Source organism: Chaetodon trifascialis, chromosome 9 (genome assembly GCF_039877785.1).
Source record: "Chaetodon trifascialis isolate fChaTrf1 chromosome 9, fChaTrf1.hap1, whole genome shotgun sequence".
NCBI lineage: Eukaryota > Metazoa > Chordata > Actinopteri > Chaetodontiformes > Chaetodontidae > Chaetodon > Chaetodon trifascialis.
In genome coordinates this window covers 7,519,253-7,663,431 of record NC_092064.1, presented here as the reverse complement: position 1 = coordinate 7,663,431, position 144,179 = coordinate 7,519,253, and the positions used below count along the sequence as shown (strand labels likewise).

General features: G+C 42.6%; 7 protein-coding genes across 8 annotated transcripts in view; 2 read left to right on the top strand and 5 right to left on the bottom strand.

Moving 5' to 3' along the window:
- itm2ca (integral membrane protein 2Ca) overlaps nucleotides 1-1,728 on the bottom strand; it is a 4,365-nt gene extending 2,637 nt beyond the window's left edge. The window contains exons 1-2 of the mRNA XM_070971080.1: nucleotides 1,484-1,728; nucleotides 1-8 (exon numbers count right to left, since the gene is read on the bottom strand). The exon at nucleotides 1-8 is cut by the window's left edge and continues 136 nt beyond it. Of these exons, the coding sequence (XP_070827181.1) occupies nucleotides 1-8; nucleotides 1,484-1,576 (101 nt within the window). The 5' untranslated portion in view covers nucleotides 1,577-1,728. The remainder of the gene's footprint in view (nucleotides 9-1,483) is intronic.
- A 2,196-nt stretch (nucleotides 1,729-3,924) lies between these two features.
- cab39 (calcium binding protein 39) lies at nucleotides 3,925-16,253 on the bottom strand. 2 transcript variants are annotated; one of them, XM_070970822.1, is made up of 10 exons: nucleotides 16,021-16,233; nucleotides 14,355-14,486; nucleotides 12,651-12,806; nucleotides 12,282-12,446; nucleotides 8,047-8,165; nucleotides 7,557-7,725; nucleotides 5,857-5,916; nucleotides 5,360-5,425; nucleotides 4,626-4,769; nucleotides 3,925-4,537 (listed from the first exon to the last, which is right to left on the bottom strand). In XM_070970822.1, exons 3-10 carry the CDS (start codon nucleotides 12,762-12,764, stop codon nucleotides 4,349-4,351), a joined length of 1,026 nt encoding a protein of 341 aa, XP_070826923.1. In that variant the 5' UTR covers nucleotides 12,765-12,806; nucleotides 14,355-14,486; nucleotides 16,021-16,233; the 3' UTR covers nucleotides 3,925-4,348. The 2 variants fall into 2 exon arrangements, with proteins under 2 accessions (XP_070826923.1, XP_070826922.1); XM_070970821.1 differs by lacking the exon at nucleotides 14,355-14,486 and having other exon boundaries at nucleotides 16,021-16,253.
- A 5,973-nt stretch (nucleotides 16,254-22,226) lies between these two features.
- On the top strand, nucleotides 22,227-23,960 carry her8.2 (hairy-related 8.2). The gene is made up of 4 exons (XM_070970960.1): nucleotides 22,227-22,347; nucleotides 22,484-22,579; nucleotides 22,670-22,748; nucleotides 23,205-23,960. Exons 1-4 carry the CDS (start codon nucleotides 22,285-22,287, stop codon nucleotides 23,573-23,575), a joined length of 609 nt encoding a protein of 202 aa, XP_070827061.1. The 5' UTR covers nucleotides 22,227-22,284; the 3' UTR covers nucleotides 23,576-23,960.
- Nucleotides 23,961-27,305: 3,345 nt separating this feature from the next.
- her13 (hairy-related 13) lies at nucleotides 27,306-30,229 on the top strand. The gene is made up of 4 exons (XM_070970743.1): nucleotides 27,306-27,719; nucleotides 27,873-27,959; nucleotides 28,048-28,129; nucleotides 28,833-30,229. The coding sequence occupies exons 1-4, from the start codon at nucleotides 27,633-27,635 to the stop codon at nucleotides 29,297-29,299; spliced, it is 723 nt and encodes a 240-aa protein (XP_070826844.1). The 5' UTR covers nucleotides 27,306-27,632; the 3' UTR covers nucleotides 29,300-30,229.
- A 3,125-nt stretch (nucleotides 30,230-33,354) lies between these two features.
- On the bottom strand, nucleotides 33,355-51,306 carry LOC139336013 (period circadian protein homolog 2-like). The gene is made up of 22 exons (XM_070969850.1): nucleotides 51,152-51,306; nucleotides 46,901-47,476; nucleotides 44,706-44,798; nucleotides 44,221-44,375; nucleotides 43,938-44,059; nucleotides 43,635-43,836; nucleotides 42,654-42,705; nucleotides 41,808-41,950; nucleotides 41,519-41,597; nucleotides 41,321-41,427; nucleotides 41,058-41,211; nucleotides 40,835-40,943; nucleotides 40,457-40,730; nucleotides 40,146-40,305; nucleotides 39,885-40,009; nucleotides 39,505-39,702; nucleotides 39,126-39,371; nucleotides 37,665-38,830; nucleotides 37,301-37,523; nucleotides 36,885-37,122; nucleotides 36,548-36,698; nucleotides 33,355-36,277 (listed from the first exon to the last, which is right to left on the bottom strand). The coding sequence occupies exons 2-22, from the start codon at nucleotides 47,353-47,355 to the stop codon at nucleotides 36,125-36,127; spliced, it is 4,605 nt and encodes a 1,534-aa protein (XP_070825951.1). The 5' UTR covers nucleotides 47,356-47,476; nucleotides 51,152-51,306; the 3' UTR covers nucleotides 33,355-36,124.
- A 4,380-nt stretch (nucleotides 51,307-55,686) lies between these two features.
- Nucleotides 55,687-110,734, bottom strand: pik3cb (phosphatidylinositol-4,5-bisphosphate 3-kinase, catalytic subunit beta). Its single transcript, XM_070970682.1, has 24 exons — nucleotides 110,434-110,734; nucleotides 97,055-97,127; nucleotides 78,974-79,169; nucleotides 76,423-76,651; nucleotides 74,262-74,491; nucleotides 71,812-71,991; nucleotides 70,606-70,773; nucleotides 68,325-68,414; nucleotides 67,497-67,751; nucleotides 67,279-67,375; nucleotides 67,027-67,157; nucleotides 66,619-66,669; nucleotides 65,434-65,622; nucleotides 64,894-65,015; nucleotides 64,474-64,617; nucleotides 64,258-64,357; nucleotides 63,574-63,770; nucleotides 63,361-63,470; nucleotides 63,135-63,213; nucleotides 61,529-61,696; nucleotides 61,257-61,380; nucleotides 61,017-61,162; nucleotides 57,772-57,904; nucleotides 55,687-57,458 (listed from the first exon to the last, which is right to left on the bottom strand). Exons 3-24 carry the CDS (start codon nucleotides 79,130-79,132, stop codon nucleotides 57,321-57,323), a joined length of 3,240 nt encoding a protein of 1,079 aa, XP_070826783.1. The 5' UTR covers nucleotides 79,133-79,169; nucleotides 97,055-97,127; nucleotides 110,434-110,734; the 3' UTR covers nucleotides 55,687-57,320.
- Nucleotides 110,735-119,988: 9,254 nt separating this feature from the next.
- On the bottom strand, nucleotides 119,989-121,929 carry foxl2a (forkhead box L2a). Its single transcript, XM_070971183.1, has one exon. The coding sequence runs from the start codon at nucleotides 121,741-121,743 to the stop codon at nucleotides 120,823-120,825; it is 921 nt and encodes a 306-aa protein (XP_070827284.1). The 5' UTR covers nucleotides 121,744-121,929; the 3' UTR covers nucleotides 119,989-120,822.
- Nucleotides 121,930-144,179: the final 22,250 nt, after the last annotated feature.

Here is a 144,179-nt window from a genome sequence, read left to right as displayed (position 1 = left end):
TCCTCATCCTGGAAAACACACACAAAACCTTCACATTAATTCTTCATAAACGCACTTCCAGCAGCTTCAATCCAGCTTTCAGCTCAGTCATCCTCACTGTGACAAGCAGCCGAAAATGACCCAAATTAACTAACTGCTAAAATAGGAGCTCACACAAACGGAAACGCTGCATTTCAAGCAGGAGTCAAGCAGTCGCCGAGCACGGCCAGAGGAAGGGATGGCGGATTGAGATGGTGAGTAATCTTCTCAGACGCCTCCAGTCTCTCGGCCCATCTGCCAGCGCCACGCGCCCAACCTGTGTTGGCAGGGTGGCACTACACACACATAGTAGCTGCTCACCGTGTGCTTCCATTTACAAAAAGGATGACTGTGGCCGTGGCGCCGGGCAGCCGTGGCAGGTAAAATCATCGTCTGAAAAAGTGCCTGTATAAAGAAACAATGGCTGCTATTCTTAGCTGGAGCTGTGAAGGAAAAGAAAGATTGTGTGCACGGGTGCAACGGCTGAACTTCAAAGAATGATGATGACAGTCCTGCGTGAGCACGGCCCATCGTTTTAAAAAGGAGAGGACACGCAGCTTTAAGCCTTTGATTGTGACGTGAGGACGTTCAGTTCAGTTTACTGTTCTTTGTTGGAGCATTTGGAAAGAGAGGGTGCATAAGGACAAGGCGACAACTGTGTATGTGTGAACACACACTTCTGTGTAACTTTGTGTTCTCCCACCCCGCTGAGAGAGATAGAGGCTCTTTCACACCAGCTGAGAGCGGCACACCATGAGGCCTGTCTGTCTCCTGCTCAGTACATTTGGGTGAGCAGATCTCAGAATCACACAGCCACTCCAGCTCTGTACTTTTGCAGTATTTACTTTATATGCATGCCTGATGTCCTATCTATATTCCATTATGGCTCTTCATCTTCAGGGTCATGTATCTTTGATAAGGGTTGAGGAGGTGCCGGGATGCTGCTACAGCAAAGTTGAGGACTCCGCTGCTCTGCCTGGCTGTGAAAAATAATCTTGCATGCACTGCAAGCTGCAGCAGCCTTACTGCCATTTTGTCAGCCAAAGCTCATGTGTTTCTTGCATTTTAGGCTGGGGAGCTGTTTATTTAAGCCTGCACTGGAGGAAAAACTGGTCAGAGGCCACGCCACTTACACAGCAAAACCCAACACACAGCCTTTGCACTGTTAAATAGCGCTTTGCTTTGTAATCCTCTACACAGACTTGAATAAAGAGCATGCATTTGCACATTAGAATAACTTGCATCAAGCCTGCAATAAGCGCATTGGTGCAGAGGACGTTTCGTTTCCAGCCAAATGGCGTTAGATGCTGTCACAAATCCTCTGCTGGTCGTGGCTGTGCAGGTGCAGGCTGCCCTGCAGACCGGCCAGGCAGCACAGCCTGGACACAGCATGGAAGTCCACGTTAGGACGACAATGACAAGCATTATTAATCAGAGGCATAACAATACGCGACGCGTTCCTCACCATCGGATGAGGGATGAGGATTTCGGTCTTGTCGCCATCATTGTCCTTCTCCACTTTCTGTCCCGCGACGGACTGGAAGCTGATCTTCACCATGTCTCGGTGTGTCTGCAGGTGTCTTCACTCCTCTGCGTTAACGATGGCGGAACACTTCTCTGAAACTAGTCCCTCACCTCGTCGACGGCCCGTCCGCTTCTCTCCGGTGGGCTGCTTCGCTGTCTGTTTTTGTCCTTATATACCGGAAGTGTGCTGCTTTTTTTTTTTTTTTTTTTAAATATCTGCCTTTAAAGCAGCAGTCCGCTGCTTTGTGTATCACAAAACACACTTTAGTGTCAGCTCTCTGCTGCTGTTACATGTATCGTTAAATCCCGCATATACCAGAATATCTAATTAAAAACCATTATTATTATTCTACCTTAATAAAGAACTTACTCCACGTAGTTTTCTTCATGTGTCTTGACAACATTTTGGGGACATTTTCTTTCCTTTGTAATGATAAACTCATGTAAACTGAAGTAGGACACAGCAGCGGTGAATATAATGAAGTACAGCTTTAAGTACTTGAGTACTTTTAATGACCTGTATAATATAGACTCTTTCATGTATGATAGACTAAATCTTCCACGACCGGGGAAAAAAGGTTCCACATGCCAGCGTTAACACACATTTGACAGGCGAGTTGTTAAAAACGACCACAGCTTTATTTTATTCCAAATGTTGTTGTTTTTTTTGTTTTTTTTCCTTTATTTCGATTGTAGGGCCCAGGCCTTTGACACTTCTGAAAGCACCCACACACTCTATGCTGAAACTGGAGTCAAAGTCAGCATACAGCCAAGAGTTCAATTTGACATTGCAATGTTGTTAAATACTTGGAAAAAAGAAACAATTCCAGTACAACATCTTTAGTATAGCATCATGCACAGCCAGTGGAGGAACATGCACGGTCGATGCGTATGGAGGAACTGCAGGCTATCTGAGTCGTGCTGTCGTCTGCACTGAGATGGCCTCTTATCTGCCTGGTCGGGTCTTTGCCTCGCTATATGGCCTGTGTGGTTCACTGTAAATGAGTGCCATGACGATCCAAAATGCCCATTGTACTCTGCTACCCACAATGCTTTACACTCATAATTGTACTGGAATTATAAACCCTCAGAAAGGAAAGGCTCAAACATGAGAAGGAGGGGCAAAGCAAGAATGATGCGCTGAGCTGCAAAAGTCCTGATGAGCTCCCCCCTGAAGCACGCTCACTGTGAGGCCACACAGCACTCCCTTGCCACTGGCAGAGTGGTCAGAATGTGGGGGGAAAAAAACAGGTTAATGAAATTGAGGAGGGGGGAAATCCCTGCTATCCTCGACTCCAGTTAGGTGATGTTGATCACTCAGCACCTCACAAAGTGCACAAACACACAGGCTTTAATGTTTCAGTTAATGCTCTTCAAATCCCCTCCCTCCCCTCCTGCGCTGCTCACAGCCCTGCAGGTTTTTAGCAGTCTGAGAGATGCTCAAAATGTAGATGAGAATAAAAAGAGGATTAACAGATCCAGAGCTAATACCATGACATTCCTCTGCTGTACAAATTGTTAATATCCTATAGGTTAGTTAAACGTGAGCTGGCCCTTTAAGTTATGTACAAAGAAACCCACCAGCAACCATTTCAGCAGTAAAATGAAATGCAAAAACAATGTCACTTAGCCTGTTTCTTTTACGGTTTAGAAAGTAATTTGATTACAATTAACCAAAAACGTGATGTTTAAGGTAATATATATATAATATATATTCATATGTCAAGGTTAAACAAAAATCTACAAAGCAAAAAAAAAAAAAAAAAGGCATATGTACATGTTCACCCTGTCCCAGAAAACAATAAAGAGACCCAACTCTTGGGCTTCACCAAATTCATACCTTACATCCCTCCCTCCTTTCCTCATGTGCTTCAAGTGCTGTGTCGAAACAAAGCACACGGGAGGTAAATGGTTCTGTGTGATGGCATCTGAGAGCTCGTCCCCACGGGTCGCTAGAATGAACCACTGTCGCTTTGTCGGATGAAGGCATAGATACGAACTGTAGCAGTTGCTGTGATGTGCGTGCATTTCTGAGTCTGTGGCACTGAACATGGGAGCCAGGCTGGGCGGGCCGTCACAGCGCCGACGCTGGATGCAGCCATGGAATCTGTCACATTTCGAGGCATGCAACAAACATACCAATGTTCAACTTGCTCGTACCATTTCCATCACAAGGTTTTAGCTGATATTCTTGCAGTGTGTGTGTGTGTGTGTGTGTGTGGTGTGTGTGTGTGCACATGTTTTTTATTTAATACATAACGTGTGTAAACGTGTCTACTTTTGTTCCTTTGTGTGTGTGTGTGTGTGTGTGTGTGTGTGTGTGTGGTGTGTGTGTGTGCACATGTTTTTTATTTAATACATAACGTGTGTAAACGTGTCTACTTTTGTTCCTTTGTGTGTGTGTGTGTGTGTGTGTGTGTGTGTGTGTGTGTGTGTGTCAGGAAGTCTGCCTTACTTTGAATGCACAGACATTTTCTGTCACTAGGTTTGATGGACTGTTGTGTCATAATATACCTTACATGTCTCAATGTGCAAGAAAGCAGCAGCATCTATTATTTTCTCTTATTTCTTTTGAAGGAAAAAGACTGGAAAAAAGAAAAAAAAAAGAATCAAATGTTCACTGAGGAGCAGAGGAGCTGGCAACTTCCTGATGAGCTGATATGGGTACGTTGGTTTTTCATTTGTTTCCTCAATTTTTGTTCAGAAACCAGAACAGCAGCTGCTGATGGGTCCGTTAAGCAGAAGTTGTCTGGGTGGTGTCCAGACATGGTCCTGGTGGCTCCTCCCCCGACCTCTGCGCCCTTCCTCAGGCCTCCTGGGGGGCAGGCCTCTTGAGGTCTCTGATCTGTTTGACCAGGTAAGTCTTTTCGTCGTTGAACTGTTCGTCTTCTGTTCTGTCGTTCTGGAACTTGCTGAGAAACTCGATGAGTTTGGTCTGGTTCTTCAGCAGGATGTCCAGGATGGGCTGCGTCTTGTTGGGGTTGGCCACAAACACCTGAAGATGCAGGGAAAATGACAAAGATGTTAATGTATACAGATATTCAATGCTACGTTTATTCCTGACCACATGCGTGAATTTTTACCTTAAAAACGTGGAAAGCCTCAAACTGGATGTTGCGGCTCTTGTCCCGTAGCAAGTTCATCATTAGTTTGAGATTCTCTGGCTTACTGATGTATTTTGTCATTATGGTGAAATTGTGCCGGTCAAGAAGCAACTCCCCCAGCAACTGGATCATTTCAGAGTGAGAAACAGAAAGAAAGACTCATTTGAATGTTTTCACATCTACAGAAGATTGCAGATTCATCAAATTGATGGGTCGACTGCTTCAGATATGATTACTTTGAAAAATCTGCATCATAATCTAAAATATAGGCCTGTCTTACTCCTTTAGGTACAATCATTACAAGTGTTGAACATTAAACAGCATCAGAAATCAATGATAACCTTGCTAAACAACTTGAGAGAGGCAGCAGGTTTCAATCTCATGTAGTAATTTGTCAGTGGGGGATTTGTTTGTGTTTGGATTAGACTGGCTTGAGAGCAACAAAATGCACAATAATAACATTTAGGTGAAAGTAGGTATTTAATATAGATAAAACCCATCAGGCAAGTCAATAAAACACTGTCAATGAAAGGCAGCTTCAGAAGATATTTCTAACACATACAGCGCTCCCACCAGTAGACGGCGCTCCTGACTAGGTGAAGGGGATGGAATGGTTTAGAGAAACTCAACACTCTGATGAGACCCCGTCTTTAAATAGCTCTCTGAATTGGGTTGCGCCACACCTGCTTACTGACACAACCCAGGGTGCTTACCTTGAGGGACTGCCTTTTAGTCACGTAGTTTTCTGAGTGGAGTAACTTCTCATATTCACTAAAGAACTAGAGAGAGGGGGAGAAGACAGGAAAATGAGAAGGGGTCGGGATTGAGCGAGTGTGTCAAGTAGTGGTTTTCACAACTGCATTTGTATCTTGTATGAAAACACAATGACAGGAAAATGAGAGATTTCTAATCACATACTGACAGCTACGTTGTGTTCACAGCCTGCAAATGATGCCCTAAATTGCTGGTTTGATGCTATTAGGAAAGACACTACCAGCGTGCCAAACACCCAGACCGCCAGTCTAAATTTACAAAAGAAAACACTGAAGTTCACCAAAACTTTTCAAATGTGTTGAATTTCACTAAATTAAATTCCCAGCTCATCACAACCAATGAACGGAACAAAGAATCATTCATTACTTTAAGCACATATCACTTTAAAGCCTTTCTATCGTTTTAAGCACCAGGTTTCACTTCAGTGTGGACTTACTCTGTCATAATGTTGCTCCAGAAACTCGGCACTCAGTAGCTTGTGTCTTGTGAGGAGGTCCTGGGAATAAACAATGCAGACTATGAGAGACAAATTCAGACTTACTGGTTATGAGTAGTCCCATTGGTCTCCTCTTTGGATAATGCAGGCAAAAAAAAAACAAAGCTCTTACAGAAACAATGCACAGATATGTACTGCAATTTGGTCAAAAAACTGAACAAACCCAACCTAAAATTCAACAGAAAAAACGTTTCAGGTTAAAGTGTGCTTAGTGATATTGCTGGACATAATCCCTTACAATTAAGTCAGTAAACAAATCCTTTTTTTGGACTAAATAAAAAAAATGCTATGCCATTAAAGAAATCTCACCAGGACTAAAATCTGACCTGTAGTATTCATTAAGCAGTGGTGTTCAAGTTTGTTGAAATGGCAAATGATTTACTCGTGTTTCAATATAAACATGAAGGACATTTTGGCACAGTTTCCCAACAGCCACAATGACTTTCTGCTTGGAAAATTATGGGCAGATTCATGATCACTCAAGTGGTGTGTTCAAGTCTCTAAATCACATTTAGCCCATCTTACCCAACGTAAATGCTACCGTTGGCTCTAAATCCTCAGTCTCTAAGGGTGAATCCCATTTCTCTTTTCTACCCCTACCCCTTAGCCCTACCCCTTGTCTCTTGCCCCTTGAAACGGAGTGCCAAGCGGTAGGGCCGAAAGTCAACCTCTCCGAATTGGGACACCCCTTCGACAATCGCGTACGTCATCAGTAGTCGCCGCTGCCTCTTACGTAGGCAGATGCGACAAGCTAATGCTACCGTCACATTCGATTTGTGTATGACATTCCTGCATGTTGTATCCCATAACGCTATCAATGTAACTGAATACCAGCAGCGAGGTTGCCAAAGTAATTATTGATAACATTATCACTGTAGATTATCATCAGGGCTGCCCACAGAGCACCGCTAGTGTCATTCAGCCTGGCAACGGTAACCACGCAACTGAAGCCTCGACTACTATCGATTTTTTTCAGGGTTTTTTTTACAAGGAAAATGACCACTACACATTGAAACAACGTTAAAATAGACAATAAAGTGGTTTTCGTACATTTTAAAACGGTATTTATGGAGAAAATACCGGTCTTGCAAGGCATTCTGAGAAATCTGTCGTACCCCTCCGTTTGGAGTGTGCCTCGGAAAAATCTCCATTTGGAGGGGTACATAGCCCTACCACTTCCCCCTACCCCTCCGTCATAATGGGAATTGGGACACCCCTACCCCTCCACGTGAACGCGCAAAACGGAGGGGTAGGGCCAAGGGGGAGGGCCAAGGGGTGAAAGGGGATTCAGCCTAAGTCTGTTCCCATCAATGTGTCTTTATAATCAGCAGCAGCATGTGCCAACACATCAACAAATTTCCTGTTAAAGCTGTCTAATTAGTTACAATGTTTCACATTATATAATGTAAACCAACCGCCATCAACACAGCAGCAGGAAGTAGGAAATGGGGATGCTGAAGTTGAGATGACATGTTGTCATGACACTGTAAAGAGCATCTCTGCTTATCACTTACACCAAGTCAGTGAGTTACTTTTGAAATGACGCTTTTGAATTCTGTTGCAAGGGAGTCAGAAATGTTTCAGAGCACTGCTAAGAAAACTTGCTCAACCCCAAAAGCTGACCAAGTGCACTGACTTACTTTGAAAGTGGCAAACGCGTCTGAGGCAATGTCGAATGTGGACATCTCCACATATCTGAAGAAGTCATAAAACTGCTCTGACCACAGAGTGATTTTGGCCAGTGGTTCATGTCTGATGCACTCCCTCAACATGATACCACAGTTTAGAGCAATCTCTGGAGACTCATACCTGAACAAAACAGCAACACAGGACAAGGACTTATTATCACACAGAAGCCTGCATGCATGCATGCACCAGTTGTGCTAATTAGGTCAATAATGAAGCCAAGTTATTTATTACTAATAAATACAGAATTTAGCACTAATAACACAATATTATCACTTTTTAAAACACACAGTTACAAAGCTGTGTCATTTAAATAATATGATAATAATAATATGTTTCAAGAATATTCAAAAACAAAGAAAAATCAACATCCACAACTGCAGCATGATTACTCCCGTGTGTGTGTGTGTGTGTGTGTGTGTGTGTGTGTGTGTGTCTCCTTACCCTTTAAGCAGCATGAAGAGGATATTTTGCTGGGTGCAGAGGTACTCCACCGTGGGTGTCCGAGTGCCAATCTGACGCCTAAGGATGTTGTTGAAGATCTGAGCGACATCTTTCTTACCCTGGTGGTACCAAATAAAGCAGAAACAGGCTTTAAAACACACTTCCAAACTGGCAAAAGAAATCAGGAGCAGATCAGGGTGGAAAGCAAGGATTTGCCACTAAAAGTGAAGAGTGCCTTTTTGTAAAACACAACACATTTGTGTTGTTCATAGGGCTGGGCGATAAAACGATAGCGATATGTCTCGCGATAGACGCGTCATCAATATCAATATAAAATGCGTTCGATAAAACATTTGATCTTTTTTTTCCCTTGTTGAAAGGAACATGAAGTTGCGAAGCGAGGTTGGTTGCATGTACAAAGGCACTCGCTCTCAGGTAACCGAGCAACGTAGGGAGTAATGGCTGATCAGTGAGAGACACACGCTAACATGCCAATCATGTAACAGTATCAAGTTCGGTTGCGCCATCTCGTTGTCTCGTGTTTGATGCTCCGCGAGGAGTGAGATGAGAAGTAGAAAGTGAGCGCTGCAGCGAGCGAAGACATTGTCGATAAAACAGGGAAAGTCAGCTTGCCAGTATGGAGTTTTTTGGATTTTATAAGTCGGACTGTAGTCAGACCAATGTGGTCTGTAATTTATGCAAGACTGTCGTCCCCACCAAGACCAGTAACACCACAAACTTATTTAACCACCTTAGCCGTGCTCACTCTTTGGAGCGTAGCCGTATTTGCCAACGTCCGCCAACCGCAGCACCACCGCACAAGCAGCTGACCACCATGCAGAGGTATCTGCTTCAGTGCCTGATGACAAATCATCTAAAAGGCACGAAGACATAACGGAGGCAGCAGCATATCATATAGCTAAAGAAATGCTTCACTGAGCACTGTGGAGAAGCCAGGTTATAAACATCTCTTACAAATGCTTTTTCTTTTAGCTGATATATATATATATATGCAGTCGTCCTCAAAATTATTCATACCCTTGCTAATTCTTGTGATTTTTTAATTTAGTGACGAACTATTACATTTTTTTTAAGTTTGTGTATCAGTTATATGTGAACAACAATTGAACGAATGACAACAATATAAAATTTATGAAAATATTCATTTCAGGGGTATTTTATTGATGGATTCCCAAAAAATGCCATGTTCAAAATTATTCATACCCCTGACAATATTTCAACAAAAATGTACCAAATGTGGTAATCTTTGTCCAGTAGTTACTTTAAGGTGTCACAATGGAATAAAACCCTTTAACATTGTTGACCAAATGTTAAACACTGATTTAAAAACAAAAAAAACCCATCCTTCCAGAAGAGTATAAATAGGGGAAAAGTGCTCAGGTCATTCCCAATTTCTGGTCATCATGGTCAAGAAGAAGGAGCTCAGCGAGGACCTATGTCACCGTCTTGTATGTGCCTACAGTGAAGGAAAGGGTTATAAGGCCATTTCCAAGCAGTATGATGTCCCTGTGTCAACCGTCCAGAGCATCATCAACAAGCACAAGAGGTTCAACACTGTTAAAAACCTCAGTGGGCGTGGCAGAAAGCTTAAGGTGTCCTCTAAACTTGCCAGGAAAATCTGCCGAGAGGTCAACAACAACCCACAGACCACAACCAAGGCCCTAATTGAAATGCTTGACCAGGCAGGGACACAGGTGTCACGGTCCACAATCGAGCGCGTTTTGCACAGAGGAGGTTTCCATGGACGTACACCTTGGAAGACGCCGTTGCTCAGGAAGAAACATCTGGAAGCTCGCCTGGCCTTTTCTAGACGTCATCTGAAGCAAGATCCCAGCTTTTGGTCAACCATCCTGTGGTCTGACGAGACAAAGTTGGAGTTATTTGGACATATGGATACTCAGTATGTCTGGAGAAAGAAAGGAGAAGCCTACAGACCGAAGAACACTGTGCCCACTGTCAAGTATGGTGATGGGAACATAATGCTATGGGGATGTTTCTCCTCCAGTGGCACAGGGAATCTCGTCAAGGTCCAAGGAACCATAAAAAAGGATTACATCAGGATCCTTGATGAAAATGTGAAGGAATCTGCTCAGAAACTCCAGCTTGGCCACAACTGGACGTTCCAGCAAGACAATGATCCTAAACACACTGCCAAGGTAGTGAAGGAATGACAATGATGTCAACGTCCTAGAATGGCCAAGTCAAAGTCCTGACCTGAACCCCATTGACAACTTGTGGCATCACTTGAAGACCAGAGTGATGGCTAGGAAACCGACCAATCTGACCCAGCTTGAGGCTTTCGCCAAGGAAGAGTGGGCCAACATCCCACAGGAGACATGCAGGAAGCTTGTGGACACGTACAAGAATCGTCTAGAAGCAGTCATAAAGAACAAAGGCTATGCGATTGACTATTAAAGAAAGACAAAGGATGAGGGTATGAATAAATTTGAACATGGCATTTTTTGGGAATCCATCAATAAAATACCTCTGAAATAAAGATTTGTTTGAATTTTGTATTGTTGTCATTCTTTCAATTGTTGGTCACTTATAACTGGTACACAAACTTGAAAAATTGCATTCATTTCATCACTACATTAAAAAAAATCACAAGAATTAGCAAGGGTATGAATAATTTTGAGGACGACTGTATATATGTGTGTGTGTGTGTGTGTGTGTGTGTGTGTGTGTGTGTGTGTGTGTGTGTGTGTGTATTCATGCATGTTCATATGTCTAGGCTGGTTTTATAGTTCAGTCAGTGTTACTGTGCTGTCTATCATGTTTGTTTGTATGTTACAGATGTCAAATCTACCTCAGTTTCTGCTATGTTTCCAAAACACTGCACATATCTGAAAACATTTTATTCACCAGAAGGTGAATCAGCTTGTGAACTTCCTGCACTAAACCTGCAGAAAACAAGTTCTCAGGTTTCTCTGTTTACATTTTGACACTTTTATTTACATTTATTATTTGAGTGTTTTCCATGGTTGTGTTGACATTTCCTTTCCTTTCTGCCTTGATAGCTGAGGGGATTATAATCAGAGGAAGGTTAAATTTAAAATGTTTAAATTGAATGTATTTTTCTCCTGGTCCTTATTTTAAATAGGTCATAAAAAATATCAATAATTATCGATATCGACCAATATAAAACACTTATATCGCAATAGAGTTTTCAGCCATATCGGCCAGCCCTAGTTGTACAATAACCCAATAATTATTTCTGAGAACATACTGCATTTTAATGCTGTCGCAATGAAACCTACTTTTCATTTTATTATTTTAAGTGCATGCAACTGTCTAAAATGTTGAATCTTTGTCATATTTATATGTTGGATGCTTGTGATCAACAACTCTTCACCAGCTTTTTCTTTTGAACAGGGAGGAAGGATGAAAGAGGGTATAAGAGGATGATATGATATGATATGATATGATATGATATGATATGATATGATATGATGGGGTGAGTCAGGGAAGCCTGCAGCAGCCACACAGCACCCGTCTGACCCACTGCAGGGGACAGGGTCTCAAATTAACTTTTTTGGTTGACACTGTGGCAGACAAGTTTGTTTATTTATTTTTTTGGTCTTCCATTCAGAAATCAGAACTTTCTCGCTGTGATGCAAACCCTACCACACACAAAAACATTGAGGTATTTTAGAGGAAGTTTTGAACTACGATAATGTGGCCAAGGATCACCACTCTGTCTAGAAGCTGTCTCACTCTTTTTTCCTCTCAGTTGGGCGGCAACAACAACTGTGTATAATACAAATGTGTACTGAGGAAGATGATCAGGTGATTGTTCATTGACTTATGTTTTAGTAGAGTCTGCATCATAAGGAATCTATTAATGGACTAATACATATGATAATAAAGAGAAAATACAAAGCAATCCCTTTTTCCCATTGCTTTCATATTGCAGTTGCAAGCAACATTCAAATGTGTAGCTCTATCCAATCATATGCTAACCTTACTAGATGTGTCCTGTTGTGTGTGTGGTGGATGGCCTGAATTTTACCTGCCAGGGAGCCAATTTCAAACCTTGGCAGGGGGACATGCATCCCATTCTCAAGTTTGTAAGACACAATATTCCTGTGTGTAAATACCTCAGATAAATGTCACTTACAGTGTTAAATGTTTGCCCTTTTATTTTCCCTTCTTTCACTTTCATTCATAACATTTTTTTCTGCCTCAGTCCTACTAAAGACTCAAAGTCTCACCTCAAAGTCAATAAGCTGCAGGTCTGCTATCAGGGTGCTGAGCAAACCACTGTTGTAGAGCTCCTGGGCTAGCTGTGCCACTGCTTCTGTTTGGGGCTCTTTCTCATTAGTTCCATACAGGATTTCCTTCATCGCCACCAGGCTTTTCGACACCTCCTCTGTAGCCTGAATCATATATACACATTACAACAGACAGACCAAAAAGGAGACATTACACCATTTCAAGCTTCAAAAAGCTCATTGTACCCCATCAAAATCCTACCTGGTTACTGTAACAAAATTACTGTCATGGCTCCAATTAACATTTCAGAGGTTATGAATCCCACAAGTGAAAGTGAGAAAAAGCAAATTTAAGTGAAATTCACCAACCTTCTCAGCCTTTTTGTCAGAAATATCATGTTTCTCAAGCACTGTCATGCTGTCCTTAAGGTTCTTTACGATGTCCGCCGGTGACTTGTGGGACTTGCCAAAAGGGAAAGGCATGGCGGAGAGTTACCACGAGCAACCAGGGAGCGGACTGTCCACCTGAGGAATTATATGTAAAACTGCATCAGAGCCTGTAAACATCGACAGACTGCTGAAAAGAAAACTAAGAGCATGTAAAAAGCACCAAAGTGGCGGACACAGACCTAAATTAATGTTGTTCCATAGTACAAAATAAAATGTGAACAGATGACCAACAAATAATAGGGTCCCACTCTTTCCAGACATGCCCAAACTAGCAAGCTGTTATAGAAAAGCACCAGTGTAGTCACTGAAGAAGCAGAAGAAATACAGTACACAGCCATGCTTTATATGTGGCACTCCTAAATTTTGTGCTGATATGCCTAAAATTTTCTGCAGGGGGCACCAGTGCTACATGTGTGAAAAGTTAGTCTGAAGCCCTGTATTATATGATGATGTTTAAACAAGTGACTGAGTATTCAATCTGCTATGTCTCTGTGTTAAAACCATCCCATCAGAACTGAAAAAACAACAACAGACCGAGCCGAGAGATAAAGGCAGGTAGTGCTGTTGGAGCTTATCCTCAAGTATGATACTGTTGATGGGCCAAGTCTAGTTTCCACAATCTAAGTGCATCATTCTGACCTAGTCTAATTGTTGCTCTGGTTTGTACACAGGTGCACTCATATATGCCAGTGAAATGCACCATTAGCTCCTGTTGTAAAACAAACTACAATGGCAGGTGGTCCTAATGGCAAAGTTTGAGTTAAGCCCTGATGAAAACCCACTGCTGGTAGTTAATGCTAATAAAGTTTCATACCAAATGTTGAATATACAAATGCGCCTGAGAAAAGATTCTTTTTTTTTTTTTTTGGAACGTGTGAACATCTGACCTTTAATGGTTCATTGAGCAGTCACACAATTTTGTGAATCTTCTTCATTAAATGATTAACTACGCTGTGTTTACTATGACAGAGGTCTCCTTTTACCATGACATAGCCTCAGACCTTTGTATGGTCCACTCCATAAACGATGACTGACAAATTAAGTAAGCACACTGTAACATTACTAAACATACAGTGCATTCTCAGGTAACTGTTTTGGGTTGATAAACACATCCTTTCTATATAAAATTATTTAACTCAAGATGAAACTAAAAAAATGGTACAAAAACCGTAGCAAAGACACGGGCGATGCAACTGACAGATGTGACAACCATATCTCACTACCACGCTTACTTAACTGGGTTACTTAACAAGGACCCTTATCTACACAATTCCCTGACGCACCCAACCACCTTACGTACACTGTGAGGCAAAAGCCAATGTTTTTTGAACGGAAGTGTATAAGAGTATAATTAGTAACAAAGCAGCCTAGATGTGCCTCTTTACTCAGAGTGGGTCATGCAGGAATACAACATTACCTATTCCAAGAGCCCTAGGCAGAAAAACATATCAATAAAGTATCATTCCAGTCTTGTGATCATTTTATCTAAATAAATGTTTCCATTAAACGTGCTCTACTTTGAGACTTCCATGTCCAATGCGACAACAAGAATTGCCACAAAACATCAACACTAGTCATTTAGCCACTCACTAAAAGGCACTGGTCTAATAGTCAGACACCAACCTGTTGTTCTGCCGGAACCCTCTAAACTCTGAACACAAACCCTCGAGCTGTCACACTCTTCCTCTTATGTCTTGGCAGGGAGTCCACATTTAGAAAGCAACGCTGCAGCAAGGAATATAAACCAAGCAGCACCTAAGAGGGGAGGTGCAGAGAGTCCACCATTCATATATGATGTGTCATGTGTGACTGAGCCGAAATCTAAAACTTGTCTCAGGGTTCACTGGTGACCCAAACACTTAAGTTGTGCTTGCTTACATGTCTATTAACCTAGACACACCTCAACTTTGCCAGATGTCCAAAGCCGTCTTTCGCACAGGCTAATGCTCGTTAAAGTAGCCAGCAGGCAGCAGAACCGCTTCAGTGTTAGTGACGCAAATAGGAAGGAAACACATATGGCAAAATCAGCCGGTCACCGCTACCCGACAATGACTGTTTCTGAGCAGGTAGTGTGTGCTGGAATAACGTTAATGTTTGGCCAACAAACGTCAGAGGTGATGTGGGGCTGACTTTTCCCTCAAACAGCCCGAACATGGCGTGAAAGGCGGAAAGCAAGTCCCAACCCCTGCTGACCCTTTTAAAAGAAATTACCGTCATGTTAGACACGGCAGACTTTAAATATCCACGATTACAACACCCAGTGGAGAATTAAGTATAGTTACCCTCCAAAAAACAAACAAAAGAGTGTCTGAAGACCGCTCAAACGTCAACGTCACCCCCACCCTTCAACCCAGACAGCAGCAGATGCTCTACTATCATCTGACAGTAAGCTAGTGTCCACTGCGAGCTGCTAGCTAATGCCAGCCCTGTCACCTGGCCACTGTGTCTGCATGTGTCACGCACTATCCCAAAGCTTTTTCTGCGACATTTACGATCTCATGGAAAGCCCGTCACAACTCAAACAAGTTGCAAACCCGCGGCCCAGTAAGCTGGCCAACATGAAGCTGACAGTGAGCACCGCCCCTCTGTTATCCATGCCTGGTTTGTGATGGTGTGAAGCCTGCCAACTTTGCGCAATGCTAACAAAATGGATACTTGCACACGGAGTAATTCTGTGTCTAGCAAATGCAAGACTTAAACGTAGAGCCGCAGTAAGCGACGTGGTACAGTTATCCTTACCCTTTACTGACAGCTAACTTCGCATCTGTTTGTAAGATAATGTGGCCTGTAATATTTCAATCACTGTCCACCAAACAACAGTGCAAACTGCTTGCTTGTCTAAGTGTGTGTTGTCGACACACAGAAGGCCTCGGCAGGCCTAATGCTTACAAACCTGACCTAGCTGCTTTAGCTTAATTTCAAATAGCTAGGAGTGTATGAAGTAACTGAATGTATGATCCAACCAGTTTTGTCAAGTAATGTTGGTAACGTCAATTAGCTCGCTAGCTAGCTTAGCATAACGCTAGCCAGGCCTGGCAGTGGCTACTCGGGTTAGTGCTATCATGCCCATGCTTGACTTTAGCAAATCGTCAACAGCAGGCTACGTTCAGCTAAGATGTTTCGACAAGCTGAGAGCTGTCCAGCAAGCTAACATTAGCAAATGTATAACATTTACTTCGTTTACTAGCTAACGTTAACTTTAATGCAACCATTGTTAGCTGAAGTAGCCTCACACCACAATGCCTGCAAATATTAATTCAGAACATTCAAGTAATATACAACTTACTACCTTATATACGGCGTTTTCACTAGCTTCCACCGATTTGTCCAGACAGCAAAAGGCAATTCAAGTGCTCCTTGGAACAAAAACTGCTTTGTTTTCCTTGTTCGTCGCCTCCCCTCGTTCGTAACTTGCTGTAGTTAACCTAATTGTGCGGCCCCTGTTTCCTAGTTCTTTCTCTGAGCCCGACTGGTTACGCTAGCAGCGGAGCGGTTGTCACTGCAGCAGCGTCTACCGCCCCCTCCGGCTGTCTCACGTCATGACAACAGGGGTGGTAACTCCGCGAGGGTGCCTGCGGACCGTAGGAGGGCGCGCGCACGGCGTGGACAGGTTGTTGCTGCTTGAGTTATGCTCCGATAACATAAAGTTGACATCAATCATGGGCAACCCATACATGAGACGATGGCCAAATTTTTAGAGAAGTATTTTTGGTCAATATTTATTTCTGTACTCTTTGTATATAATGACACAGCCTTCTCTATTTGATATTATTTTGTATATTTTATCTATTAATTATATTCTGTATCTTTTTTGTTGTCAATTTGTTGTACTTGTTCTTGTTCTTTAAAATAATTCTAGTTTCACATTTTCCATGTTGAACGGAACTGATTTTGCAAATCCAGCTGTCTAACAAGACATTAGTCAATCAATCAGTCAATCAAATTGATTTAGAGGGTAACATTTTATCTGTTGTTTTACCTTCTGGTTAGACACAAACCACCATCAACCGATCAAGAACATTAGTTTATAAATGTGACATAAATGTATGCCATATCAACTCTTGTATGCCTATATGTCCTCATATGACCATGTTGACCAAGTCATTAATGATGTCCAATATTAATTCTAATGTGCATCACTGTTAACTATTTATATTCAGTCAATAGATGTTGTAAATATGTATGTAACATATATATAACATGTTAACATTCCTCATTTTAATCCAAACTTTAGAGCAAAATTTTCACAGAACGAAATGGAACCTGAGAGATTATTGAGTGAATCATAAATTTGTGTTTTTATTTCAATTGTCTGTTGGAGATTGCACAGCCTCCAAGACCGACAGAAGCTGGTTGACAGAAGGGAAAATGGTGCCAAGGTGATTTACAGTGGCCCCAGGACGATGAAGAAACACCAGGTGGCGGACAGAAGAGGTGTGAGGTGTGTGCAAGGAGAGTGAGAGGAATCAGTGTGTAACCTGAATATTTTCACATGTACCTCAGTGAATTAAGACTTTATTTCAACCAAACCAGACTCGATAACTGTTCAGACAGTGGAAGGACAGACCAAAGTGGTTTTGGTGAGTTTTATTTTGCGTCTGACAAGATTCAGGTTCCAGCATTCTGCAGGTTTATGCGAAAATGCATGTAATAACATCCAGATGAAGTCCATTACTTGCCACTACTCGCCAAAAGTTTTTTTTTTTTTTTAATTAAAATTAAGAAGTAAGGATTCATATGTTCGTGCAGCCAATAAGACATCACATTTATTTTTTTTTCTGGCGCCCTCTGGTGGGTACATCCAGCAATGCCTCCACCACTGCAAGGTAAATTTATGAAAAGCCACTCGACTGAAGCAGTTTGAAAGTCTGTGGGCTGTTGTGGCAACTAGATTACAAAAACACAACAATTGTTATTTTCAGGCAATTATACACTAAAAATAATAATTATAAGAAGAAGTAACATTTATTTTGATAGCACTTACCAAAGCCTTTCTTGGTTTTTGTTTGGAGTCTTGCTGCTGCATTTTGTAGAATATGGAGTCTGTTAATTGATTTGTGATTTATATCTGTTTAAAGGCCATTACAATAGTCCAACAGTGAGGTAGGAAAAACATGACCGATAGTTTGAGTGTCATTAAAACTCAACATTGCTCTTATTCTGGCAACATTCCTGGTAGTAACATGACTTAATAACCTTGTTTTTCTCAACAGTGAGGTTGGGCTAATGAAAGCGTTAATTGTATATTCCATTTGCCAGTATATTCCCCTAAATCCTACACACTGGACCTTTTAAAAGAACTGAAAACAGTCATTAAACCCAAATTACTGAGACTACAAGTGTATTTACGACTGTAAAAACTCTTTGAGAAATGGTAAATACTGGGTCCTACTCACTGCCTGATTAACTTGTTTGGGGCTGCTACTAACCCCCATTCTTCCCACTCTCTGTGCATTGTGTCCATTATAAGTGGCCTCAGGTTTGCAAGGTAATTCAAATAGATATACATCATGTTAGCACAATAACATATCATCAGCTAAATGAATTGTCTGATCCTAAACAAAGTTACAGTTAATTAAATTACCACAAACCAACTGGTGCACAGTGAACCTGAGACATCTGGGGGCCCCAGTCTGGGCCCCAGGGCAGTTGCCCACTTCACCCAACTGATAATCAAGCCTCTTCATTCTCTTAGTAGCCATGCCATTATCTGTAAGTTCAGTGTCAAATACTGATGCTTTGTCACGGCACTTCGACGACTCATACAGATGCACAAGGCTACAATCGGCCTGTGTGGTGATTTTAACCACTGGAAGTAGTCTCTGGAAACAAAGGGATTTTATGAGGGAGGAGAGGCTGAGTTCAGGAACTGGTTTGACCATGAGCCCAATACCTACATGGGCCCTTTGTCCGTGTCAACATAGCACCCTCTGGAGTATGGTCGGATTATCAGGGCCACAGTGCGCTCTCATTTGTCTGCTACAATGAGAAGAGAACAACAAAATGAGTGCAAGTATTCATTCTGACTATCAACAGCTCATGACACCTCTGTGTCTACACAAAGCACTACTTATTGTGTGAGTGCAATTTTTATTGAGATGTCTAAATCATGACTTTTAAAGAATTTTCAAACACTAGATACATCCATGTGAAAACAAGTGAACTACAGAGACCTTGCCAGTGTGACGAGCACAGCTGAGAAAGATGAGATCAAGAAGCTCATGAGGAGCTTTGCATGGATTGGCCTGTACAGAGAGTCATGGAAGTGGTCAGATGGTCAGCTCATGCATATGACTTTATGCTTTTGTCTGCAGCGGTGAGGTGTGATCTGCTGTTATGTTCTGAAAGACAATACACACAGAACCTGCCTGTGACATGGCTTTCAGTTTTAGGGTTACTGCGTTACCATACCATCATTACAAAACACTTCGTTACACTTCTGCTATCCCAGAAGTTACAGTGAGGAAGCAGGTGGTGAAATCAGACTCCATGGACCTGGAGGAGATTATTTGCATTTTGATATTTTTGTTTCTATGTGTACAGATCAATCAGAACTTGTGCCTGCTAAACATTCCCACTGTGCATGTTAGTATGCTGCTGTTCGTACTGAGCTCTGTCTAAGCACAGCCCATGCCACAGCCTCACAGAGCTGTTAGTGTGGCTGTTGATCAGTCTTGATCAGGTGCTATACTTTGAAAGTTTCAAATCCTACACTTTTCACCCAAATATAATATCAATAAATAAAGTTTTTGTTATGAATTCACAACAAAGATTATCAGCCTACTTAAGGAAAATGTCACAGGGATCCTGAACCCTTATGCAGATCTTGATTAGAGAGACTTTTTTCATGTACTGACTTTTATCTTAAGTATTCAAGTGTGTTGAATTTAGATTGCGTAGTAGTTAACCATGAATTAAATGTAGTATCTTTCAGTTTGTTTTTTTGTTTTTTTTTTTGGGGGGGGGGTAGATTTTAGAGGTCAGCAAATTTCACATTATTATATTTCATTTTCAGTTTAAATTCATTGTATTTTTATTCATAATATCAAACACATCCAACACCCTGAGGCTTAAATACTGTGAGACCAGAAGTGGTTGGAGAGACTTACCTGTCAGTGTACAGGGGAGGTGTTTTGTAAAGAGGAAGTTATATAAAGGCTGGGTCTGTTCAAATCCTTTGTCCCTTTGTGTGAGACCATGCTGTCTCACCAGCAAGTTTGTTTGAAATGATTCTGCCCCTTTGTTTAAGCTGTCTTATTGTATATCCTTTGTTACATCTACATGCTATGCATCCCAATTTAACGAGTGTATTCGACTTCCAAACAGATCGTGATGTGTTGTTGTGGAGCTGTTTGATATACCTTCCTCTGAGTAAGGTGGCATTGTTTGGAAGCAGATCATGTGCTGTGTTGGAGCCAGTCAGTATACTCACCTGTGAGATAAAGTTGAGACCTGTAAGTAAAGCAAACTGGTTCAGTGTAGAGGAGAAGGTGATTGTATATTTTGTTATCCTGTGTTGTGTTTTCTATAAATAGAATCCTCATGAGGGCTTGGAAAATTCCTTCTTAACTTTATTGTTTGCATTAACAATGTTAGCTAACATTTGTTTATTATTCTTAATTATGTTATTAATTAATGATTAATTAATCATGGTAATTTATTTATTTATGTTTGCTTATTGTACAGAAAATCATTCATTTGTCCATCTCCCCACTTCTTCACTCAATAAACAATCACAATCAAATGGCTCTTAAATCCGTGAGTTTAAATGGAAATTGAACTGAATTAATTACATAGCTTCGACAGAGAAGAACTAAGGATGGTTTACACCATCACAAGGCACGCCTTGTCTCGGCCACCTGTTGCATGGATATACCCAGGACTTTAATTTGTCCATGAAATGGACATGAAAGACAGACTGTTGTAGTGAATGTTGTCAAGTTCATGCTCGTTACATTTCTCAATAATAATGTCATCCTGCAAAAATGATGACATGGCACTTTAAAATGTGTGTGTGTGTGTGTGTGTGTGTGTGTGTGTGTGTGTGTGTGTGTGTGTGTGTGTGTGTGTGTGTGTGTGTGTGTGTGTGTGCATGGTGTGTGAGTGGGTATTTTCTCCATATTGTCACCAGGATGTGTGTGTCAGTAAACCTGTCAACATGAAAACCATTGGCCACATGCAAATAAAACACAAAGATTTAAAGAACCTAGTCATTTTTTTCATTATAGTTAATGTTGTTCTCATGGCAGGAGCAGCAAAAGGGAAGCTGACCTTGAAACTTGAATGACAAATGACATGCAGGCATTCAAAATAGGTCTAACTGATGTTTTTGTGAAATTTGGATCAAATTGATTTATTTAGATATATTTTTGCAGTAGCACATTGGATTGATATCCTTTACACCTGTCGATGGGTCATCCACTGGTCACCTGCCAAAGTCTCCTCCTCCTCCTCCACCTCCTCCTCCTCCTCGGCCGGACCGTCCACCCTCTCTGAAGGTCATTACGCCCTTCATGCTGATTAGGTTCGAATGAATAGACCCTTTTGTTCGGTTCCAGTTCCCACGACCCGGCATTCGCCTGGCAGTCGCGTGGCTCTAAAACAGGGGCCCTCACTTTAAGGGACCAAAGGTGGGGGGTGGAGGTGAGGGGGATCTGGTCAATCTGACATCTGCTCGCTAACAGTTAACAGCAGATGTCTGACATTTGAAAACATGGAGAGTGATCAAAGCCAGCTAAATACACTGCAAGGGTGTTGCTCTTGGAAGACAAGTCCTCATTTCACAAAAAGAAGAGGTGTGTGTGTGTGTGTGTGTGTGTGTGTGTGTGTGTGTGTGTGTGTGTGTGTGTGTGTGTGTGTGTGTGTGTGTGTGTGTAACAAGGCCTATTAGTCTGAGTCTCCTGCTGCTATTAAGCAGACAAAGTTTTAAGATTAAGAGAATTAAAATGGGCTTCATAGAATCAGAATTAAAATAATATTAATAGCTTAAACAAATTATCTGTCGAGTGATGTGAAGTGACTTCCATGGGCCTACAGGCAAGCCTGTGCTGTATATGGGCAGATATATTCTCAGCTGATTTGTCGGCCTATTGTCTCTTCCTGTGAGCTTTGAGGGAACAGGTTAGGCCTTTTTGCAGGTAGTGTAATGTTGCTTTTGAAAAGAATAGGCGAGGGACTCTCTGGAGTAAAGCATGGTAACTGCACACTCTTGTTCATCCTGGGAGGAGAGGAAACTGAGGTTTTTTGTTGGGTGGAGAGTTTGGGGGGGCGGGGGTGACTGGGGTGGAGGGGAAGTGCATGGTTTCAGGCTGGACATCTGTCGCTTGTGAGTATTTTTTTTTTCTAGGCCGGGTCTCTCGGTTTTTGAATGGAGCCAGTGACCTGTCAGTCTTGACTGATGGGAGCCCGTGTGTGGGAAAATCCCGCAGCCAAAAGAGTTGGAGCATTCACATGCTAATTGAGCCCGATAAATAAGAGAGCCGTGCCGCGCCGAGGGCCCTAGAGACGCGCTGAGATTCAGGAGGCACAGGCGCACAGACACCCGAGAAGAAACATGACTGCTTCATCCACGACGCACAACGTGGCGAAACATCCCAGTGCCAAGGAGGAGAGAAAGGTATTTTACTCTTCAATATACTATAGATCGATTCTCCTTTAGGATATAGGTATACACACTTTGTCCTCTGAGCTCCAGCATCGCCATCCTTGCTGCCTTTAACTTTCTTCTTTCTTTTTTTTTTAACCTCTTACAGCTGAGAAAGCCGCTCATTGAGAGGAAACGGCGAGAGAGGATAAACAATTGTTTGGATCAGCTGAAAGAAACTGTGATCGGAGCGTTCAGACTCGATGTGAGTATCCCCCCACGTGTCTCATCCCCTCCACAAGTAAACAATGGAGGCTGGATCACGTTAACTTCAAGGCTGCTCATCTCCCAACAGCAATCCAAACTGGAGAAAGCCGACATTCTGGAGATGACAGTGAAGCATCTGCAAAACATCCAGAGCAATAAACTCAACGGTAAGGAACATAGCAGCTCTGTGAGAGCACCTGCCTCTGTGGGTCACATGTACTATGTTAGGTGTAATGCACTGCTTTCATTACTTCGGGTTATAGTTTTCATTGCCCTGTAATCCTGGTTGTTATCCTTTGGGTCAATAACTGTACAATACCAACTGAAATGTGCAATAGCTTGAGATCCCTTGAACTAGTTGACATTAGGCAGCAGAGAACATCACAGCACATTCGATACTGTTTATCTCAGATTATGTGTTGTAAAGCTGTTAAGTTGCTATCTGGTCTTATTGTGTTCTATAGTTGAGTGAAATTGTGTTGCTAGGTTGTGAAAGATTTTGTATTTCAGAGCGGGCTTCTGTTGAGAGACAGCATCAGTTGACGGTGTTTCACCGGCTGCATGTTGTCCTGTCACCACCAGGGGTTGCTATAAGCTTACACCTCCTCCCTTTTCTCCTGCAGACCCCACATTAGGCCTGGAGGCCCAGCAGAAATACAGCACAGGGTACATCCAGTGCATGCACGAGGTCCACAACATGCTGCTCACCTGCGACTGGATGGACAAAACTCTGGGCTCCCGCCTGCTCAACCACCTCCTCAAGTCCCTGCCCAGGTCCACCGATCAGCACCCCCTGCAGCCCACACCCAGACAAGATGTCCCTCTCTCAGCCGGCCAAGACACAGGGATCCCCGGCACACCGCTAAGAGGAGACCCCCTGGCTGTCAGGCAGCTCCAGAGAGAAGGGCCCAGCTGCCATGTGGCTGGGCACCGAGAGAGGCCGGCACTCCACAGCTCCCACCTGGGGATGCTGGAGATGTGGAGGCCCTGGTGAACTGGTGGATTAATGACCTTGGCTGTCCATTTTCTTAGACCATCCTCTTTTATGTATCTTATAGATATGCTGCTCAGAAGACAAACGTGGGGCAGTTTTGTTCCAGTGATTATTATTGTAGGTGTGCTATAATGATTCTATACAGACCTTTTCTCAGTACTTCCCTTCAGAAGTCGACTTCTTGTAGCCTGCATTATAGAAGGCTCTTATTAATCTTCCATGTATTTATTGTATTAACAGCTTTATTTATTTGATATCATAAGGTATGACTTTGCTTCTTAGACCATTTGCTCTGCATTGCATAGATTTTTATGTCTTCTTCCTTTGCTGTATAATTAACCCAAACATTGATAATAATAAAACTTATTGTACGCTCTTGAGGTTTAATTCAGCTTTCGGTCTTGTTCATACTCTTGCCTATTATGTTTTGACATTTCTGCTGTAGTGGCCGCACATATAACAGCTTCCCTTGGTCTGACAAGGAGTCAAAACCTGTTTACTTATTAGACTATTTACAAATAGAATCATAAAGATATGGACATAAATTTAGCAAATGAGGCCTATTTAAGTGTTTATTACAACAGTCAGTCTGGATTTTTGCAGGCTGAAAGAAATTAACCTACAGACTGACATATTTCGAGAATATCTTTAAAGGTGTTTAATCAATAATCAAATAAATTTGACACAGCATTGTATAACCCAATCCTGCAGCTCAGTGCATCTTTTTAGCCTCTTTTAACTCGTTGTTTTAATGACTGGCTGCAACTGCAAATACTGAACAGTTCAGTCTCACCACATTCCCAGCAGCAGCAGGAGCAGGCAGGTATTTGCAGTAAATAAACTCAGATAAACACACTACCTGCCCAGCAGCAAATGTCAGGCAGACAAAGTTGGCAGCTAACTGGTGAAGAAAGGTACCAGCTAGACCAAATAGCCTTGTTCACAGCACACAGTTTGACTTGGCAGAGTAGGAAAATAATGTGTTAGTGATGACTGCAATAAAAACATTCACTCTGCTCTATTCGAGTGTCCCAGTAAACTGTGACAGTGTGACAGTGAGTAATATACCACCACCCTGAAACCAAAGCAGCTAAATGGAATTTGGCCAACATTCATTTTATTATGTAGACCTGTGCCTTTTTCTACTGGGATGTCAGGATGTATTCCATGACAAAGATGATGCCGTTTGATGTCTCTTTGCCAGCTAACACGTTAGCTACAACATCTTAGTGTGTTGACAGTATGTCAGATAATATGTTTAGGAGTTTTTCTGCCCCCTACTGATCGAAATTGCAACTTTAATTAAAGGGACAGTCCATCCAAATCATAAAGCAACATGTTGTATAACATCTCACCTGTAGTGGCATATATATTTTCAGTTTTATGCAGTGAGGTCTTCACATGCCCAGTGAACTCAACTGAGCTGATCAAAGTCATTTTCGCAGACAACATGTCAGGAAAAGCACAGAAAAAACAATGAAGTGAACAATGGCTGAGTTCCACACTGTTAAAGCTCACTGGGACATTTGAATAGAACAGAGCAATCATTAATGTTATTGATAATACCTGTGCTTTTTCAACTATGACTACTTCCATAGAGACTAATTCTTTGGTAGAAGGTAGTTCCAATGAAAAGTGTTCACAGTGTTCTTTGCATTATCCCGAGTGACCAGGACACTGCTGCTCAAATAAGCTGCCTCAGACTTCATCTTGAGATAATTGTAACATCACAAAATAAGTGCAATTATTCACCTCCACTGTATTTGGGGGCTGGTGACAAAAATCTCACAGACTGTCAGAACGTGGGCCACAAAGTAGATATGAGTAGACAACTGCAAGATTAGTGAAATATGGTTTTTAATGATTGGGGGAACTAAACCTTTAATACCAGGCCTGCCAACACACGCATCTGCAGGAATGTATTAATTATTGAGATGTTTTATGACTGAGAGGGCAAGACACGTATTTCAAGACTGACATAAATGAATAATGACAATGTCATTATTTATGTCATTATGACATGAATGAATAATGAGTTCAGTGTGTGTGTGTGTGTGTGTGTGTGTGTGTGTGTGTGTGTGTGTGTGTGTGTGTGTGTGTGTGTGTGTGTGTGTGTGTCAGTTTCATTTGGCCTCTGGTAGACTGTCAAATTTTAAAAAAAAAGTTGATAATCAGACAAGGGATCCAGTGAAACGGGGATTTGGGAGCACTTCAGAGCACCACAGCCATCAATCAGTCACGATGTAGCGAACGTATATAGTCGAAGCGAGTGTTCTGGTACATTTGCGTTTAATAAAGACGTAATTCATCACTGGGTTTTGAAAAGTAGAGGCATGCATATGGCCTATTCTACAGGCTATTATTGCCGTTATGATTGGCCGCCACTTGGAGCCAGGCGGCGGGTCTGAAGAGGGAGATAGAGGGAGAGAGAGAGGGGGACGTCTGGTCCCTCAGCGGAGCCCTCCAACAAAAGCGAGCCGGGACAGCTGCTCTCTCCACAGTCCACACCATTAAAGATCTGGAACAGGGATCTGGGGGTGGCGAGGTGCCAAAACTCCTCCACTTGAAAGGTCTGAATCTCTTCCTTCATTTGGTGCACTGGAGTTTTATGGTGCTTTTTGCGGAATTGCTGCGCAACTGCGGCATTACCGTGCGTAAAAGAGCACCCGAAAATACACCGCTGCGTTCACCTGGAAGGTGGCACAGATGACTGCGTGGTCTTTTTCAAGTAGACAGGGCTGCTCTGTTGTGAGGGCAATTTACATGATAATGCCGTGTACAAAACCTGTATAATCACCAGGACAGAGGGTTGAGCGCGCTTATTAGACAGAAACAAATAGAAATTGTGCGCAATCAGCACATCCAAAAGCAAAAAATCCAATGCTGATATCAGATGTAAAAGCATCATTTAATTCTCAACTGTCCAAATGTTGTTTAAAGGATGACAGCTTCATTATTTGAATGTTTGTACAATCACCACATTACACTAACGATGCCATGCAACACAAAAGGCGTCATCTGAGAAATCAACCAGATATTATAGACTCTCTCTCAGCAGAGCAGGCAATGTGAGAATGCAGTGGCACACAAATCAGAAGTCACCAAACAACGGGGAGAACAAACGAGGCGCAGGCCAACACCTGTCGCTTTCTTTGGAGAAGGGCCCTTAATTCCCCCGGCTGATTCAGTTTGGGCCGAGGGGCCGCCGGCAGCAGCTGCCAACTGAAGGCATCGCGTTACATCCGCCAAACAGCCGGGTCAATCTGCTGAGGCTCGGACACAAAAGCCAGCAGAACGAAGAACGGGGTAGGGCAAAAAAAAAAAAAAAAAAAAAAAACCCAAAAAAAACAACTGACAGAGCAGATAGTTTGTGGCTGTGGGACAATGATGCTCTGATGCGTAAAAAGTGGTCAGAAAATTGAGCAAACACGAAGCACTAGTTTGAGTAATGTTCTATACACTGAACATATGCCACAACCCATTCTTTAGTATTAATGGGAAATAATAAAGTACCAAATTTATTTTCTCTCCACTTCATGAAAACATTTATAACATAGTTTTATTTTAATATAAAAGTGTCACTGGCTGTCTGTTTTGCCTCTGCATGATAATGACTTGTGTACAGCCGAATGGAAGCACGCACAGTTAGCAGCGGTGGGGGAAAAAACAGAGCGGTCGGTCCCTTAACCCAACAAACTGTGTGATTCCAGGCCTTGCAGCTCCTCGGGGCGCAGACCGGGGCTGACCGCAGACAAAGGGAGTGAGCGCTCATTGGCTCCGGCCGTGTGCGCTCTGTTGTCCCCCAGCAGGAGCAGCTCAGCCCCTATTCACATGTTAATAAGCCCGTATAAATACTAACAACAGCCACTCAGCGCCAGCAGCACGTCTCACTGGGGTTGTACAATAAACACAGGGTGTCTCGCCTCGCCTGCGAGTTTGTCGATATTTTTTTTTATCTCCTCCTGAAACCGGTTCCGTTTGCCAGCAGCCCCCTCGCTGACGAGTCGGGAGGAAAAAGCAGCAGAGGGAGAAGCCACAGAAGCGGCGATAAACCAACATGGCCCCGTCGGCTCGACCCAGCAACACCGTACTTGATATGGAAGAAGATGAGTCCTACTACGGGGTTCAGAAAGCGGACAGAAAGGTACCCACAGCGGGGCTGCTGAGGGGGAAACAGGCGCTCTCTGGGCACACTTGGCAGCGACGCACTTGTCACGCCTGCGGGGGTCTGCGCTACATTTGAAAGGCGTTGTGAGTTTCTAACATGTAATGAAGTGTGATCTTTGTGTCCCTGCAGACTAGGAAACCTCTGGTGGAGAAGAAGAGGCGAGCGCGCATTAATGAGAGTTTGCAGGAGCTGCGGACTTTGCTGGCAGACACAGACGTGAGTATGGTGCGCGCACCCTGCACCTCAGCTCACCTGTCCCCGTGAGTGTTCGCTTCTGATGGAGCTCTGCTGCTTGTTTCCACAGTTTCATTCCAAGATGGAGAACGCCGAGGTGCTGGAGATGACGGTGAAAAAGGTGGAGGACATACTAAAGAACCGAACCCAAGGTCCGCATAAGTCTTTATACAGACGCAGAATTTAATCCTAAAATCCTGAATATGACGCTGGGAAAAGATGGCATTACATTTCAGTTAGACTCTGACCACTATGGTTTGCTTCCTCTCATCTTCAGACCTGAGTGATCTAATGTTGAAATGTTCTTGCCATCTTTTTGTTGGCTAAATATACTGATATTTGGGAGAAAATGCCATTATCAGTATGGCTATGTGCTGGTGTTTAACTCAGCTATAATAATTCATCAAATTCACAAGTATTATAATTAATAAAACTACTGAGAAAAAAAGTCTATTTTCAAGATATATCATCATATTATGATTCAAAATCCCTGCTTGTGTCTTCTCTGTCATTATTGTGGTACTTTTTTCACAGTTTCCTTTAAATTTTCAAGCTTTTGTTTGGCAAATTATGTGATGATTTTACTTCTTCAGGAAAATTATTCTAAACAAAGGGAGAAAATATCACTTTGGGTGAACTGGTCATGACCAGTAGGCTTATGGAAGAGACAAAGAAGATTTGCAGCCACTGATCTAGAAGCTATAAAAGTCATTTTGTGGTGTTTTCTCAAAGGTTTAATCCGATTACTCATGAGAAATGCAATCCACACAGCTGATATTGACTTGGCTGGGACCAAGAGCAGTCCAACCGCAATAAGGTACAGTCATTTCATGGTCTGTCTCTCTCCTCCCACAGAAACAGCAGCACTCAACCGGGAAGCCAGCGAGAGGTTTGCGGCCGGCTACATCCAGTGCATGCACGAGGTCCACATGTTTGTGTCCAGCTGTCCAGGGATAGATGCAACAGTGGCAGCGGAGCTCCTCAACCATCTGCTGGAGTGCATGCCCCTGAACGAGGACCACCTCCAGGATGTGCTCATGGATCTAATCACTGACACTTCTGGGAGTAACGGCAGCACTTGGCACGGAGGTGGCGAGGCACTCTGCATGACTCTGGCTTCTCCTGGAGGAAGGAGTCTGTCCAGCGGCTCGTCCTCGGCCCTCTCCCCAGCCCCATCCACCATGTCCAGCGAGGACCTGTGCTCTGACCTGGATGAGACAGACAGTGAGCACAACCAGAGCACCACCGAGGCCTTGGAGAACAGGGAGGCTCTGAGCATGCCCACCATGACCTTCCCACGGTCTATGTGGAGACCCTGGTAGGGGTCTGGGGTTTGGATGGGGTGCAGTTGGGATATGTTGGAGCAGGGTTTGTGGGCTTTCTTTTAAGATGTGACACTGGGCCTCTTACTGGAAGGAAAAATTCCACCCTACGGCACATGAACTCTTTACAAAACAAAAACAACATGGTGTACCTTGGATTTCATGGCTCATTTATCACTGCAGATAACTGGCCATACACGGATGTTTTTCTGGATTCCCTACATCGATGTTCAATAATCAAATCTATTCTAGTAGACAGAGAGGAGACCAATCTGCCCACTCAGCTGGCCAAAATGCAGTGCAGTTGCATTTTGTGGAGGGACTATGACTGTGACTAAAAGACTGAATGCAGTCAGTTTACAGCCTTTCCGTGGCATTCTGGGAAATGTAGTAGGATATCACTCAGTGAAGTAGAAGTAACCAGTGCAAGCTGATGGAACATCAGTTCATCCAAAAAAAAAAAAATCTCCTTAAGTGCTTTGGACATCTCAGAGAAACATCTAAGAGTTTTTGGAGGGTGGAGTTTTCCTTTATCTCATTAGAGGGGCCCTTCCACTCAAGGGCCTCTGCAGCTTGGGGCTCCCCTTTCCCTTTCAGTCGTCGCTCCCCTGGCTTTTAGTTCTCTGCTGTGGCTTTTCTTACCACCTGGAGCAAGATGAAACCATCCCTCTCAACACTCAGTCATAAGGACAGACAACAGTTGGAGTTCACACTTTTTTGTGTCAGTCACTCTGTGTATATAGGATTTGTATGTGGAGAAAAGCTCTTTTAGAAACTGAGACGTTTGGCAATGCCTCTGATTAATATAAATATTTCTATTGTATTGCATAAGACCTGTAGTTTATTGGACCAGTAGCCGCATTTGGAATGACCACTTTATGTTGTAATGTCTAGAGATGTCTGAATTTGCTAAATAAAATAATTTGATTGAAAAGCTTTTGCCTGACTGGACTCAATGTACGGTAGAAACAGGAAAATAACTTTCATAACATGAGGTAAAACTTTAATTTATGCAATAAAAAAGTTCTCAGAGAATGATAGTTGAAAAGTTTCATGCTTATGTCTCAGGACAGCAGGCTTAAAAGCAATGGGACTGAAGTTTGATTGCATGCTGCGTTCAACCCTTTTAACCGCAACTAACGTGGCTTCATAGAAACAGACATAGTCTGGTTAATGCTTGATGCGTGCCAGTGAAACGTTTGTGATATGCACAATTACATTCTTTGTGTGCCCTTTTTTGCCATGATCATAAGCAAGGCATTCAGACCTCCGTCCCTCCTCACCACGAGGACATGAAAGAGTCGCGCCTCGCCAGGTGTTATCACTCTCACCTCACACACTAAGAGCGCCCTGACACCGGACTGTTACATCCTGTCTGGACCAGAGATCATCGTCGACGCGCCGGCGGCTCCTCAGTTCCTGCCATCAAACCAAGTAGAGAAGAATCGGTCTTAATAACGTGAAGATCGTAATAACGTATTTAAGGTCTAATCTTTACGCATGGTTCATGTCTGCCTGTTGTCAGATCATGCTGGATGGAGCCTTGAAGGATTAGTGAACAACCGGGTTCAGGCGGAGGTGTAGTTGGGGTAGGTGGTGGTGTAGTTGGGGGTGGGGTGGACCTGGGTGTGAATGTCGGAGGAAGCACATGGGAGCGGATGAGACACGGTGATCAAAGCTGGACCATTTGACAGAGGAGCGTCAAATGCGCTCAGTCATAGAGGACATAAGCTGGCCCGGTTCTTCAAAGGGGCCACACACACACACACACACACACACACACACACACACACACACACACACACACACACACACACACACACACACACACACACACAGGCTGCTGCTGCTGCTGCTGCTGCTGAAACACACGAGTTTTGACTGACACTTGATCGTCAGGCTGGTAAAGACTATCAGACGTGCAGCCCTGTGTGGGATCCAGAGTAAAGCGCAGTGATGGAGAAAGTGTTCAGATCGTTTACTGAGCAGACTGTCTCCAGGTCAGTGTGAAATACTCCAACTAAAAGCCCACAGTGAAAGTAGAGTCAGTAAAACTAATTGCTTCCTACCAAGATGAATATTTGGTGTCACCAAACGCTTTTTTACAACCTGGAAACACAAACGTTGTTTCTATTTATTTTTGCCTATGACTTCCCTAGAATGACTTCATAAACAATGTGATAAAGAAACCCTTCAAGTTTGCTTTATTATTTCTAGCATTCTACTTTTGCAGCTGGTCTGGAATTCATGCTGTAACAGAGGTGTATTTCTAAATCTTGGCCAAGTTCAACAGGACATGAAGCTACTGTTTGTTTCAGCTGTCACCAAAGTTCAGCACAGCTGTCTTTTACTGGAACAATTATATCTTCTTTCATTCTATTTCTGGCCTTTTGTCAAGCCAGACCCTGTTTCAGATGGAGTAAATTAAATTACACTATCCATTAGTCCCCAAACACACCAGCCATTGTAATCTTGGGCCGCTGTGTGGTTGGAAACCGTAGAGTGTGTATGTTTGGGTGTATAAAAGGAAGCAGGTGGATGAATGGGTGTGGATGTTGCTTTTAAGGACCCCTAAGGAAAATTAAGTTACAGTCACACCACATTCTGTCTGGTCAAACTAACATGACTGAACTGAAACCTTGAATAAAGCCTAAACTAACCTTAAAAAATCTAAACATGTAGCCTGAACACACCAATCGATTCCCCTGATATAAATTCATAGTATTATGAGAAGTAGGGAATCACTTTTAGGATTTTCTATAAAATGGTGTGTTTTAGGGTATTCATGACTGTGGGAATTCTTCCCACCATCAAACCCCTGCAGGTCACCACAATCTGCCAACTGAAAGCAGCAGATGACAGACGGACCACACCACCAGATTTAGATTTAATGGGAAAAAAGGTGAAAAAAAAATCAGGACAGAGGTCTAAATGCATCAGCTGTGGGTTTGTGAGCGTGCATATGAATTCTGAGGTTAAAGGTCAGTGCAGCGCAACAGTTGGCGTGAGAGCGATTCAACGGCAGAGGCGAACATATGGTGCTGAAACAGATCCCCGGGGGAACCCCGCCATCCCATCGCAACTGTCTTTGACTGTGAGAGAACCATCACTTCCTATTGGGCAGCAGCAGCAGCAGCAGCTTTTATGTATGCAAGACACAACGCACTTTAGAACAGCATAGATCTAAGATGATAGATTCATCAACAAAATCATTTTTCTGAGTGACAAAATGTGCACCAGTTAAAGGGAAACCTGTTCTATACATAATTCAAGGCTCCACTACATTATAAAGTATAGCATGAGTTGATTTGCCTTTACTAATCCTCTCATATTTGTCAGTGTGGTGAAATCTGAAAAAGAATTCCTCTTCCTTCCTCCCTGTCCTGTTCCTGTGGATGCACATTATGTTTTGAGCTGTCATTTGGCTGCCTAATCAGACATTGTATCTACAGCTGATCAAAACAAACCCTAGCTGGCCCAACTGGCCTGATAAGCAGCTTCATGCCATCTGCTTTTCTATAGAGCTGTGATGAATAACTGATTGAAAGAAAACAGATTTTTCAAGCAGAAAATGGCAAAACAGTACATGGTTCCAGGTTCTCAAATGTGAGAATTTGCTGTTTCATCTTGGTCTACATTATGATAAAATAATTCTGTTTCAGCTGTTAGACTGAGAAAAAAGACACCTAAACATGTCACCTCGTATTCTGGGACATTTCATAGACCAGGTGTCTTTAACTTTTCCACACATATATTACAAAAGAAAGGTTATATTTCATATATGAAGTTGCGATTAGTCTACAAGGTCATCAGATGCTCACTCTTACCATCCAATAATGTAGACATAGCCAAGCATGTTAGCAAAAGACATAGCAAAGCAAGCGGAATAATGTAGTGAAGCTAGCCTAGCTGAGCTAACTAATATGCTGTGCTTGCCTGCATGCATGTGATTGATTAGTGTAAACATCACTGTTTCTGTCTTCTTCCAGCCATCAGTGTCCAGCCCTAAAACGCTGAGCAGTGAGCAGGAAAACAACTCACCTGAGCCACACAGCTTAGATTTCTGTAGTTTTATTACAACATTGTTTCCATGTCTCAAACACATCTTCTCACCTACAAAAATACACTGAGCCGTGCTAGTTAAACATAATACAGACTCACACAGTGGCAATGAAACAAATTTACATGACCGCGCACAGCATCATGTGCCAGTACCGTGTATGCATTTACATGTCAGGGGGCTTCCAACAACCCACCAGAGTGTAAGTCATTTAGAAATGGTTTTGCTCGATAAGAAAGGTAAGGCTTAAACACAAGTGCAGCATCATTCTCCGGCTTACTCTCCAGCATTCAGAGCAGCTCATTTTCACATTTCAGTTTCCAAATGAATGAACAACATTCTTGCTTCCTTAATGGTTTACACACAGGTGAGTGTTGGAACGGCCCCTCAAGATATTCTGCACAGAAAAGAGACAACGGACAGAGACAGACTGTAGTTTTAAAGGTGGTGACAGGCGCCTGTCCTCCCCGCGCATTCATTCATTCATAGAGACAGAAAGCAGACAGGAGGAATCCATAAACCTCTGCTCGTTTCTTATCGGAATCACTGAAGTATCTGACCATTCTGTCCTTTGTGCTTTGCCCACACGTGCAGACATTCTGCATCCTGCTTACAGTAACACGACCTGGGATTTAGTAGAGGTAGGATCCGTCCCCGGCGACACTCAAAGCTCATACTTTTGTCAGACAAATACAATACACAAGAGAAAAAATAGAAAAATAGAAAAGTTCTGACAAGTGAGCAAAAAAAAAAAAAAAACAGAACAAAACAAAACACAAACAAACTGAAAGAAAATCATGACAACAAAGCCAGTGAGATGCTCTTGGTCCAGTCTGTGTTACATTCACAAGCCCAGCAGTTTCTCTGCTGTAGCACCAGAGTTGTTCCCAGTTCTCCTACTGATTACCTCGACGTCTTGGCTGGATCACAGTTTCCTTAACACTTCATGTGAGACGATGAGGGGCTTGCATGGTTGCTAATGCACGCATGTCGCCATTTCCTGCGTAACCTGGGGTTCCATGGAAGGTCACTCAGGCAACACGGTCCCCTTATTTGCTACAATTGTAATGCTGTTTGCCCACCATAATCTACAGTACATTTCAGTGCTGATGCTTAGTATCGACCTCTGATAAGAACAAGGTATCACACAACACTCTGACCAAAAGCTTTTAAATTACAAAGGGATCTGAACTGCTGCACACACACACACATCTGCAGAGACTTTATGGTGGAGCATGAAATATGCCAGTATTGTAAAAAAAAAAAAAGTTTCTTGGTGAGGTAAAGCAGTATACATTTATATTTTGTAATCCATAAAAATAGAAAATGAGCAAATGAAATGTCTCTGAAAAGGGTGCAAGTGGAGACAAATCATTTTTCTTAATATATAAATTCCTAAAACAGCCCTGGCTTGTTCTAAAAACTGCATTTTGTAGAGTCTAAAATGAATATTACACAACAGTTTTGGTAATATTCTGCGTTGTACATGGACATACTTTTCTTTTAAAAGAAGAAAACAAAATGTGTCATATCAGGTACAAATCGGAGGTGAAAAGGAAGTGCTCATCCCAAGGATTTAGTCTGTATAACCGCCCTTCTTTAGACCTCTTCTTTTCATGCGTGGATTTTCGGACGTTGACTGTTTTCTAGAAGAAAAAATATTTCAGCAGCATTATCTGTGATGTTCCCCGCTTCTTCATAGCACCTGTGCTGTTTGCAGGTCGGCCTACAACTCTTTGAGGCTAAGCAATGAACTGGCTCCAGATCTTAGATCTCAGAGTAAACTGACTCTAAATATACTGTGGAGCTCACCGTCAACGCCTGTAAAATCTTCATATATAGCACTGACGTTTAGCTGAATAGATTTCACTTTGGCTTAAAAAACCTATTCTAGATATAATATATGGGAGAAAATAAATAAGATATTTGATTCAGGGAATATCTTGCCCCATATATCAGATTGTCATTGTTCTGAAATGTTGTACTCGGCCTCGTGTTGGCTGTCGACTCAGGCTCTTTCGCTGCTGTGTGCCTGGATACTGCAAATGCTCAGGCCCCTGAAAAGTGGGAGCCCCCCTGCCTTTTGACTGGGACTACATCATCCAATAAGCACCACAACAATTTGACATCTTCCTCTGGGGAAATAAAGGAAATCCTGGGGTTTGAAAGACTTCAGTGGGACCATGTGGCAAATTAAGAAAACACAAAGATTTAAAGAGCATGCTGGGCTCTTCGTTGATAACATCTCTAAATTGTTGAATGACAATTATTTTGTCAATATATAGAGATTTTTTAAATCTACTATATTTATAAGATGTCCATAAACTATTACATTTTGTCTTTTTTTAGAATAATACCTGCTCATGTTGCTGTAAAGCTCTGCCTCTGATGGGAAATAATTAAATAAAAATATATATATATATATCTGGGAGGCCAAAGGTCACCCACTACACAGGCTGGGTCCAGATCATTTCAGTGAGCTGGCAAAAGAACTACATGAGAGTCATGTACACAAAGACCCTCATAAAGCATTACTGCCCCCCGTGTGGGCCCCATAAGAACTTAACTTCAGCAGCAGTCCTTTGCACAACACACATGAACATACGAGCGGCACACATTCTCATATTCACCACAATGGCAACACAGAGGTTTGCTTGAGTTCATGTTGTGTGTATTTGTCCCTCGTCCATGTTGTGTTTGTGTGTGGGTGCATCATCAGGGTCCATGGCTTGTCAAATGTGTCCCCCTGCTGGCCGCGTGTTTGTTCAGGAGCCAGTGTCTGGCTGAGGCTGAGACTCTGATTGGCTCTGGGTATTCCGACTCTCTTGGTTCAGGTCCTCACCCAGCTCGTTCATATCAATGTCTGGCAGGTCCTCCTCGATGGGGGCTGCGGCTGAATCCTCACAGTACACACACTCCTAAACACAAACACAAAGCTCATATTAGATATAATTCCATTTGACTATTTTGTATGGTGGTTTTCATCTTATCCTCCAACTGATGTCAACACCATGATCTTTATTTCAGAGTTTCATTTGTGCATCAGCTCAGCTAGCATTAGCTTTGTTGCGATACAGAAGACTGTTTTGCTTCTCGCTGGTCTATATGTGTGTGTGTTGCTGCTTTATGTTAACGTGGAAAGAATCTATGCTGCTGCAAAGTGATTTCTGAGAGTGTGTGGTCCTGACCTTCACATTGATAGCAGCAGGTAGGCCTCCCCTCCTCATCCAAGGGTGTTCCTCCACGAGCTCTCGTCGCTGGTCTGAGGAGAAGTGAGGCTGGCTCTTCTGCATCTCTTTCAGCCTCTCCTTGTCTTCTCGCAGAACCTTCTGAATGTCCCTAAGAATCAGAAAACACACACATTACAGTTTACAAACAGGTTGATACATATAATCCACACAAATCTGACACAATCACAGCATAAAAGACAGGTCTCTAATGTAAAATAAACTGATAACATCTAAATAAGATTTATACTTGGCATTTGTTTGAAATTCTGTCACAATCTCTCCTCCAGGGTCTTACCTGGATGGCATTTGATATGTCATCATGACCTTGTCGTCAGCATTGGCCATCAGCAGCCAGAGGGGCTCCTGGAGAACATATTTGATAAAATGGTCCCCGTCTCCGTGTGTTGAGACTTTGGACTGCAGCTGGCTGCCTTCAGAGCCTCCTGCGCCTCTCATCTTGGCTTTGGCTTTGGCCTTGGGGTCTTGTTCCAGGGAGTCAACACTGCCAAAATATTTACTTGTGTTCCTGCTCCCTGTATACAATTTTGGAGAGACAGGAAAATAGACACATATGTGTTTTTTAACATGAAATGGCAAATTTACATACCAACCAATCAGAAACTATCAATATCATAAAGTAGCATGAATAAAAGTTACGTTTACCCAGTGGGTAGAAATGCTCTTGTCAAGCCTGAGTGTTCTTCTACTGACCTGTTCCACTACCAGAAGCTCCACTTGCTGATCGACCACAGCCTGAGCCCGATCCTGAGCCAGATCCAGAGCCTGATCCTGAGCCCAATCCCGAGCCCATGGAGCCAGAGGTGGCTGATCCAGTGCCAGAGTGGGAGTCTTCCTGCTCCTGCAGCAGCATGTCCAGCAAGTCGCAGGAGGAGGAGTTACCATCGCTGTGAGCCCCATCTCCTGGAGAGTCCACCTGAGACACAAGGCAGCAAACCATAAGAAATAAACCCTCACACTTCAGTGAGGAACTGACAGGCTTTATGTGTTGGTATGTATATGTCTTTATAAGACAGATACTGTCTCTCTCTATCACCCTGTTGACCCTGTCCCTCACCTGTTGGACGTTTTCACTCTTTACTGTGCCTCTGTTCTTGTCTGCTGCTGTACTGATGTTTCCTCCTGCAGAGGGCGCTGTGCTGTCCTGCCGTTCCACTGAGCGCTGTCCCTCCTCCATGCTCAGCAGATTGAGCTGCAGGGGTGAGCTGCACCGTGACTCAAACAGCGGTGGTGACGTGGTGGGCTCCCTTGCTCCAGAGGCTGGGGTGGAGGAGCGTGATGCTGCCCCCTCTCGGGCCAGGACTTTGGGGGGCTCCGAGGCTAGACTGTAAGAGAAGGGCTGAGCTGGATATGGGGCTTGGGCCACAAACTGAGTCTGCACTGGGAAAGAAGGCTGGGCAGCGAAGGGCTGCTGAGCAGTGTAGGCTGTCTGAGGGGCCTGGAAAGGTTGCTGGGCAGTGAAGGCTGTCTGAGGGGCCTGGAAAGGCTGCTGGGTGGTGTATGCTGTCTGGGGGGCCTGGAAAGGCTGCTGGGCAGTGAAGGCCGTCTGAGGGGCCTGGAAAGGCTGCTGGGCAGTGTAGGGGGTCTGAGTCGTTTGGAATGGCTGCTGAGGGCTAAAGGCAGTCTGCACGGGAAACGGCTGTTGGCTGGTGTAGGGGGGCTGTGTTTGCATGGTGTAAGCCGGCTGTGGGGGCTGAAAGGGCTGCTGTGTAGTGTATGCAGGTTGTGTCTGGGTCTGCTCAGGAAAAAACCTTAGTCTAGGAGCAGCCCCCAGCTGCCCTATCTGGCCTAACTGCCCCATCTGGGAGAAGAGGTAATTGGGCAGCACCAGAGCCACCACAGGTGTAACAATGGGTGCAGAAAATGGTGTGGCAGAAGTTGGGGCTTGGGTACTCTGACCATCTCCAAAGCCTGTGGAAAGGGAGGGGTCAGGGACGGGGGCCTGAGCCGGGGCCGGAGGCGCAGTGGGGTAGAGTGGGTATGCAGGCACCATGGCTGGGTAGGAGACATTAAAAGCAGATTGAGATGCTTCTGATGGGGACCACGAGGTTTGGTTGAGACCCTGGAGAGGGGGCCGGGGTTTGCGGTTTAACACAGCGCTGTCTGACGAATCAGGATGCTTCTTCCGCGGCTTCTTGGACTTCCTGTTGCGGGTGCCCTTTTTGGCAGTGGTCTCAGGCCTGGTGGTGCCCTGTTTGGCTGCTCCTCGCAGACCAGATGATTCTGAGATGACATACGGAGACGTAAGAGGTTTGTTTTTCAGGTGTGGCAAAAAGGGTTACAGCCGTTTGTGAACTGAAAGCTTGGCTCAACAGCAAAGAGTTAGGAACTAGCCCGGCTAGGATTATTTTGAAATGATCACTGAATTATATGCAGTGCATTTGCAGTAAAGAATATCCAAGTATAGAACCAGGTACTGTGTGAAACCTTCAATTAGGACATTACATCAGATATATTTTGATGTAACAGCCACAAATAAAAGTAAAAGCAAATTAACCATTTAAGTCTCGTGGTGTACCTTCAGCATTGGCCGGCCCTCTCTGCTTGTGCAAATATGTGGAACAGTCCCTCTGGAACGACCTGGCATTGTGGACATCTCGGCAGCGGGTGAGGAAGGCCTGCTCTTCTTTCTGGGTGTGTGCAGCCAGCACCTGTTTGGTCAGTCCCAGGCGCTTGTAGGCCTCCTTCTCCTGGCTGGGTGGAGAAACCACGCTGACAGGCAGAGCTGGGGGTGCGGGGCTCTCTGCCACGTCCTCAATAATCTCTATAGAAGGAAATCCGACCATAATCATCAGTCAAACAGTTGGATGAATACACACCATAAGACTTTCCAGTTATCTTTCTGCACCTAAGTCTTCAACATTTCCTTTATTAAACAACCGGACACCAACACTCACCAGACTCTGGCTGGGGTTTTTTGTCTCCCACATGGACGATGGTGCTGCTGTAGCTGCACTGTGAGGTGATGGACACCACACTCTCAGCCTTACTGGACAGGGTGAGGGGTGCCAAGGGCCCCCCCACCACAGCAGCTGCTGGCTTCTTTGGTGCTTTCATGTTTGACAGGCCTGGCTGGGCATCAAGCATCAAAGGGTCTGGATGGGGAGAGAGAAATCCTCTGTTAGCTGCAAGCCATAGATGATTACAGCCTAATTAAAAGAGTAAAGCGGGTGAAACCAAGTGAAGTATCAAAACAGTGAATCTAATACTCTAAATAGTGTGTGTGAGATGTCTATGTGCGCAAAGATGCATGATGTGTACATGCCTGGGTTTGTACCTTGAGGCACTTGCATGCCATCCTCTGAGCCCTTCTTGTCATCGTCTGAGTTGGAGGAGGTGGTGTTAGAGGAGAACTGGTACTTCCTCTTCACTGTGATGGGGATGTTACAACTCTCAAGGTACCTGGGAAAAAGAAAGTGATTTACCATCATCATTTAAATCATTTCTTCGTTGAGTTTAGAGAACAATCACTGTCATTATATAAGCACACATACAGGCCATATCGCCTAACCCTGTCATCACTCAACACAAACCTTACCTGATGACACTGTCGAGGCAGCTGATCTGCTGGTAAGAGTGGACAGTTTGGTCTTTGCAGGGGAAGTCCTCCATGCTGGCTGCAGTACTGTCTCTGACCTGCAGATGGGGCGCTGAGTCCTTCAGACGCACTACTGGACTCTTCTGAGCTTGAGCTGCTGCTGGAGGGCAAGAGATGAGAAAATGATCGAAATGTTTTTGATGGACAACTTTTTAGACATATTGATGTTGACTAAGTCATTCCCTGTGATGAGCTTTGGGTCAAAGCAGCCACAGAATGGTGTTTGTTTGGTGATATTAATCTAAACTCACTGTCAGTGGTCTTCTTCTGCTCAGGCTTGAATGGCGATGATGCGGGGGACGGGGAGCGCAGGCTGACCTGGGAGTCCTGGTTCTTCAGCATGTGGACCCCTTTACAAATCTCCTGGAACGTCCTGGGAGGCTTGGCCTTGCCCGTCTCTTCTGCTGTATTCCCTGTAGTGACATTTCCATTGCTCTCACTGGATGAGCTGATGCTCACCTGCTGCTCATGGGAACCATTGCTGCCATGGCTTCCATAACCGCTAGAGCCCATGTTGTGGATTGGCTGAGGAGAGAGAAAGTTGTTACAGAAACTGACAGATGAGTATATGAAAATGTGTTATTTCAAGTTCCCATGAAATCCAAAAAGACATATGTGTGTGTGCATACTTGGAGTAGCAGCCTGTGGATCTGTTCACTGATTTCCTGGATGTCTGAGTCCATGATCTTGCCTCCATGGAAAGCGGGTGCTGCAAAAACATCTTCATTCACAGGACCCCTGAAAAGCACACACACCACTGTCATCTAGCATGTTCAAAGTGATATACATCCCAACTTATCGCTACTGGTGGGAAGAAAACCTAAACTAAAACAACAAATTAGGTATACTCACATGCGGACTTTGTGCCTGCCAATGACAAAGGAGACCTTGCGGCTCCAGGGGTTGACAAAGCTGGACCAGCTGGTGTCGATGGTGATGTACTCGCCATTTCTTGCACAGAAACGGATCGAGGAGTGATCGAACGGCTGACCTGCACACTGCAAAACTGTTCGCAAAGGAGGGTAGAGTGTGTGTGAGAGACAGCTGAGCAACATGAATGGACTGCACTGACACCGTGTTGATTGGGGAAACAAGTGAATAAAAGGGATTATTACTTTTGCGATGCACAGCAAGCATCAAGGGTCGGTCACTTGGGTGCAGATTAAGTAGCACAGGGGTCCCGATCAGGTCCTGAGGGAGGTAACCCAAGAGAGGAACAGCCCTGATGGAGAAACAACAACGTGTTAAAGACATTAATAACACATGAGCGCAATAGGCGGAGTCCTGCAGGGGTGGGGGCACAGTCCACTCACCTCTCATCCACATCCTGGAATACACAGTTAGGGGTGTGTGTGGTGGTGAAGATACGCTTGTCAGGAGGGATTCTGGGTGCTGTGGAGAGAGAAGAATTTAAAAAAAATAATGAATTGGACAGTAAGACAAACAAGCAAACAGTGATCATTTAACATGTACAGTACCATGTTTCTATTTTATCTATATACACCCAGAAAGTGTGTGCGTGTTATGTTTCAGTGAGGCAATGTAGTAAAACAAACATTACAAATGTCTCTGAACGCCTGAGAATGAGGTCGCAGGCCTCACCTTCATATCCGGAGTGCACCCTCTCAGCCAGCAGGAGGCAGCAGAACTGTTCTTCAGCCGCCTCAGCATCCTGGACTTTCATCAGGTAAGGAGTCATACGGAAAGGGTAGTACTGGAGATCCCCTTCTCGCTCCTTATTACCACTGCAACACGCACGCACGCACGCACGCACGCACGCACGCACGCACACACACACACACACACACACACACACACACACACACACACACACACACACACTATTACAATCCTGTTTCACAGTGTCATAGTATGACATCAAGATTTAGCTTTATCATTCTGAATAGAGTCAGCTCACATTTGATGTCTATCATAATTACTCTGATCTAATAAGTCACAGTACACTGGAGTGATTATTAAGTAAGACCTAACGGTCTGACACATCAGCTCCTGAAACTCGTACCTGATTTAAATGTATGAATGTAATAATGACCTAATATGTAATAATGCAATGAAGGCTAAAGAAAGTGGAACTGGTTTAAACCCTCCTGCTTTTCATTAATGACATACATTTAGATAAAATGCTATTTTTATTTTTCTTGCTGTAAAGGTTTGATTTTGGGGTAGTAATAATCATCCTGCATTTATTTCCTGAAAGTTATTTCCACATCATAACATGATCCCAGTACATTTTCACCTTTTATCCGAAACTGTAGCTGTAACACCCAATCTGGCCACTAGATGGAGAAACAGCTTAAAAGCTCACAGCTGCTGACTTCCTCCCTCCTCTCAGTCGCCCTCTCTCTTGCTTATCAACTCTGTGTTGACTCAGAGCTTGTTTGAGCAGGAAACTATGGGTCAGAGAAGCTGCCGGCCACTGTCACTCACCTGATGCGGCAAAAGAAGGATTTCTCCTGCATGCACTCCGTGGGAGACGACTCTGAATAAGAGACAGGCAGAGGGTGGAAAGAATGGATCACTAAATGCATCAGACTGACTGCTTCCAAATGACCCATCTGTTAGTAATATATATTCAACCCTCTGCTAACAGGACCTGAGAAGTCTGGTCTCTCTTCCAAAAATGGAAGAGGTCAAGATCAAGGAAGGCATTGTGAGAGTTTCCGACAATTATGCAACTGAAGTTTGAAGATTCAGAGCAGTCTGGGAGTCTTATGTAAAAAATACAGCTACTCAGCCATGGCTTTAACAGCTTGAATTACCCAACAATCCCAGCAGAACAGCTCCCAAATCCCCAAGTGACCACAAGCTGTTTAAGCGAGACTAAGAATCAACCTCAGTTTCGAAAGTGAATTGAAAACCAAAAATAGCATTATAGGAAGAGTGGACGGCTGCAACCAGCTCCAAAACTGAACGATTACATCATTAAACACAGCTGCACGGGAGAGAATGTGACAAACATCAATCAATATAAGGCAATCCAGTAAAAGATTTGAAGCCATAAAAAGTGGAACTTATTGCTTCTGTAGTGGTTTGCATTATGATTTATGCAGGTGCGCCTAATAAACCAGTAACTCTGAGCCTCTGACTGCACCTACATGATGTCTTCAGCAAATGTGTGGAAGGAGTGTGAGGAGGCATGCATTCATTAATGGGTGATTGAGCTTGTTAATGAAATACGTGCTATGTGTGTATGAGCATGTGTGTGTGGGGGTGGGTCAAGTGAAGGAAATAGATGCTCGTGTGTGTGCAGGTGGTTAGGGTCATGCTTCGTGTGGGGTTTCAACGTGCCCTTTGTGTGCGATGGAAATCACACACAAATGATGTTAATTTGAGTGGGATTCAAATTTGGACACAGTTGGACCGAAGACATATTTCCACATAGAGTTTGAGTTAAGAGACAGCTGGTACCTGCTCCAGTGCACATGCTCCATGAGGGCAGGCGGTAAGGCGTGGTGAAGCTGTAGAACACGCTGACGTCCTGAGGCGTCAGGAACTCCACAAACTTGGCATTGTTGAACACTTCCCACTTGCAGTTCAAGATGGACGCCGCTTGGTCCGAGATGTAAACAATCTTCCCCGTGATGAGCGAGACGGCTACAGCAAAAATATCCTGCCGTGGAAAAGATTTAAACAAATCGGTCGATTAGGTGTTTTTCCATTTCAAGATGTTCAAAACAGTATTGCTGTGAGTTGAAGATCGCAGGAGCTTACAGTGTTTTTGAGGGTGTATTCAGAGGTGATGCTGTTGATTTCCTCAATGGTGTAGGAGGACACGTCAAACCCTGGTGGCTGACTGTCATTAATCATCATCATCTGGTAGTATTCCTCATTGGCTGCAGAGAGAAGGCGGATGAACACAGGTCACACACAGTACGAGGTCAGTGAAGAAGATACTACCAAGCTTTATCTCATATTTTCGTTATCTAAGAACATGTTAGTTTATTCACCAACACAATAGTCAATGTCAACGGGAAAACATGCATGTGAGTCTTACCTTTCACCTGCTTGACACATCGCAGCGCGTATTTGAGCGTGTTGAGGGTGCTGGACTTGCCCTTGCTCCTCTTTTCCGACGGCAGGTGCATCTTCAGCTCCTTCAGGGTCTTGAAGAGCTCCTTCTGTGTCTTAGCTTTGGCGGACTGTTCGCTGCTGCAGGGTGCGCATGAGACAGATACACGTGCATCAAAAAAAATGACACGGTGTCACCAATGCTGTCACACTCTGAGAGGAACGGCTTTCCAGCATGCAAGGCAGAATGGGAAGGGGGAGCTTCCAGTATGTAATGGCCAATGGAAAGGGTAAGAGGGGATTGAGTGACAACGTTCTACTGCTGCATGCAAATAGAAACATCTAAGGGGGAATATATAAGTAATGCTCTGATGTCTTTGCTTATTTTCTGTCAAACTTTCAATGTGCATCAAATGGAAAGCATTGCATTGCGATTCAAACCGAACTTTGAAAGGTAAGATGTGCACAAACCTGCAGCCGCTGGTTGAGGGGTTGTCCTGCTCTGAGCTCACCAGACTGAAGGCATTGGAGCTGCTTGGCGGCGAGGGGCTGTGAGAGTTTGAGCTGCAACAACAAACAACATGTCGCGTGATTAGAGGGATACAGAAAGGAGACAAAACAAAATGTACAATTAAACATAGTAAGTGAGTCAAGGACTAGAGTGTGCCTCAAACATATTATCAGTGTGCCCTGTATGTCTACACAAACATGGACAGCAGCTGACGAGGAACAAGCAATGGCACAGATCAAGACAAGGACCTGGCAGTGCGCCACGAAAGAGGATCATCTATAAATATCAAAATCTCTTGGAAAAGTACTTTCCTGATTAGTGGAATCTTGTTTTATATTATTGCTCTAAAGTTGCCTGTCGGTAAAAGGTTAACACACCTTTAATGAGAGTAAGAAACCGCAACAAAAGTTGGTGCCTGTTTTTAATAACTTCTTAACACACCGTGTGCTAAAATGGTAGCATTTGCCAAAGCTATCAAACAGAGCAAGAAAGAAAACATCTACCAATCGTCTTGTATAACATTACGGTGTCAGCCTTTTCAGAAGAAGAGGTAACTACATTTCAACCAGGCAGCAGTTTGCAGCCCTAAAGCTGAAGCTGGCGGGCCACGTCATGCTTTACAATCTCAAAACGGGAAGCAAGTTCAAGCTCCTCAGGTGTCTGTTCAAATGCTGAACTCATTCTGTCATCACATTCCTCAGCACATCATTCCTCACAGGGCCCCAGACTAATGTATTTACACTAGGAGTGCTGCTGCTCCCTACTGAAAATTGAAGGCACATCAGCACAAAATTTAAGAGCAGCACTTAGGTCGACATGCAATGTCACACATTCAGATATTTTTTTCTTTTATCTTAACTATATTACTAATAAATGCATTGGTAATAAAATAAATAAGTAAATAAAGTACATCCTAAAACCAGACATTACAAAAACCACAGCTCTTTCTGTCCTGGGGAGAGTTCAGCTGCTGTTACTGCCTCTGCACAGTGACATCAGGACATGTGATTTGGTTAAACAGTAACTCTTGATTATAAAAGAGATCTGGTCAATAATGCTTGCTCTGGCAGAGTATTCATTTAATAATGTCTAGATTTACTGTACTCCCGGGGGGGAGAGAGAGAGGGTGCGCGAGGGAGGGGGTGTGTCTCCCTCTTCCTCTCCATGGGGTGGATCAGGCCTCATGGGTAAAGTAACAAACGCCATTGTAGTCTACTGAGAAAGTGGTGATAATGACATGATTGCTGTTTTCTTTCTTTTCTTTTTTTTGCTTTGGCAGCCTGTTTTATCAAAATGTGACTAGCATGGGCTCCTGGTGTTTCACATGATGCACTATGACGATTTCCAAAAAGCAAAAAACGCATATTTACAAGTCACATTCGTGCTCCCGGTTATGAAATTAAGTCGCTCTGTCAACAAAAATGGTCGCAAAATGTGACTAAATGGTCACAGAATTTATCTTTGACTTGGAGCCTCAAGTTAGTGGTGGCATTGTAGGGGACTGCATGTTGAGGTGTTTGCAGTGTTTTCTCTACTTCACTGTTGGAAATGGAGGTGGAGAGCTTGGTTATGTAACAGGCGACCCCCAGAGATGGAAATGATAGACAGACGTAGGGGGGCGTGTTAATGAAAGACTGGCATCTTTGAATTGCATATGGTTAATCAACAAACATCAGCCCCCAGCTTTTTAGGATTACAACTGAAACCCACAATTCTTATCAAAGTCACGTAATAATTATCTTCGGGGAGCTAGCAGTGTAGGAGCTACAAGTGTTATTTGAGTGTCACACCATATGATTAATCTCATAACACCTACACAATTGACTATATGTAGACCATGAAGCTGCTTAACTGAAGAATCTGTTCCTGGACAGCGATGGTCTATTCAAGTCATTTCTAAATGAAACTGTGCCAGCGTCATTGTTTCTTTGTCTGTCTCATGATTACAAGTAAAATACCCTCTTCTGTCGTCAGTCCAAAAGGGTCGCTGCTAGACTCCAACAATGACTCAGGCCAGCAATTACTCATACGGGAGAAAATGGCAATTCTATTACATTTTACGAACCATACTTCCGTGACCTAGATGGTCCACTCCCCCATGGTGGAGGGAAAAAATTTAATTTGCTACAATTCAGTGCATTTGATGTACTCTCACCTCTTGTTGCTCCCTGAAGACTCCAAGAGAGCAGAATCCTTGCCATTGCCATTTGAGCTGCCCACAGACTCATTGCCATGGGACTCATTGCCATGGGACTCATTGCCATGGGATTCTGTCCCACTCCCACTCGAGCCGCTGCCACCCATCTCCACATCCTCATGCAAGGGTGGGCGTGGGCGCTTCCTGTCATCATGTGGGGAGCCCGGTGAGGCCGGGTGCTCGTGGCTGCTGTCACTCCCCTCGGAGGCCAATCCTAAGTCGGCTTCCATTTCGACCCCATCCTGCCCGCCGCAACCCTCGTTGTAACTGCTGGCCATGCAGTGAAGTTGGCTGATGGAGCTGCAGGGAGAGCGCCCCTCTTCCTCCGCCTGGAAGCCGACCCTTTCACGGTTCCGTTCGCACCCGTCCAGGGTTGAGTACAGGTAGTGCTTTGGATCACTGTCCTCAGACATGGGATGGACCAAAGGAGTTAAAGATGGGGAATTAGGTTACCTTCCACATGGCAATGCCCTGAAGTGCATGGCAGTGGGATGTGAATAGGGTTGATGCCTCACTCAGGAGTGGGGATGCAGTCTAAAAGAGGGAAATAAAAGACAGATGAAATTACTCAGACAAACCCTTTATAATACAGTGCAGCTCTATAGACAGCAAATCAATAATATAGAAACACAGTCCTAAAATAAGAAGCAATCAATGTGGATTAGAAGCAACCATCCATCCAAAGTACAGCAGTGCACTTTGATGTGATCGGCCTGTGTAGCCTTGGATCTCAACATGTTTAAAAGTCAATGATAAACAAAAGGGCACAGCCACACAGGGCTTGTTGATGTTCACACACACACACACACACACACACACACACACACACACACACACACACACACACACACACACACACACACACACACACACACACACACACACACCAAGGCTTCTGCTATCCATCCTTCAAATGGTCTGCACAGTAAATAGGCCGCCGTTTGGCCTTTCCAGGTAGACATAAGCCCCAGACCAGTGTGATCCAGTTCAGTTTTTCAAAAGAGCTTTTTCACATGAAAGGTGAGTCTGCACAGATGAAAGCACTGAAAAAAACAACACAAACAAAAACCCATGTCTGGAGAGAAGAAAATGCTTTGAAATTATTTGTACCATTCAACTTGCCTCCTTCTGTCCACAGCCAATGACCTGGCCCTTCACAAATCAACTAGTAAACAGATAGGAGGAAAAACTGACAACCAATCTCTGGAGAGAAAATGGCAAATTATAGCAAGGATACTGGTCCCACACAAACAGATGATAAACACATGTGTGGATGCATTGTCCATGCTCACTCAAGTCTAAATCAAATATACATAGCCTTATGTAACACAGTGCAGTGCCCCTGAATCAACCATCAACAACAAAAGATGTGCATTGTCCCTTCAGTACCATTTGCCTTATATCACAACATCATGTTCAATAATTACACAAGTCACCTCAGACAACTTGTGCCAGCATTCACACTAACACAGAGTGGATTTCACTTGTTTGTGACAAACCCCAACTAAATTAAACTATTTACAAGCTTTCAGGGGCATAAAAGTCTTATTTGTCGTCTAAAATAAATGTGATAAAAATACAAAAGCAACAGTTTTCATCAGCTCTGCAGCCTCCTCCTCCTCATCCTACACCCACACCACAGAACAGCAGCAGTCGGAGCTATTTATGTCAGTTAAAGCCATAATAGGAAATACTGGCAGCGGATACTGTAGCCAAACCCAGAATATTTCACTGTTTTTCTGCTATCCAAGATCTGGTTGCAGCTATTTATGTAAGAGTGCACATTCAGCAGCTTGTCTATGCTTCAGTCTTTATATAAGCAGTTTTACATAACTTCTCTAAGTTTTAGGGAAAGGGTTTTCAAGCTTTAAACATTTACAAAAACCCAGCAGTTTCCAGCCACCCACACACCCACTGCCACCTTAGAAAATGACCTGCTTGGAGTTAAACTGAGGTGGAAGGGAAGCTGCACAGGGGACTTTCTATTGGTTACAGCAAATGACCTATCAGGAGAGAGCAAGGAGTGTCAACAAGTTAGAATGGTGTCAGCCAATCAGGAGGAAGTTTGGGTTGACTGCAGGTTGTAATCTGTCACAGGCTTATTATTTCCCTTAGTAAAGAGAAAAAAAGACTGAAAACTCCAGGATTAGCATGTTTAAGCTCATGGTACGGTGCTACATCACATTCACAATATATAAGCCAGCAAGTTATTCACTATTCCTCAGTTTCTTTGCTTGAGACAATGTGAACTGTATGCAGCAGCTACAGACAGCAACAATAAGTGCTACAAAAAGGAGGCTAACACAATGAAACAACTGTCAAACACAATATACATCACGGTCTGTAGCATAAAGTGGTTTGTCACATAAAAATCCTGTACTGTCATAAACAGAATTAACACTTTGAATGTCATAATATTGGCATGTCTGTAACTGTAACACAACACAAACCACACATCCCCATAAGCAACTCTGACCAATTTCCTGTATTTTTTAATCATTTTTAAAGTCCCTAGAAGTTTAAAAGGACATGCAATACAGATGTGATCTTACCGGACAGCCCTTCCTCCAAGAGAAATACTCAACAGACCACAATTAGACAAGTGCTGAATTACAACTTTCTCCCCGGATCATCGAAACTCTTTGAGATCCACACACAGAGACATGTCACTGACAGAGAATAACAGAATGAAGCTGAACTCCCTCTGCTTCCTGCTCAGCCCTGTTTCAGCTAGAGCGCTGATCCACCCAGCACACTAGCACAGATCTCAGGCATTATACAACGCTGCTCCAGTCACATGGATTTGGCTAGAGTGCAGCACAAAGCAGTGGTAGCCTTGTTTCATAAAACCACATGCTTACACTTGTATCCAACCACAGTGCTAGTGAAGGAAACCCTTGAATGAAATGTGAGACAGAAATTCCACAGAGTTAAAGAATAGACTGAAGATGGGATGTAAAACATTGCTCATCATTTCCATAACCCAGTTAATCACAGGGCAAAGCATTTGGCTAATAATGTTACTTGAAGTAACTATAAAAGTATAATTGAATCATTTCATGTTCAGTCCAACTACAGTATTTCATTACAATCTCAATGAGTTACATCACAGTCTCTGCCACTATGCTACATGCTCTTAATCATTACATTTACCTTATACCCCATGAATCATGACAATATCTGTACCACTGTAATAATAACATCTCACAGAATGGCACCTAAGTAACAGTGGGGTAATACGAAGGATTTTCTTTGTATCTAGAGCAATGTGATCAAGTCACCATTTGTATTACAGGAAACTCCCAGCTGCTTTCTGTGGGGTCATTTGGAGGCGACACATTGGCCATGATTAGCTGTCAAAAACATCTCAAGATCCACCTGTGCTGTGATAAAGGTCGATATCCAGATCATATTGGATATTGTGTAATTGTAATGTGATTAACATGCTGACCTAATAATCACAGGTACAGGGCAGTCTTCTGTATGTGTGTATGTGTGTGTGCACAGTAGGCCTCTTAGAGGACTATGAACAGTAGTAAGACAGAAATAAAGGTATTATTAAACTTATTTTGAAAAACGACTTCTGAGCAATTACATTTGACAATAATCTGCCCAGTTTTCTTAAATGAAACCACTGTCTCAGGTAATACATGTGAAAATAAGTCAGTGTAATGTGTCCAATGCTTTCTGGGCCCAACCTACGGGAATTAAAAATTGGCTATAAGACCACTTTAAACGTCAAGGAAAATAACTAAAGGTCTATCACATTTCATACGTAGACAAGCTTTCACAACAGAAAGGTTAAAATACAGAAAATGTGGTAAAAACAAGTTTGTAAAGGGAACAAACACCCCTTCCCCCCCTCTAACTCCCATTGACCTGCTATTCAAAATCCACACACACGTTGACCTGCAATCCACTGCACGGTACACTGACACAGTTATGTAAAAGTAACGATATCGCTGAAAACCCGCAACATAACAGCACCCGCTTGGCCGCTGAGGGGCCACTTCACTAAAACCGACAATTTTCTTTCTCTACGACTGAAAAGAAAACCTCAAACACGCATATTTATGTTATAAAAGTACAATAAGTAGAGCGATCTGGATTTCCGCGCATGCGCACATCGAATTCCGTTATGCAACTTATTTTTTGAGCTCGATTATTCATTCTTACTTCAACGAAAAGGTGCAAATGAAGGAAACCAACCTGTGCTGCCAAAATTTAGATCGCTGCTCTTGTCGTCCTTGGTGTCGAGTAAAAGAAAACTCGAGCAGTGAATGAAACATATACTTAAAACATCCAGCATTCCTCAATGGGAGACCGACTCAGACGGGCTGACACAGTAGTCAACGGGTCCTCCCGGCTCTCTGCGACTCCAGCAAATCGGCGAGCACGGCGCGCGACCTCATTTCAGACTTCGCTTCCCAATTGGCTGGAAACTACGGGTTTCCATGGAGAACGTGACGGAATTACAATAGAGTGAGTTCATTGGTCCAGAGCGCTGTCCGTCGTTTTATATAAACAAGTCATCCACTGCACGTGGAATCCCATGTTGTGTGTATCGTGCGGCGTGAGACAGGGATAGTTACGACTACACCAATGCCGGAATAACGTATCGAGTGTTGATATTACATAAATTTAAAACTCTGAGAAGGAAGCAACCAGGAAACGAAGAACCACACAAAATATCACACAAAAATACATCAACTTCAACCTATTTCTGCTGTTAAGTATGGTGCGCGACACTGTATGCTGTCCTAGACGGAGTTGTATAACTCCTCGTGAGTGCGATGATGTGTCCCGTAAAGGAAGTTATTGCACACATTGATGAATGTTACCACCTTAAAAACATGACGTCTGTTCAGGAAGATGCTTTCCGTGTCTGGAGAGTGTCTGGAAGCGAAGGGGAAAGTTTACGTTCGGTGGCACAGCCGGACAAGTTATCCCATGGTTTCCTGCGTCACGTCTGTCATTGCACTGCTGTGACGCTCCCTTTCTTTGAGAAAGCACGGATAAAATGTCTGCCGGCATGAAGGACCATTATTTGTTGCCTGCCATTTCATAAATGCACATTTGTAGCTTACGAACGAACACGACTGCTACAATCATCTCCAGACATCTCTCCCTGCGCTGCTTGCATGGCCACTCAACTTGTCAATTTCGGCACATACAGATAGAAATGCCTCACAGTCTCACTGTGTGCGAACATAAAAGTGAAAACAAGACAACAACACAGAAGAAACAAGACAGCAAGTGCTCATCGGGCATAATGTCTGGGTGGGATGTGAGTTTACATCCTGGTCTTATTCCACGCAGATCTCTGCTGACCACTGATCAGTCTGTGTGGATGAATGAGACTCTGCCTTGTGCCAGGTTTGCTCATCGCAGTTGGTGAGTGCCGCAGACTGCAGACCACGCAGTTTATTCTCACACGCTGGCGCGGCAGCCATAACACCACACTTCTTCTCATGCCAAGCGTCTCCGTGGGGATCACAGAGTGAAAATCTGCGTTTTCGAGGTCTCTATGCACTCCGTACGCTAAGTTCAAAATTGCACCTCGAGCCCCACTGAGATGGCCCTCTAATTTACCTTCCACCCTGCAGTTTTCCTCATGGTCCTCAGCGTCCTCTCACCACAACATGTGAGAATCAAGTGTCACACATCCGCCCTCTCTAAATTGGCTTGTGTGGTAGCCCGCTGAGAGCATAACAATGTATGAGGCTTTACCAGTAACTTTACTCGACATGTTTGCTTTGTGTTTTCCAACATTTCCCAGGAAGCCTTTCGACAGCCCCCTGAAGACGAGGTGTAGGCTACACTCGTTGCATTCAGTTGTGGACGTTGTACTGGTGGAACGACTGATGTCCTCAACACAGAGGTACGTGTGGATCTGAGTTTCACACACACACACACACACACACACACACACACACACACACACACACACACACACACACACACACACACACACACACACACACAGAGACTGGGGGATCCTACAGGCGGGCGGAACTCCCTAAACAGGAGTGAGTCATTATGTGGGTGGCTTTAATTGCAAAGCCTCTGAGAGCTTTGACTGGCGGTCATGACAATCATGGTTATCTAACCAGAAATCCACTACATTATATTATACATATACATATATATCGCCACATAATTTACTGTGCATACATTAAATTACTGACTGTTTTTGAAGGGAAGTCTCAAGATGATGGGTTTGTATTTCCTGCTACTGAAGGTGCAGATGATGAGAGGTCAGGGTGGGATTCAGATCAGGGCTTTTGAGCAAGCAGGACTAACCTGACACACACTGGTTGAATAGGAAGTAACTGAAATTAAAGCATGAAAAAAAATATCATAAACTGATGAACAAATGCACCTGCAAAAACATATATTTTCGCCACTGACAACATTTTTAATGACATATATGAACATATATCTTCAAGACCGTAAACAACATTTTTGTGAAATGAAGGACTGACTTGTCAAAAAGTGTCATATTTGTGCATGCAGTGGTGGGAGAAGTATTCATACCATTTACAATAAAAGTACCAGTAAAACATTCAAGTAAAAGTCCTTCATTCCAAATTCTACTGAGGAATATGTACAGAAGTATTTTCAGAAAAAAATGTACTATAAGGATCAAAAGTAAAACTGGTCTTTCTGCCTAAAAATGACCCCTGTGACTGATATACTGAGAGAGATATTAGATTGTATTAATGCATCACTGTAGTATCCCTTCTGACATGTTTGTAGTGGAGTAGTACTGCTACATACTTCTGAATCTTGAAACAAAGTTCACTCCACAGATGTTTGAACATGGATCCTTCTGCAGGTCAGGTGGTTGACACTAACAACAGAAATGAATAGAAAGACATCATTTCAGGTCAGTTGCATTCATGGGCTGAGCTCCGTTGTATCCCTTTGAATGCATTTCCAAAATCTTTTGTTGTGCTTATGTCCTGGTCGTGGGAAACAGTGTCAGCAGCATTTGGCTTTATGTTTGACTGTGTAGGTGTGATCCTGTTCATGTTTAAAGGTCCCTGTTTAGTAACCAGCATGTACTATAAGGCCTCTTAAATTAGGCCAGCATCAAATATGTGCAAACTAAAATTAAGTGAGTGGAAAAGAGTGTCACAGATGCATCAATGGAAGACTGGAACAGCGCACAGCTACTGAACAGCCTCCCTTGTTTCTATCTACCACTGTGTCTGCGCTCCCTTCTAGCAGGTATTGAATTATGTAACGCCAGTGAACAAGAACACACGTACAGCAGATGATTCACTCTGAGAAACGAACGTTGCTCCAAATAATAAAGAAGCAACAAATGATGATTGCTGAAGTTCGAGACTTCAACATTCCCCACACAGTGAAAAGAAATACACCTCCTGAGTCATACAAGCAGCATTAAAGAAGCGCTTCTGTACACTTCAGATGAGAAACGGCCCGCACATAAAGGATCCCCATGATGAGGTGGGTGGCACTTGCAAACATCCACGTAATATTCTTTAATACTGTAGAGGCAGGAGGTCACCAAGGTCACCACCACCACGCATGCAAGTGCGGGAGCACACACACGGGCTTCACTTCCCATAATTTAAATTCAGCACAATAATTTGCACATTTGATGTCAGTGCGCACTGTTTACAGGCAGGGAGAGGTAACCTTATGCCCTATTGTAAAAGGTCCATTTTTATATAGAGGTACTGTGCAAACATTAGATCTCAAGTGCAGGCAGCCCACAGAGGTCGAGGTCAAGCTCAACTGGCACTCTAGCTTCACTGGCTGATGGCTCAGCTGATCTCAGACCAGCCCACCTCAGCTGACAGCTGATCTCTATTTAAACCATCATGGCCTGCTTACCCTCACTGCTTCCTCTTCAAGCCATTTAAATCCACCCCAGCTCCACCTTTATGCTACGTCTGACAGCATCAATGAAATTTCTGTCGTCATTAATGGAATTAACAATATGTAAGACTATACTTTCTGCATTAAGTACTTTTGTGTTTTTATATTTCATGGACATATTGCATAATTTTAAATGAGTAAAATCATTTTCTTTTTCCAAAGTTATAGCAGAGTCATTTACATTTAATCTTACAGGATCTGACTCCACAGCTAAACGCTGTTATTTTTGGGACCAACACTGAGGCTTTGCTCTCAGTTTAAGTCTCTAGCAGCAGAAAAAGCAGCTAAATGAAAAGATTTAATGTTTCACAAACGGTAATCGAGCTAAATTTACTTCGACAGATGAGATTGAAAATCGCTGTTTTCCCTCAGTGGATTTCGTGTGTGGGGAGGAGCCAAAAATCTGTCCTTAAATAACTCCTTGCACTGCGTCTGGTTGCTGGGAGAACAACAGTTGTGTAATGACTGGAGCTTTTTCAGCTGTTAGTCAGCATCTCTTTTCATCATCTTTTAAGTGTGTCAGGGTGAGCAACAATATCCTCTGCCCTTGCTCAAATCTAACATCTTCAAATAAAGTCTTTAGTGTTTTCACACTTGTTTAGTATTGCACACCCATAACTGAGGCAAACAGAAGCATTGTGAACTTCTCTCTGGCACTGAGGCTACTTTCTTATTTTCTCTTGCAGAATAAAGCAGGAAAATATGTTGGAGTTTATTTCTGATCAGGAATCAATAAGCTCTCAAAACTGGCAAAAATACACATGGTGCTGCTCTGAGTGGGAGCAGTCATGCAATCCACATCTCGACCAAGGAAACAGACTCCAGGCAGAAATGCAGCGCAGTGGAAAATAACTTTAATAAAACTCCTATGAAAACAAAAACCAGCAAAACAATAAAAGCCTGTACATTTGACAATATCCAGTGTCTGAGACTTTTGAAGGCTAGTGGTGCGAAATACAGCTGCATCACACATAAACCAACAGAGAAACACCATTATAGGCTTAGGCCCGGGCCTAAGGTTTTATGTAATAGGATATGGTTCATATACTCGGATATTGCACGAAAATCAAACACAGATGCAGATGCTGAGGAGCACCGTATGTCAAAAACGAGGAAGTAGCTTTGCATCGCAGTGTAATATCCCTACTGATAAACTCCGCCCACATCTGCTCGTATAAAAACAAATACACTTAAAAAGAGAGGGGCACATATTTTCACATTCAATTCAGAAACAGACAATTAAAAACACAGTATGAACAATGAAATTACTAAATGTCGCTTTTTGTTTTGGTACTAACATGTTAAAAAGCATCAGTCGCTCCTCTGCGAGTTTCTTTGTCATGGTTGCTAGCATGGGCGGGATGGCGCTTTAAACCGCTGACATCCTTTTAGGCTTTAAGACAAGCTGAACAGTGTCAACTCACAGGGGATAACTCTTTGTCCAGTAATGCTCTTGATTTGAAAATTCTGAAAGAAACAATGCACATTGTCATTTCAAAATAAAAGAAACAAAAAATAAAGTGTTTAGTTCATTAAAAGACTTTGAAATTTCTTGCTGAAAGCATTCCAGTGTTCAATGGACCAAAGGAAGTGAGATTCAAACAGAGGCCCAAAGGCTCAGGGCATCTTTGTCTCTAATCAATCCTTCTCATTCATCATTATTTCCCTAATGCAAGTTTACTCTGTGGACTAGTAAAGTAGTCTGGCACATAGACATCTCATGATAAATTCTTAAATGGCAACAGAAAAAGAAAACTCATAAAAAATACAATCTTCCCGCAGTTTTGAGGCACACTTTGAGGCAGCGGGAGCAAGACAGTTAAGATGCACTTTCTGTGGGTGCTGTGCACATTGTTTTAAGACATGGGGGTCAGACGAGTTTGTCCTTTCCATTCCACCCTTTCCACACCCATCTGTTATCTCTGCTGCACTTATATAAGTTCAGGGGTGTGGTCAGACCACGGCCCCCTTCAGGGTCCATACCAGCGGAGTTTCAAGTCTGCCTGATGAAATTCAACCACTCCAACACACGGCCCGCTATGCAGGGACAGTTCATTTTTAGTGTGGGCAGAGTGGGTGCTTCAGTCCCCTTCCTTTGGCTGTGTGCTCTGTCAGCTGCTGTGCCTGTGCAAAACTTGCAACGACTTTACCCACCATGATTCCACAGAAATGTCACAAGACCGTGAGTTTGGATTTTCATGAGGCACCATGCCAGAGTGATGCAAGGCGAGGAGGGATGCAGGAAGTATAGGTGCAGGGTAACTGAACAGAGCAGGTTTACTCTGTATGTACAGTATATGGGGGTGAATCTGCTCATGTTTAAGATAATCTGCTAGATTCCCTTCTTTAAACCAGGGTGGTTTTCACCCCGTCTCCTCAGCACACCTTTCCCCTCCCACGCACTCGCACGCTCCTTCACTGTGTCCTCTTGGCCCCGACCCCTGGCCTATGAGGGGTCTCACATATTCTAGGAGCGGTTGTCTTTGGCCACATTGTGGGCCATCCAGTTGACTTTGGTTGTCCAGCTCTCTCTCAGGGCCTCGTCGAACTTCTGGCGGAACTGCTTCAGCGCCTCATCGTCTGTTTTACCCAGAGCCAGAGAGTCCTGAGGAGGGAAAGGGGGATTGTAAGAGGGGACGTGGAATGTGTTAAATATACGGTTTCTCCCACGCAACACGTTGGTATGTAGGAGATACGTAACTGTATTTCTTTGCACTACTGTACCCATTATGTGCACAGAATTTACCAAATAATACCAAAGAAGAATTCAGGTGAAGCAGACGAGACAAAACATGCAAACTGAAGATGCCCTGTGATAAAGTGTGGTCTATGTGAGGCACAGGTTATCAGTCTTCTTTCACTCTGACACATGTACATGTACACATGTAGAAAAACTGCTGTGTGTGCATGTGTAATACCTTTAAGTACTGGATGTCTTTGACTGAGGTGAGCTCAGGCAGTCCGGCGGTCAGCATGAGGGCAAACAGTGTGATGAAGAGGTTCCCGTTCTTTCTCAAGATTAGATAGGCTTCCTCACAGTACTGACGGAAACTACAAGACCAACACAAACACACGTACACAATCCATTATTTCCGACATATACAGGGCGGTGTCAACAGTTACTTGAACTGATAGCGATGTGCATGATGTTTCCTTGTGACTCTTCCTTTTAAGGAAAGTAAACAACATCCAAAAAAAAGTCAGTGGCCTCCTTCAGCATGCTTCGTAAACACAGTATATCCTCAGTCTGAGATATTTTATTTGTTTTTGGGACTGCACCCCATGCTCTGAACCACTTCTGTGTTTAAAAAAATCTGCAGAGCTGTTGCTCAGCGACACGACGTTTTCCTTACACTGTTCATAACAAGTGACAAACACTTCCTTTATGTTTGAGGCCAACCATGCAGTGATGACGCGCTGCATTCTGACTTCGGTCAGCGTACGAGGTGGTTTCAGGGAACACATTACAAGCACAGACATTAAAACCTAATGGTTTTCGAGCAACCACACCTACATGATCACAATGTGTTTACGTGTTAAATAGATCCTCTGTGGACAGCTCAGTTGTTGCAGCATATAGATAATGTAAGGGGTGCTGAAAATCCCATGTAGACACTTACTTTAATGCCCAGCAACATGTTTGTATACGTGTTCTCCTTCTGACCTGACACACAATGTACCATTTCTTGAACCCACTCTCACCACATGCTGACGTGACAATGTACCACAACCATACTTCTCATTTTACAGACAAACATTGTTGAGGGCAGATCACTTTCGAGCTCATGCTCTCGTGTCAGGCAGAATATATCTCCAACACCCAGCTGTGAAGCCTATTTGTTGCATAACTAGGCAGTGTAAATGTCAGCAAGTGTATTCGTAAAGCCGTTCAGTCAGTGAATGTTAAAAATGTAAAGACTTGGGCGACCCCTTCAGCCTGTTACAGATGACATGGTCACAGGCTGCTAACAATCTAGCACTCTCACCTCAAGCTCAGTGTGGCATGGCTTGTGGCAATGCTAACAAAACAATGGCTACTGTGAAAACACAAGAGGGTAACGGTTTCACAATGGACCTCGACTTCTTAACCACACATAAGAGCATTATATGTTTATTTGGATGATTTCGGAGCTGTAGTAACTTCGGCTACAGAATCAGTTGATACGCAGGATCTGTCTCCACATGTTTTTACTCCTGCGGTACACTCTGAATATAGGTCACAATAACACAGATTACCGTAACACATGGGTATTTCCACTTTAACAAAATGACTTGCACACTTTCAATCATACCTCCTTGGTAAACAATGCACACTTTGGCAGAGCGGATGCATGTCACATCAGCATGCACCTCTCTCCAGCCTCAGTATCAGAAACAGGTTACTGTGGTTTGTATATTTTCAGACTCCTGATGTATTTGAGCTCAGTCATCTTTATCTGGGAATAACAATTAACAAGTGGAGTATAGAGGCAAACATCATAGTTTTATATGATTGATTTTTAATTTCGCTTTGAACATTTTCACTTGAGGCATCAGTCCGCACTGCACAGGTCTGTTTTAAATGATGCATCTTTAGTAGAAAAATGCAACAACAATAAAAATAAGGAAAGCATCTGCTTGATAAAAGACAGACAGGTGGTAATGAATTTAATGTTTTAGATACGTCTTCTTTAAATTAATTAAAACCTGAAGTTTCTTAACACCTTGAATGAGTGTGAAGCACCAGGAGGATGAAATAATCAGAGAAATATCACAAAGAGATGATCCTGGTACTTTACTATATCTTTGCAATTTCCTTATCCCTTTATGGATGTGAGACGTGACACTGTTGAGCATATTTCACTGAATCTTATATGCTTTAGCAACTGACCTGTGTGTGTGATAGTCAAACATCCCCTTTTCAAGTAAACTACAGCACAGTTTTACTTACAGTACACTATTAGACTGAATTTGATCAGAGAACATTTCTCCTCAGTCAAAACCTGATATTCATCAGTTCCTGAGCTTCTACTGCCAACTGCTGGTGGGAGAGAGTACTGCACCAACACACAAGCTGTGGTATGATTGTGATGCCTTCTATTAGGGATGTATATCTCCACCACTGAGGCCGATTGGATACGCATCTCAATACGCAGCCACCGATACGATACATTAACGATAAACTGAAGCCGCTGTCGATGCGATGCGTTTTGCTCCTGTTCACGATACGATGCGATTCAAAATGATTTGATAATGATATGACTTGCTTACAAAGAGATTCGGTTAAATATGATGTGATCCGGTTCGATACAGTTGGATGTGGTACGAGTGTGCCCATATCAGATTTCTTATAACACAACTCTGCTTTATTTGTTTTGTTTTTACTGAGCAAACCAATAAATCCTATTTTTTTAAAAAGACATAATTCAGTATGTATAGACAGAGCATTAAATTTTATTTATAATAAGCAATCCTTACTCCGAATTATGTCCTCTGTCTCTACAATTTTACAAAACGTATGAAACTTCACAGTTCAACAGTTTCAGAAAGCACAGTATTAACGACGTGCATAGTCAGGTTCATTGATAGCTGCTCGGCATTGTTTGCAGATTGCGTGCGTTTTGTCCAGTTTACCTTCTTGTTTGAAAAACCTGAAATATTGACACATGTTTGAGTTGTGTGTATTTTTCAGTGCACTGAATATCTCCTCGCTGCTAATGTTGTTCTTGTTTCCCTCCATGCTGTGAACAACGCTTGCGTCAGTGAAGGAGCAGTGATGGTGCATTCAGGTTGCCTCGGAAAACACGACTAGGCAGGGAATAGCACTAGAACATGAAATAATCGATTTAACCATGGAATTTACCGATGCAGACAGGCTAGGAGAGACGCACAGTAAATTCACCTGTAAATTATATCCGATGTACTTTGAATCTACCGGTGCAGTCACATCGCAAACGTTTGTATCGGATCACCGATATGAATCGGTGAATCTCGTCATCCCTACCTTCTATGTGCATACTGGCTCCCCTGTGAGTCCACCACCATTTCATATTTATCCTCTTTTATACCACAAGTTATTCTGCATTTTTTGTGTATGTGTCTGCACTCCTCTTCTGATCCCCCAACAAATAAATGTGAAAGAAAAACAGGCTTCAGGTAAAAGGATAAACTAAGTGGAACAAACCTGCCAAATTTTTCTGTGTATCCCGTCTTGCCCTGCTGTATCACATGGATGAAGTCGTGTGTGAGGATGAAAGGTACACGCTCCCTCTTGATGCCGAACTTGGACTTGAAGTTGCCCAGAATGTGGCCGAAGTCTATGTGGAAGAGCTGGCAGACAAGAGGGCCAATCAGTGAGCACAGTGGAAAAAATAAAGTGAGAGAGCAGACAATACATACAGATACTTCAAACAGTCTGTCATACCTGTCCGGTGCTGCGGACCATGATGTTGTCGCTGTGGCGGTCTCCGATGCCCAGGACGTAGGTGGCTACACAGTAGCCTGCACATGACAGGGTGAACTCCTCGATGGCCCGATCAAGCGCGTCGCTGTCAAGACAAAACATACACAGGATACAATGGACTCTCCTCTAAATGAGCCTCAGTGGTCCCTGCCACCTGTAACACATCCTCTGCTCCAAAGATGCTCAAACTGCAGTCACCGAGAGGTTCATTTGATCAGCAGGCAGCATCTTACCCAGAGTTTCTCTCTTTGAGCCAGTTGAGCAAAGCATCCTTGTTGAAGGCGGCGGCTGCTGCCACATTGCTGCTGGTCAGCTGGATGTTGGCAATCGTGTCTGCTGATGAGACCACCTCGATCAGCCCTGCCCGGTCACCTGTCGCTAGGCAACCATACGGTACAATTCTGCATGATAAGTAGAGAAGGAGAAGAAATGAGCTTAATGCGGTCAGTTGAAATATTGTGAACATGTCCATCCTGGAGGATTTGGTGGGCAGATCGGAAAAAACTGCAATCCCTACTGATACATGCTGAACACAATCACTTCATCAAGCCTTTTTTCACATTCACATCAGTCAGTTAGCCTGGAAAATACCAATTGCTAGTTATGTACACATGCCCCATTTGTTTACACTTGAAACACTGCATACTGTAAAAGCTATCAGATATAGTGAGTGTCAGATTTTTGTCACATTTATTTCAACACACCCATGAAAACAGTCCCCAAAAGTCTGTGCCATATGAAAGCAAAAGTCTGGTTTGGGCTTTATGACCAGGCAGTCTAAATGTAGCTTTCTGTGTGTTGCTTCAGATTCATTTCCACTGTTGTGTATTTATGAGATTAAGATAATAGGCTGTGGTTTATTGGGAAGTTCATACATATTCACTCCCCTGGGTGCAATCCACTCTGTCTGACAGTGTACAATATCATTCTGTTTACACTGAGTTGAGACAGGACAGATGGGAACATTTGGTGAAGAACATATGGTGATTACATGATGACATGATGACGCGCAGACCAGCCAGATGATGGTAGGTATTCTTCTTCATTCACTTCTTCTTTCTTTCCACAAGATGGCAGTAGCTTTTAATTTTTCAAGATTCAGAAATGTGGGAACTGGACAAATCTTCCTCAGAATACTTCCATTTTTGTAATAATTTACTGACACATTGACCCAAAGGTCTTATAGATCCGACAGCCATGACCCAATGACGCTCAAAGCAGATTCAATCTCTAGATTTCAGTTGTAGTTTGACAGAAGTTTAATGAAGACCAAGTGCTCTCACTCAACTTTAAATAAATCAGAGAAAATGACGACAGACAGTCAACAAGTAAGGCTACATGTACTAAAATATATCAGCAAGAAATCACACTGCAAACTCACACCGACCATCATACTGGTTTCATTACATTGTCCTTCCCTTCATTCACAATGTCCTGTCACTGTGCTCGAACTCATGAACTCATGTCCCTGTAATCTGAAGCACTGTCCTCAAGCTCAACTGTCAAAACAACCCCCTCCACTGCTCAGCTCCAGATGTGTCAGAGTATGACGAAGACAGAAAAGGGGTTTGTCAAAGTGTGAAAGTGTGGATTTGATTAGGACATAATGCAGATATTGAGTGTGTGTTTGTGTATGAGTGTGTGTCCGCGTGGATGGATGTCTAGGGTGTAAGAAGGTTGGAGGTCAAACTAGCATGGGGTAATTTAGTGTCTCCCCTCCTCTGCTGCACCCCACCAGAGCTTCCCCTTCCCCACAGAGAACAGGAACAAACAAGCTCGACGAGGTCTGTCCGTTTAACACACACACGCACACACAGATGTGAGCACAAAGAAACTCACCTGAGGTCAAGACTAGCCTCCTTCCATAGCCGATCCATTAACCTCAAAATCTGGAGGGTCAACATGTCTTGTCTAAGGTCTATAAGAAAATGGAAACAGTTTCTTACTTTCAAGAGAAAATGTTGTGCTTTTAAAAGCAAAAGTTTACTTGAAAGATGGAAAGTGATTTCAACCCCTCGTCATCATGACCTCCTTGCCAAAACCCGCCTTCTTTGATTCTTCTTACCGTCTCCATTCTTGAAGATGATTCCAAGGGTGTCTCCACCCAGCAGCTTGTTGTTGTAAACGATCCAGAGTGGCTTCATCTTAGAGTCCATGTACCGACACTTCTCCACACTGAAGGGGGAATGAGAGACAGATGAAGAAGATGCTCTGTGAGGAGAAAAAAATTCAACCTGATCTATAACTTTGACCTGTAATCACAACAGCGCTGTCTTACTTGATACCAGACAGCAGGACATTGGGGTTCAGAGGGGAGTGCAGGTCTGACAGAGTCTCTGAGTAGCCACTCTGCCTCAGACAAGTCATCATGGCCTCCTTGGTCAACATTGCCTCCTTGGTCTTACTCCGAGCGTTCTTGATGGTTCCTAGCTTAATGAGCTCATTCACCGACTTTAGCTTACTCAAGGCTTCCACCTGGTACAGTCAAAAGACAGAACATGTAACAATGTTGGAAAAGTTGGAACAATATTTCAGAATTAGTTTGACTGAATCCAGCCAGCAATGGAATCATGGAATCACCCCTGTTACATCCTTCCTAAAACAGACTATGTCAGCATTGTGATCTCAAACCAGTGAGTGCGCTCTCACAAACAGGAAAGCGGCCAGATAAATGACTGTGCTGGTGAGGAAGCAGGAGGAAGTGTCCACAGGAGTGACAGTTAGAATCAATACTGCAGAGGGCAGGAGGGTGACGCTGTTGTTGCTCGCTAAAAATACCATAAATCTAGTCCTGTCAGGATCAACACGAGAACACAGCTGTTCTGGTTCCTGAGTAAAGGCTAGTAGAGTAAAAGTCTGAAGCACAGACATGGAATTGAGGAAGAGGGACATAATCTATGGATGCAAAAATGAGAAAGTCAATAAATAAAACAGACTGTGTGTGCGAGCGTGAGTGACCTACCTGTTTCTTTAGAACCTCAATATGAGGGATGCTGCCTCTACAGTAGGCTTCCAGGATGAGGGCAAACTGGACTGAAACAGCTGGCATGTGGATCTCTGACCTGTAGAGGGCAGCAGAACAGCCACAGTGAGAGGAGAAACCTCTCAGGACTCATCAAACATACAATCTCTTTCCCTTTCTTTCTATGCACACACAGACACTGGTGTCTGTACACACCGTAGGTGCCAGAAGAGGAAGTGTCCTATCTTGCGGTTCCTCTGGGCACGTTCCAACAGGAAGTGGGTGAGGGCGCAGTCATAGTAGGGCTCATAACGCAAGACTTGCACCAACTGTAGCAAGTACTGCGACAGCTCCTCATTACTGGTGAGGGGAGAGAAGAGAGAGAGGAGCATGAGAGGAGGGTTTCTGAACAGCTGCTTTCTAGCTTTTATCTTTCTTTCATTCGGGATACTCATGCATAGTCATTTACAGTAACTTATAATAGAAAATAAAATAAATCAGTAAGGAGAAGGAGGCATGTAACAAAGTGTCCTGGACCGCTGTGGGTGATGTAAATGTTGAAGCTTGAACATGAGACAAAGAAAAACAGACATGTATTATATAAAAGTCTTTGTGTGGGTGGATATATATGTTTACCTCATATCCCGGAGACAGCCCACAGCATATTCTCTGACATACTGATCAGGGTAGTTGAAGTCCAGAAGCTCCAGAGCATCTCTGGGACACAGTTTGGGCCAGATTTGAAGCAGTGCCTGGAGCTGAGACACACACAAACACACACACGCACACAGATGCTAAGAAACTGATACACAGACATCTAATCAAGAGTTACATACATACAGTATACAGTCCTTGTGTAGCTTTGTAAAGAAAAGGTGTAATGTAGTCACACATAAGAGAAGTTGGTTTACTACTGAGCTACATTCTAACTGGGTGTAGCTGTCAGAAGGCATTGTCTGTTGTCAAAGACTGATGCATAACCATCATGTTAATACTGAACAAAGTAATAGTGTCTTCATTTTTAACAAAACTGCAGCCCCAACCAATGAAATCAAATTCTTCCCACTGTCACTAGTATAAATCTCTTTCATTTATCTCATGCGTCACCTAATTGCAGATTGAAAAGAACTGACGTTGAACTATCAAAATGCATGAACAGGTGTTATGCCGGCTAACCTGGGCCATGTCCTCATGTTTGCTCCACTTGACGGAGAGTAGCAGCTTGGGCAGTGACTGAGGGAAATTCTCTCTACAGTCGTAGCGTAGTGTCCAGATCAAATCCTTCTCGTTTTCACACAGCTGTGAGAGCGCATCACGCTCCATGATCTCCTTCAGCTCTATGTGGAACTTCTTACCCCCACGACCCTGACAGAAGCAATGAAAACAAAAGAATGGTCAGTTGGGTTGGGCGGCTGGAGGAGGACAGAATGAAGAAGAGGTAGAGGAGAAAAACCAGAAGAGGGACCAAGATGTGAAAGGAAATGAGAGGATGATGAGGAGCAGCAGCAGCAGTAACCATTATAAACCTCTAGGTGGCAGGAGTGTATCAAAGTATCCAGCAAGTTCTCATCAGCTGCATTAATTCATCCACACAAACAAAACAAGGACTAACATTGAAATGTTTCTTTTTAAAACAAGTTGTATGAGCTCCGTTTCAAAAGGGACACATGCTTTAAACAATATAAATGCAAACTGAGTAATGACGTATGCTGAAACTTTGATTACAGATGAATAATGTCAGAGGAACTGCGTGGATCTGTGAAGTGACTGTAAACACAGTGACGTACAATAAAAAAATAAACACTAGGATTGTAGTCTGTACTAATCCATAGTCACACACACACACACACACGCACACACACACACACACACACACACACACACACACACACACACACACACACACACACACACACACACACACACACACACACACACCTCACATTAAAATGGGTGAGTTCAGGCATGCCCTCTACATAACACAGGATTATGTAACCAACCGTAACACACCCAGGAGTGGGGTTTTAGTTAAGGGGCGGAGAGGCAGGAAAACATACAAGTAATCTGATTAGAGTCTCCAGTTCTGAAGGGGATAGAAATATTTTTGCTGCTACACCCTGCCAAAGTGATGACAATGGGTTTCCAAGGAAACTAGCTGTATGTGCCCATATTCCTGTGGCGTGTGTCTTTTTAAAAGTGTGTGTGAGGGGGAGAAACAGAGAGAAATGATGGAGCTGCCTGTTTGTTGTTGGCCAACCTGAAACAAACATGTCACTCTATTTTCACATTTGTATGCATTGTCAATGTACAGCAATATTTAGGCATGTTCACACAATTATCTCCCACCGTACACCAACTCACCATGGATGCGCAGTCACTTGCTCTGGCAATTTCTGCAGCCTTTTCCAGTATCTACAAAAAAAAGTAAGTGAGCACTGTATTAGCGAACACACATACTCTGATACGGGGCATTAAGCAGGCCAAGCACATCCTGATCCTCTTGTGTTAACAGCCACCACGTGATCATAATCACTAGGTACCATTATGAGGAGCACTAAGCCACTGCGATGACAAATTCAACTGCACTCACTGCTTGAAAAAAGGCCACAGAGGTCTCATCCAGGAATCTAAGTTCAGATGTAGTCTGAGAATGGTACAATCATGGCAGCTTTGAGATGTTTGTATTACACATTTAAGCTTATTGGCGCTGTGTGCTAATGCTAGCACACAGGTATGTTTCTGTGAGTGAATGACTGACAGCTGTCTGACCTTGTCAAAAGGAGGGAAGATGATGGAGTGTGACGAGTACTCTGGGAAGTGGATGTGCAGCGCTGTAGCGTTCTCAGTGTACGGGTTGGTCTGAATGGTTCCTATGGGGTTCAGCATCTCTTCAAGTTCATCTGGGTAAGACACACACAGATACACATGAAATGCCTTGCATCACTGGAGAAGTTTGTTTAACCCTTGCGTCACTGCATTAGTGGATATAAAGTAAACATGAGTGTGTTCTTGTGTGTATACCAGGAAAGGAAGACCAGCAGTGCAGGATGATGTCTCCAGTCTTCAGCTGGCCTTTGTAGTCAAACACCATGGTGTTGACCCAAGCTATGGGGTAGTGCTGCATCCCAGAATGAGACATTTGTGGAATTAAGACTGAGTTAAGAAGATATAAAGATGTTGTATATGTGTGGAAACCGAAGAACTTGGCACTGATTTAACCTACAAGACAAGCTTCTTACCACTTTCCCTGCTTTGCGGATGGTCTGGTACTTGTTTATGTGAGCATTTTTGGTGGACTTCTGCTTCTTGACCTTATCCATGACGGCATAGATGGCAAAGCAGAGGCGGGTCATGCGTGGCAGGTCACAGACAGAGAGATCAAACTCCAGCGTGCTGTCTTTCCATGTGTGGTCTGAGCGTCCGCTGCTCTCGCTGCTCACCGCCGGTTTGCACAGCAGCTCTGTGCCGTGGAAGAGCCCCGCCCTCACCTGGACCTGGGTGAGGGGGTGAGGTTGACATGTAGAGGAGCAGCAAAGATATAGTGTCATAGATATTTATTTACAGGCCAAAAAGACAGTTTTAAAATGCTGGCCACTGAAATATTTACCAAAGATCACTCAAACAGGAGTAAATAGTGCATTTATTGGGGAATATAAAAGCCACATTTGGTGTGCTACTGAGTATTTCTGGCAGCAGAACCGTGTTTGTGAGATTGACTCAAAATAAACTACAGTGTGTGTGTTCATGGTAATGAAGGAACATGTCTGCCAGTGTGACAGTGTGACTCATTATGTGTTTTAATAGTTTTTGGACAACAGTGGAGCACAGAGGAATAAGATACTGTATATCGTGCTTCGGTAACAAGACAACATTTATTAGTATTTCACAGTGGATTCACATAGAAGCTAAAGCCATTATCAAATCCTTCGTACTACCTAAGTTACTGCAATAAATGTGAAATTGTGGGAGACATGGTACAACTGAGCATGCAGGTCTTGTGTGTGTAGTGACATATTAACAGGAACATAAATGAATGTTTTACGGAGGTGGACAAAACAAGAGTTTACCTTGGCAGTCTCCTCTGCGTTCACCTTGCTGCCTTTCACTAGGACTATCTTAAATGGGCTAGACACATCCCACACACATGTCTGTACTTGCTGCAGAGGGAAAGTGAGAGGAGAAAAAAAGACCTGCAATGAGTGAGCAGTATTAGCATAATGTGCTGTGAAAATATGTACCTCCACACACTGCTTCTTTACACCCACCAATTCCCTGCACACACACGCACACGCACACACACACACACACACACACACACACACACACACACACACACACACACACACACACACACACACACATTCTCCATCTCTCTCTCTCTCTCTCTCTCTCTCTCTCTCTCTCTCTCTCTCTCTCTCTCTTTCACACACACACACACACACACACACACACACACACACACACACACACACACACACACACACACATAAAAAACACAAACAATGTGGGAGGTCAGGCAGGTCATTCTGATGTCAAGCCAAGTGGATTTGCGAGGGTCAGCAGTCAGCAGGAAAAACAGCATCACATGACACCTAGAGTCTATGAACATGACTAACAAGCACACTTCCTGCTGTTTGCTGCCTCTGTATTTGTGTGTGGATGTGCGTGTTGATGAGTCTAAATGTGCGACTGCGATGGTGTGTGTAATTTGCTTCTTGTCACAGAAGTGAATATTTTTGTGGGTGTCTCTGCCGTCACAGGCAGAAACAAGATCATGTACTGTGCCATCACAAACACTGCCCATTCCTCTGTTGTCTTCTCGTGCTTTCTTTTGGCCAATTATCAGTCAGGCTTCGGACCACGCAACAGCAGAGCATCCAATAACAGCTTCCTTTACCAAAAATAAATCTCACTTCCTGTCACAGACAACCACACTGCTTCGGTAAACATATTAGAGTCCAACAAGAATCTCTGTCTGCTGCTATGTCCTCTATCTCCCTTCCCTGCACAGCACTGCACTGCACTGCTATACAATTCAAGCAATTGATACTGTGGTATGGGAGTCATAGCAGCAGAGGCTCTTTCATCTCCGTGTCTAAATATAGATCTTGGACCAAAATCATCAGAGGATATCAGAAACAGAGGGCATGTTGGAGATGCAGCATAGAACAAGGGCCAGTGAGATGTGGAGAGAAAAAAGTGAAGTCTGAAATATTTATGTGTTGATGGAAACAAGATTGAGCAAGAGAGGTTACAGAAAGGGACAGAAGACCAAGTTTCAAGCTGAAACGTTCAGTCAGTGAATCGATTAGTCAATCAAAAGAAAATTGACTGGCAACAATTTTGATGATCAATTAATGGTTCAACTCAAATGTACTTAAAGCTCTCTCCCCCCATGTTTCCTGCCTCTCAGGAGGAAAAAACATAAGGAAAGACTCTTAAATCTTAAAAATTCTTCTTCTTAAATGTGAACATGCGCTGGCTGGACAATATTTACATTTATCCAAGGCTTCATGCGCTAATCTAGTGACTTCTGTCAAGGCCTATAAAATCACCTCACCTAAAATGAGAAGCATGCATTTCTAAACTTACTAAACATTGTTGGGCATTTTCATCTTTACAGCATTTTTATGTAATTGCTGTAATTTAATTAATTTTTGTAATCCCTTGCCCAGTGAGTGTACAAGTACTCATCATAAAAATGTGGAAGTGAGGTAAATTGGTGCCTGTTTTTACTGTAAACTGACAGAAAAGTTTAATTATAAGGTGGGAACAGTAACAACAGGTTATGAAGTAACTGTTCTAATGCTGTTATGATCACTGTACATGTGGACGCACACATCCAGGAGTGATGTCACTGTGCACCTGGAAGCAGCAGCAGCGATGTTTCCTGACAACGAACGCTGCCTCATAAAAGACAGGTGGCAGCTGCCAAGTACATGTTGACAGAGCAAACCTTCACACCTGCCTCATTCAATGCAGGTGAGTCAATCAAGCTGTGGAGCTTTTACCATTTTGGTGAATCAAGAACACTATTGAGCAAACACTGGCAGATATTAAGTGGTTGTCATGTAGAGTACAAGAGAACACTTTCATATGTGCGTCACAGCCTCAGTTTTAGTTGTGGTGATGCCACTGATCGAATTTGCACACATACATACATACATCAGTGACTGACAATGAATTCAGCAACATTAATAAAAGTAGAGAACAATCAGATGACCTGCAAATGTGACTGTTAGTAAAGTCAGCTCCTCTTCAACAGCAGATGCTGAACAGATAAAAGCACCACAACATAGAAGTGAGAAGTACATTCATTCACACATCCACACACATGACTGGACTAACCGTGGGCACCCTTCTCTTGGGAGGTAGTGGTAAAGGTGGGTTAGAGGACTTGCGGCTAACCACAGCTCCGATGGCAGACATTTCCTTGTCAAACATGGCCTTGACGGTGCTGGTGTGCACCAGGGTCAGGTGTGGAGACTCCTTCGCTTGCATGCATGTGCGGATGTACTGCGAACAAGACAGGACAGGAAATCTGTTTAGCTATGTGCATATCTAAGCCTTTCTGAACACTTAAAAAGCTGGATCCCTCTTTATAGTTGTGCTGCATTTTAAAGTTGAGCTCGCAAAAGCATTGCTGCATACTAAGTGAAAGTAGAACTGCTTTTCTGAAAGAATCAGGTCAGGCACTTTTAGGACAGAGAAATAAACAAGCCACAACAAGTAAAATGTATGCACAGCTTGTCAGCAGACTAGATCAAATTAACATGCAAGAGTGCACATAGACTGGAACACATCCGATTTCCTTGGTATAGATGTTAGAATTGATTTATGTGTTATGTTAAAAAAACAAAACAACACCTCTAAGCACATTAAGACAAAGCTTGAGATACAGACACATTTAGCTACTGCGACTTCAAAATGCCATGATCATTCCACTCAACAATGCTTGTGTAGTTGGAGTCATTACACTATGCTAAAGCTAACCTGTCCATATGACTATTTCTACATCTCTCTGCTAATGACAGTTACTTGCCAGCAAGCTGTTGTATGTCTTATCTGCTCTGACCCATCTATCATGCTGTACCTCCGGCAGGAAACTGCAGTCTTATGGATTTTTAACATAAAGTGCCGGTGCATCTGGCATGAGCTGACTGTGCCCGGTGCAGATGGAGCCATAATTTTGGTTGCCTGAATCTTTTCTCAAACTGCTGAAAACAAGTTACACATAAACCTGCATACTGCAAACACACAATCCACCATTTGTGGATTACCAAAAATATTACTGTTGAGCCACCCGCTGTATGGTTCAAACCTGTTCATTCTAATCTATAGCTAATCTTTTCCTGATGTCTCATCAAAAGCCTAACATAAAACAGGCTTTGGGCTATTACTATGACACCAGTATAACACCACAACAGCTTTCATGTGGCTGATATCTGCTATTTCTGGACATGATATTGACACACAGTGTGACACATCTCAATCAGGATCTGTGTCCCTCACTCACTGACAGACACCTGAAGGAGTTACTGTGAAGCTACTGACCTTGTACTGAATCAGGGGTTGGTCTCCACAGAGGAACTCCAGACAGTGGCTGACCCTCAGCACATACTGACCCCTCCACGCCTCCTCCTCGGGCCCGTGGGTGGTCAGCCACTTCCTCACGGCCAGCTCCATCAGCTCCGTGGGAGTGCAGGATGATGGCACCTTCAGACTGGCTGAGTCCTGCAAGACAAGACGGGAAAACAGAGAGACTGATTCAAGTGTTTACCCGCGCTCAAAGCTCAAACTGTAGCCCTTGTAAATATAGATAAGGAGATAAAATATGTCAAAAAAGCATAAGGAAAAAACACGATAACGCAGGCTCTTGATGACCCTGCTGGAGGGCTTGCTGCTGAATCACATAAGATGGTGAAGAGGAATATTAAGAGTCAAACATGATCCTTACCACACAAAGACATACAGTACAGTGCTCGACTGTTTATACACAGAGGTCTAGATGAGGAATTCTCACGTGTGCAAACAACACACACACACACACACATACACGCATACACACACTGAACAACTGATCACTTGGACATGTATACATTTGTGGCTGAATGTACTCATGCTGCACTAAAACATGAACATGCATGGCAGTCCTCCACACGTCGCCACGGTATAATGTGCCACACTGAGGCTCACTGCGTCCTATTTATAGCACAGCACTGACCTGATACCTGAGATGAAATCATTATTTCCTGGAGGTTTAATAAAAATGACAACCATCAATAATTACCAACAAAAAAAAATGGCCATGGCTACATTGTGAGGGAACTACAAAACCAACTGAGCTATCCTGAGCGTACTCTGGCATTTTACAACATCTCTCTAAACTGTCTGAACAGTATTTAGAAGTGGAAGTTAGATGAGAGTCTAATGCTTACGCAGTGAGGAAAACTCTATAATCCTAATGATATCACCAAAAACAAAGCTCACACTGAACTGCGGCCATACTCACTTTAGAACACTAAACCACACTTCCTGTCTATAATGTGGCTCATTGTGTCTGACCTCCCAAATAAGACTTCCTGCCAGTGTCCATCTGAGCACGGTGGCACAGATGGCCTGTCTTTGTGTATGCGCATGTGAGTGTCTGTGATGTTGATCAAAGCTGATGTACACAGGTCTGGAGGGACCTGACCATCTGGTTTATTATGAAATAACATTATTTCTAAAACAGAGGCAAAGAGAAATATGCTGCAAGAGACAAAGACAGATGGAAGGAGACAGTCAGAGAGTTCAGAGAAGGAGAGGGAGGTTCATTTTAATCAGGGTTTTGGTCCCTTGAGCTGCCATGCTAATATGTGCGTGTGTCCGGGAGGATGGCATAATTTCACTGATGGTTTTGACCCACTTTGTGTTGTCACACGACTGTCACGTGATTATTGTGGATCTGCCAACGGTGATCAGAAGAAGAGGCTGAGCTACAGTGCATGTGCCTGCGCTGGTGGAGTCACATGGCTACTTTTGCTACTCAAACAAGGTGGTTTTGTCTGTTGTAGTGGTGCAGCAAGTCACACTGTTAGTCTGAGCTCATTATGGATGCAGAATTGTTGTTCAAGCAGCACACAATGGGTTCAGCTCATAGGTTTAAGCAATGGTTTTTTTTGGTCTCATCTAGTTCATCTAGAAAAGTAATGACATGAAGAGAGAAGATAACTTAACATCAAATGCTGCTTTTTCTAGTTTATATCTATTCGTATTTTCTCCCGTTAAATTAAATGAAAAGAAAAAAATACCCCTGCACTCCATCCTATAGGGCTCTTCCTTGCATATTTTGCATGGCCTTTCCAAATGCTGTATGGGACCCATTCTGGGGTAATATCGAAACTAACCAATTACATTTCACATCTACAAGATAGGGTTCTTGTATTGATCAAATGATGATTGACATCAGCTATAACTTCCCAAGGAATCTGACAAATGGCATGGCTGCAAAAGAAAGCTTAAAAACATATCTCTTCACTTCAGCCCTTAACTACAGTAGCAATGACTTTTCTGAAACAGGCTTTTGTGCTTTGCCTCACACTGAGGCGCTGCTGCACCTCTTTTAAGTTCTGAACTTTTTCTATCCCTGTGATTTCTTTGTTGTCAGGACTTTAAGGTGCAATTCTTGTGTGAAAGGTGAAATACAGATAAAGTTTCTTAACATTATTGCTATTATTAAGTGAAGACTGAGATTCGGTGAAATGTTTCATGAAACTTTGTTTTGGTGCAATTCCTGTGCAGGCTGCCTCGACTGCCCAACTTCACTTTGAATGCTATCAAGAACAAATTTATGATAGAATTAAAGGCAAACAAATGGCTCACTTTCAATGATTTTATCAAAAACAATGGATGGACTATCCTAAACAAACCACAAACACGCTTGGACTAGGACTCCACCCACTGTACTACTAAACTAAAATAAACATTTTCAGCATTTGCAGCACTGAATGAAAAACCCTCACCTGTGACTGGTCGAAGTGGATGATGACTTTCAGGTCAGCCAGCCGGTCATTGAGGCCATCGGTGATGGCTGTTGCTGCTGCAGGCTCGAGCTGTGGGGAGAAGCAGGCCTGCAGCCACTCCATGCATGTCATCATCTGGACTCTTTGCATCCTTTCTTCACTTACACGAAACATCTTACTTCGAAAGTCCTTCACTTCCTGGTCATTTATGGCATCGAGTTCATGGAGACCTGGTGGTGGGAAGGAGAGGATATCATTACAGCATCGCTACATAGCAGACTATAGTATCATGATTAATTGCCACAATGTCTCTAATAATATATATTTTTTCTAATGGTCCTATCTTCATGCAATGAGAATGTGTTTTTCATGTGAACTCAGCGTGAAGCTTGTGAAGTTCAAAGAGCTGTCAAGTAGGAAGCTGTATATATATATGAGGGTGACATGCTTTTGCTTTCATTAAAAATGCACAAACACCTGTGCAACACTTGATGGCAGGCATATGCCCCTCGTAGTGCTGAATGTGTAAAAAGGATTACAAACAGTAGTCTCTTGTGGGATTAAAGCAGAGCTTCCTAATATTCACACTAGTATCAAATGCCAGAGGTATAAAGTGCTGTTTGGTTGTACTTTATCTTTGCTCCCTGGTGAGCTTTTGTCTTTGTGTTTTTATCAAAGGCGGGCTGCACAATACTCCATTGGTAATGAACACAACATGTTGACATTTAAAGCCATTTAACATTCATATGACCCTCAGCATTCAAAGAAGGGCTCTGGACCACATTAGCTGCATTGTGTGAGTGTGCAAGCAGGTTTGTGTAACTGTATATCTGGAAGGGAAAAAAGAAAAAAAAACATAGTTGGCCACGTGAGTGTGTAATAGTTTCTTACTGTGCACTGCCCAAGGTTAGGCGTGTGTATGTGGGACTATCCAGACGTGCCTGTGGGGTTCCCTTTGAAAACACCACTTCAGACTGACAAAAGCCTTTAAAAGATCGTGTCAGACAAAAGTGGAGCCAGGAGGGCAGAATATCAATATTGTTTGAGTCTCCTTCAATTAGGCTCAGAGACCCTTCCCTTCCTTCTCTTTGCCTCTCGTCCTCTGAAGAGGTCTGCAGTGACTGAAGGGCTTTCATAATCCTGGACATCTTGGTCAGAAGAATGTGCATTTGTGTGTGACTTGGATTTGTTAGAGAGCAAGAGGAAATAGCTGGTTCTGTTTAATTGTGCGTTTTTGCACATTTTTATGTCGCTGCATGACTACATAAAAAAAAGAATTTATTGTGCATGTAGCTGTGTGCATGCATGTATCATATTACATGCAACTATATGTAGGAGGGCTGAAACAAGTTTCCAATATTGATTCATTTGCCAATTATTTTCCTGATATATCAATCAACTGTTCCACAGCCCAAAGAGATGAAGTTAAATTGCTTGCTTTAAAGCAGCCAACAGTTCAAAGATATTTTGTTTACTGTCATACAGTATATGACAAAGAAAAGGGACAAATTTCCACATTTGAGAGGACAGAAACCTTGAATGATGTATCATTTAAATGAATTTTCTATCAATCAACTAATAGATTAAACTGTTGCATCTATGATAGCTACTGTATTACTGGCATATATGATATAGATAGTCTAGATAGTCTTTTGGGTCAAGTCAGAAAGTATTTTTTCCTCCTATGTATAAATAAATATTCTGTCAACAGATGTTTAATCACTCCACAGGACTGTACTTTTCTACAGTTCTGATCAATTCCATCTGCTCCACTGAAAGGCCTAATCTTCACCAGAGATAATACAAAGTGACATGTGATGGAAGACATGTCAGGAACACGTCCAGTCAATCCTCACGCTTCTCTATCAGACAGCAGGGTCACTGATAGGAGCCAGCAGCAGACGGGCCTCTGGTCTGATGGCTGGGGTGAATGTGCTGAGTAGGAGAGCTACTTAGTGTAGTGGGGGAGGCGCTTAAGTCTTGGTGTGCGTGGGGAAAGATTTACTGTCCCACTTACCAACTCTAAGTGCTTTTTTTTATTGGAAATGTCAAACAGGGACAGTAAACGAATCAATCGGGGAGGGAGTAATGTGTGTGAGAGTTTGCATGATAATCTGCCACTTTAACTTGAGAGAAAGTCTCAGAAGTGTTGCTGTCTTACCCTTGCCAATGAGCACACCAATTTTGGAGTCCAGCAGGCGCTCTGCTCGGCCGCAGTTCCGCGTCACCAGCTTGAGGACTGGCAGAAAAGGGCGAACATCGCACAGCCTGCGAGTTTCGTCCTCCAGTTCTTCGTGCACAGCTGCCTGGTTGACACACTCGAACATGTGGCTCTCCATCTCGCCCAGGGCAGGAAACAGTGGGAATGACTGAGCCTGCTTCCATAAGAGCTGGAGAGAGGAGAAGAAGTGGGGTGTCACAGAAGTGCTTTTGCACAACAAAACCACAGGGAGTGTTTTTATCGGCTCAATTAGTACCAATTAAAAAACTCATACTTAGTAATATTCTCAACCAGAATACACAGCATCCAAGTTTTTGGCTTGATAGCCGTGTACATATGAGATTACCTTCAAGCCTGAATAGCTTGAGCAGTAAAATACTGATTTCCCAAATGCCTTGTAACTAATAAAAACAACATATTGCAATGATGTAATATATTGATAAAAAAAGTGTATGTGTCATGGTCAGGAACAAGAACGACTCATGGCAACATGACACAGCTTGTGGGTAAGCCAATCAGGATGTGAATAATATGTCCACCAGCCAATCCTGGCATGATTCATGTCCCTGTGCCCCCACAGCATGATCGCAGGGTTGTGTGTCAGGTTGAGTGTGCTGTGTTTGTCTGAGGTTACAGAGTTATGCTGTAACATAGCGGAACAGGAGACATTTGCCCTCCCAACAAATATCTTCCCCTCCAGGAATACTCGTGATTTGATGTCATGTTGATCACATCTCTCCATAAACCACATGCAAAATTCATAAGCAATTTAATGCTCTGACGCTCCTACGAATCGATTCCCTTACAAACCTTGGAAAATGATTCAACGATGGAAAATGATTGCAATGCCGTGTTTACAAGGCAGCAAAAAGTTACAAGTGGAAAACGCAGATTTGCAAATGATAACATTCTGAAATAATCTGCTTTCTGGGAAATCTGATCTTATATTTATTAGTATGAATGAAACAGTCATTCCTATGCCTGCTCTTCTTGGCTTCTTGCTAATCGTTACATATCGATCGATATTGAACCCTTTAGCTAAACTAATACCCCTCTTTGCATTTGTTCTGACTCTTTTATTTGCTAGAAAAATAACTCAGAGGAGTCTTCCTCTTTCTGTCTTTCTTACTTCAGTCACATATAATCTGTCAGAGCATTCTGCTGCTTCTATACATGGTTTCCTCAGGGAATGAATATTTATCACATGTGCATGTCAACAGGCGTCCTTTATGCATGGACGCCCACGTATACAGCTAGTCCAAAGAATTTAAAGGCCTGAACATGGATAGAAACCTCCCTAATCGTATAGTTCTATGCACACATTACTGCCAAGAGTGAATATATGAATGTTGTGAAGTCAAACCAGTCTGTATCTTTGGTCATGTTATAAATTCAAAAGTGATTTCTAGAAGATGGCAGGCAGATTTTCTGTACAAACACACGCGCGCACACACTGTATTCTGTGTTTGTTATTCAGAACAACCTCCTTTATTTAACAGCGCCAGTCTGGGGAAAACATGTTTGAGGCTGTATGTTGAAGCAGGACATGTTTGCTACCTTGATTAAAATAAAAAAGAACACTTTAATATCAGCTGTGGGAGCGCTGAACACTGAGTAACCAGAAAAATACAAATGCTTTACACTGTAATGCGATTCAATACAGTGCTGAATACATGCAGTAATACACACTTTCTCTGGAACACGAACTCAGAAGTCATATTTGAGACTGTCATTTGAGGTGATGTTGTAATGAAATACCTTACACAAAATAAGTCTCAAATTCAGAAGTAGTTATTGCAGGGCTATCCTACTTCACTGCCTTGCATCATAGAAGTTTTTTCCGCTTTTCTGGTCACTCTACGTTGCTGAAATTGATGATAAATCACAATCGGATTACCTCCACTCATGAACAGTTAAAACATCATTTCCAGCACCTTCACACTAGCACACACAGTTTCTAAAAGACCCATCAAGTCAGTGACTTCTGACCTCCACTTCACAAAATCAGCTGCAGTCATGCATGATGTCATGAGCTATTTGCAAGCTGAAAGCAAGAGCTACTCGCAAACAAAAACACCCAGCCAGCCGCAACAGCCACCTCTGTCAACATAGGCATTAGATAATGTCTAACTGACCAGCTGTGTGACTCTGTGTGTGTGTGTGTGTGTGTGTGTGTGTGTGTGTGTGTGTGTGTGTGTGTGTGTGTGTGTGTGTGTGTGTGTGTGTGTAAGTATATGTGTGCGGGATGTAGACTGTGTTTTTCCTTATTAGGACAATAGGCCAAGAGGCATGTAAGGACAAAAAACATAACGTCAGGAAGCACTTCATTTAATCTCCTTTAAGCATGTTGAAAGTTGATTAATTATCGGTTATGTTGTGACACCACAGCTGAGAGAACCTCACCTCAGCAGCAACATGTGACTTTAAGTCCAACTAATGTGTAGAAATCCCGTTTTAACCTAAACCTGTGCCGTCACCAAGTACCACTCACCAGTTTGATGTGCTGAATGGTGGCCTCGCGTGGAACTTCCATCTGGATGTAGATACCAGTGGGCAGCAGAAAATCCACAGTGATCTGGTCCAGAGCGTGGCCGGCCAGGGGCGAGTGGGCCGCCCATATGTCCAGGAGGTCTGTCATGGCAGGAGGCATGGCAAGGGGTACCACACACCACCTCAACCATAAGGACCTGCAGGGACAGAGGAGAGAAACAAAGTTTGGACTTAATGAGTGGATTGTATTTTAAGGAGCAATTTCTTAGAAGAAGCTTTATTTCCCATTTCTTCAGATGTATTTTTTTCTGAATGGGCGGAGTTGTGAAATAAGTACACATTAGCCTTTAAAAATGTAATTACGGAGGAGAAAATGATAGCAGTGGTTAGAAAGTTAGTGCAAATAATCTCAAAACTAATAGAAAGCTAATTATTTCATGAGCCATTAAGCCTTTTAACAAACAATGAACTTAACCGACCTAAAGACAAACAAGCTTCATGTGAACATGTTATAATGCCATGTTGCCATGACTGAGAACACTTTCCTGGACACCTTGCAGCTCAGGATGGTATTCCAGGAGGCCATTAGGCCATTCCTCAAAGATAACTCAATAGTTTAGGCCTATTTTAAACCGTCAAGATAGCTGCACATGCACAGGTTTAAGTCACAGTCCTGAGACGTCACAGATCAGGCATGAACATGTCTCCAACTCAGATGTAAAGCTCTTAAATAACTCATCAAGCTGACAAAGCTCAAAAAGACAGCTCTAATCTTGTGATGCTGCAGCTTCTTAGGCTGTTCAAACAATCGAGTAATACGTATATAATAAGCACACTTTAAATCATTCAACATTTCAATCCTATATTAAAAACCAGCATTGTGCTGTTTCACATGCACACTCTTTTCTACAACAAGTTGACAAGTGCAAATGACTCAGTGCCCCTGTGTCCCAGGGGGCAGCACTGTGCTGAGTCCTGTGTGTGGCTGGTGGCTTTAACTTGGGTGAGGGCCAGTGCTCAGAGGAATGCCCACTAAGCAAACAGAACAAAAGGTCAGCCTGCCCTCCCCTCATCAGACAATCTGTTCCTCCGGGCAGATAACACACACACACACACACACATAAAGAAAACACTCATACTTGGACGGAGAATGCATACATAAAAGTGCACGCTAATGTATATGCAGCACGCACACAGTCCCAAAACACACACACACACACGTACGCACAGAAACATAGAGCGTCTGCTGTGAAGATAATTATCAAGAAAGGCAGGAGGGGGTTAGCCTGCCACAGGTCCTCTCTGCATGTTCAAAAGCACTGGCTGAGAAAGGCTATTTCTGTCTGCCAATGAGACGAGCACAAGTCTCATTTCAAAATTCAGCACAGGCAATGTAAGAGGGTAAACATGCAGTTCAAAGACAAAAAAAACAAACAGACAAAACAATTAAAAAAAACAAAAACGCAAAACTGAGGACTCATAAATGCTTGCATGTTAACTGCATTGAGTTCCACTGAGCTGCAGTAAGTGGCTTTCCAGCTGCCGGTGTAAAAACAGCCCACAGCCTGGTTTCCATTTGGGCTCATGCCTCAACCACAGCTGTACCGTCACAGCACTTCCACCTGCCTTTTTCTCATTACCTAGTTCTCAAGTGGCCAAGTACATTAACTCTTCCACTCGGCCACAGGTCCATCTCCATTTCGTCTCGATCCGCCCATTAAAAGTGACAGGCCTGATTGCCTCTAATGGTCTTTCCTCCTGTAAGTTAAGTGCTCCAGCTACGAGCAGACGAGCCGTTATTATGCCACGTGCCCGAGAATGGTGCAATATCTGCTGTGCATTTGGAGCCACGATCTCAGCCACTTAATATTATCAGTCATGCAAATGGAAACAATCTTGTGTGTGTTTCTGTTTGTTGTTCAAACTGTAGATTGCTGTCTGAACATCTCTTAAAGGGACTCTGCAGTTCCTGCATATGGCAAGGAGTGACACAGACAAAATCAGTTGAACACAACAGACACAAATGCACATACTACGCTACACAGCTCAGATTGTGGAGAAAATAACTCCGACATACACGAGACATTTTCCTTTCTCACACAGACACACACTTTAGGTGGCAACAAGAAACCATTCAAATGAACAGCTACAGGGCAAACAATGGCGAGCCGATGACATCACAAAGGTGCACATAGTTACACACATGAAAAGTAACATGACACCCAGCATGTCTGTCTGACACACTGACAACACTGGGTGCAATGGGTGCACATCTATACATATGCACGCTTGTCTCATTAATTATGGGCTTCTAGAAAGACGTTTTCACACCAGACAGTTTGAACACTGTCTCATCCTGCTGTGACGCCAACACACACACACACACACACACACACAGACACACACACACACACACACACACACACACACACACACACACACACACACACACACACACACACACACACACACACACACACACACACACACCGAGTGTATACACAGGTGAGCAGGGTTATTGAGGATGTGGTGGCAGACAGAGGTCTGCTGTGAGGTCAGGTTTCAGGGGCTGGATCAGGAGAGAACAAGTGGGTTTGCAAGATCAGGGAGAAAGAGAGAGTTTCATGTGACAACAAACTGAAGAGCCTGAAGGGATCTGTCCAGTTACCTGTACACAATCTTTCACTATGGAGCCTTCAGTCCACAGCTACCAGGCACACTTTGATGGCGATTTGTGTTTGAAGGTGCAGAAATATGATCCTGCTTATATTTGCTTTGCCTGTTTTCTGCGCAAACCAAGGCAAATTATGTATCTATGTAACAGTTACAAAAATGACTGCAATTCAAAGCATTTATCCCAATTTTGTGTATACATTTTCCTCATAGAGGTGGAGAACATTCAGCTACCTGCAATGAAGAAGAGAGCAGTCATCTGTTCACATCTTTATGTCCAATCAAATATCTGGGAAGGGCTGCGTGGGTAAATCAAAGGAGAGCGCAGGAAGATCACAGGGAAGCATACCTGAGAGACAAACTGATTTTCTTTTGTGAAAATGCCATTGACTTCAAAGTTATATGAGAACACAGAGCAACATAACCTTCAACATGTGTTGGATGTGTTCTGCAGTGGGTGAATAAAACCGCCTAGAACATCATTGGTGGCGCCTGCAGAGTCCAAAGGACACTAAAAGACAACTCCCACTCCAGCCGCAGCCTGTTCGCCCTGCTGCTGTCTGGCTAATGATACTGAAGTATCCACTGCTGTACCACCAAACTCCAGACCAACTTCTTTCTTCATCCTCCACACTCCACCATAAATAAAGTTTCATGACAGTATTTATTCATTATATAATTTTTGTTTTGTGAGTAGCATAAAGTGACAACTACAATACAAATGTGCATTGTAAAATCCATCCTAAATGAACCTTGTAACTTGTATACAGTGCCGCAAAGTCATACCTCAGATAATACAGAAGAAGCAAATCAGTGCTTGTAATGGAAGTAGCTCCTCTGAACCAGTTAGAGTGTTATGAAGGCTTACATACCCAGATGCATTTATGGTTATTTAAACACTGGTGTTACTCAGCACTCTTTCTAAAGCTCTCTCTGCCTGACAGTAAGAGGCCTGTGAGTCTCTCTACAATGGAGTGTGTGTCCATGCGTCTGTGGGTGTGACTGATGAGAGAAGGGCCAACATAAATGCTGTGTGTGTGTGTGTGTGTGTGTGTGTGTGTGTGTGTGTGTGTGTGTGTGTGTGTGTGTGTGTGTGTGTGTGTGTGTGTGTGTGTGTAAAAGGTCATGCCTGGTGATTAAGAGTCCTGTGACATGTTTTCTTCCACACTGTGCTAAAAATAAAGTTCACAAAGAGGATCTAAGACCTCTTCACCTGTCCACTACAAACACTGTACTCCTGTAAATGAGTATGGAGACATACACATAGGCAATACTGAGACTGCCTGAGTCAGCTTTTCCACCTGGGCAGGCACAGTGAGTGAGTGAGTGAGTGAGCGTGTTAGTGGGATGGTGTATATGCAAAATCCATCCATCCATCCATCCATCCATTTTCTACGCCGCTTATTCCTTTCGGGGTCGCAGGGGATATGCAAAATCTTAAAAAAAAAAAAGAAAAAAACAGAGACAGATGCTCCTGTGGCTCAATCCGGCACATCTTTCTGTGTAGAGATGTTGTTTCGTGGACACATTCAAATGTCTACAGAACAATCAATAACAAAAACAATCAATAAGTGCAGCCTAATTTTATCACTACATGATATTAAACTGAACAATCAGTCCACTTAGTTTGCCATGTTACTGCCACCACATATCTTGTTTCACTTTCAGCCAGTATATCACAGAAAAGTGATGCACATCATGAGTTGTACTGAGGTGCTGATCACTGGACACACTTGAGAGGAGGAAAAAAGTGTTGCACACTGGCTCCATATTCAATTCCCTTTTACTAGCATGATGTTTCAAATCTGGGGCCTTGTTCAAAATCAACAATCACTTTCAGCCGCTAACCACAATGACACAGATTGATAAATGCTGTTTATTGAGCTGTAACACAACAAAGCTGGATGATACTGTACTGTACACACACAGTCTGTTCTCACTGCTTGTGACTGAAAATGTTTAGTCTACAGACACGGAAATCCATGCCAGCACCAGCACATGGTCCATCCATTCAGGGAATACCTTTTCTCTTTAGCAAAGACGACTATAAACAGCAGGCAGACTACCTGAGGTAATTCACAGAGCGATGAAACCCGTCAGACTGGTGGAGATCAATGAACAGTGCTTTCAGCTTTGTTCACAGTATACTTATTGTGCTCAAATCTGTCTGAATGTTTGTATGTAGGTGAACAGAAAAGCTGTTAAGCTCAACAGTATGTGTTTGTGTGAGTGGCGTGTGGATAAGTGGTCAGCTGGGGTGTGTGCCTGTGTACTGTGGCTGGAGTGTGTGAGTGTGTGTCACCAGGCGAGCAATACTAGCACTTACTGCATTTAGGAGTGGACGTAGGTGGTGGCTGTAGACGGTAAACACACACTGAAGTGTAACATTCATTTTAACTCTGACACACTGCGGCTGGGTCACTGACTAGACACGTTAGTGTGTGCATGTGTTAGTATTTGTACAAAGTGACTGCAGTGTGTTGCTTCAAATGTGTCTTCTTTTTGTTTCATGCTTTAATTTGTGTATATCTGCAGCATTCCACAGCTATTTCTTGCTCCAAGGCTTTGGTTCCTCCACAGGGATCAGCTTTATCTGATTTTACCATTTATCAAATCATCATCTTAGTGATGTTTCCTTCAGGAAATAGAAATGAGGACGTGTCGTGAAACCAAATTCCCTGTAAAGATACTCTCACAGCCTGAGAATACAGTGTCTGAGATACTGTATCTGAGATTAAACACAAATGAAGCAAATGAATGGGAGTGTGTGTTTCTGTGTGTGTGTTTGTAAGGTTTGTGTGTGTGAAACGACCACATCCGGAGAGCTAACAGTGCTAACCACCTCCAGTGACACAGTGGCACATGCCTACTACTCAGACAGGAAGCAATGACACTAGACAGGAAATGAGTGATAAACAACAACCAGAGCAAAAGTCCCTACAAGCCATTCATAAAAAAGATGACAAATGCCGAGTCAGAGGTTGGGCTGTTATTCTTATTTCTGAAGAGTTATTTTCAGTGTTGTTTACTGCATTCTAGTCAAATCAACATGATTGTATCAACAGGAATAGAAGATAAAATATCTTTGCATGGCGTGTCTGTACTCAACAATGTTTGAATATGCCCATAATAAGCTAGAATCCATAGCACACACATTAGCAGGGTGTCTCCTCTATACAGAATTATTTCAACAGCTTTTCTTAATTAGCTAATCGACTTTTAGAGGCATTAGGGCTGTACATACTGTAAAGTGAATGTGAACAGACGGAAATGTGCCCTAAGCAGCAGAAATTGAGTCAAAGATGCATCTGCACAAGTTGAAAATGTTTCAACTTGAACAAATCATTTGTGCTTATCCTGTCTGAGCAGGGACACCTTGAATAATGCATTACAGTAAAACATTATGATGTTTTCACTGGGCATTTTATGCTGAGCTAAACTTCCTACTGCATTCCAATTCAGATGGTTACAAATCACCTGCGATCAAAGTGACATTTGTTACATGAGCATTAATCCACTGTGACACTAACCATATCTAATCCATCGCCTATTGTTGTTACATAACAAGAAAAGAAGATCACACATCATCATCAATCTCTTGTGACAACTGTGCACTAACACGTCAAATCTGTGACATCATGATGAGTCACTCTGCCAGATAGATTGTGACAGTGCAAGTGTGCATTGTGCCTACATCATGTCTGAATGACATTAGGACATCTAATGTGCACTCCTTGCCATCTAATTCTGCATCTGTATCGGGAGGACCAGTTCGCTCATTTGATGCAGTGGGAGCAGCTCACTTCATGCGCACCACAGATTGCCTTTAGTGCAATGCAAAATCCCTCCAACAATACTCACTTAGGGCAATAAAGACACACTATTTGTATGTAAGTGCGTGCACTGCAGTCAGTGTGTGTATGGAGTTTGTAACAGTGTTTGCAGGAATTAACTGTGATAGTGAGACTGAGGACAAAATAAAATGCATTTTCATGTGTGGATGTTTGATTTTGCTAGTTTATACTCCAGTGCCCTTGTGCCTTAACATGACGCAGCTAATATGCATAATTCAAATGATATATTTGACTGTGATGCCACAACAGATCTTTCCTAAAATATGTGCTAAAATTACTAAGTTACTCAACACATTAATTCACATCAATTCCGCTGCTATACAACTGCATATCTCACATGTCATAATAATGCAAGTAAACGTTTGTGATGTGTCAAGTGTCAAAGGGTCATCTAACTCATTTAATTCCAGCTGGAACAAATGAGTCATCTATACAGTATGTATCTATCGGTGGTGAATCCTCTAAGGTAGTAACTGTGGTGTTTCTGCACATTACTGTATGAAAGCTATTTTCTATTGTAATTTCCGCATATGAATTTGTCACCTGCTCAAATGATCTTTGTGGCTTAAAACCCTGTCACAACATGAGTTGTGCTCCTCACAACAGACGAAACACCTGCAGAGACGTTGGCTGGGGAGTGAACAGAGCATGCCTTCAACAGTTCACTTAAATGCAGAAAACACAATCACTCATCACTTTGAAAAGAGAAGATTAATTTAAAATCAGCTGCCAAGCAATGGCGCTCTCTTAAGTTGACGCTTGAACACTGTACATATTAGGTAAACTAAACTAAACTTCCCATGTCAAAAGCATGATCTCACAAGTTCCACTTAAAAGGCAGCATGAGTTTGAACCTGCCTAGAACACACCGTCCATGCTGAACTGTGTTCTCCATGAGCTCTGGTGTGTGTGGTAACAGCAGCGCAGTCATTGCCTCTCAGGGTGGATCATATGGATAAAATCTTCTATCATGTTATGTATCATGTACTCAACCAAACAAAACTGCAACAAAAACTGAACATTAAAACCTCCATGAAGGTTGGACTTAATGCAGTATATATGTTCATTGTACAGATATGGTCATGGCTGGGGCTGTGATTCAGCTCTTCTGGTTTGTCTGTGTTGGTTCATGCACTATTTTCTGGCATGTCAAGCTCCACGTGCTTCACTGTGTTGATTGGAATTACAGATTAACTGAGGACATATAACTACCATGATATGTTGCCCAAGATAAAGATGGTGCCACAACACAGGACATTGTGTCATACTCAATTTACTGAGTGACCAGCATCAAAAAACCTGTAACAGAAGAGGAAAACATAGTTCTACATACCATATCAAACAAAGCAAACACACACAGTGGGTTGATGTAAAGCAGTGGTGGGTAACGTTTGGCCTCTGGGACATGTGTGGACTGTGAGACTGTGTGATCCAGCCTGTGAGGCAATTCACAAATACAAAACAGTAACTCAGATTTACAAGAAAATTCTTTTGACAGCAATCACATTTTCCTGCGATAAGAAAATATAACAAAAAATAGGAGACTAAGGTGTCCTTCCAAGTGGTATCTGAAAGCACCATGTATGTAGCGCTAACACTGATGTCGCATTGATGGCAGGCATTATGGCAACTGCAAAGAAAAGTAGCTGCGAAATGTTGCAGAGACAAACCAGGTAAACCAGTGGGCCACAATTAGTTTGTAGGAACATGCTCACAGTGGAGAAAAAAGGCAATCTTGCACGTCATTACAGCTTGAAAGCAGGCTAAACTGGATACGCTGCACAGATAAATGCTCTTGGATGAAGTAAACGCGAGAGTTTGTGTGACCCACAAGCAGTTTTTACAGACCACATTCTGACACGGTGCTATGCAGGCGAGATTTGTGATGAGCGAGCTAATAGCTAAGAAGCTGATTTATGAAGGAGTGCCCTGTTGGTGCAAAGTGAAACTGTTCCAAAGTGTCAGTCTGTGTCAAGGAATTCAGAAAACCTAACAGGGAAACTTAGTAATAGCAAGTGTGGCTTAGCCTTCACAGTGGACATTACCAAGTACCTCTCAGAGCCATACCTCGAGCGGACGGACTGACCCAAACCTGGAAAAACAGCTGCCAGCAGCATCATCATCTTCATCATCATCATCATCATCATCACTACTACATCTGACACCAGATGATTCACCAGAGGGCAGCAGCTCCAGTCATTGCAGAGGTTAGTGTCATATGTGTTCAATAATTTAGTATGGCCCTCAAAGGATGTTATAAAAACTGAAATGGCCCTTGAGAGGGAAAAATGTTCCCCATCCTGGTGTACAGCCAGCACACCAGAATTTCATTTCTCTTCATAATGAACATCAAATAACAATGTTGTGAAGTCTGACCTGATGAAAAGCTATCGAAGCTTGAAATAATATTTGACGTTTACTAAAGAAAGCAATGTACCTTTGATGTGCACTCTTCTTTGGCTTGAATATGCCTCACATGTGTTGATGTGCATACTGTACTGTACGTGTGCTCTTCGATGGCACATGCACACACACAATGTAAACATGTGAGACTGAAAAGGCAATAAACAGGCAGATGCTGAAGAGAGAGCAGAGATTTGTAATAAAGGACGTTGCAAAGGATCATGTTGGGACAGAGGTGCAACACTGACAAAGTGTGTGTGTGTTTTACTTGAGGTTTAGAAGAAGAAAAAGAGGAGTGACTGGCTATATGAGACAATAACAATGCTGCTGCATTAGTGACCATGGTATCATAGTTCATGAATATCAATTAGCAACATGTTGAGAAAATTACAAAACAAAAGGCACAAGTACAATGATTAGAGTCATCATTTATTTGTTGATAATTCATAAGTAATTTGATATACTGTGGATTTTAATTGTTGTGCGGATAGTAAAGATGGATTATGAGATAATCTTCTAAGCTTCCACATCTGTCAGTGCCTATGTGAGGAGGGGGGTGAGAGTGGTGCGGAGGAGGCAAATCAGATGTGATGTTCCACAGAGCCTGATTCACTTCACAGACACAAGACAAGTGAGGAGACGCACACAGGCTACACACAGACATCAATATAAAGCAGCACTAAGCCGATCTCTCTCCATGACTCGACTGTCAGCCTTTTCACACGTCCCTCAGAGATGAGAATGAAATAGGGGACGGGAGGACAACTGAGGGTGGCTGGAGAAGGAGTCTGTCATGAAGAAGGGGTGGTTGAGAGGTAAAACGAGGTTGACAGCCTTTGAGAAGGGAAGCAAATGAGAGACTGAGGAGCTGCACACACAGGTGAACTATGAGCGTGAGGTCATGATAATGTCATAACTGAAGTGAAACTAGAATACAAGCTGAAAATAGTGTGGAGGGAAGCAACAGAGGAAGAAAAACAGACAGAGTCAAAGAGAGAGAAAGATAAGAGAAAGGAAGAGATGCAGAGGCAAAGAGTGATACAATGTGTGACTGTAGTGCGTGGACCCGACTGGGCTGGGTGTCCACAATAAGCCTCTGTTTTTGCCAAGTGTGTGTGCATGTTTGTATGTGTACGTGCGTGCCAGTGAGGACAGTCCCGTGCCCTGCACAAACACTGCCCTTGTAATGCCCTTGCCCCCATCAACCCTCACAACCAATCCCCCCTCCCCCTTGCAACATTTCTCTCTCTCTCTCTCTCTCTCTCTCTCTCTCTCTCTCTCTCGCTCTCTCTCTCTCATACACACACACACACAAAGCCTCACCAGCCTGACCTCAAAGACCAATACACACACTGAGCTCCAGTAAAAACACTGTGGCTGGAGGGGGCAACAGGGTCACATGGCACTGGTCAGGCAGTGCCCCCCCCCCCCCATAAACAACTACACTCACATGACTTACTGTACTTTGCAGTCTAGGATCTGTAGCTTCAGGCTGCTTACTCACATCTTTAGTAGCTTTTATACACCCCCCCCCCCCCCCCCACACACACACACATACACACATACACACATACCGTACACACAAGGCCACAAGGGTCATTGCCTAAGCACATATAAATAAGCTGCTTCTTTCAGTCTAAGCACTTATGATTAAAGTCAATACTACAGTAAATAATCAGCAGCTTTCCTTTCAGTATGCAAGCAAAGCGCCCAAACACAGCTGATGTTTACTATCCTTTGCTGAAAAGCTAAAGGCTATGCAAACTCATATCACAACCACAGGTCATTATTCAAAGCAAGCTCAGACACACACACTGACACACACACAGAGACACACACACACACACACACACACACACACACACACACACACGCAAACACACACACACTACAGGCGCCGCAAGGAGGGCTAACGGGAAAAGAAAAAAAACACACATGCAAACTTTGCCTTGCCAATCTGATTCTGAGGAACAGGAAATGAAGAAATTAAATGCACACACACACACACACACACACACACACACACACACACACACACACACACACACACACACACACACACACACACACACACACACACACACACACACACACACACACACACACACACACACACACACACACATCTGTGTCTCTGTCTTCTTTGGCTTGTCTGCTCTTAAATAATCAATGCAGAAGGTAATTTCTTGGAACATTTTTACAAAAATAATTCCTTCTCTTCCGTGAATACGCATGATGTCATCAAAACAAGAACAGAAAACCTGTTTTGCATACTATGTTATTGGCTACTTCCCTGTTTCTTCTTTAAAATAGGATTATTTGAATGACTGGAGTGTTGGGGGGCTGAGCTCCACCCTCCTTCGCCTCAGCATCACAGACAATATGTAGGCTGACTGGAGGTGGCCAACGAGGTTGGTCCTGTTTTGATGTTGAGTAAGATGGTGTGCTAACAGCTGCTCTGCTCAGGGTGACATAATGATTAGCCTTTGTTCCATCTGACACGACAGCTTCTTTTTAAAAAAGGACAGAGGAAGCCTTCTCGGAAACTCTGACAAAGAGGAAACAATGAACAGCTATCATTAGGGAGTGAACATGTTGTGGACAAGATTTTTTTTTTTTTAGGTCAATGTTTTTCCATTAACATTAACTTCCTATTTATTTACCGTAAATGAAATCTGTCTTCACTCATCACTTACCAGTTCAATCTCATATTACCACAATGTCGTGAACAATGAAAAAGCTGACAATAATACAGTAAACATTAAGGATTATAGCTGCACTACAGATTGTTTTCTTGATTAATCAACTGATCCACAAAATGTCAATTACTAATAACAAGAAATGCTCATCATAATTTCCCCAAACCCAAGCAGACATATTAATATTGCTTTTTATGTTCTAACAGCGCAAAACCCAAATATGTTTACTTTAAGGAATGAACTAAGGAATGTTTTCATTATTCATTAGCTGTTCTTTGTTTTTTAAATGAACTGTTTAACCCTAAAGTCTATAAATTGTCAGGTAAGTTCTCAGAGCCCGAGGAGATGTCTTGAAATAGCTTGTTTTGTCTGACAAACAGTCCAGAACCCAAACACATTCAGCTCCTGATCATAGAGGACTTAAAAACGCATTCACATCAGGTTTTCCAGACAACTGTGTCCCTCCAACACCCACAGCCCCATCTCTCCCTTTCAGTGGGACATTCACAGCCTCAGTGATATCAAAATACTGACAGCGTAACATCAAATAACATAATATTAATGGATTTTTTTCTATGATTTCCTATGAGAACTACAGCTCCCATAATGCTTTGTGGGACGGTGGCTTCATACTGTTACACTGTTAGTGGGTGGCAACATAGGCCCCGTGTTTTTAGTCTATATAAGTTTACATTTGGGCTAATTGGTACAATTAAAAGTACTAATTAGCAGTTCCTGTTAGCGATGAACCCATGGATGCACAGAACTATCACTGGATTACACTGACGGTGCACAATGTTGGATTTTTGGCCATAACCACTAGACCGATATTTTCCATGCTGTTGCCGCTGCTGTTACCAATACATGCGCATATTTTTTCCCTCCTTCTCTCCTGTAGTGGAGTTAACATATCATTATGCCTACACTTACAGTGATGGCCCACTGACAGATGCAGGCATATAGTCCAATGCTTATGAAAATGTAAACATTCATTTGGCAAAATAAGAAAACTACTGATGCATGTTTCTCTTTGTTCTTCACAAATTCCTCATAATGATCGGGATGACGGCTCTTGAGATGGATGGAAGATAAATTTGTGTTGCTAAAAATGTGTTGCTGAAATGGGCCAAATCATCAAGCCAAACTACAGTAAATGACTTCCTGTTGGCTTTGGAGCTGCAGCATGCACTTGTCTCTTAAACCTCATGCGGTATCTTTGTCTCACTATTCTCCCTCCGCACCCCACGTGCAACTCCTGCATGCAAAGCCCCTCACACGAAGCATGCTGCAGTTTGAATACCCTTGGTCTAATCATTTCAGCTCTATCTTTGATATATATAATGTACTTTCTATATTCAATATTGGCGTTGTTTTAAAGACAAAGTATGTTGTGAAGAACTCTCATTAGCATTGCCACTAGTCTGCACAGAGACAGCACCATCATTTACAACCACAAGAGAGGAGCCTGATAGAATGTGAAAAACAAGTTCAGCAAAAGAACAACAGAGCTGATTGAGAGGTTGTTTGAGGTCAGTGCCAGAAGCGCAAAGCGCCGCAATGAGATTCTTCAAAAGTGGGAAGCTTGAAAATAGACTTTAAGAAAGCTTGTCACAAACAGCCTCTGCAGGGCACAGCTGCTGTTTATATCGTGAAACTGCAAAGAAATGGACAAAAATAACACTGAGCTGCTGTGGATGTAGCAGGGATGGCTCCCACACATGCTGCTGATTTTTCAGTATTGGTCTCCCAGCATCTTGCCAAACCACCATTTATCTCCCTCATAAACAAAGGGCCATACATTGGCATTGAATGGCACACACACACACACACACACACACACACACACACACACACACACACACACATACACACACATACACACACACACACACACACACACACACACACACACACACACACACACACACACACACACACACACACACACACACACACACACACACACACACACACACACACACACACACACACACACACAGGCCTGGAGACATTTCTCAGGCTCTGGCTGTCATCTCACTATAGAGGTGACTGGGTTGCTAGGAACACTTAGCTGTGGTAAATGACACGCTGATGTCCGCCTCTCCAGTTTATACATGCATCCATCTGTCTGGGCTTCTCCACTCAACACAACACACACTGCCCTGCCAAAGCTTCCTTTTCTGTTTAATGATTAATACTACACACGAAAGTGAATGTTATCCCTCCCAGTCAATCCCAAATATATTGTACTATCTTTGTTATCTTCAGGGACAAACACACAAACGCATCTGTTGTTAGTCCAGACAGAAAACATAATGTAGGTTGCAAGTAGACTACTGTTCATTACTCTCCAGCTATAATTAGCTATCTATAGAAGTACATGCTCTATTGTCCAGCTGAAAACACAGGCTAGTCTAATTATATAACCTCTGTAATAGCTCGGGTAGCAAGGTCAGTACCATAGTGATAATGCCACCCAAACAGAATCCTAAGAATGAGCCCAAGGGCAGGGCTTCCTAGGATTGTGAGTCAAATACTAAAATTACTATTATGTTAATACAAAAAAGAAGAAACGGGGGAGGGGGCAGGTTCAGCATTTTTCTTATGAGAGCTGTGATGATCTTGCAGTGCCATTAAAAGTCCCTCTGCAACATGGCGCTAATATGATGTGCTAGTGGGAAGATCACCGGAGACAGAAGACAGCATGAGTAACTGGATCATGCTATTTTTCCACATCTGAGTAGGAGTGAAGGGGGGGGCAAACAGCAAACGCAGATGGCAGGCATCTGTACTGATTATTAGGGGTTATTGGCGGCTGGCACTGATTGACAGCAGGAAACAAGGGTTTCATGCACCTGTACTACCACTTTTGGAAAGCATTACATGTGAGAGGAGGAAGCTAAGACTATTTGTTCTGTTCTGAGTTTCTGCAGCTGGCACACATGCCATCGAGGTGATGAAGAGCAGAAAATAAAACTGCAATGTGGCCAAGGACATAGTATGCCTTAGGGCTGCAACAAATCAAATGAGAAGGATCAGAACTGATTAATCTGTTGATTACTTCCTTGATTATTTAATGAATCAGCTGGCCTATAAAATTACAAAACAACGGAAGAGCGCTTGTTTTATCCAAACAACTGTCCCAAACCTAAACAAGTCACAGAAGACTAAAGAAAACTGCAAATATTCATACTTGGGAGGCTGACATTTTTTCTTCAAATATGATTTAGATAATTAATTATCTATGCAATAAACGCATAAATGTATCTATTAAGACTCTGTGCGCTGCTTTGTACATTGTTTCATCTGAGTTGTCAAATTCTGTGAAACTGACACCACAATGAAATGAATCAATACATGCTTTTTGCCTCAGTTTTTCATCTTCAGTTACATCGTGTTATTTCATGATTGTCTTGCGATGTATGAAGTATTACAGAATCTCTGTTGGAGGATACCTTTGTTTTTGTGAACAGTGTAATGCACGGTGAGTTCCTCTGTGATTCCCACTCCTAATTATCTAATGCAGACACATTTTCTGCCAGTCAACTAATGAATGAATTGACTGACTGTTTCAGCTCTAGTATGCTTCGACAGTAAAGGGGCAGGGGGCCTGACAAACTGTTCTGCACTCTGTAAGCAGCATACTCACACTCCAGCCAGGGATGGATTGAAAAACTGGGTCAGTAGTGCTGAGAGTGTTGCTGTTCTGTACTTTAATGGTTAATGTTACATAGCTATTCATCCAATCACCACATCTGTTCTAAAAAAGGGCCTCAAGACTATTGGAAAAGCAGTGCAGGTGACTGTCTCATGAGGCTGGTTCAGAGAACGCTTCGAGTGTGCAACATAGAAAATAAAGGAAAACCATTGACTGTGAAGATGTGTCTAAACTTTATGTATACATATAGTACTACAGTGCACAGTATTTCCTGCACTATGGACACACTGTTAAATACACAGCCCAAGGTCTGGCTAAATATGGCACAAGATTAGGGATGGGAATTAATAAGAATATAACGATTCCGATTCCATTGTCGATTTTGCTTATCGATCCGATTCCTTATCGATTCTCTTATCGGTTCTCATTGGGTGAGGAAATAAAAGAGTACAAATGGGTTTGTTTGCGTTAACTGTCTTTTATATTTTCATCTCTGCACAGAAAATATAACATATACAGTATGCACAAATGATGTGGGACGTGATGTCAGAACAAACCTAAAAAGTAGGTGAGCTACTTCTCAGAGTAGGAATGAATGAAGCAGAACTACACTGGTTAAAATAACAACATGCAACTCTGACAGAACTCAAATTTCTGATTTTCATTTGAACAGATATGCCAGATAAAATGAAACGAATGAACCTACTGAAATTCAGGGGCATCTACAGTACAGTGGCAAAGGGTGCAAACCTTTCACCACAAATCTAGTGACTGCTCTGTGACATTGCTTTATCCTCGTCTCGGTCATTTTACTCCCTGCCTCAGTGAAAGGAGTGGATAGAGGTGTGCGAGACCTGCAGGTGCCCGCTGCAGCCTCTGAGCCAGCCCGACTCTGGCAGTCATCGTCATCTAAATTTGATGGAAGGACATGGAGATGATTTACACAGTGAAATGGTGCTAACCTTAACACAACAGACACGGCTTGTAAGAGTTCAACATTACCTTCGGCACTAATAACAGATGACGCCCTGGTGGTTGCTCTGCCGCTAGATTCACAAGCGTTGCTAAGTAGTGTATCAAACATGTGACATTCCTGCTGTGTGGACAAATGTTTTAGCATGTTGGAGATATTTCCCCCCTTTGAAGAAATGGAAACTTTTTCGTGTGAAATATAGCCATACTTTGGAGCGTTTCTGCCTTGACACCATATCAGCTATGTTCTAAACCAAAACAATGCAGTGCGTGATGATTTCACGCATGTGCAAGACAGGAAGAATCGATAAACAGAATCATTAACCAGGCAGGCAAATGATTCCAAGGAACTGAGCTACTGGGAGCCGGTTCTCAAAAAGAACCGGTTCTCGATTCCCATCCCTACACAAGATGCAATAATTATGACAGCGAAATGTACAACAACAACTCAAATCAGATGAAGCACTTGAGACTTTACAATGTTGACTAGACCCAAGAAAACTACACCCCTGATTCACAAAAAGTTGGGACGCTGTGTAAAACCTAAATAAAAACTTAATGCAATCATACTGACAACTGTTTTGTGAAGTGTCCCTGAGCCTATGTAGTAATATCCTATTTTGAGTTGATTTTGTTGCGTCTGACAAATTATCAGCATTGTGGCCGATAGTGAACGACAGTCAAGTGTCTGATGCTGTGTCGTGTGACATGCTATGACCTAGAGTAAGATCTCCCATAACATGCTCCTGATCGTTGACCAATTAGGTGCTCTCTCCACAGTGCAGTCAGGAAACCAGGAGGGATGCTGAGGAAAAGTTCGTTGAGCTGTGGTAACAGTACCCCTGCCTACTCGGCATTTCCTCGAGGGAGTACCATGAGTCACAAAAGGCAAACACTGTTGAGAAAGAGTGGAGGCACATGGCCAGCAGCGAGTAGCTGGCTCTGCTGTCATAACATTATCCCCAGTCCTTATTGCAGAATATGCTTATCATTACTCTGGTAGGATATAGTTAGCTAAGAAAAAAATATTGTGTAGTCTGATCCCGTTTTTATACAATCATGTGTTCACAAAGTGGTGAACCTCACTCCATCCTCGCTTGTGAACGACTGAGCCTTTCCAGGATGCCCCTTTCATACCCAGTCATGATACTATCACCTGATACCATGAACCTGTCTACCTGTGGAATGTTTCACAACTTTCCCAGTCTATGTTGCTCCTGTCCCAACTTGTCTGAAAAGTGTTGCTGGCATCAAATTCAGTCCATATATTAACATAAATCAATGAAGTTGATGAGGTCGGACTTGAAATATATTGTCTTTGTACTTTTTTAAATCGTTTATATGTCAAAAGGGATGAAATGATGAAATGATGAAGGGATGATGAAAAGGGATGTTTTGTTTATGTTTTACACAGCATCCCAACCTTATTGGAATCAGTATTGTACTTGGTGCACTGTCCACAGAAGTTTCATAGCAATTCAGCCGAACAGGAGGATATAATACATCAAAGATGATGCAGTGAGAGTAGACTCAGGTGGTATAACACTGATCTTTGACATGACAGTAAAGCACGCTGGCCGACTTCCACACATTCCCCGCCTGTCAGGACGAGGCCTACTCTCCCAGATTCCAGCCAAGTCAGCGCTCCATTCCTCTTCTCCCACACACACACACACACACACACACACACACACACACACACACACACACACACACACACACACACACACACACACACACAGGTTAAGTAGGTCGAGATAATTACAGGATACGGCATGTTCACACACACATGCAACACATGCACACAGAAAAGGATGCTTTACCTGCTGAAGTCTCTTATTTCCTGTGCCTCTGCTCCTTGATGGGGGTATCTGGATAGCGGCTGGGACACTGCATCTGATGGATGAAAGGACAGAACAAATTGAAAACACAAACTGTGGGAGATGCCTGGGGGCAGTTTCTTTCAGTACGTGTGTGTATGTGTGCGTGCAAGCTCATACGTTATGTAAGAAGAAGGTGAGGAAATTAGAGAAGTTTGAAATGCAAGTAAATAAAAGGCAAGTGGTGAAAAGCGCTAGATCCAACACACAGTATGGAAACAGAATAAGACAGGTATTGCCTGAGCACAAGTCTGCAGCACCCGATGTAACCTCCCATACACTCAGAGGCCCTGCCTGCCCCATCATTCAAGATAAGACGACAGAAAGTAGAGCACTCAAAGCAAAGCGCCCCCCGACCCTCTTCACTGTCTCTCTTCTCTTACCATCTATTCTCTTTGCATCGCTTTTCTGTGGTACCTCATCCTTTCTCCTGCACTCAAGCTCATTGTGGAGATAATTTCAGAAATAACTGAGTCTTCATCTGACTGGTACTTTTTAAATCTGAAAAGACTGAAAACTAAAACGGTCACCTCTGAGACAAAAAGCCGATGTATCAGAATAACATTTGAATAAATTCACACATTGTACAACCAGCTCTAACAAAGAAGATTACTGCATGTAAAAACCACTGACGTTGACATGTTCACTGCAGCCTGAGGAAATATTTTCAGTGTGAGTTGGTGAAGAAAAATATCAATCACACCTACAAGAAAGTCTGAGTCACATCTCCAAGCTGTTGAATCCTTGTCGGGCTCAAAATAAATAATCTGAAATAGCAAAAGGAATTCCCCACAGCTGATGCTGGAGGCAAACAGATGTCTGCTAAGAAATGTTGGAGCCAAACTGTTGTGATCATCCAGCGGAATTTATTATTAATGTATTAACTTGTGTTTGACCTCAGCAAAATATATCAGAATTATCTATAACTATTAGTCTGTTAATGTGTATGTTTCCTTGTTTTAATATTACCTGTACAGATGAAGCTAATTCAAGGTTAAACTCATTAAACAAGTTCAACATTTTACCTTCTTTGCTTTGTTTTCACCTCAGTATAGCATTGACAGATGAAGTGATCAGTCAATTAGTTAACCCATAGAAAACGAATTGGTGATGATCTATGACTGATCTGTGATCTATTAATTGTCTTTTAAACAAACTGTTAAAACCTTTTGTCATATATGATAGAAAACTGCAAATCTCTGGACTGATGATGAGATAAAATAAGGGATTTCAAGACGCCATCATGGCCATTTTTCACTATTGTTTGTCTGACACAACAAATTATCAATTAATCAAGAAAATAATCACCGCATTGATTGATAAAAGAAAATATGGTTGCAGCCATATCTAGCAGCAAAAGGGGAAAAGGTTTTTCAAAAAGCACAGCAGCAGCAAAAAAATCTCCTTCTGAATGAGGTTTAAGCTCCTTGGCTATTCGCTCTCTCACCACCTGCCTGCAGAGCACCGTCAGAGTGTGGTCTGTGAAAGCTGCTTGTTGGGCATCCAAACTTTGCTGAGGAGTGTTCACTTTATCCAAGCTCATCCAGTTTAGCATGTTATGAATTGCATCAAGGGCCAGATCAAACAGTCTCACAGGCAATTTGGCCTCTGTATCCCCACCCTGTTAGAACTAATAGTGACTCTGACAGTCGCTGAAAACATCAGATGCTGTCGAGTCATCTGATTGGGATCTTTTGTGGTTCTAAGTATCACCTCAGCCAAATAAGGGGTTGGGAGAATTAAGCATCTCAAAAGTCTTATCTAGAAAACCTGAAATCCAAATATGACAGACTAAAACCTCAAGCTTAGTTAATCGAAACATCAAGATAAAACAGGAAATGAAGGACATGATCTCTGCATGTGCCGAGTGCCCGAGGCGGTCCATAGGCCTCTCCATCGGGATCATCTGCCAACAGTTCAAAGAGCTGCAACTATGGAAACCACCATGTGAACTGGCCAATATGGTAAACAAATACACTGTGGGCAAAAACACACAGTGAGGCCATACACGTTGATGACACGCAATGCACACACTTTGATTGAGGTCAGTAAACTTCCTGTTTTTCCCCAGTGGTTAAGATGCTCTATCTTGTTTACCAGGGTGTGACACAGAGAGGTTCACAAAAACAACTATGGTCAGTGTGAGTCAGAGAAGTTTTATGTACAGACACAGTGATATTTATGTCCTTACAATGGGGTTGAGGATAAATTCGTAGGAAGAGGTGACACTCTGGGTTTCCCCAGAAAAAAATAGGGTTTAATGATTTGTTGTACACAGAAACTGTACAGTAAAACTGCACGTGGCAATGACCAATTCCAGGAAGTGTACAATGATAAAATCTCAGGCCAGAAACAGTCAATGTTTAACTCCCTGACGGGTTTCAGCTCAGAGTGTCACATGATCCACAGCAAGTGTGTGTCTGTGTTACAGTGACTTTAGGAGAAATTGAGAGAGCAACAAAGACAGAGCATTCACTATAGTGCGGTTTAGTGATGATATTTTTGCTGGAGGGCCAACACCAATCTTAGCTCTGCTACTGTTCTCTGGAAACAACCACACTGTAAAGTCAATGGGTTTTTGAGTTTGTTTCAATGCTGATGACATTTTATAAAAAAACTGTCTGTGCCACACACACACACACACACACACACACACACACACACACACACACACACACACACACACACACACACACACACACACACACACACACACACAGATCTCTAAATGGATTTCTTTGAGGCCTGAAGTTTGGGTTTGGGTGCACGTCACACATCACAACCCGTGGAGGCAATGCATGTCAGACCTGCAGGCCTACAGGCGTGATGCAAGTCATACACTGGGAGCGGCACAGAAATTTGAAAGTTAGAACATCATTTCATGTACCTGGAGGAAGATGTTGCAGTTAACTTTTCCATTTTGTGGCAATTTTGTTCTTAAAAATATTGGTAGAAAGCTTTGAGCTCCAGGACATGAAAATGCAGCAACAATGGGTTCATTAAAAAAATAGGAAACAAATAAAAATCAACTGGTCAGGCATATGTAGCCTTAAATCAAGTGACATCTTTCCAAAATATCATTCAAGAGTCTCCGTTAACAAGAACTGTTACATTAAAGGTCCAGATATACACAGCCCTGAAACATGACCACAGGATATTGGATGCTGACATCATTTGTATTACAGAAACACGGTTGCAACATAATGCACCACATTATCTGCAATGCCAGGGCGGCCATTTTTCAGCATGAAGTAAGGTCTCAATCATACAGAAACACGCCAATTTTCTTCGACTTTTTGCGGCACAGCCACTTTTATACGGTGGCCGACAAGTGCAAAAGCGCTCCAACAGCCCAAAACATTTCCATTTGGAGGAAAGTGCTGCAGCTTCAGAAACGACGCCAATTCAGAAACACGTAGAAAAATCAAAAACAAATACAACAGCTGAAACATGCTGAAAATTGCCAAAACAAATAGCATTAACATTAACCACAAAGATGCTGCAAATACAGAAATACAGAAAGAAGATGCACCCCCCCCTTTCTTTCATTTTCTTTACCCGACTATCCCTTTCAGGGTTGTGGGGGGGCTGGAGCCTATCCCAGCTGTCAACAGGCGAGAGGCGGGGTACACCCTGGACTGGTCGCCAGTCGATTGCAGGACAACACATAGAGACAGACAACCATTCACGCTCACACTCACACCTACGGGCAATTTTAGTCACCAATTAACCTAATGAGCATGTTTTTGGTCTGTGGGAGGAAGCCAGAGTACCCGGCGAGAACCCACGCATGCATGGGAAGAACATGCAAACTTCACACAGAAAGGCCCGACCCCGGAATCAAACCAGCAACCTTCTTGCTGTGAGGCACGCACACTACTAGAGACAGACTAAATACTTGGAATTTTGCAATCCAGGTGAGGATACAGCAATATGATACATACTTGGATCTAGCCATGCACATTCAACCTGCAGAGGTTCATGTGAGACAGTTGTCACTGTTAACAGAGTCCAGTCTGCAGTGTAGTTCATTCACTTGAAATGACGGGGGAGGGGTGAAGGTGGAGAGGTGACAGCCACCTCTCACCTCACATTTGTTTAAAAATGAGTTGGACATGAGTCTGACATGTTTGCACCAAGCAATAACACCCCTGAAATTTTCACTTAAGTAACTGTTTTGGTGTATGTTGCACTTCCACTATTACAACAGGAAGAATAAAAACGAATGAATTTATAAAAATGAAAATCCGAATGATCAAAACAGGGTTCCTAGCACCGCTGCTAATGGGAGCCATGCTGCACAGGTGTTGTAAATTAAGTAATAAACAATTTTCACATGGTCTTTATAGAAATGATTATTGTGCAATGATTATTAGCAATTTTGTTTTAAATAGCATTAAATGAGTTAATTTACTTTAGGCTCAGTGGTAGCTGAGCTGCTGGAAGTGATGGATGTCCACTTCTAGTTGGTTAGGTTAACCATCTTTTCAGAGGAACATGTAGGCCTCCATGACCACTGGCAGTTTGTTCAAGCAACTGAGGCCATTCACTAAAAAGAAGTTATTTCGGAGGGATAGCAGCACCAGGAAAACAATTCCAAGCACAATGCACAGAGTAGTGGACAGTGATGTCAGCTTGAAGTGTTATGTGTATCTAGTGTGGTTTCTTACGCAAGAGGAATGAGGCATATACTAACTGACCAAGCACAAATACAAAAACACACACACACACACACACACACACACACACACACACACACACACACACACACACACACACACACACACACACACACACACACACACACACACACACACACACACACACACACACACACACACACCCTTCCTCTCCTCCACCCATCCTCTGGTACAGGAATGTGAGGAATTCAAAATTACTGTGGGCTTCATTGGGAGCCAAGTCGTTCACTGCCCCTCACCTTGAGGCACTTACACACTCTCTGGATTGGTCATGTTGGTCTGTCACTGGGGGAGCATGCTTACACTCTTTTCCATTCACTCCTCATAAATATCTATCATGTCCTTACAACGTCCAGGACGTAAAGGTCAGGTGAGAGTGCCTACAGTAAACAGGTGTTTTTTCTGGCCCTGAAGGGTTGCCTAATGAGCCAAATCTCTTGAAAGGCCCTGCCCTGCAAGAGCACCATTGTCTTCTTACAGTTCTGAACAATGACTTATTTCCCAGGGGCCTAAACATAAGCAAGTATAGCATGGATATACAAGAGGTAATAAACTGACCACTACTTTAATCAAGCTTCTAAATACAGTGCAGGAGGTCGACAAACTGCTAAAAACATGAGGGATATGATCCCTGTGGTGGATCTCAAGAACCCTCAAGGATCCTCAAGTAAAGGCGAATGATGAGCTCAAAACATGCAAAAGGAATGCAAGAGGAATGCACCAGCACACGCATTTAATGCTCTCCCAAATCAAGTGTGGTCTGAAGGGCCATTACATTTGACCATGCGTCATCAATGCCTCACCGTAAACAACAGAGCACTGTCCGCCCATTTCTAAAACACAATACACACCCACTAATTCACACAGTGGGATGTTTATTACCCTCCATCATGAAGGAACATGAGGAACACACAAACACAGGTGGGGAGTGTCAGTGCCATCAAGGTATTTTCCATGAAGTCTTTAAATCAATGTATCTCTATGCTCAGTCTGTGTCTACCCATGGCCTTTTACAGACTTCTTCTCCCTGTCTCCCTTTATTTAGCTACTTGCTTCACTGTGTATTTTTAGGTGCTATTGTAAGGCTGCCCTTAGGTGGGTGGAGTGTGAGTTTGTCTGTGTGTTTATTCTCAAAAGTTCCCCACAGACACTGTAAATCAGTTACCGCCAGGCTGCCTGACTGAGCAAAGGTCTGTCTCAGCCTGGGGTATAGCACTGCTGATCACTCAGATCACTCAGATCACACACACACACACACACACACACACACACACACACACACACACACACACACACACACACACACACACACACACACACACACACACACACACACACACACACACACACAGGTCATACAGTTTTACAGGAGGGGAAGGGGAGGTTGGGAGAGAGATAAACTCTTCACTGTCCAGACTTATGGATGCAATGACATCATGAGGGCAGCATGAATTTGCACAACACCCCTTTGCAACTTAACGCAGGTCAAAACAAATGCGATCATCCTCTTCTCGAAAGCTATTCTGCACTCAATGAGGCAAACATAGGGAGAATCTGCGCTAAACTCTGAGCATGAATGCTGTTCAGCACATCGACTCCTATGCTCAGCTCCTTTTCTTAAAGGTTTCCATATCTCGTGTGACAACATTCTTGCAAAGAGACAAGACTTAAGGGAATCATTTACTATTATTATTCCTGATTATGCTGTATCACACCCCCAAGAGTAGAATGTAAGTACATGTACTCAAACACTGAACTTAAACTACAAACTTGAGGTACTTTACTTGAGGCTTTTCTTTTCATGCTACTTTCTACTTCTACTCCACGACATGTCAGAGGGAAATAATATTGCCCTTTTACTTCACTACATTTACTGTATTTGACAGCTTTAGTCACTAGTTACTTTACAAATGAAGTTTTACACACAAAACATATAAAGAGCTAATGAGATAAACGGCATACATACAAGTACAGCTGAAGCTACTAGTCAATCACACTGACACACACTTTGTTGTTCCAGCCTCTCAAATGTGTGGATTCTCTTTTAATTATTTGAATTTATTCTGAATAGTTTTGAGGGGGCTCTGGGTAATTGTGATGACATTTCTCACTATTTTTAGAATTGGAGTTATTTAACTACTATAAGCGCATTTGAATACTTGGGCCATAAGCATGTTAAGATATCACAAGGCTTGGTGCTTGCTCTGAACATGGTGTGTTGGAAAGAGTGTGTGTGTCATCAGCAGATGCAGAGAGGGACCTGTGCCATGAGAAAGCGTTGCCATAGAAATGTGAAGCAGAGGTTTTGCACTCTCAAGTTACAGAGAGGAGGCTGGAGCCCCCTCGGGTGGCATCATAACCTCACGTTATCTATGCATCTGGGGCTGCCGCGGTTACCGCATCAAGCTACTATCAGATGTCTCGCATGCAAGGAGACAGCGAACAACCACTGCAACCACAGGTGTCGCACCACACATGCCCGCTTCTTAGCACCAAGTTTTTTTTGATATTTTAATCTGAAAGATGAACAAATGATTCAAGCTTTTTTCTCTTTTTCAAAGTATTCATTCGTCAGCCTTCTTCGGCTTCTTCTTCTCATCCTGTTCTTTGTTTTCAAAGTCCCTCTCGGCTCAGAGACAGACTATCAACGGCCTGACACACTGAATTTGTGAGAGTGTATTTGAATATGTAAACTTGAGTACCTGTATACAAACAACAACTAAAGCCTTTATTTGGCACATCTGCTGTGTGTTTAAATCGCCAGTTTCTATTCAGTCATAGCTCGTGCCAATGGCAAGTTCTGTCTGCCTGCAGCGGATTAAAAAAAAAAAAAACTGCTCAAACAGAAATGTTAGACATAATTTTCAAATATCACCTGACGTAGGTTAAACCTGTTCCAAAATGAACAACTTATTATCTTGGTCAACAGAAATATTTGTTGGTCTTTGCTAAATTCTGTACATTTAGACTTCACTGCGGCTGAAAACTAAGTTTCACCTGAAATCAGTCGGTGGGTTTAACTGGAAGTTGCCACATGCTAACGTTTTTCTATGAGAAAAGGTTATCTACTGTACGTTTGCTTCCTGCATCATCATCACTGTAACCAAAGACAGGAAACTGTGGTAATGGACACTCCACAGCTCCATATACACCTTTAAGTGTATGAACCCTGCCTTCATACCTTCATTATAAAACAAAATCTTTGCTAATTCAGGGACAGCTGACATTATCAGATGTCTTGCATGCAAACTGCATCTGATCTGGCTCAATCACACTAACACCATTCAGTTTAACTGTTTCCCCTCTACATAAAATGTAATCACCATGAGTGGACAGAAAGCATTTTAGCTTCATTATGACGATGAACATGAACACCAGACAATATGTAGTCTCACATGACAAAAACAATATCATAATAAGTATCGCGGCTACGGATCACAATAGGAAATGATAACAGATACTTGTATGACACAGATGCAGAAATCAAATGCAGCAGGCCGATACGCTACTTGTCCTCATGCTTTCAAACAGGCAGTGTGAGCAATGTGCTTCAAAGCTGATGCCAGATCAGTTGTCATCTAGACATACCAATATCATCAAATTTGTTTTGAAGGAAAGAGATGAAAGCAAACTTGTTCTTTTAGACACACTCATTGTTTCACCAATGTCAGTGTACAATTGTCTGGACTGCATGTAATCACATGCCTTGTTTCCTCTCCTGCCTGGACGAGTGTCCGTTTTTACTGGACATTGCACACTGATATAACATGATTCTCTGATATCTGATCATCAGTAATATTGATCATCGATATATAATCAGCACTAATGGCTGGCGTACTGACTCAATTTCAAGTCAAAGAATGGACACGTATGAAGTAACAAGTGGGAACTGACAGCTGACCAGCAAACTGTTTAATGCATGAAGACACCAAAATGTACACTTCTGTTTTCTAGTGTCCTATTTCTCGTGTGTCTTTTGGGTTTGATTTTCTGACAGAAGAGCTGATGAATGCAGTGTTGTTTATAAGTGAATTTTCATGTTGATGAGGTCACATGAACACCACACAAAACACTCAGCAACAAGAGTCTGCGTCACACGGGGCAGCCTGGAGCAGCTCTCATGGTGAGTCTTCACTTCCGGAGTGACTGAAGATGCTATGGTGTTGTTTCCATTTGACTGGAGTCAGTTTTCTTCAAATTTCATTCACAACTGCTCCGACTTAAGAAAGCGAGAGCATGTCTGCTTGTACAACAACAAGACTTACTCGTCATTGGTGAGCACAAGGATGCGGTCAAGCCCTGAGTTTTGCTCTGCATGCTAACGACTCACTGAGAATTAAAGGATGCTATAGTTTATATTGCTAGTGTGTAGACTCCTTTACTTCACGCATCTCATTTAAGATTTCTCTCTTGTATATTTCACTGTGCCTTCTCTGGCATTTCTCTCTCTGTTCATTACGTCTCCCTCTATCCCTCTCCTGCTGTCTTCCCAGCATTCCTTGGCAGGTCCCGGCCTGCTGTGCAGCAAAGTGGAGAATTCCAGCAGGCCGCTCTCACCTCACAGTCAGTCACATTTCTTACTGTGGCAGTTTCTATTTCTATGTATAGTTTTATAATAAGCAGTGAGGTATCATTGTTACAGTTCCCTTTTCTTGTCAGTAGTGGTAACAGATGAGATTGTGGGGCTCAAAAAGACAAGTGTGAGCGTGCAAGCTAACAGACAAATTGTGAAAGCCAGCTTGCACACACTCACACACAAATGAAAAAAAAAAACAACACAACACACACCACGTCCACCGACTCCCTTTCATACTACTCTTTGAGAGGATGTTACGCAAGCCTTTCACTGTAATGAGGGGTGATTACTTAAAAAGCGTAACAGCAGGAAGTGTGAATGAGTGTGAGAGAGTGAGGGGAGAAAGAGATAGAGGGACAGAGAGGGAGGAAAAGAAGATAAGGAGGATAGCACAAATAATAAGTGACAACAGATGCAATGTGCACACGCACACACGTGCACACATGCACGTTTCACTCCAAAGACACTGACAATAGAATATACTATTCAGGTTGCAAAAGTGTACCTCTTACAAAAAAATGTAGGCGTTTCATGAGTGTGTTGTTCAAACAAATGACAGTAGACTGGAACACACAGCATTTTCTTCAGTCTCCACACAGTTCAATAATGCTGCCTTTCACAGCTTCATTTAGCAGTATTTGAACACAGCAGGCAAACAGTGACACAGACACGCAGAGGTACAGATTCTTCTCCTTCTCTTATCCTGTGCTTGGATTTGAAAGTTGAAAGTCGGCATTTTCAGCTCATTGGTATTGTTTGATTTGAGATCTAACATGGAGGACTACTCCCAAAACAAAGAAAAACAAATCGCTGTCTAAATACTTGCAAACTGCACTGCATGCTTAGTTTTACCTTGCTACAATATGCCACTGCACCCTGATGTTCTGAGGTGTTTCACTGTCAGACTTGCAGAGTCTTTGAGCACAGTGAAACATGCTACACCTATAAAATGCATTATTGTTCTGATTACTGACAGCAAACACACTGCTGCATGTAAGGTGCTGCAGGTCAGGCTGAATTAGGAACAGGCTCTAAGCCTTACCTTGTAATTTCACTGTGCTGTTGGTCACTGAGACCAGAAACATGCTTTTTCTCCACTTGCAGCGCACCTTTCTCTTTCTCTTTCTTAATTCAGGCCCAAACACTGTGTATGATTCAGGGAGCTCAATCTTAAACCACAATAGAAATCAGAAAGCTCCCACTGAAAATGCCCTCGTTTTACAGTGCTGTTCAACTTGATGAGGCCAGTGACACAGGATATCACCACAGTTGCAAAACTTTTTTTGTGACACACTTATTTAGAATTCTACATTCATTTGTGCCCAGTTTCTCGTGTGAGGCCTGCTTTGGGACTAAATCTGGCTTGGAGTAAATAGCCGCATTGTTGGCAGATGTCTATGGAGTGACGTCAGTTAGCCTTATCAGTGTTCTCTAACTTTACCTCAGAGGGGGCCTGACAGCAGACCCCACCCAAGAAAGGGCAGCCAGGACCATTGCCTGATCAAAATAACGTACTCAAACGCATCAACTGAGAAACAATGTGTCAGAGAGTGGTAGTGCTGTGCCAACATGAAACTAAATGAACAGCACATATTGGCTAACTGTCTTGGGAAATTCTTCTCCTCTTTTGTAACGTGCTGTGTGGCTGTAAGATTCGCTCTCTGCTCTGCAAAGCATCGATCCAAGTTTCAGTAATCAACTGTGTGGGATGGCACAGGTGGAAATGTGTGCGAATGCTGTAAAGATGCCTTTACATGCCTGCATCACTGTGGGACATATGAGACCTCTGAAAATTAAATTAACTACTGAATGGTGAATTTTTAAAGTTATGTGTGTCTGTGTGTGTGATTTAAGGTTAGAAATGATCGAGTGTGAAATGTCAGATTGGGGTTCACATGACATGAAGTACTCTGAATCCAGCCACAGTCGCTGTCCTGTTGGGCCAGCAGAACACATGGGCCTCAGGCTCAGTTTGAGGTGGGAGCAATGTATGTCATGATAGCCTATATATCATAATATTGTGATAAAGCTCATTTTCTGGACCAAATAACCAGAGGAAAGTCTGTTTTTGGCAAATTGGAATTGTTGCTGTAAAAACAATATAAATCCAACACTGCTTGAAGCAGTATAGCACATTGATTTGAAACATTGCCTGCAAAGTCTTAATACAGCCAAAGATGTCAAATGGAGATAAGCCTCTCTACTGATTGGAAAATCTCACACATCATACAACACCGCAATGCTCAACCCTCAGGCTAGGTGTTGAACTCGTACTGTAAGTACACATGAGGGCATCCACATGTCAGCAAAGCTGCATTTGTTACATCTTCCTTGTGCTGCCTGAAATCATCACCACTGACCTACAGCCTACCGCCACTGACGCAGACTGAGCTCAAACTAAACTGATTCACAAACCATTTCACAACCATTTGTGTTGGTGTATGCTGAATGAAGAGCAGAGGGGACCTTTTAGGAATACTGAGCCTGAGGATGTGTAATGTGCATGCGGTCACATGCCAAACAAAAAAGACAAACACAAGTGTCACAATTCCCTCATATACAGGAATGAAACATGGAACACAGTTGGCACTGATACTTTTGGTTTACTGAGAAAGGCTACACGACATGCTGAAACCCGAATCCAAGCGGTGGCACTTCTAAAAAAGTGGCCTAACTGTCAAGTCCCCCATTGTTTGTCAAATACTTAAAACAAGCTCCTCACGTCTATCAGGTGAGTATTATTTTCCATTTCAAGCTTGCCTATGACACCTCAAGCTGATATGGCTGGTTGGGACAGACCCTATGCCCAAACTCAGTAAAACACTGGATTTATGAAGGTTTTTATGAATCAGCTTGAGTTCCACTCCATCAGGAAGGTCCTAAAACCTAACCTAGCAGCTAAACTCAGATAGATTTTTAGCCTTTGCTGCCTTCTGTCTCAGAATGAAATAAAAAACTCAAACATTAATATGTACACGGCAGAAAAGCTGACTATATGAATTACTCTCCAAAGTTTCACATCCTCTTTAAATAAAAGACACACAGTTGTCATCAGTGACGCAGTGTTATGTGTTGCAATGATCCCTTAGACTACCTTTGGTTTTATGGATGGGTGCTTCATGAGAACGGGACCAGGGATCAGGGGTCACTAAAGAAGACCAAGAGAATCTCTATCTGAATGAGAAAAATAATAGTTAAAAAGGTTTATCTCACTGCAACTAAAATAAATGATCACAAAAAGAGAAGGCAGACTGTTTAATTGTAGGTCTGACAGGGGAAAACTTATTAGGAGGACACATAAAGAGAAATTAGACTCACTTTACTGTTACTCCATAAAAACTACAGACTGGGCTGGAGTGACGGTGCTGGCTAAAACAGCTAAAGGTGCCTCTGTTGTTGCTGCCGTTGTTGTCAAAATGGAAAAATTAAACACACACTCAATCAAAAACAACACAGTTAGAGTACAACCAGGCTCGCCTGGGCTGAGGTGTAATCACTCCGGAATGCTACAATCTGTTCTCGTGTCGAGGGACACAGAACAAACTCAGTTAGCAAAGTCATTAGTTTGTTTCTGTCTCGGTTAGCGGCTGAAGTTAACGACCCTCCAAACTCATTTTGATTTCTTAACAAATCCACTGGATCTCCTGATGTACTCGGCACATACTTGTAGCCGGCAATTATAACTGATCTTCATGACTTTGCAACATAAAAGCTGTGGTCGCTACCGCCGCCCAGCATAATCCATTTTAGTGATCGTTGTTTTATGGCAATAACCGATGAAACAGTTACACCAGATTCATTTTATCCACATGACGGCTGACAAACTAGTCTGCTGGTTAGATGTTGAATTGAAACGTGTTTTAGATTCGCAGAAGTTCTGCAGTTGTGTCTCCGTGGGAGCGTTATGGGTTTTTTCGTGGACAGCCTAAGCAATGCGACATTCAAGTGACAGATTGATAAACGGAGTTTGGCGTGAGGTCCTCGCTCGGCCAGTGAAAAGTACGGGGCTAGAATCCATTACAAGAAAAGAACAAGTGAGGACTTACCTTTAGTCTCTCTGGTGTGAGGTCGTTGAGGAGCGTAGCGGATGAACAAACAGCCGAGAGTCAATGTTGCTGCTGTGTCTTCCCGACAGAGTAGTTTCACATGCACACAGTGTGTGTCACGCACGACCCACGGCCTGGCTGTGTCTCTCGCAGGACGCGTATCTCGCAGGTGGACAGGAGCGCGTTCTCGCTTCCTGTTGTTTCGTAAGGTGAACCACCGCCGCTGCCTTTTCCTCCGCCAGCTCTGCCTCCGCTCCCTCCGTCACCGCCGTCAAGTCTGAGAGAGTAACAGAAAAACAGCACCTCCGCTCAACATGTTCAAAATAAAAACCCTCACTGATCACCGACAGCAGTGCCTCAAGAGAAAACTCACCCTGAAGGTGAATTCACACTGTTTTATTCCAAAGAGTTTGCGTGAACATACACTACTGCATGGAAATCAGAACAGAAAGACTTTTTTGGTTGGGTTAATCAGTGATTCTGGAGGTAGACTGGGTGCTTTAGTTTAAAAGACTCTTTAAATCATCATGGTAAGATACGATCACACAAAGTTGTAGCGGGTGGTAGTACCTGACAGACAAATACACAGAGTACAATGAACAGAGGCTTATCTCATCTTCAAATAGCCATATAGAGAGTACAACACAGTGCACAAATCAACATAGTATAGCAGTGTTAGACCTTTCGTGTCTGCTTCTTCTTCAAGAACTAGTTGTTGGCTGACTGTGTTTCCAGCAGACAGTGACAGTGTGTTGCTCTCCACTGCTCATGTACACAACACTGTGCTTTCAGCATACAGATCCAAATACACAGACTCCAGCCCCTGTATTAGAAAAAATACTGGTTGCAAGCTGGGGGCCAGTATTAATGATCCTCGGGACCAGGTGTAACCTGGTCTGAACAGGCAAGCACGTGAACTGTTGCGTCCTTGAGAGGCCTATGTGATCCAGGTCCAGCACCACCCCGACCCTGAACTTTAAATCAGAGTTTAATCTGAGTGTTTACAGATGTGAATCAATTTGTTTCCAGATGACATCAACGGCAAATGCTGATACACATTCATGGAAAAACACAATAAGATAACACCGTTTGCATTTATGACTGTAAAAAAACAAAACAAAATAAACAAAAACAAACAGAAAACACTTGATCGAAATCACGCCTGCTATTCCAAAACCAGCATATTAGGCTTTTATTGTGAAGGCCTATTTTCCTTTCTTCTGGTTTTATTCTGTATATCTAAAACTGATTGTTGCAGTTCTCCGGATGAAGCATGGAGGGCAGCCGGCTTTCTTCCAACAACCGCATACACCCGGCACAAAACTTCTGAACAGTGATTTCACCCGGAAACAATATTTTTCAACTTTCCCTTTACGAAAGTCCGGAGTGGATGTATCAGACAGGCACAACGCTCACATGGCAGTCTGCTTGTAGACACGAGCCGATGACATATGCCTCTTTGGCCGCTGTTAGTTTTTTATTTAGCTCTTAAACACCAACTTAAACCACGAAACATCATTATTAAGGAATGGCCCAGTTTGTAATCTTCATGAAATACATACGACCATGGAAGAGCGTATAGTGTGGCAGTGAAAGATGAGCTTTGCTGCCCTCTGCTGATCAAATTGATTATTGTTCATCTTAAAACAATGAGACCGCACTTTATTAAACAGGTCTTGAATCTAAGAATGGTGCGGTTGGTTGTCATTGGAAATGTCAGAGTTTGACAAATGCTTATTAACCATTTGTACACGGCAACCCATCAGTCAATTGATATCATATATACTTAATTGTTGGTCATGGTGGGAAAATGTGCCATAAATAACATCAACAATGTCCGTTTTATTTCCTGTAAACTGTGACAGTGAGCCTATATATTATAGGCTACCAGAACCCTGAGACTGAAGCAGCTACATGGAATTCAGCCATCAGTCCTTTTTTTTATTTCTACTTCTGCTTTTAACAGTGACATGTTACAATGTCTTCTGATTAAAATGGCCTGGTTTCTTTCAGCGTGGCAAAGACATTGGGCTTCTCTGTAAGTCTTTCATCATTAGAGGTTTAATCCTCAATGAAAACTAGTTCTGATCTTGCCTACATAAGTGCGTAAGTAAATAAGCCAGTGGGATTTTGGCTTGATTAGGATGTCACTGTGTGGGGTATTATCAAACTTGAGGTAATATCTACAAGTTATGTGCCAGCGTCTGATTGTATGGTTGCTGGAAATACAGAGATTCTAAAGCCACTCGCTTACCCCTTAACACAAGATGTAAAGTGGGTTCTGCTCCTTCTTGGTAGAAATGAATGATCCAGGTGACTTAAGGCATTTATTTTGACATATATAGCTGTTTTGTTCTTTTAGAAATGCTCAGTATGTCCCAGCACAATGTCCATGATCCATGAAAAAATGGTCACAGAAGATGGTTTCTAGTTTAAATTGTTGTAGACTGTATTTTATGCTCTTTTAACTGTATTTCTGGTTGTTAGGATAACAAGCAACAGACAGTGGTGAGTCATTACAAAACGACGGCTTTCCTCATACCACAAGGGGGCAGCAATAACCCACACAGCGGACTTTTTACCAACTGTGAGTCAGTTCCAAGGGAGAGCTTAAGATGAGAGTGAGCACATTTGGGTGAGTTCTGTTAAAAATTATCTTCCAAATGTGACTGCTTTCAATGAAGGTTGAATGATGGTATTCAGTGTCATAACTGCACGTGGATACTTGCCTTGGCTACAGCTGCACTTGAGAAGTTCTTCGGGATCACCGGGTCTCACCAAGGTCATACTATTAACTATTTTGTCAAAGTTATGTACATTTAAATAATCTCCTCAGCCCACAGGTATAGGTGGTGCACCTCACCACAGATAAAGAAACTGCGTTGTGTGCTTGACCTACTGGTGGGCACGGGTTAAAGGCTCTCCCTCAGAGTTCCCCTCATAACGCTCTCATTGTCTGAAATTTGTTAAACATAAGCTGGGCTCAAAGGGAGCAGCCTATGTAGTGTAGTCCTGGGTCCAGCATGCTTCCATTACTGCTCCTTTTATTTGATTAAATGTACCCTAACTCATTCCAAACCCACACTGTGCATAATCTCATCATAGATGATAAGCGTGTAATAAAAAGCATATTTAACTTGAAAGGGTACCTTATGTGAATGCGTATAATTATGGATATCAAAATATCATCATTTGTTTAATTGTGAGGCCTTGCCAAGAGGTATGTAATTGCTTGAAAGAAATATGGCTGAAATTGGGATCTGACCTGGGACTGGGTTTGGTGTACATAGAGGCGGGGCAAGTGTCAGGCTTGAGGCCAGCTTCCTGTTTTGCATGCATACTTTATAGCCAATAGAGAGACTTACTTCACAAACCTTGGCATTTATATGACAATAAAATAACAATATGATAATGGTGTACACATTTGATGCAAAACCAGTTCAATAACAGCAAAGAGGCTGTGTCTTCACTTAATTTAACTGAAGAATGTGTCATTCAATTTGTGTTTTACCCCTCATGCAATTTGTATCCTAATAAGGCTGCACTGTTATGAAATTTAAGGAAATCCAGATAGTATAAGTAAGAGGGCACGTTGGAATTGTTTTGGTTGTGAAATAAGCTCAGTGTTTGGCAGTCATATCTGAATTAGGTCATATTTCTATTACTAATAGTGGGCTGATGTCTAATAGGCTTGCAGTGATTATATGTCCCACACCATCCCCAGAGGTCAGCCAGAGTCTGACCAAGAAGTTGCACTGGTTTATTATACAGTACCAGAAGAACAGGTGCTGGCCCTTAATGATCCCTGTGGGAATTTGATTTCATCTTTGATTAATTGGAATGTTAACAGGAGAAGAGTTATCCTAATAGCTTCTTGTTGGCAAGCCTGCGGAAGTTTTTAGGGGGGCGAAAGGAAAGGGGTTTAAAAATAGACTCCATCAGTGCACGATGGGAAAAGACGTGCCATTTAAATCCCGACAAAGCAATTTGCAGCTCATAATCAAGAGAACGGAAACATTTTATCGCATTTCCCTTTACAGTATAAGCTGACCAGTTCCGCCACATCCACAGCAAAAATGAACATCAGCCTAATGTTGGTGACTGCTGGCTGGTGCGTTTTTCTGTTCAAACAGGTCTGCTGGCACATTGCTTTGAGGTGATATTATCAAAACACGTTTGTTTGGTGAAGTGAGTTTCTGCATGAAGTTTATTTTCTTGATGAAAATTTATCACAATTGAGATTAACTGTTATATGTAATTCGGAAACTCTCCAAAGTGGATAAACCTTTATGTAGTCTAATGTAAACCCTCACTTGGACAAACTGATGGCGTGTGACATTTGAGTGGCCCGGTGGTGGCTGGAGGGTATGTGGAGGTCAGCGATGATTTTTCTCTGTGAACAGACGACAGCCCACCTTTTCCTTGAATAGATGACACTGTTGTGTATTTATAGACACTGTATTTCGAGACATTTGATGAACCTCTGTTGACCAGAGGTCCTGCTAACAAACGCACGGGTCCCTATATTTATCAACTGTGGCGGTATAACCGCGCACTCTATTGTAATTATTTTGGCTTATTAAAGCACTACTACATGTAATCTATTGTTTCGCTGGGCTGTCATTAAGATAGAAATCAGCAGTCACTGAAAACAGCACGTAGATCACCGTGACAAGTTGATTACATTGGAGATTCACCAGAGGACGCGTTTTAAAAATAAACAGCTCTATATTGAGTAACGTCATAGAAATAGCACAGATACGCAGCGGACAGAACGAAACTTCTAGTATTTCTGCTCCAACAAGAGAGAAAGAAAAAACACTCATGCTGATTGGAACAATTGCCGGATTTTCTGCGAATCAAATCTTTGCATATTTTCCTGTTTGGAACAGATGTATACCAAACAGTGGTGACCCCCACTCTGCTTTTCAATGGGTTTGGGGTGATGTGCGCCGCTTCTAAGTGGAAACTGTTGCTCTTCACTCTCAAACATTCGCGAGAATGCCAGGAATTCAATTGTGTGCAGGCATTGGGAAACCTGCAACCTGCGTGTGACTTGACCGGCCGGGTCGCATCGCCAGTGCCCCGTCGAGCATGCAAGCTGTCATACCCGGAACGAGTCCAGGTACGCTCCTCTGTGTGTGTGTGTGTGTGTGTGTGTGTGTGTGTGTGTGTGTGTGTGTGTGTGTGTGTGTGTGTGTGTGTGTGTGTGTGTAAAACGAAGATGAAACGAGGGTCAAATGTGTTGCTTCTACAATGAGTTGACCTCATTCGTCTTGTTGATTATAATCTGTCATCTCTGAGAGCACAACAAAGGATACAATCACGGTTATTCAGTGCGCGCTCGGCGGAAAAGACGCATAAAAGCAAAACGCACATTGCGCTAAACCTTTTTCACCTCCTGCACAAATAATGGAGGATTAACAGAAACATCACCTCTAGAGCTTACTCAGCTCTCACAGGGCCTTCACCCCCTGCCTAACAGTTGGTATACATTATTGCATATTTGGAAGCGTGATAAGTTTTTGTTGTTTTATTGTTGAACGACCTCTAATTCTACACTTAGGTTAATGATAATCATTATAATAATTTCCACATATAGTCAAGTTTTAGTTAGAGCTATAGCTCACAATAATACCATAATAAACTCGCGCCAGCTGAGTCATGCAGGTGTGCAAACAACTTAAGGGTATCTAATGGAACAATCAAACGGCCTAGCGAAAGTGAAATAAACTGTTTTATACCTAAGCTAATTTCATAATACTAATGAGTTAATTAATTTTCGAAGTATTAATGGTTCTAAAACCCCAGTGTATAGAACATATTTCATAAACGAAACAAGAGGCGCATAGGTGCAGCGGTTGATCTGCTGGCTTTATAATCAGTGTAAAAGAAGACTTTATTTTAAAGCAGGCCTGTGTTGGAGCCATGAAGCTCGGCTGGCCTTATCTCTCTCAGCCCCTGAGACATCCTGTATGCAGGCCCATTGTTCCCGACCGCCCGGCTGAACTGTCAACCTTTATGCGCAAATGCACACCTGCCGCGCCCGGGTCCACACATATTCCGTTTACGGCCTTTCCAGAGGAGATGTAGTGCTCAAAATCTGATAAAAAAAGAAAAAAGAAAAAAAAAAGAAAGGTATATGTGTGTGTAGTGTGTATTTATGTCTTGTGCATGCGCGTGTTGCAGAGGTAAAATACTGTATGAGGATCATGTTATTATAGTTAACAAATGGGCGACTCACACTTTCCCCCGACAAACACAGGACTAAAAGTAAAATTAAACAAATAAACCGCAAAATCTACCACCTAGAACTATGTCTCATAATAGATTATATACATATACATGCTATGTAGGCATAACCGCTATGTGATACCAGGTTGGCATATACCAGTAATAAAACGCATGTAAGCTATTCCTGAGACGATAAACAATGTGTTTTTTTTCTTTGTCCATTAAAAAAAAAAAAAGACATGCATTGAAAATTAAATGATGTATCATGTGTTAAGATCCCCAACTTTAAATCAAGAGGAACTTTCAGATCATTTAATCCATCTCTGTATAATTTATGTAAAGGTTAGTTACACCCGCCGAAACATCATTTCTAGTAAAACACTTGTATTTATTATTTTTGGAAGAGTGTTTAGAATACACTTGCCTTTCAAACGCGCCCTTATCTCCTTATTGTTTACAAAACATTAATGTGAGGAAGCGGAGAACGTACACAGCTACATTTCAGGCTCGCCTCTGCGCGCAGGAGGAGGATGGCGTGTCAGTGTGACTCCGACTGCGACCACGACTCTTGAATAGTCCCGAAGCTGACGGCTTTCATTTCATGTTTTATTTAATGCAGTGACAGACCTATCAAGCAAACGACGCGAGGAGCTTGTTTGTGCTCACTGTTCCGGGCGGCTGGCTGAGAAGAAGACGCTCAGTCTCCTGCAGCCTGCAGACCGCTCCACTCTCTGGCTCATAAAATTCCCGTTTTAGCAGTGTGATTATACCTTCTTGCCATACTCACACTGCGTGATGCACTGGTGTGTCTGAATGTTACCTCATTCAGTTCCTGTAATAATCTTAAAATACGCCAAACTGTCAGCAAAGGATCATGAGCTTGTGGCATATCTGATATATAGATACACAGATATATGGACTTCCGCAAAAATACATAACACGTGGAAAAAAAGAAAGGCAGGGTTCAATTGAGGGGGGAGTGAGTCATAGAAATGTGCATTAGCCTTTTCCAAAAAAAGAAAAAAAGAAAAAAAAAAAATTTTTTGTACTGAACTATTTTAATGATTTTTGTTTGCCTACGTGAACAAAATGGTCAGTGGATTAAACACAAAATATGGCAAAACGTAAAACATCTATATTATCAATAAAGTGTTCATTGGCAGTTTTCATTACTGTGTGGAGGTTTCCGTCTACATGTTTCCTAATGATTAAGTCCTACCTTATAACTATTATTATTTCCGCTGTTAATTTTAAAATTCCTCTCCTTTGTGCTCGTTGCTTTTTCTTTCCCCATTCACTTGGATTTAGGTCGAGGCGTTTAAACATAAAACTAATCTGCTGGGTCATATATAGGCAAGTATTACAAATCAAGAAACCTCAAATCAAACTGTTTTTCGTGTCCAAACAACCCTTCACTAATGCGAATACCGCTAATAAATTAACCTACAGTCATACTCATGATAACAGCAGCTATTACAAGAGTTAATGGGTCACCTCTATTGCTGCACGTGTGCCGTGATTTGTTAAATCGTTGGGCCATTGATATACTGGGTGTGTAGTAAGTGTTTTCCTTCACTTCAGTTTTTCTGGGGGAGGTTTGGATGGTGAGCCTGTGTTTGACGGTTGCTGTGGACAGCTGAGGGTCGACACACAGGGTCGATCAAGGTGTGGATACACCTCCAGGCGCTCTGGAGGCATGTCGGGAGACTCTGGACTGTGCTGGGCTTCAGCGTTAACTTCTCCGCCAAACACGTCTGATATTTCAAGGGTGATCCCACAATCTAATTTACATTGTGCTATTCGATGTTAAAACGCAATATTCTGTAATCGGTCATCTTTAAAAATCATATTTCCGTGCGCATGATAGCAGTGATGTGCTGTCAAAACAGCTAACTTATTTCAGTGATACACGCCTTCAAGTAAAAGTCAAAACCAGATGGCACTAATATATCGATGCGTAGTGATAATATGACGGTGATTATAGGAGGGACGGGCTGAGATCAGTCGGTGTATGAAGGCGTTTTCTCGTCAACATGTCTCTTTTATCAAGAAGCCGGCGGGGCCTCAGGGCGGCGGGATGGTCCTGCGGGGCTCATGGGAACATGTCTACGTAATTCAACAGTCTCTCACTGAAACACAGCAAGAAGGAGGAGCTGTCTGCCTGAATTTTATAACCTGCTACCTTCATCCTCCGCTGAAGACTCCGGCGGCTTATGTCAACATTTTAGCAAATGACTCTTGATGTATGATGTCACGACCTTAGAAAGAGTCAATGTGTGCGCTGTAACAAGACGTAGCGCTGCCGATTTTTCCATGTCACTTCCTGTCTTTGTTGACCTTATTTCCTACATAGTTCTGTATTATTTAGTCGACGAGTTAGCTGCATTAACATTGCTGTCTTTGTTTTTGGCAGTCCTCATATAACAAATAACATCCACAACTACGAGAAGGAAACACACCACTAGTGCAATATAACGCTGGCCAATTCATCGTCACATCAAAGCCTCTTAATATTAATATTAATATTAATATGGTTGTTGTTATGATTATTACTACTACGACTATCACTGCTTTTATTATCGTTATTGTTGCTGCTGCTATTGATTTGCTGTTGTTATTTAGATTGGGTCAATAAAGGTAGGTCATGCGATCACACATCCAACGCAAAGGACATATCAAACTGCGCGTGGAAAACTTTGCACTTCATCTGATCTGTGTGTTTTTGGTTCTTTAGCGGCCTTGGAATGGAGTCGCCAAAAAATACAGAAAATATACCCGATCGTCTCCACCCATCGCCATTTTACTACTGACAAGGGATCATTTGTTAATTATACTAAAATTCAAATCAAGTATTAGGGGAGCAACCTGAAGACATTTACACACAGTATGTTAAATAGCCTAAACGGATATTATTATTATTATTATTATTATTATTATTATTATTATCAGTAGTAATAGTAGTAGTAGTGCTGAGTTCAGATGAGAAGTTCTTCATTTTCTTCCAGTCTAATATAATAAATAATGTGCCACTCACTAAATTTCAGAGACGTTGTAGTTTACCTGAATATCACACATTTTACGCGGTAAACGGTGGAACAGGCGCAGAGCCAAGCCTCGTAAGCGTGCACAATGGTTTACTTAAGATCATTATGTCCCTGGCATTTAACAACCTGTCAAAGCTACGTTAATAATATAATACATTTATGCTGCTTTACCTTCACAGAGTTGTTTATTGTTAATCGCCGTTTTTCTAGTGCCAACAGTGGTTATCAAAGCCTAAAAAACAAAAAAGATTACTTCATGACCACTGTATTACTTTAAGAAATACAAGTTTATTAAGAAATTCACAAACCTAGAAAAGAGGGAAAAGTGCTAATTAAAATGAAACATGGCCCCAACATGAATGAGACAATATAACTAATCACGTTTATAAAAAAAAAATAATAATAATAATCAGAAAGACGAACAAAACCTGGCACTAGCTGGTGTCATGTTAGAAATTATATCATACATACATATGGGATCAAGAAATATGAAAAACCCTGAATTGTCGTTTTGGCAGTCTGCTGGATCTCTACACACACTTCCATTTTTTAACCCAACAAAGTTCACAACCATGATACGAGGTGAGGTTTCACCATGCGGGCCTTGCTTAGTGCAAGTCACTATGAAGGCCAGATTGACCTCTGATTCAATTACATTTTAAAGCTCTAACTTATGTTTCATGTTTCATTCGGCAATAGTTTGGATTAGCCGTGCGTAAAGTTGAGAGAAATCATTACGCATACCAATAACACACAGCTGAAACGATGTCAGGGATGTCTATTCCCGTAAAGTTTTTCAAAGGCACAATTTTGACTACAACACCAAGTTATGGCCATCAGTCCATGTGTAATACAGGCGCACGACATTACTCCCATGAGGTTGTGCTACCTGATGTGTCCTGATGACTTCTTTACCTCCCGATTCCATTTTGCAAAACGTTCTCCACATCAACTCACGCATATCTCCACATCTGCATTTGTGGATGTCAGCTGGACCCAAACAGCCCGTCAGAATGGTCTCTTCAAAAAATACTCTTGGTTCTGTTTTGAAATCACAGGAATTAACTCTCACTCTTGGAGTCCTCATTTTACACAGAGCATTTGGTAAACTTTAAATATCAATCCTCGTGTGTAACGCCGAGTGTTTGGTCTCGTGTTCCCAGTAAGAGCAGTGCATCATCGAGAGCTCCGCGGGCTGTCGAGAGCAAGCGAACTGAAGGCCCGCTCCGTTGCTGGAGGAGACCGGAGGCGGTGCCGCGGTGGCCGGGCTCAGCTGCTGGGCATGGTGGGGATGCGCAGGATGGTGATGGTGACTCATGCCGTTGTAAGAGTTCACCATGCTGGGGAGCGCCATGCTCTGCACTCGGGAGTATGGGTTATAAGATGAGGGGGCTGACAGTCCCTTCACGTTCACTGGACTCACGTTGCCGCTGGCCATCTGACAGGACGTGTAGGACATCGGAGTGGGCGGCTGGCCTAATGACCAAGAGTTGTTCATGAAGCTAGACTGCAGGTACTTGGGTGGAGACAGGTAGCCATAGCCGTCTCCTCCGAACAAGGACTTCCCCGGCTGAAAGTGCGTTGGTGGGGGTCTGAACGGCCGCTTCATCCTGCGGCGTCTCCTGTAGTTTCCCTTCTCAAACATGTCCTCGCAGGCTGGGTCGAGTGTCCAGTAATTCCCTTTTCTCTCCCCGCCGCCCTCCCGCGGAACTTTAATGAAGCATTCGTTGAGGCTCAGGTTGTGTCTGATACTGTTCTGCCAACCTTTTTTATTTTTCTCATAGAAGGGAAACTTGCTGATTATATACTGGTAAATACCGGACAGAGTGAGGCGCTTCTCTGAGCTCTCCCGAATGGCCATGGCAATGAGAGCGACATAAGAGTACGGTGGTTTCTGGGACGGATCCGGCTTCTCCGGGACTTTGTCTTGGACCGGCTCCTCTTTGGGTCGCTCTTTCTCTTTGGTCGTGTTGGTGTCGTGGATCATTAAGGCCATTGCGTCATCCTCCGGGTTTTGGTAAGTGGCCATCATTGCGCACACCAAAACAAAACAAGTTCAGTCCAAACTGCGAAAGCAAACCTTTCAATGGCGCTTGTAAGCTCGAGCAGGATGGTGTCTTGCAAAGCCTCACGATGCACCTCGAACTGAAAGCTGTCTTCCAAACTGCGCACAGATTTTGCTGCTCTGTAGGTGACATGCACCAGTCCTTCCTCTCTCTTCAACACGGATTTTTCTAAACTGGTTTTTGATGGAGGCGCAACCCCAGTTGTGGTTTCTGAGTGAGTAAGCCCAGCCCTTTCCTCTTTTTTTTTTTTCAGGCGCACTGACAGGCTGCTTTTGCGCCAACGCTCTGCATGGACCGACGTAGTGCTTCGTGATTAGTGTGTATTTGAGTTCCACCTCCTGTGCTTACAGTGAATGAAAAAAATGATCAACTCATCATCACATGTTGAAATTCGTTTTTATCACACCCGGGTCAAAATAGCACACTAAAAACATTAAACATCTATTTGCATTAAAAAAACAACAAAAATCACAGGGAGACGAATGTAAAGGCTATTTCAATAGATTTAGCAATTTGTTTAAGCACGTGTCATATCCCATTAAAAAAAATCTGTTGCATAAAAGGCTATTAATTAATTTATTTTTTTTCGCTTTGCTTTTTCGGTTCGAAAACAAGCGAGCACATCAGTAAAGAAAAAAGAAATGAAAGGTCTGATTGATTGCAAATCATTGGAACGGACTCATTTTACGACTGTAAAATGATTTCGTAGTTTGCATATGTTTGCAGAGTCAATCCTCTCAAAAACACTGGTCCCAAACGACTTTAGTCAAACTATAGTCAAATATGTTTGACTAAATTCTGTCAAATGGAGACTCTCACATCTCACACCAAAGCCATGCAACATTAGCAAACGGCTGCGTGTCCACAGCTCCGAGAAAATCTGGATAGATAGTGCGGCTTAATTAGCTCACATACAGAGAGGGAAGTGCACGAAGAGGTATACATTTCTCTGGCCACCCATGAGGGTCCCCTCGGCTTTCTCTGGGAGTGTATTTCCGTGCTCTGGGAGTCTGTGCAGGTGGAACAGCATTGGCATGTGTGTCATCACCCTGCACCCAGTCTGCAGCCTGGCCGCAGCAGCTGAGCCGCGGTGAGAGCCAACCATCTCTCAACGTGCAATTACCGCAGACTCACAGATTCAAGCGTTACAGCGCGATGTTATTTCTTGTTTCAATGTCTTTTTCACATGTTTAAGACAGAGAGCATTTCCCGATAATCTCAACAGCACTTATCACCAGTATGCCTCTGCTTTCCAAGTATTTGGCTTAGTTAAAACATTACATCATTCAATATGTTAATTAACACTGCTATCAAATAACGCAAGATGAGATCAGCTCAGTTATCGATTTGCAGATCAATAACATGATAAGCATTTAGTCTTAATTTAGATGAAACACACAACTCAACAGAAATATTGTGGAGTGTTTCTTTCTTTTGTTTGTTTGTTTGGTCAAAATAAAGCAGACACCACAAAATAAACTTCCTTTTTTTTCAAGCCCCCTATGTGTTTAGGTTTACCTCATGACTATGGGAGTTGTTTAGTCTTCTATTATTGTTCCAGAGAAAGTCTGTGGTCTTCTCTTCTTCCCTGGTTCTGAACTCAAACAAAAATAAAAGTAGAAATCACCGAACAAACTTCGGAATGAAGACCTTGTTACCTTGTTGAAATTTGACATGTGGTCTGTTTACATGACTATTTTTACATTTGCACGGAGCTACAACAATCTTTCTACCTAATATGAAAACATGAATATGAAAAACGTCACCAAAATGTCCAATTATTCCCTATAGCCTACAGTATAATGGCTAATTTAGTCATCATTTAGTTAAGTGATGAACTGTCATCAATAGAGCAATAATGTCCTCTTAATTATAAGACTAACATAACCCCTGCAAGGACCCCATGGTGGTCCCCGTAGATCACCCGAAAAAACACTGTTATAGGCTTGTCTACTTTTAGGCTAAAATGCTTAATGCTAAGATGTAACCACACATTTCCCAAAGAGTGCATGTAGCCCATGCCTTTGGAAATATAGTTATGCGACTGAGTTCATGCACAAATAATAAAATCTACCAGGCATTTTGCAGGCTGGAAAATGCTCCTGTCAGTCTCCCTGCTGTGACAAAGTGTCATGGTAATGCTAATATCCTCACAAACTTCCCCAATTAGCCTAACCCTTCTTTCACCCAAAGGACTGTCAGGCACCCTAGTTTTATGCTTTACATGCTTAGACAAGGCTGTAAATAATTTCTCTCTCTTGCAAAAGATAGCTTACTTACTTGACAGCTGACATTGTATCTTCAAGTTAAAGTCATTGTAGTAATGTTTTAGTTCCCCCTCCTCCTCCATTACCTATACCTTCCCGCGTCTGAGCTGCTGCAGTCACGCGCGTCATGTCACCACAAAGCTGAAAACTAGCATGTGGACAATCCGTAAACAAAACAAGCAGCCTGAAACTTGACCTGGCTGAAGGCATCCGTGGCCGAGGAATGCTAATTTGACGGCCTGTTTTCGAAGGCAACGGTCCTTAGTAGGTGATAAATAAAAATATGAACAAGTAAATTCATAAGTAAAACAAAATAAATAACAATAAAAATGAACTTTTGGAATGAGTGCCTACTGATATGCTAATTGCTCATATGATGGAAATTTACATGCTCCAGCTAGCCTAAAATGTATTTTTGACACATGCATAGTTTCTCAAAATTCTGGCAATTTCTGATTTATTTACTACATCAAACCGGGGCATTGACACCGTTTTCACTGATGTGCTCAGACATTTTAAATATATATATTGCTCCATATATAGGCCTCTCAGAAAGAGAGTTTGGCATATTTTTAAAGTGTAGGCATGATGAGTAGATGGACTCGATTTAACTTTACCATATTTGCCTACCATGGTGTATCCTGTGAACATGCATTGCTACTCGTGTATAAAGTGGATCTTCTGGGCTGCATGACCTGAGTGAGACAGTGTTTTCTTCTTTACATGGATATTCATCGTCTGAAAGTCTTTCAACACCACTCAAAAAAAAAAAAAAAAGAAAAATTCCATAAAAAGATCGAACTCGCACAGACACACACTTCCACAACTATACCGACACATCAGAAACGTGATTTGCGTTCTTATTTGCTAACATGTATGTTCACGGGCCTATGTTTTAGTGATGAGACCAACAGGCCATCTGTCACTATCACAGGCTACAGCACTATTGTCCCTAACCCCCCCAAAGGCAACTGCATAACTGCCAACTGGGTGATGAGAAAAATGAGATTAGAGCCTTTAAAGTGCTATTTGTCTCAAATACTGTATATTTTATTTGACATACCCACTTGTGTCCGGACACGCGCGGTGTGCGTGTGGTACAATAAACTGAAGAGCCATCATTGTAACCGGCCGTAATGTAATTTGAAAGAGTGGAATTCCTGTCCTCGCGCACATCCTGCCCTCGCAGGTCTGGAACTAGGATGTTTATGATAGCGCGTGCGGGTGGAATGCGGCGGACGGATCCGTCGGGTCAGGTCGGGACCGGAGAACAACCACCCGGGCTGAGAGGCTTCAGTCAAGCTCAGGCAACAAGGTAGAAACAGGCAGAAAACCGGTGAGAAAGTTACAACTTTTACTTTCAATCTATTATTATTATTATTATTATTATTATTATTATTATTATTATTATTATTATTATTATTATTATTATTATTATTATTATCTCTCATACAGTATGGTGTAACCGTAATCATAGTAATAACCACTCATTTATAACAAAACAATTAGGATAATTTATTACGTTTTTTAATTACATGGTTTTCTCCTTTTTCCTCTTCTTCTTCTTCTTCTTCTTCTGTTATGACATTTTTAAAAATAATGTTAGCCTACACTGGATCATTGATATTATTATTACTGATATTATTTTTAAACAGCAATACAGTATATATACAGATATCTATATATATCTCCTTATATATCACAAGGATACTTTCAACTTTTTTTTGGTGTGTTCTGCAATTACACATAAAGTACACACATTCTTTGATATTGCTATAGCTGAATAAATGAAAGAAAGAGCCGAACGTTATCTCTTCAGTAAGAGAAGAAAATGCATTGAAATGAAAGTATTGGTAAAACATTTTTAAAAAATGAGATGAATTTAAGGGCTAAATGGAATGAGTTATAGTCACCAAACTCAGTTTGCAAATTAATAAATTTTAGTGTTATTTAAATTCATAGGAGTGCCATGCAGCTTATTTCTGATCCTTGATGCTCTTACTTTATTTTTTCCCTACACATAGACTACATTTGTAGCATAAAGTTAGAAAAAATACACCTAAGATATTATGTCTGAGTTAATGTGTGTTGATCGTAATCAGTCACATGTTTCAGTGTTAAAACATGTGCTTTATATGAGCCCACAAGCACAGGTGAGAAACATCTCTCACTAGTTGTCCCAGTCTGATCTCTCTGTACTGATCTCTGGTTCATTTGCATCTGATTAGCCTGCATCATTAAAGATCAACAAGACATTGCCTCTCCTCTGTGGGAGTGCGCAATAGTATGGTATGATGAGGTGAACAGGAAGAAGAAGGATGTACCCTCAGCCCCCATGCAGCGTCTCCAACATGGTTCTTGTTCCTCTCAGAAAGAAGAGAGAGATAGAGCAAATAAACACTGACCACCAGATTCCACCCATCTCCTTTACATCTTTACATCCCCGCCCGCATGGATTAAGGTTCAGGGGTGGGAGTACACACAGACCTAAACACATATGCATAAGCACACATGGTCTCACTTTTGAGGTGTTATGTGTGTATATGTGTGAGCTCACATAAAAAAATGTCTTATTAGGAGGGATGCTCAGCAGGTGGTGTGTGAGGGACACTTCCTTACTTTGTACAGTCCATCCCCTCTTCAAACACTCAGATTATTGTGTGAGAGTACACCCCCCCCCCCCCCCCCACCTCTCCCCTAGGTGGCGAGGGTGGCGTGTGTTTTTATTCTTATTGGTGGCCTGGCGTGTTTACGTTTCTTATCGGCTGCAGGAAGCCTATGGGAAGTTCTATGGTCGTCCGCAGTAACTCCTCTGACATGCACATAGTCCATCAAAGTAAAGATGCCCAAATTCAATTTCACAGGAACAGTTTCTGAATTATGAGAAATTGTAACACACAGCAAAACAAAACAACAAAACAAACTTTAACTTGCATATTTCACTTTGTTGACTCAGACACTGGATAAAATTGCTTCAATACGTTTTCGCACAAAGTGAAAAATGAATATAGTGGCATGTGGATATGACAGTAAGCTGCCTGTGCAGCTCTAATATGCAGAAATTAAGGATGGGCAATCATTTCTGCAATTGCAATCACAGAAAAAAAATGAAAGGATTATGGGACGTAACAGATTAGATAAAGGCAAAAGGACAAGTCAGAGTATGGAGGGAGGCAAGGAGAGAGCACAGAGCAGAGGAGAGCCACATTGTGGTCTTGCTAACCTTCACAGGGAGGTGAAGTGCTGCAGCCTCCTGCCAACAAGATTCTCTTTGAGGTTTTCTTGAACCACTGCCAGGGCTTAAATGATTCACAGGAGCACAAGTATGTGTGTACCGTATGCATGTTCGAGATCACAGAGAGCTTTTGAGTCAACATGTATGTCTTTTGGTGTGTTTGTGCAACTAGTGCATATTCATGCAAGAGGTTTACAGGGCCATAAGAGAAAAATAAGGTGAGTTGGTGATTATCAAAGCTCTACGTGGGTGTGAAGAAAACAACAGTAACAAGTCAAATTAACACTAAGCCAAATTTCTCCTCCACACAACCTAAACTTTGTGGAGACTCACCGGCCAAACCTTTTTTTCACCCCTGAAACAGCTTAACTAGTCACAGCCACAGCCAGACTCACTTCAAAATCCCCAAGTAACCTCAAACCCATTTCCACATCTTCATCCCGGCTAGGGATTAGATTTCAGGCCAAATCAAAACAAGTCACTTCGTTAGAGGTAATTACACAGGTAGCCTACCTCGCTGGGCAAACAAACATGGCTGCCAGCTGACACCCTGAAGACAGATCAAAGCGCGGGCCTGACAAGGAGCGGGAGGAGAACATTCAAACACTGGCTTGTTAACCACTCACATTCTCTCATTTTCTCTCACTTGTGCACAACTAGCTGTGTGAATGGGTTCACGGCAGCATGCGCACGGATCACACACCCTCGTCTTCATGCACTTCCTTTATATAGGCAGGGGGATTCTGCAGTTGAAAGATGGAGATGAATCAGAGGTGAACAGAGCAACCTTTACAGTTGAGCTGCATGTGAGAACAGTGTGTGTTAATGGTGCAGAACGGCAGAGGTGTACTGCATGTACAGTGCTAGGGGTGGTACTCTGCTTTGGTGGTGTGTGTGTGTTATCCTGGTGAGGAATGAAATCGGACATGGTGGATGTGGTACCTGTCAATGTGGCTCTTTTCTATGACAAGTCTATAATAGTAGCCACTTTCAGGCCTTGTTCCACTTATTGCTAGTCTCAGGTCATCTTAACCTTTTCAACATTGGGCCTCCTTTTAAGCACCACGCCCTTTATCTGACAGTTGCACTTGAAACATTTTGTAATTTCAGTGTTATTAAATGACCAAATACTCTTCTCTCTCCTGCTCTTTCTGTTTCTCTTTCTCACACACCCTGCAGCCTCCCCTTGAACCACAGTGTTGTTAGGGCAGCCAGGCAAGGTTATTCTTCCTTTCCCTAACATGCCAGCCTACCCGTGTACAATAGAGCAGAGTGCATGTGGGTTGCAGTGAATAAGGTAAGAGATGTTATCTAATCGCTGCATGGAAAGAGAGCAATGGGAAGCCAGACAGTCTCCACTGAACACCAGCTGTCCATTATAGTCTTTCTACTTGTTTCCTCTCTCTCTCATCAGTGTTACACATTGTTCTTGTGTTGTTCCTTTATCTGTCCATCTCTTTAATATTCATTAAGCACAGATATAGATCGGGCTCCATGCTATGCTACTTCACTAATGACAATCTTACTGATTGATACCACAGAAGCTGCTGTAAGAGATGGCTCCCATCCATTACAGCTTAATATGCTGCTCCATGTATACACCTACCAAAGAAAAGGGAAGTGGGATATATACTGAGTGCAGTAGTACAGACATAATGACACAATGTGAAATATATTTTAGGATCTAAAATGTAAGTATGTTAAATGAAGAAACAGCTTTTTCACTGCAATAAATGACCACAAACAAACTAAACAATTGTGCAATCAAGCATCAAACGGGGACTTTGAGGCAATCAGAGACTTTTGAATTTGAGATCATTTTCTTTTAGCACATTATGTTGTAAATGCTGAGAGATGATGTTCAAGGCCACCGCTGCTGACTTCAAACAGATCCAGGGAGTATATTTCGAAGATGAGATCTTGAAACCACACGCACCACTAAAACACACTGGGCTCAGCCAAAAGGGTGTCATTCTCTGTTGGATCCGCTTGCACACAGCACACCACACAAACCTCGCCAATTCCAGCTCTCCTGCCTCCGTCATGACCACAATAGCAAACAGGAAACCCAGGCAATGGAACACACACGCACGAAGAGACATAATCGTTCACATTTCGAGAAAACAGGCACACATGCTCGCACACAAGCAGCATGTACGGTGGCTGTGGTAACCTTGACGATGGTTTAAGAGAAGGCTTGCCAGGAGCAGAGGATGAGAGCAGAGTTTAGGGTTACTGTTTCCAACTGGAACACAGCAGAATCCCCTCTGGCTCCACTCGGACCGGTCATAAACACCTAATTACTGCTGGAAAACGTAATGTGGGGAATATGAATATTGATCCATCTCAAGTCAGTACACAGTTCTGCCCCACAGGAGACGCCATATTCTCAAGGTTTTGGCTGTGTACTCTTCTTTACAGTGATTGCTTTTGCAAGATGTGATGTTTTTTTTTAATGATCACACTGACAATAGTCTAATCTGTCGATACATATTTTACATGTTCATGTAACTTGAACCATGAACCATGAAAGTTCTGCATAGTGCTAGCAGATGACGTGGTTGGTAAAGGCAAAGCACATGAGAAAATGTATAATTGATTCAAATGAGAAGTGAGGCAAAAAGAAATAAAAGTGCCTCGAGAAAATTATGTGTGAAACATGATTCTTGCTATTAATTAACTTATGTTTAGAAAGAAAAAAAAGACTTGTAATAGAAAGTAGCACTATGGTGATGAAGAATTAAAGCTAGTCTGTGGGGAACAGGTGACTGACAGAAGTTAAGATTATGCAAGGTGACATCCATTACTGTTTGATTCAGTGTCACCGGGGAAAAGAGGAGCACTAGAAGGAAGAACACATCCCACAGAGAGCAGAGCAGGGCGAGGGCAGAAAAGGGGGGATAAAAGGAGAGAGAGAACGCTTCCTTTGGTGCGTTTTCCCCCAAGGGCAGAAAGGAGGAGTGGGGCTGCTCCCCTGACAGATCTGAAGATGTCCTGTTTTGCTTTTCCTCTGCTCTCCCTCTTCCTGCAGGAAGCAACATCACGCTGGGCACCAAAGCCTTGGCAAGCACTGGCCATTCAGATCTGGTACTGATGTGTGCTGTCTACAGATGTACAATAATGGACAGACATACAGATGTGCAAAAAGTCAAATGTAATTGATGTGAGATGCTGAAGAAGTACTGCGAGTGGTTGAGCCACTGTATTTATGTCTTTGGGAGAAGAGTTGAATGTTACAGCAAGTCACTTCAAGAAACGGTCTTCAAGATGAAATGCCTGCAGAATTCTGCGACTGCAAGCGGAAGATACGAGACAATAGACACAGAGCTGAATGTGATACTGAATGCCCTTTCCAAAATGACAAGATGACGAATTGTGTAAACATTTTTGGTAAGAAATTCCCCAACCACTGAAAAACTTAAATAATAAAAATGATAAAAACATTTTCCTGATATGTAAGTAATGTGCCATATTCTACTTTGACTTTGACAAATTCTACTTGAATTATTGACTTCTAGAGCAACTTCTAGAAATTTCCAAAGAAAAGGGAAAAAGGCAACTGCTCACAACTGAAAATTTAAAGCACCTGAAATACTGAAAAAGTTGAAGTGGCAGTCGAAATGGGAAAGAAGTTGGAAATGTTAGTGGCAGTGGAAGCACCAAATGGAGCTGAAATGTTTATTTAAGTTCAGATTCAGCTAAAGTTCAAGCACAGAGAGGAACTGAAATCATCAAAGTGTGATACACTGAGCAGGGAGAGATGTCTGAAGATGAACTCTCATTAAACAATTAATGACGAAAGCGGTGGAATTGTATGTTGACGTGAAAGCAGCTCACATGTCAGTTGAAGAGAAGCTACTAAAAGTCACAATGCACTGGACTGTGCTTTTCCAGTTGAATAGAGATCAAAAACATGGTCATTCATATTTAGAAATGGGAATGTATTTGCATGCAGCTGTGCTTATAATACAATACATGTACCACACACACTCACACAGATGTTACGTTCATTCATAAAATTTGACCACTTAAAATAACATAGAAGTACGCACACACATATATACACACACACACACTCAGGTCTGCGGTGACTTTTGTTCTCATATCTGTCCACACTTTTGTATTTCACACATACATCATCAATAATGCACACCCTGTGTAGACTGTATGGCCGCAGGTCTCCGAGGACACGCTTACACTCTTTCAGTCTCTATCCAGGGTCAGACTTTCTTCCTCTCATCCTCTTTTTCTCTCCCCTTCGTACATATGCCACATTTCTCCTCCGCTCTCCTCTGACCATTCATTCACACTGGCTGCCTCTGTGTGTGTTTTCCTCTCATTCTTAGTGAGAGACTTTATCTCTGGATCAGATAAGGCTTCGGTACTGGTCTTAAACCTTCAGCAGATCTGTCCAAACACATGAGCTCATGTTAGAGCGCCGCTGCTGCCTGTTAACTCCATGAGCTAATAAAGAGTCCATGTGTTCGTTATTCATGCTGTGTGGAGGTGTGGCGGGCCATGGGTTCTTTCTTCATCTCTGAATTCAATTTCTTATCATTTTCTCATCCTATGCTTCCTTATTTGCCATCACACCGCCTAATTTTGATCCTTTTGGCCATGTATGTTTTTTTATTCTCCTGTTTTTTGTCACACTGGCGGCTAGAGCGATAAAAAAGAGCAAGGCTTCTCTGTCCCCGTGTCTCTCGATCAGCTACATGGCTCTAACAGCTTGAATTTGATCATCTTAACACTATCAGATGTGCAGATCTCAAACACAGGGTGTCGTCAAGACAACAAAGCTGAAACCACACAGGCAGAGCTGGGCTCAACCTGCATGATGGTCTCTTTGTAAATGTGTATGCGCGTGTGTGTGTGTGTCTCGTAAGCGACTGGGCGGGCAAAAGGGTGTGAATGTATGTGTGTATTTCACAGAGAGAACAATGGCTGGGTATGTGAATTCTGTGTGCGCACGTGTATTTCATCACCCTGTGTGGCTGTCTGGTGACTGGCTTGTGTGTGTGTGCATGTATTACATCCCTGCGGGGAGGGGAGGGGGTCCGTTAGGAGAGGACTAAGGTTACCCCCTGATAGAGGCAGCGCGGGGTCATCCCGCGGCGGGACACTTCTCAGGGGTGACCTCGCCGCCCCTCGAGGCCCCCCGAGCAGACGGGACTTCTGAGGAGAGATGAGGAAGGACCAGAGGAGGGACCCCCGGAGAACAGGACCCCTGGTCTGCCCAAGACCCCAGACCCCAGCTCCGGCAGGGCCTGACCCAAGCCCAATGTGTTCCCAATCAGGAGAAACACAAACAATACTTTTATTAAAGAGAGGAGGCTGCTGAGGCCAAGCACGCACGCGCGCACACACACACACACACACACACACACACACACACACACACACACACACACACACACACACACAGAGGGAGAGAAAAAGACAAATTTCTTCTCTTTGATTATAAATGGGAGCAAAATTTATGTTTTTTGACATAAATATTCAGCAGCTGTAAATCAGAAATGGCAAATCACTGTCAAATCACAATTATCACCATCACCCATGACCCCCAACTCCTGCCTTCCCTTTCCTCCTCCGCCCTCACTCTCCTCCATTCTTCTTGGTCTCTATCCGGGAAAACAAACGGAGGGATTAGGGATTTGTGGAGGGGTAATGGGAGCCAGGTGGAGGAGTGTGACTGTGGGGGTCTCCTGCCAGATTAGGGGGAGCAGCAAGCCCCAATCCCTCACACTCCTTCCTAAAGGCGGCTAATGTTTCTTTTGAAGAAATAATCCCGTTTGGCCATCTAATAGCACTTGGCAATTATGAGCCTTTGCAGGGCATGTATGGTATTACCAGGACTGGCTACCAGCGAGGGGTGGTGGAGGTAGAGAAGAAGTGATTTTCCAGAACATCCAGAATTCCTCTTCTTCACCATTTCCTCTTCCTCCTCCTTCTTTTTCTACTTCTGTTGTGTTCGTTCACACTGCTCAGAGAGAGTCTTTACTCTGTTTCCGAACTAGGAAAGTGATAAAATGAGTTACATGTAAAATATATGTATGCAGACAAAAATTGCTCAACAGTGTCACAATTTAATTTAATGTTCTTCAGGATCAAACCCTTAGTGAACAGGTTTGGGTTAGAGTAACTTGCCATTTTTGGTGTATAGTAGGTTGCTTGCTCACAGGCTGTTGCTGTAACACACAGCGACAGGACTTTGAAAATAGTAAGTTAAAGCTCGTGGAAGGAGAGGAGAATGCTGAGGATATGCAGCCAACGGCAGGTTTATACCCACAACCTACATCCTGTGACTCGGATGACTTCTTTGGCTAAATAAACAATTCAAAAACCCACTGGATACCTGAAAAATGCACTGTAGCAATCATGGTTTATGAAAAGCTGACATTTTGCACATACATGGTGAGAGAACAAAATGTTTGTTCAAAGATTTAATAGTTTTCTTTTCCCAGATCCTCCTGGAGCTGCTCACCATCCTTACTGTATTAGAGTATCTGTGCAGTGTGGGGCTCCACTTCCTCTGTGCTTCTTGGACAAGAGTGTCCAACAACATTACACTCAGAAATCAAGTGTTTTTGGTAAGCATGCTTACAATTATTGTGTACTTAGTTCTGCCACTCCTCAAGTATGAATAAAACCTACTAGAATAAGTGCATACTCTGGACTTGGAACACAGTTCTTAAATATGTCACACATTTGGCCTACAGACGTTGCCCCCTTGTGGACTGCTGCAGAGAAGAGGTTTTTGCTGACTGTCTGACTGACTGATCCCAGCCTGATATCAGTCTGTTTTGTTGGTTTTGTAGATGTGTTATCCCAAACAGCTCCTGTCCCTTCAGAGAGACTACAAAAACACAGGGAGGAGAAATGCTAATCATTGTATCAGAAACGTGTGTTCATTTTGAATTCATGTTAGGAAGCAGCTTTGTGCTCAAAATGATCAAATAATTGCCAGGTTATAGTTTGCGGGTGTGTGAGAGTCGGGGCATTAGTAAGACATATGAATCTGAGAAAGGTCATTCCTTCAATAACACACAGGTACATTTATGCATCTGTTGCCACTTCAGACCACCCTTTTCTGAAATCTTAAGTAAGCCGGATGGAAGGGAAGAATTAACCCCTATGCAGAGGGAGGTGAATTAGAAGTCAGACTTTTCACACCTTCCCTGCTTTGCGCACAGACTCACACACACACACACACACACACACACACACACACACACACACACACACACAGATGAGACGCAGGCATTCTCCATGTTAGCTCAAGCATAATATCCACCAGACGATGGAGAAGTGTGTATGTGTGTGTGTGCTTTGGGGGGTCTCATCATACAGCACCACCTTATCAGCTTCTGTCTCTTCATCATCTGTCTGTTTGCCTCTGAGAGGGGACTCCCTCCTATCAGACAATCAGCATGATTGAGCTCGGAATATGTCTTAGCACCATTTGCCGTAAGTGGTCTGTATTTTCTGACAGATATCATGTATTTTTCTGTGATTCAGAGTCTGTCTAGACAAATAAAACAAAGGAAAAGGAGTTTTCAATAGAGATATCATGAAACCGGAGTCAAGCAAGTTTAAAAAAAAGCTTCACAGAGCACAGTTTCCTTGAGATAAACAGCTGGGGCCGGCAAAAAAAAAAACCTGATCATCATTACACGTCTAGTTTGAGCTAAGTTAGGAATGATTCACATCAGGTCTGTTGTGTGTGCTGAAGTTGAAAGGTTCATTGTCACGTGAGCTGATTAGAGCTGAAATGAATGAAAAGGTCCTGCCTACAACATTCAATTGTAAAGAGTATATTAGTGATTGAGAAGGAAAGAAAACACCTCTGCTCTCCCTTGTATCCCTTCTTCCCTCCTTTCTGCAAGCTTTTGTCGAGGGCCCACATAGTTCAGTGAGCAGGGCGGCGGAGGCGAACGTTGGTGTGCTATACATCAAAGGCCGGCACACGCACACGGAGGAACACGCCTGAAGTAAAAGTCGTGCAAGAAAACAAACACCACCCTTTGTTCTGAAAGCTGAGGCCCGTTTCGCCCGTGATTAGAGAAAAGAGTGAGGGAAGAGGAGGCTGCGAGTGTGTGGACGACGTAACAAGTGGCCATATTTGCTTCATCAGATTCTTTGAGAAGGATCTGTAACAGCGCAAGAACCGGAGGGTGTCAGTCAGCATGGCCCCAGCCGAGAGGAAATGTCACTGTGGTGGGGTTACGATGGTGGCACGACATACTGCAACTAATCACTAATTGCTGATTAGCTCTTCCGTGCACAGAGATAGCTGCTGGAGATGAAGTGTGGCTGCCTGAGTTAAAAGGCCTTTAAAATTAGAACTAGAGAAGGACTTTCCATTTGTTTAGCAGTAACAAAAACCTAAGTTTCACCTCGTGTCCAGTTCCTCAATGCTTTTATGCTTGCTGATCTAAACACAGCTATTAAAGACATCAAGTTGAATTTTGCCACAAATGTGGCAGATTACTGCAGGAGCTCAGCAGACGGTCGTGCTGGGCAGGACGAGGACGGCTCCGTTATGACTTTTAAAAATGATTTTGGTGCAGGATGTTGTGCTCTCGTGTCTCCTGGCATTGCCAACTTTTTTTTTTTGTCTTTTGAAAATTTGCATAATTAGAGAAAGGCAATTTTCCATTCAAAACAGACCACTGCAAATTGTATTAATTTGTCTCATCTGCTATTTACAATGTCCCTCTTATTAAATAGGAGGCGGATACTGAACACATTCTAGCTGAAGGCTCAAATTATAGGAAAGGTTTTTTGATAGACAACACAAGTATTAAAGCTGCACTTGTCTGTATTTTTATATTACCAATGAACCAAATGACTACATACAACTTGAAAGGCACCACTCACAAAATAACGAACTGCCAGAGATTTATCATCGTCATTAGTTTCCATCAGCTCTCCGGAGTGTTTAGCATCCTTCATTGCTTTCCTTGTGAGGCCCAAAGCTTTACTATTTTGATGCAGTCTTAGCGCTCATCAGCCTTGTTTCCAGATGCAGGGTTAAGGTCACGTTACACAACTGGTGGACATAATAGAGCATTTAGCAGCTAAAGAAACATGACTCAGAGTAAATGCTAATGGTGCTCTGTGTCTGCTCAGTGTGTAAATAAAAACTCTGTGATAGCATATTTGCCATTTTATGAGGGTATAATACGTATGTATTGTGTTTTCAGCTTGTCGCCCTCAAGTGGCCAAAAGAAAAAATTAGTTGCTGACTGCAGCTTTAAAGTGCAGAATGTGTCTGAAGGAAGCACACTGATACATCTGACCCTTGAGTCTTGTACTTGCTCCTGGAGAAACCCGGACTCAATGAAGGCACTACGTGTCACACCATTATAGTCTTTCCAAGCATGTTCAAGCAGCAGCATGGTGAAACCTTGGGCCAAATGGAGTGTCAGCCCGAAGTGTCCATGAGCAAGAAACAGAAACCTATCAGCTCCAGAGGCAAAAGTCTGTAGTTGAACCTAACCTTTGACCTCTCTGTGGAAGGTAGGCATGCAAACAGTGAACTTCCTGGCAGTGATTAATGCAAAGACTCTCAAAAGCTATCATTGGATTTAAATTAGTTTATGTTTTGATGTTAGTAATGACAGGCTAAGGGCTTGTTGACAGCACTGATTACTGTGCACATGTAATAAAAAATGATCCAGCAATACATTTCATCTTTTAAATAAACAAAACAAATCTTGAACATCTGAATTCTCACTTCTTTGATCTCTAAACGGAACAGCCATACGTTTCTTATACTGCAACGCTATTACCTCCTTTGTCTCATATCTGTAGTCGGATATCAAGAACAGGCCTCATCGTATGTAGTCCTGTTTAAGCATATCGATCTGAAAAAAGAGTTGTATCTCTCTCTGGTCAGGGAGATTATATCCGACTGCTGTAAATCAGACACAGGTGGATGAACTTCCTCCTTCCTATGTCTGCCTCCCAGCTAACCTCTCCTTTACCCTTTCTTTCTTTTCCTCTTTGTCAATCTCTTTTTTCTTCCCCTTGATACACCCCCTTTCTATATTCCAGTTCAGGGTATCATGAAAATAAAAAAAGGAGGAAAAAGATTACAGCCACGTGAATATGTCCATGCAGTCACACATTTCAGATGTGAGTAGACACGCTATAAATACACAAACATCTTCTGTGACTGCCGTTTTTTTTCACGTTTTTAACTTCACCTTTTTTAAAAGAAATGAATGCAGTAAAAAAACATATTTGGCTTGAAATTCGTACATGTATTTTGTGCCACACAAGCAGGCACACATTCACATCAGCACTGTGTCTTTATCAGAGAATGCTTGTGGAAGGAAGCTGGGCGTTAGAGTGGTACGACTTGCTGTTTGGGTGCACAAAAGCTTCAGTGACACGGAACGTCTGTCTGGAGTCCTATTCATCAAACTTAGAAAACCTTCAGAGGAAAAATGTTGCCCTCTCGAAACCTTTTTGTGCAGCATACTCATCAGTCTGCCTTTGCAGCTGCCTTGGGCCATTTAGGTTCATTAAATACGTACAATGTCACAGACATTTATAACTTGTGTTTAGGTAGAACCTGTAATATGTGTGATACTAAACTATCCAGCCACAAGAAATTTGGTAATACAACCTGCTTTGAATTGAGACAATGTAACTTTCGAAAGAGCAAACTTATCCCCCCTTTCACAAATGAAAAGTTGAATTAAGAAGCAATAAAAAGGCACTTTTTGCTGCTACAGGATTACTTTGTTTGGTATGACGAATAGTTTACCGTGGCCAATGTTGATAGAACCTCTAAATACAAATGCACGCAGTTGTGTAAGTGATAATTATGAGTTGAGTTTTGGGGGCAGTGGAACAAGCTGTAAACACAACACTGACACAAGTTTATGTTCTGCTACAGCTGCACATGAACACATCCAGCAGACATGGAGCCTTCATGTGGAACCATGTTTCTGGGCACCTGATGGATGGAAATATGATAGTGACTCTTCTTTTTCTCTTTTTCACCAAATCCTGAGGAAAACATTCAGCTCTTTAGCAAAAACTTTGCTACTTTCACCAGTTAGCTGCTGACGTTGTCTGCCTGCTGTTTAGTTCTGCACAGACAGCTAATGTTGTTTATGGGTTTTTCATGGTTGAGGGTCATAAAATCAAAACTATAAGCTGAAACTAACTGTCTGTCAGTAGATGAGTCCTTTCATTGGTAATATATAAATATTGATAAGAGCAGTTTTAATGACTTTTAAGTATGGCACAATTGGTCTCGGTTTTATTAATTAATATTAGTTAATATGATAATACTAATAGCCACAGTCTGGTAACATCTTGCAATTTGTGAATCAGACTCTAGATTTTAGCCTTTACCCCAGTGTTGTTAAGTCCAGAAAAACTATTTTTAAAGTCACAAATATTTTCCCAAGATGTTGTTGCTCCACAGTCAAGGCTAAGCGTTCCTCAGTGAAGGCCATCGCCGGCCCTGTCAGCATGTGTCCTGTTAGAGGTGGTGTCGCAGTAGCATGACTGAGATTGTCACAGACATCAGGTCAGAAAGTTCTTCAAATGCTGCTCAAGGGTAGAGCCTCGGTCTGCATTTTTAGATGATTAATTCAGCATTAACATTACTTCAGATTAGTAAATACTTGAAAATGTCACTGCTTTATTAAGTATGTCTGAATGATATACTGCTGTGAAAAAGCATTAACCAGGAGGGTAATTTAGCCCCTTTCGTGATTAACAGCTTGACTTTTTGTGCAATAACCAAACTATGATCTTGTTTATGAATTATGAATAGAATGAAAGAATAAAACAAATACCAAACCTCCCTATTATGTAACTTATAATGTACGACAGTTGTTTCTGTAACTCTCACCCTACTCGTCATTTTTAGACTATCTGACACTTGACCGTGCTTATCGGGCTTTATTTTTTTTAAATACACTCTCCAAATGTAACGCTTGAAGGTTGATTTAGCAAGTAACAAGACTAATTGTTTTTTTCAGACTCGTAAATGTTGAAGGAATGATTGCCAGGCTAATGGCTGCTTTTTCTTTTTTAAACTGCCGTAGGCATAATACGCCGCTGCATGTTATGACAGATGTAACACTAATATTATGACAGCACTATGGAGTGTTTAAAAGACATTTCAGAGGTAATAGGATAGAGAAGATAAATTTGCAGTTCCAATCAATTTGCATTGTGTGGATGAATAGAGATGAGTTTGTTATATCACCGCCAGAAATGCATCTCGCCATGACAGATGCTTAAAGTGTGTGTTCCCTATGACACACTGCTGGGCCGGTGTTGTGGAGAAACTTATACAAACACACACACACACGCACAGATTTTCACTTGTACAAGTTCCGCTGTCCTTCACGACAGCAGTCAGGTCATTTAAGAACATTCTTATGTACAAGGACGGCAGCAGAGAATTCACCTCTTTCACAAGTAGGAGTGTAAATACATTTAGATAGGAAAAAAACATTTAACAGTGAAGGACAGAACTAGATAGCGATACTGAATAACAATAAATAAATAGCAATAATCAGCAAAACATAATTAAAGACAGGGTGGAAAAACAGAGGACGCGACATCTGACAAACAGGCAAACGGATCTGATTGAATGTAAATACATTCTAGACACAGTCAGTTATTCAGTAAAGGAGCATTCTGCTGTACTTATGTTTGGAAAACTAATGTATTGAAGCCATTGCCAATTTTGGTGTTTTTTGAAGAGCTTAAAGGGTCAGTATACCAAAATCACAAATTTTCACAAGGGCCAAATGAGCTCATTGGTGGGTTCTGGGGCAAAAATAAGATGTGGGTCCCATCAGAGCCACCAAATACATGTTCCCCAGCCCGTTCAGCTTCAAGAAATCTATTAATATCTGTGCCCTGCCCCAGGTTTGCTGTTCTGTATGACAGTTATGTTGGTTAAACACAGTCTTGTTTAAGGATATGCACCATGGAAGCAAAAATAATCATCTTTGTCAGTGGGAAAATAAATAAATCTATATATACAGTGAATACACAGCTCTCTCCTGCTGATAGCACAGGAAGCAGTCATGTTAAAGTCAATGAAAAATCATCTTGGGTTCCTCTCTTTCTTTTCTGTTTTTCCTGTCTCTCAGGCTTAGGAAGAGACATGATGACAGGTGCTGCTGCTCAAAGTCAACTCTTTATATTGACATTTGTGTGAAATATGACATGAAATGAAGAGACAATTTGTACGCTCCAATTTTTCCCGCTTTGCTAGACGATCGAAGATAAGACTGAATGTTTATCTGAACAAGCATCTAAACTAAGAAAGAATATTGCTGCACTGCGGCAACGGGAGAAAAGGAGTTCCAAGTATGTCTCTGAGCAGAATCACCTGTATCACAGTGGCTATCACCCGTCTGTCACATCCTGACCTCACTCTATCTGTCCCTTTGGAGGTGTTGACACTCACCATGTTCCTGATATCTGGGAACAACCAATCCGGCAACCCCTTCCTCGTCCTGATTACCTCTCCCACCCCCCCACCCCCCCTTCCCTGTGGCTTTCGAGGCCACAGGCCTCATGGGAACCGCCTATCTCTACCCACTGCCCTATCAGATTGTTGACACGAACAGATACCCTTGCAATGAAAATATTTTGCTTCTCCTAACACTGACATTGGCCTACATGGACCTACATCTCTACCCCCGTTGGGATAAACAGCTCCTGTGTGGTGTGTGTGTGTGTGTGTGTGTGTGTGTGGGAGGCTGTGAATGCTTGTGGGTGTCCAAATTTGCTGGCAGGTGCATAAAATAATCAACTTAGGCATTCTTGATATCTCGCACAGTGCTCTCTCTCTCTCTCTCTCTCTCTCTCTCTCTCTCTCTCTCTCTCTCTCTTTCTCTCTCTCACTGTGTGTGTTTGTGTGTGTGTGTGGGTGTGTGCGTGTGCATGTTTGGTCAAGGGGGCTTGCAGTCAGTTGAGGGTGTGAAATGGGGGCAGAGGGTGAGGAGAGTTGAGAGGTGTAGGTTGCATCATGCCATCTCGGCATGGTGAAAACTTGGCCTCAAGTCAGAAAGAGTGAAATGATAGAAGAGGAAATGAAATCAAACCAAAACAAACCGAAGTGCTTGGTGGAAAGTTGCTACTTGTAAAGTCAAAGCAGAACAAGTGGAGGCAGTTTCGACAGCAGACACTTCAGCTTCTGATCACCTCAAATAACATTTGGATGTCAGGACATTTGCCACTCACAGGACGTCACCAGCTGAAGCTTATAAGGTTTAATTCATGCTTCAATTAACCCTGATGAACAGTTAGCAGTCATACAGTGTCGCCAAGCCTCTGACACCAAAACATCCACTAATGGGCCATTTTTAATCCATTAATGAACAGTTTGTAACATGTGCATTCACCACTCTCAGTCACTGTCAACACAAATCCCTGCACATTGTACCACACTTTGTAAATTTCACTGTATATAATGTTTATTGCCACATCATTCTTTGCATATATTATTTAGTGTTTATTTTAAATGTTTGCACTACTTAACTTATTGTTCAGCCTTTTTTTTGTCTTTTTTGTCCTCATCAAGCTGTATGTCCTTTCATATGCAAGTACATTGAGAGCAATGTTTAAACTAAAGTCATTCCTTGTATGTACATGTGCCCATAAAGCCAATTCTGGTTCTGGTTCTCATTCAAGAAGTACACATCATCAGTTGACAGTGGCAGGTAGAATACTGAACATTTATAATTAGGTGAAAGTACAGTTGTTCCCATAAAAACGTGAAAGTCACCATTTGAGAAATCTGCTCAAGTAAAAATGAAAAAGTACCTGGTTCATAAATTATTCAAAGAACAAGTTGCTTTCCATTTCAATATCTTTTAGAGTTTGTGGGGCAAATGTGGAAAAAATATGAAACACATGAAAGTAATGTTAACACTGAAGTTGGCATTACCACTAGCTGCAGGATGAGTTAACGTTATTATCATAACATCAAAGATTAACGCTGCATGACAGCTGACTAAATACATTTTCAACTGCAGGATGTGCAGCTTACCTCAGTGTGCTTGTGGAGGTTAGAAGAAAACTTTTTAAAAGTGGAAAGATTTTTCAGGTGGCACAGAAAGCACTTCATCATGGAACTGTTGTCTTTTTCAGATTTTGGTATAAGAAGAGTGGCCAGATGTGGCAAGGGGTTGTTGCTGGACACTGCCTCGTTCTGGGTTTTGCTTCGTCACCATCATGTTGATCAAAAGACCCCCCCCCCCCATTCAATCCATGCATATGACGCAGACTAGTTGCAAAGAAGGTACAAACAGAAAAGTACTCATTCTATAAAAAAATAATAAAATAACCCACCCCTGTCAGTTGATGCATTATGAAAGTGTCCCCACAGCACATTCAGCTCCTCTGGTTTTACAGCAAATGAAGTTGCTTGCGTCTGCACAGAGTTACATAACACTTGATGGCTGCACTGCGACATCACAAAGTTAGGAAGTCTCTGTCTTCAGGAATGTGGTAAACATTTGTAATTTCTAAGATTATACGTAAGCTTATTCATTGTTTTCCAACTGTAATGTGTACATGTTGCTGAAATATTTCTTTGCTCAAAGGTCACTGCCACTGTCACATTTTGTATTCTCAAAAACAAGTGAGCCCCTAAATACCCAGATATTTTTCTGTGTGAATTTTAGCAGGTAAGATGAGAAACCTTTGGAGATGGTGGCAACATTCCTGACTCCAAACCTAAAAGCTAAAGTCACTTCCTCCCTGTCCTCCCCTCCATCCAACACATTGCCCCTGGAGAATCTGCAATAAAAACAAATCAGCCATCTAGGACCCCTGAGGACCCCAGTGGCCAAATGCGTCCGTGGAACTGCTCGATTATTTTTACCTGACACAGGAAAGAGCCCACTCATAATAAACGCAGGGCGAGGTGATGACAGATCTCGTTAACCCTATTATGAATGAAAAGGGAAAACGGTGCATGGGGCAGAGGGGTGTGAGGTGAACGTGTGCCTAGACGTCTCCCTGAGGTTCGGTCCTGACCTTTAGTGCAACCTGATGGAGAACACCCACATACAGATATGCATGGTTATATGCCAGCAAGTATGCATGTGTGATCTTTTGATTCAACTTTAGGCTATGCTTTAACCATAGCGTGTATTCATGTATTTGAACGGGCCTAAGGAAAGCCAAAGTGTCATGAAAGATGCCATGAAAGAACCTAACCACATACTGTAGTCTTGGGACCACATCCTTCTGGCCCTCATATGTCAGCTAAGCCTAATACTTTTGCAGCTACATCAACAGTAATCTTAGCCTGACTAAGTCACTGACAGATGTCATATGTGTAATGAGAGGTCAATCATACCTGATTCCAACAAACAGACAAAGAACATATGGCCACAATATGTGCAGACAGACCAGACAAGCCACCGTTCAGACAATGCCAACATATTTATAGACGTTTACAGACAATTTCAGAAGTCATGGCGGACAATACTGAAGTGACCTCTGGATAATTAACATTACAATAAAGTTCAAACATGTTTCATGTTATCTCTGATTGCAATTGAAATGAAATAGCTTAATCAGATTAATGTGACAGGGCTAACCTGTTGGCAACTGGCTCCATGCCAGCTTCATTGCTGTCAGCAGTCAGCATGTACTCAGTATATTGTGCAACGCCATCAAACACCCTCCATTTCCCTGGCAAGCACAGGCCTTACCATTAAAAAGGTGAAAAGGCCAGTTTTATTCATGTACTGACAGTAGGCTGTCTGTTTGTCAGCTTGTTAGCCTGTGGATACTACTGTGGTTACTCTTGTGGCCTAAAAAGTGCAATTTGAAAACCCAACTTAAACACTTCAGTATTTAATATATTTACAAGTTGCACTCGGTATATATC

Coding starts and splice junctions, on each gene's coding strand:
- pik3cb (XM_070970682.1), bottom strand. CDS start 79,132: ATGCCTCCTGCCATGACAGACCTCCTGGACATATGGGCGGCCCACTCG. Junction 76,652..78,973: donor CCATTCAGCACATCAAACTG/GTGAGTGGTACT, acceptor TCCTCTCTCCAG/CTCTTATGGAAGCAGGCTCA. Junction 64,358..64,473: donor TTCCTCTTCTGGCACCTACG/GTGTGTACAGAC, acceptor TGCCCTCTACAG/GTCAGAGATCCACATGCCAG.
- her8.2 (XM_070970960.1), top strand. CDS start 22,285: ATGACTGCTTCATCCACGACGCACAACGTGGCGAAACATCCCAGTGCC. Junction 22,580..22,669: donor TCGGAGCGTTCAGACTCGAT/GTGAGTATCCCC, acceptor ATCTCCCAACAG/CAATCCAAACTGGAGAAAGC. Junction 22,749..23,204: donor CCAGAGCAATAAACTCAACG/GTAAGGAACATA, acceptor TTTCTCCTGCAG/ACCCCACATTAGGCCTGGAG.
- cab39 (XM_070970821.1), bottom strand. CDS start 12,764: ATGCCTTTCCCTTTTGGCAAGTCCCACAAGTCACCGGCGGACATCGTA. Junction 5,426..5,856: donor TGGAGCAACATTATGACAGA/GTAAGTCCACAC, acceptor CCCTCTCTCTAG/TTCTTTAGTGAATATGAGAA. Junction 4,538..4,625: donor AGGCTTTCCACGTTTTTAAG/GTAAAAATTCAC, acceptor CTGCATCTTCAG/GTGTTTGTGGCCAACCCCAA.
- foxl2a (XM_070971183.1), bottom strand. CDS start 121,743: ATGATGGCCACTTACCAAAACCCGGAGGATGACGCAATGGCCTTAATG.
- her13 (XM_070970743.1), top strand. CDS start 27,633: ATGGCCCCGTCGGCTCGACCCAGCAACACCGTACTTGATATGGAAGAA. Junction 27,720..27,872: donor TTCAGAAAGCGGACAGAAAG/GTACCCACAGCG, acceptor GTGTCCCTGCAG/ACTAGGAAACCTCTGGTGGA. Junction 28,130..28,832: donor ACTAAAGAACCGAACCCAAG/GTCCGCATAAGT, acceptor CTCCTCCCACAG/AAACAGCAGCACTCAACCGG.
- LOC139336013 (XM_070969850.1), bottom strand. CDS start 47,355: ATGTCTGAGGACAGTGATCCAAAGCACTACCTGTACTCAACCCTGGAC. Junction 37,123..37,300: donor AGCTTCTGGTAGTGGAACAG/GTCAGTAGAAGA, acceptor AATTGTATACAG/GGAGCAGGAACACAAGTAAA. Junction 36,278..36,547: donor CTGCTGCTATCAATGTGAAG/GTCAGGACCACA, acceptor GTTTGTGTTTAG/GAGTGTGTGTACTGTGAGGA.